Source organism: Patagioenas fasciata, chromosome Z, assembly GCF_037038585.1.
Source record: "Patagioenas fasciata isolate bPatFas1 chromosome Z, bPatFas1.hap1, whole genome shotgun sequence".
Lineage (NCBI taxonomy): Eukaryota > Metazoa > Chordata > Aves > Columbiformes > Columbidae > Patagioenas > Patagioenas fasciata.
The window spans coordinates 59151298-59295476 of NC_092560.1; the positions used below are offsets into that span (position 1 = coordinate 59151298).

At 38.6% G+C, this 144179-nt stretch overlaps 2 protein-coding genes and 1 long non-coding RNA gene across 5 annotated transcripts; 1 reads left to right on the plus strand and 2 right to left on the minus strand.

Annotated features, from left to right (window-relative positions):
• Window positions 1-345: 345 nt before the first annotated feature.
• NDUFS4 (NADH:ubiquinone oxidoreductase subunit S4) lies at window positions 346-47672 on the minus strand. Its single transcript, XM_065861082.2, has 5 exons — window positions 47515-47672; window positions 27261-27339; window positions 8663-8835; window positions 4786-4859; window positions 346-554 (listed from the first exon to the last, which is right to left on the minus strand). The coding sequence occupies exons 1-5, from the start codon at window positions 47598-47600 to the stop codon at window positions 451-453; spliced, it is 516 nt and encodes a 171-aa protein (XP_065717154.1). The 5' UTR covers window positions 47601-47672; the 3' UTR covers window positions 346-450.
• Window positions 47673-74042: 26370 nt separating this feature from the next.
• FST (follistatin) lies at window positions 74043-80900 on the minus strand. Of its 3 annotated transcripts, none has more exons than XM_065860927.2 (6): window positions 80465-80896; window positions 78355-78546; window positions 77707-77925; window positions 77124-77348; window positions 75861-76091; window positions 74043-75152 (listed from the first exon to the last, which is right to left on the minus strand). In XM_065860927.2, the coding sequence occupies exons 1-6, from the start codon at window positions 80544-80546 to the stop codon at window positions 75070-75072; spliced, it is 1032 nt and encodes a 343-aa protein (XP_065716999.1). In that variant the 5' UTR covers window positions 80547-80896; the 3' UTR covers window positions 74043-75069. The 3 variants fall into 3 exon arrangements, with proteins under 3 accessions (XP_065716999.1, XP_065717000.1, XP_065717001.1); XM_065860928.2 differs by having other exon boundaries at window positions 75060-75175; window positions 80465-80900; XM_065860929.2 differs by having other exon boundaries at window positions 75060-75397; window positions 80465-80898.
• Window positions 80901-94056: 13156 nt separating this feature from the next.
• Window positions 94057-102847, plus strand: LOC139826548 (uncharacterized). Its single transcript, XR_011736695.1, has 3 exons — window positions 94057-94119; window positions 101451-101549; window positions 102804-102847. It is a non-coding gene; the product is annotated as an uncharacterized lncRNA (long non-coding RNA).
• The last annotated feature ends 41332 nt before the right edge of the window (window positions 102848-144179 follow it).

Here is a 144179-nt window from a genome sequence, read left to right on the forward strand (position 1 = left end):
CGTTATAATCAAATGTTAAGTTTTATGTAACAGTATTTGCTATTCAATTGACAAGCTTCTCTTGTATACAAAGAGAAAGAAAAAACCCTGGCTTCTACTGAGAAATCTACTGTAAATCGAAGGCTGGTAGGTTTAAACAAGATAGTGAATATAAAATTACCATCAAAGATAAACCATAATCTTCAAAGTTGCAGCTGATTTCAAACATTCCTTTTGATAAATTCCTAGTACAGCATTTTTTTTGGAAGTATGAACACTCCAAATCTCCTCTATTTATAGGGAAGTTTCTAACAGGTTCAATTGGAGACATCAAAAACATTTTAAATAGACATCACAAGATGCATCTGTAGTTTAAAGGTCAAATTTATTAGGAGATTAAGAGATGTATTATACATGGACTATAAATATAGCACAGCTGACTTTATTCACAGTCAGACAGGCAATGCCAACCTATTTTGTAGACACCCTTGTTCTCTTGTTCCAAGAAAAGTTTGCACCATAAGACTTGGATTTAGGTTTTGGAATCTTCTTCTCTTCAACGTCATAGCTCCAGCCTGGAGGTTACGGGGGAAACGATGTGGGGAGAAAAGAAACAAAGAGAATTCTAAATATTCTCAGCATAAAATAGAGAGCAAATGCAACTTAAACCTTTTAACTTTAATATCTTTTCTCCATGTAGTCATCCACTAGTTTATTGCTTTGTAGTTAGCAGCAGAGAATACTAAAACGCCACAGATGTGACAAATGCCTGTTCTCTCAGTTGATAAGCCCTAACAATATTATGTACCTACATTTTCTTTACTCCTGCAAACTTGACAGTCATCAGTGAAAAAGCTCAACAGGGAATACTGACTGTCCTGCAAGTTCATGGCTCCACAACTCATCAGCACCACAGAAGCACAAAGGCTCTGTGTATGCTGGCACAGGAAATGAAAGTAAAGATAAAATAAAGGAAACATGGGAAAAATAACATACAGAAGATCAATGCCAAAGCTTGGGAAAGAATGGAGACCACGGAAAGGTACAGAAAAAAGAAAGGTTAGGAGGGCCAAAGAAAGGAATAGCAAAGAAAAAACTTAGATTCTAATTCTAAAAATTTAGAAAGTAGTTTAATACTTAACATTTTCATAAGAACATAAAAAAATAAGAGTAAAAGAAAAGGGAATGAAGTGATAGAAGACAAGTAAATTATGTGATAGTTAAGCAAGAGAAATGCTAAAAATTGTCAGAAAAGAGGAGGTGGAGACATTAGTGTTTATGTAAATCAAAATGCAAATTGGTTGCAGCCTCCAGGTGTCTGGAAAGTTGCCAGGGCAGCACTCAGTATGCCAAAGTTTTGTCTCTTTAGCTGCAACATTTCACTCAAAGTTGAGGTACCTGAGTTGAAGCTAGAAGTGGTTAAGTATGAAATTTTAACAGATACTAATAAGATGATACTTTTCTTCCTTAGTTTTAAAACAAAAACTTGGTAAGTCCTTAAAGGTTTAATATATATCTAAATTTTTACACTTAAGATGTTCACAGAAAACCCTCAAGATACATCTACACATCAGAATACGTTTTGTAAGATATACACGTTGTCATGTCACCGTGACTCAATTTTGTGTATTCACAAATGTCACACAAACATTTCCTTCATGTTTATTAGGCCGAACCAATATTAATTTCCAAGTTAACTATTCTCCACAAGAAATGCTGGAATAGAGGTTTTAAAAACATTATTTCCATCTGTGAGGGCACCAGCTTTTGCTTACTGTTCTGATTAAAAATACAAGCTTGAGTAAACGACCAGAACTAGATCCAGACTTTGGTACTGCAACATTCAGCATTGTAACGCCTAACTTTGAAGCACTTGGCTGCTGGGATGGAATCTACAGCCCCAAGTTTTGCTTTACTTTTTTATACACTAGACAGAGAGGAGCTGAGCACCTCCAATAGAGATTCACAACTGCCAGTACAATGACTTGGCCTGCCATAGCCATCCAAAATCCAAAAAGTTAGTTATATCCAACTTTGGATTGTAAGAGGCCACTATATGTGATAAAGTTTCACACTCTGGAACAGTCCCCTTGAGTTAAGCACCTTCAGTTGTTCATGACAGAGAGCAGAGGTCACCTTGTTACTCAAGATACATGTTTTTAGACAACTATCTCAGTGATGTCAGACAGGATAAAAAAAAAATTAGGTTGACAGGTTAAACTTCTAATTTCATCCTGTTACAAGTGTCTCCTCCTTACCTCGACTTAGACCATCCTCAGCTGTCATTATTTTACACAAATTACTCCTGTTACTGTATTCAGTGTTGTTATTCCTACACTAGAAAACATCAGATGGGGCAGGACGAAAGACAGCTTGCCTGAGGTTCCTGAAGTTCTTAGATGAGAAAGAACTTAAGTTTCTTAAGTTTCCCAATCCTATCAAAATACCTGCAATATCTAGGTTTTAGAGAGATTAAACTTGAGGTTTTTAAGGGATATTGTAATGGGCTGGTTCACCTGGAAAGGACAGAGAGGTAAATATTTGTGTTCCTAGACTTAGACACGTTTCAGTAACACCTCAGTTCAGAAGAAAAGTTCCATTGTAAATGAGTGCCTAAGCTTCTCATTTCTTTCTAAACACAGAACTCAATATTGTAAAATTTATAATTCCAGGTACATCTGATACAGAGGCTATTGCTACAGAAAATACTACGCACATATCATGTGTATAAAACTGAACCATCTTAAATAAAAATGGAGTGAGAATTTAGGCAAGCCAGTATGTGCAGAAAAGTTTGGTACATCTCATTTATGGTAAAATTAAGGGTGCAAGCTAAGGACTACTGAAGTAATAATACTAAGTCACAGCCTTAGTTTAATTGGTAGAATTTCTTTGTAGTTTTCCTGCACAACAGAGATTGATTACTAATTCAGTGAAGGCACGAACTTCCTAACCCTAATGATTCAAGTATTTTACTTGAATCTGCATTTTGAAAAGACAAAATACAACACATCTGAGAAGACGATATAAGTAGCTCATAATTATAGTGATTTATAGGGCAGGATTAAGTTTTTTTCTCTTATAGGCTGAATTTCACAAGAAATAGAAATAGCATGAACAATACAGAAGCATAAAGCAACACCAGATTCTCCTAAACTTCCTGTTTGTTCACAGAACATTACAAAATACTATTAATATTGCACATTAATTGGTATATCCAATGCAAATATGATGATCCTATTAATTTCCTGGTGAATACAATTTATTTTCAATTAAATTAAGACTGTTAAGTTGAAAAAAGATCCATTCAAAGAGGAACAGAGGAATTAAAGACTACACTTTAACATCAAAACATGCAAATAAACTGCACATTAAATGGTTTAGCTTCTTAATTGTATAAGGTAATGGACCTATCCTGTTTTTCAGGTGTACAAGACAAGCCATCTAACAACTCTGCACAATTTGGTCTGATCAAGAACTTTACTCTCTATTTACCTCAGACCAAATCATGTTGAAAGCTGTAGACCACAGGGAAGACTTCTGAAGAAGCTTACACTCCATGTGTATTGTTCCTGCTTTAACTCACTGCAATTAAACTTCCTGATATCCATGAGCACTAAGCATCAAGCCTAGCTCTTTAAGAAAAATTAAACTGATTTCAAAAAAGTAGCAAAAAAAAAAATCATACCAACACATAAAAGGACTGCTGAATATTCAAAAAGCTGAGATTATGAGTACTACTTGTGGTACCACAATTCTGTGAGAAAATACAAGCCTAAATAACCTCAGAAGTTTATACATACAGTCTTTCTGATACATCATTACCATTAAAATATTAAGTAATGATACTGGGTTTTCTACCATCCCTTTTCTCAAATATGAACAAACATCACATGTAAGTGTTTAGGCTTCAGTACTGTACTTGGGAAGAGCTGAAATAACTTCCTCAGTCTATGACTTCTCTTTGGGTCTGTGGCAGGGAAGGTGCTGATCTCCTCTCTTTGATGACCACCAACAGGACATGAGAAAATGGAATGAAGCTGCATCAGGGGAAGTTCAGGCTGGACATCTGGAAGAGTTTCTCCACTGAGAGGGTGGTCAGTCACTGGGACAAGCTCCCAGGGAAGCGGTCATGGCACAAATCTTGTCTGAGTTCAAGGAGTACCTGGACGATGCTCTTGGTCATACGGTTTAGTTTTAGGTGGTTCTGTGAGAAGCAGGGAGCTGGACTTGATATTTATGGGTACCTTACAACTCAAAATATTATGATTCTACAATAAATCCATTCTGTAACATGGCCAAAACTAAAGTCCAACATGCTTAAATGGTACTGACTTAATTTTAATTTTTCTGATTATCAAACATTTACAAGGATTCTGATTGTCTTTCCGCAACTAGAATTCAGATGCTTGTGTCAAGCCGTCAGGCAAAAATCCCACTGCCATGCTGCTCAGAACCGCAGCCTGGGATACTCTTAAAGACAAGGTATTAATTCTCCTCCAAGACTTGAGCAAGACTCAGTTCTCACTCAAAACACAGATACTTGCAAAAGCATTGCAAAAGTAATGTTAAGAGGCTGAAACACTTTTCCAGAAAGTGGAAGGTCTAAATTCAATGCCTTCAGCACACTCAGAAAAATCCCCTCCCTTCCCCCATTTTCTTCCTCCTCAAGTACAGCACTAGAGGTCTACCATTTTTGTGAAGCAGAAGGCAGGGACTTTATCCCGTACTTTTTCTGTTAATGCTTTGAGATCAAGATTGCCTACAGAAACTGAATCCCTCATACCTAATAGATATAATACGTACCATTTTTTTCAGCAAAGGCAATGGCATCTTCTTTAGTAGAGAAAGTAAGAACCATGTTGGATAAAGGATCAGCTCTGTAAGAAATCAAATGGCAAAAAGAAAATTGTTATATCTGATCTCAAGTTCTATATTACACAACTTTTTGTAGTACACCACCTCGCAAGCCATTCAAAACCCCTTTATTTTTATTTATTTCCAGGATTAACACTTTCAGAAGAGTATAATTCCACTCTCACAAGCCTGTTAAATTTCCCTCCCAATTCCTTGCAGAAATTGATGTTTTAAAAGTTTTTTGACAAACACATCTAACCACCTGGTGATGTTATAATAAGTGCTCTGAAACGATCTTTTTCATTTTTAAAGCTCTGTAGTCCATCTTTTTTTGAAGATTAGGAGGGTTAAGGCAATTTTAAACATTTTAAGGAGACAAGAAATATGCAGAGCACTAGGGGAAAAATAATCTTATACAGAAAAAAGCAGAATATCAAACTGAACAAAGAAGGAATTAATCAGAGACTGAAAGTACATAAAAAACCCTCAAGAGTTCAGCTTTAGCTGAAGTTACAACAAGCAGATTGCAGGCCATCACTGAAAAGAAAGATCAGAAATACAAACTGCTAGCTAACTAAACACAAAGTGTCTAGTTTTAGATGATCAGCAATTCCTTAACTGCATTTCTGAAAGGATTCAACAAGCAAAAATCTTTTTGAAACAAATTAAAATCTCAGTTAAAAAACCAAACTGCCTTATTTGTTGCTATAAAATCTCAATTTGAGAACAATGACAATGAAAAAAATAGCGTTTTAAAAATCAATCTACAAAGCTTTTAGAGAAATAAGATAGTGGCAGTAGAAACACAATGATTAGACAATGCTTCCCTGAGACAACGCTGCACATGAGCCTGGGAGACAACTTGGGAGACAAAACCAAATTGCAACAAACAATTGAAAGAGCTGCTTCTCAATCGTTTTCTCTTCAAAGCTAGAGGAGCAACTGAAGAGAAAAGCAACTAAAGATACACTGAACTTTCTACAATAAAGGGCAAAGCCTGTGACTGGGGGAGGGGGAGGGGAAGAGGGGGAATCTAGCTTCCAGCAAAGACAAAAATGTAATTTTATCTGATGTACTCTTGGAAAATGGAGCTCACTATATATCTGATATAAAAATCAGGATAAAGGCAGGAATTACACTTTCACAAGCCACTAAGATGGGCTCTCTTAAAGACATTTAAAGATTTCTCTTACAAAGGTAGCATGGAGAATTAGGAACTAAGAATTAGTCCATGGTGTGATCAGTGGAGAATCAAGTGACCCAAATACACCACAATATTGCAACAGCTTTTGCTTATCATTCTTCTCTTCTACAACTAGAGTTGGAAAAATCTCAACGCTACCAAGTTGGAAACAAAGAAGTTTAAGTCTGAAATGTTGTGACGGGCCACTCCCTGCTCAGTCCTGCAAGTTTGGTGAAAACTTCACAGGACAGAGGCAGCCTGGAAATGAGGATTGTGCAGAAAAGACTTGTTCTGTTGTCATGTGGAATAATCTTTCATACAATTTAAATACAGCTTTTTTATTTCTTTCCATAAATGAGCTATCCCTGTGTTTAAGTTGGTGATAATCTTTGAGTAAACTGGAGTTCAGGATGGCCAGTATGATGTTCTGGTTGTGTTGGCAACAGCAGTGCTGCAGGATTTCCTATGCCTGCCATAAAATGTCTTACCAGTCACTGCAAACTGGGATTCCACACTTCATTCTCTTATGAGAGCCTGTACAATGGAAACCATGCATTTCCCACATTGTTTTGTTTACACCTTTATATTAAAACATGCACTCAAGAACTATCCATAGGCATTCCTGTAAATCTCCCTATTAAAAAAAAACAACCATGGGTACATCTAAGTTAGATCTACAACTGGATAATTTTCACTGAAAAAGAAAAATAGTATTCAGGAAATAACAAATGCAATAAAAAGAATCAAACAAGACTGTAAAATGACAAAAATACAGCAAAGACCTACAGGTAAATATGTATATTGAGTTCAGTGCAAAGAGGATCTAATCCCTAGACCCTAAAGGGCTCTAATCCGCTTATCCCATTACATTATTCAAAAGTAAACAAGAAAACTTCTAAGAACTGTACTTTGCAGAAATTAAAACTGAAAAGAAGAAACACTTCTTTGGTATTTCTGGATGTTGAATGGTAATTTGAAATTATCAGAATATTCACTAATAGTTTTGAGAGAATTTATGAAAAAAACTCACAAACTCATTTAAAACCTTTGACCTAGTAGTGACAATTCTCACCACAGAATTTGCTGTTGACCTACCTGGAGCCTACATACATGGGAAATATCCCTTTCCCTATCCCAAAATAAAAACGCGTGCAGAGGTAGATTCATCCAAAATAGCCATTCGAGCTAAAATTCCCACAATAAACTCACTCTAGCACAATTTAATATACAGGCAAACCCTTAACACCATGGCTAATTTTTCTAGGTGGTTTATTTAGCACAAATGGTTGTGACCCTTGGAAAGGTTAAAAGCCATTTTTTTGGCTGAGATCATGCAAAATCCCACCCAGAAAATAATTTGTCTGTGGAGGTTAAAGTCAGCTAGAGTGCAAGGGGGAACTAGAAGAAATGTTAAATTTGACCTGAACTAAAGCAAGTGTTACTGGCACCTGCTACAGTATTATGATCTGTGCAGTGGTGTAAATAGACCATACATTGGTGGCGAGACACCTAGGGGGCACACAGACAGGAGGGAAAGGTGTATTGCTGGTCAGCTGTTCATCATCTAATTAATTTAGGTTCTGTGAAACAACCTGGTCACTACTTGCTAACTGCAGAAGGTACTTGCAGTAGTCAAGTCAATCAAGCCACACACATCTTAAATCATGGAAATCTTACTCTCTGTAATTTAAATATGCCCCATGATGTACTTAAGATGCAGTCACTGTTATACACTGGCTTTAAGTTTTAAAGCAGGTATTCTAACAGACTATTTTAATACAACTAATATTCTACCTCACATTTATTATTTTTTATCATCTAATGATAGCTGCACTTGGCTTCCATAGTGCTTTGCAATACCAATACAACCGAGATGTGTTTGATTTTTGTTTTTGTAGAATAACTATCATTTCTGAATATACCTCAATCAAGACAGTTTCAAATCAAAACTACAGTATTGCCAGGAGAACTGCTGGCATAGTCCTCAAAGTTTATGGGAATTCTAACCTCACTGTAAAATGTAGGTAGTATACTTATACAGGGGAAAAACAATCCAAAATTAGCTGCATCCAAGTAATATCTCCAAATTAGAGAATATTTAGCATATTTTTTCTGGATTTTGGCATATTTAAGAGTTTTTACTACTAATATTAGTAATATCGAAACAGTGAAATATTTTAAGTAGGTTTGCTGGGGCTTTTCAGATTAGTTATAGCTCCTCATTTCAGATCTTCAGAATATTTACAAAACTTTGAAAAAAAAAAATCCAGAAAGTAAATATCGTTATTTTATGTTTAACCAAATCTAAAAGACGCAACTGAGAGCTGAGAAGAGTTTACTGCTTCAGGTAACTAATAACCTTCTTTTCCTGATGCTGCCATACAGTAATACCACCACAGATGTAATCATTGAAACTTCTGGTTGGTAACACTTTTTTCAAACTATTCTAGATGATGTTGCAAGCTAAAATCTGTTATAAACGTAACAGATCATTAATCATAAAACTAACAAACCCAAACACTGTAAGCGCTGTTAAAACACAAGCAGATTTACAGGTAGAAAGGATATCTCAAACTTAAACTGACATGACTAGTAGGAGGCAAATATAGAAGAAAAGTATTTCCGAATTCAGTAACTACTCACGTAGATGCCCAGCCCATCAAAGGGTTCTCCCAGCGCTCTCTGTTATCAAATTCCATCTTCCATTTCTTTGTATTGTTAACGCCTGCCTGCATCGCATTACGTGCTGGAACAAAAATATGAACTTTTCTGGTTTTGATGTGCTCATCTGGAACACCAGTTAAAGCAGTGATATCCTAAGAAAAACACAATGGAACTTGTTAAAAAAGGGTTCACATAAAAGGCTTGTAAAATAATACTGCTTATGCTTTTCACATCATTTCATGCTTTATTTTTATTTTTCAAGCCACAGAAAATGAAAACAAAATGCAGTATGTTATGAGTCCAGTTGTATAAATGTGAAGCTGATACATGTCGGAGCTGCTATCATCCTGCTTCCCCTGGCTGAATGACATTTTGCATGGATCTGTTACCTGAACCAGCTTGTCTCCCAGCCACACAACTGCCAGTGCCAGAGGAGGGACAGATGTTCTCTCCCACCCTCTCACCACAGCTGCGAAGTCAGGACTGCTCCAACTTGCACCAACTACAGCAAATGTGGAAATTTATAAACTCTTCCTCCCTTAAAGAAAATACTAAAACACAGGCTGAAACATCAACAAATCCCAAAATTTTACATTACCATTGGGAGCCTAAACTTAACATGAACAGGAGTATTCACTGAAATCCGATTCAGCCAACTATGTGCTGCAGGGTAACTGCTTTCCCTTGGGCTTAAGTCTGTATATAATTGAGACACACCAACATCCATGTGGACTCAAGAAGCTATCCTTAGCATGAACAAATAGGTAGGAGGTTATCTTTTGCACAATAATCTATTGATTGTGTGAGACTTCAGAGAGCGGCTACTAGAATTCAGGTCTCTCATTTCTCTGACCACTAGTTATTACATATAACTGAGCCCCTTGTCATGTTTCAAGCTACGAATATCAGCTTTTGATAGTAAATTCTTCTGCCAATGTTCAAGATCAAGAGAGGAACATTTGGTAACGCTAACATTCTTCAGTATTTTTGTGAAAGACGAAAGGATTCAGGAGATTCCAACCTTCAAAGGAAAAAAAAAGGCTTGTAACATTGTATATAGTCAGTAGTAGGATGCCCTCCTCTACTACAGTTTGGTTTGTGAGACCGCAACAAATAAACCTAAAAAAGTAAAAAGCGAAGGATCACAAAACCAGCCTAAAATACTAACTGACTATTAAAGAATCGGATGAGGAAAAAACCTCACAAGAATTGCTATGAAAAATTACCCTCTGCAGCATCTGATATAATCAAAGTGATCTTTCTTGCTAAAAACTAAACAGTAATTACATAAAATTAACCTGTCAGTTCACCCTAGTAAAGAGTGACATCAAACATCAAACCCATCTCTAAGGATGCTAAACTACTCCTGTTCCTTACATACTTAAAAGGCCAGTGGGAGCTCCTTAATCACCCTCTCTGCCCTTCCCTCTCCTCCTCTCTCCAGGAGCAAATAGAAAACTGGAAGAAGTCCAAAAAGTGCAGCAGAACTTTGGGCTACCACAGTCATCTCACCAGTACTGTCATGACTTGAACTAGAAGGCAAACAAATTTAAATAGAACACTGTGGCTTCATATGTCTGTAGCTACTAATTTTATAGGATTTTGTTTTGTGGCAAACATAAAAGCTCTTGGTGCTGTCATCAAATCATCCTTTGAAATGACATGTCTCATTTTTCGTTTTACTTCAAAAAATTAATTTTGTGAGTTCATTCCCTCACAACTACACCAGGCAGCAAGTTTAAACCACTGGCTTTATTTGCAATTACAACAGTAGGGGAAACAAACAAACATGCACACTGATTTTCCAACTTCTGAAATTTCTACCCAGACTGACAAATGAAACTGTCAAAATATCTTAACCATGCCATTATAAATGCTTTCATTAGGACCAAGTAAGGTTTATTTTTCATATGAGTCAGCAACGATATGAAAAAGAAATACCACCAGTCACTGGAATGTTGCAACATGTATGTAAAACACCACCTGACAGACTGGCATTTCTGACTAGCGAAGCTTAAACCACAGTTTTAGATGGAAATAGCTTGAAGTTTTCTTATTTGAATTGGCAAAGTGCTTTGTTTAACAAAAAGGTTTTTTTACCAGCAGTAAGTTTGGTGGGTGTTCCAGCTTGCCTGTTTATAGGAACAGGCTACTATATTAGTCCTAATTTCTGTATTTAAAAGACATGCCTATCAAGAAAATATAAGAATGTTCACAAAATATGTCTTTTTTCACCTGTGAAATAAACTGATACACACAAAAATTCTGGGTTTGTTATCATCAAATGCGTCCAAATATGCAAGCTTCAAAATAGCTCAAAACTATAATTTACTTTAAAATTATTATTACTATTATTCTCAGCACCTCATACACCCATTATTAATCTTATGCTTCAGATTTAGTGTTTTTTGAATTGTTTCAGAATTATCTAGAATTAAAATAAGATACTATGTTAAATAACACCACAGACACATTCAATTTCCTCCTTTGAAGCCTTCACACCAAAGAATCATAAAAATACTACACATTAGTGCATACAGAACACAATCTAAACAGTGTTAAAAATCAGCAAGTGCTATATTTATGAGATAACTATAGCAAAGAAATGCCTAGACTTGTTCATCTGGATGAAAATAAAACCGAAATCCCAGACAAACCTTAAGTCCCCTTCAAGCCATGTTTCTTTTGGCACTCAGTTGGCTCCAAATCAAAGTTATTTCACTAATAATATAGGATTCCTCCCCCAAAACATCTTTTCAAGGTTAAAACTAAAACCTGCCTACTTCATGAAACTAAAGTATCTAAATGGTGTTGCTCTTCATATTTTGATTCATTATAGCTAAAGTTTCCATGCCTTCTGGGAATCTAGCAATTGTTTATTGATATCTTCCCCATTTTAAAGCTGGCAATTGAACAGACAGTTGTTAGGACAATGAGTTTCTGGTTTCTGAAGCCCACGTTGTCCTGACATAAAATCACTGGTTTTGCTTGCTGTAGACATGTAAGGTACTGTAGCATAGCTGAGCTGTTGCCAAAGATATGGAATAAAAAGGCTTGGCATCTATCACATACTTGACACCTAAAGAGCACAGAAGCTCTAAAATTCCTATTCCCCGTAGGCGCACTCTTAGTCTAGACAAACTGATTTCTCACACTTTTAAAATGCATTACAACACTCTATTGTGATCATTTCATCCACACAGCTCCAGCTAGTGACAGAAGAACCTGTCCTTTAAGCGACATTTCAATGGGCTAAAGCTCCCGCTCCAAGATGCCATTAAAACAATATAATACTTGAAAAGAACTATGCTGCACTGGGTTGAGCTCTCTACTGTGTCTTCAGTGCTTTGTTCTGAGTTCAAGTTCTCATTGAAACTACCTGTGAACCAACTTTCCAAAACACAGATGTTTTTTGACAGCTAGTTTCACATTACTATCTCTCTTCTTTTTGAAGTGTTCCTTACTGAATTTTGCTATATTAGCATATTATTAGTGAGGTGTTCAGCATTCAAAATAATAAGGTGACAATATCGAAGACTTGAGATTTGAACTGCACAGGTTTGGTTTACAAAAAAATTAATAACCCCGCTTCATGTTTTTAACATAGCCTATTATCTAAAAGGTGCATTCTGGCATTGTTTTCCTTAGTATAGATAGGTTTGGTGGGCTTTTGTTTGTTTGTGGGTTTTGGGGGGTTTTGTTTGTTTGTTTTTAATTTAAAAAAAGAATAAAATATTCATTTTGAGGCATTTCGGCTCTTCTAAGAATAAGCTAAGAGGGACAAAATTCACTTTATTTAAAACAGTAGAAATCACATAAAATTGCTTACAAATGAAGATGAGGTTTTTTCTTTATTATAACTTACGCCACTTAAGAACACTTGTCCTGGCAGGAAGGCTGGTAAAGCTGTTCATTAAAGAGTATTAAGAAACGATACATATGCTGTACAGCAGGGAGAAAAACTGGTTCACAGAGGCAGCATCAGCTGAAGCAGGATTCGGCATGAAGATAACTTCTAAAAGAAATAAGAATTTCCTTAAGTACCTGCTAAAAGCACAAATTCCGAAGAGGACAAGAAATGGAACTTTATAATTCAAGGGAAAGAGATAAAAAGCTTGAAAGTATCTCTGAAAACAAGTGGTTTTTAATAGATGGGTCAGGTGTACATAAAGGTATCATGTTTCTCCTATGACATTTCTTTCCATGCATAGACAAAAACTGTACATAACCACTATCAACTATCTACTGTTTAACACCCCCACCCTTTTTTTTTTTAATAAGGGAAAGAGGGAACAAGCAATGGGAAGTTGATGTCAAAACACAGAAAAACCTCCCAGCAAGCTTCCAGCAACCACCCAGGATTTTGAGTCTTGCTAGCCCCTCTCTTTTCAATACCAGAATTTCACACATTTCAATGACCATTATGACTTCAAAGAATCAAATTTTCATCATTGTCCGTCATCTGCCGGTTGATTTGTATAAAGGAGTTCTTCTGCATGCAATCCAGACAAAGGGCTCCTTACTTTCGTGGCTATATATCAAGTTTAAAAGTTCTGTTTGTGACAGTTGTGTCTGTGGTAAATTAGGGTAACACTGAAGGAGTGCAGCTGCTCTGCAGGAACCTCCTTTTTGGCATCATTTCACTTAAATAAAAACTGAATAATTAGCTTCTGCCTTTATTAAACCGCAAAAATGCCACTGGCCTTAGTAATTACTTCCGGTTGCCCCACCTACTTAACCTCAATAGTTTACACTTGTTAGAAAGGAGGGAAAGTAAAAGTTTTCTGTACTTTATAGGAGTTTACAATAGTTTGCTCTCTTCCCCACCCCCAACATGTTTTACCAGACTAAGTGCATAAAGTTTTGCTATAAATTCATGTTGCAATACACTTTCTTTAGGAGCTGTTATATCAAAGTACAGAACATGTTGCATAATACCCACAAAATAGCTGCTGTGAAAAGGAGCTTTTTTATTTAGCATGCTCAGCTGCTTAGCTTGTAAGTCAGGATGAGAACATTTATGTTTCTACACTTCAATACAGTATTTTTGAAACAAATGTGAGAGAACAGAATCCACTATGCAAATTGTAACTGGAAAAATGGAGCAGAATGAACTAAACATGGTCAGACAACATTTATCTAACAGCTATAGACATAACAAGGGGCAAAAAGCATATTTGCCCTTAGGAAACTCTGTATCACACAGAGTAGTTTTCTTTCAGGCTTCACCATCGTTTTGCATTATCACAGTGATCTGTGAACAACATGGTGTTACTTGTAACATGTTCTTCCATCTAATCATCTTGCAAAATGATTAATATAGAAGTTGAGAAAATTGGTGATAAAGATCTGTATTTTAAAAAAGAAAACCTAACATTATACACATAAAGCAGGATTCAATAATAATAATTGCATGAAAGCTTCTATTTAAAAAAAAAAAATCTCTTTCCATAGGCAGTTCTGCAGAAAACATGAAAGAGAAACTGGATATGGAGAAAGGATATGCTGAAAAGTGAGTCTAACAGAAGCAGAAATTGTCACACTACTGGAATGAACATAAGTACTTTATAGTCAACTGACTGCCATTATGCAAAGGAGGTGTTGGGATCCAGAACAGTTCAACATTTGCAAGTGCTGCAAGCCTCAGCAAACTGCTCACCAGCTTGTATTTCACAGCTGAAGAGATACTACTCTAACAGCAAGGAGGGCCAAGCATTTTCTGTTGTCACAAAACTTCCTTGAGAACTTCCCACTGCACAAAGGCTCACTCCACTTTCCCAATATTTTGCATGCCCAATATTACTCCATGCTGCTTGTATTAGATACTACAAACACAGTATTATGACAAATCCTACACACTTGAATTTATTCAAAGAGAATATGATGAAAGAGTAAACGGGAACACTTGACTGGACTTCTAAAAATCCTAAGTGCTCTCTATAAGCTGGAACACAACTTCACATTAGTAAGTAGAAAACTTCCTCCTCACTAACCCTTCTTTCACATCTTAAAACACTTTACTTACAGTCTGCATTACATTTCCAAAATTTGTATTCACATTCTTCTCCTGCAATAATACTAAAAACAAAACAAAAATTCCCAGATTTTGCAACTCTCAGTGCCCCAACAAGCCTCAAAACAGAGAGGCATTTTGCTTGACAAACAGGTTAAAAGTACCTATAATTCAGCCTGCATTCTTGATGGACAGGTAAGCAAGATTTTAGAAATTTAAAAACGAAACATTCGAAAAACATTAGCCCCACTTTCAGCACAGACAGATATTTCATGCTTAGTTTAGTTTTCCCGCCAAGAAAGAATCAAAGAGCAAGACAAAATGATTATTTAATTATTAATAATGTATTTTTTCCTTAGCTTTGTAAATGTCTGGGTAAATATCATGAAATTAATGAGAAGGGGAATCCAATATCTGGATTTAAAAAAAGATTGATGTTGCTACTAGCAGCCATCAGAGACTTCAATGTGGTCATTACATTCTTCAAACTAAGGAAATTATAAACAGCGTGCTTATCTTCAACAGGGTGGAAAAAAGACTGAATTACAGCAGATCTTGTAAACTACTTTTTCTTGTAATGCAGCAGGATTTAGAGAACATACTTTCTTGAACTCATTCAAAGTATATGTAAGCAAATCTTCTGCTTCCAAACACTAGTGCCTGGTGGATTTTTATTACCTGCATGGCATTTAAAAATACAGAGTTTTCTACAGCACACAACTTCCGAGTATTCTACTAGAATTTAACAATCCTCAGATTAGAAAACACGCAAAAAATTAAATAGTTAAGAATAAGACAACAGCAAAGTTCTTAAGCCATAAAGTTTCAAATAAAATGAGTCTTAGTTTAGCTGCATTTAGAAAAAGAAAGGATAACTGAACAACCGGAATAATCTGATTCCTCTTAGAATAATTTACAGTTATGGCAACATTCTACTGCTTTACGATCATAAGCAACTCTTGCAACAGATACTATTTCTCAGTTGGAAAACAAAAATAACAGGCAAGGAGGAGCTTTAAATGAAAGAAGACGGAAGTATTACCAGCTAGATCCCACCTGGAATAGACAGCATTGTATTGATTTCCCTGATTAGTTCAATTTTGTATATACTATTAAATAAATAGTATACTGCAGTTCACTTGTAGTTCAGTGATGGTACATTCTTTCAGATAAAATTTATTCAGTTTGCTGGTTTGATTATTTATGCTATAGTCCCAGTATACGTCACAATGAGCAGACTGGCTTGCAAAGCTACACATAATATTTCAAGAATATCCTGGTGAATTATACATTAAAGATGACTCTTGAGCTTACAGTCCATAAACTGTAGTTTTGATCATGGACACCTAAAGCCCCAACCAGGAACTGAGGGTAGGGTCTTTCATAACTTAAGTGAGAGCCAAAACACAGGTGACTCTTGCACAGTGGAGATAATTTCTGTAATTTTTGTGTGTTTCTGATGATATTTTAGTAAAGTTCTTATTTTTAATGTTCAGTTACCTCTATCTATAGAATAAATCATAAGCATAAGACTTAAATGAATTTTATAAAGGTACTGTTTTCCAGGAATTCTGTCAGGAACAAGAAAATTAACAGTTCTGATCTGCTTTATGCCTGTTTGAAAAGCTTACAAAGCTTCCTTTAAAGTACTGATTGAGAAATTTTCCAAATACAGCCCAGCTAGAGTACCCAAATACTGGCACCACTTCTTTCATCAATTTCATCACCTTCAGCCTTTGGAGGGGAAGAGGTCTCATCTGTGTTAAAAGTGTGTCCCAGTGCCTTTTCTCAGTTTTATGGCAAACTCCCTTATCAGTTCAAGCTGCAGAAGACCCAAGGGAGGATGACATCCAGAACCTAGCAGAGAACTGGGACACTACTTACACAGAAGTAGTACAATTGCTGCCGTGAAGCAGGAGTACCTTGGCCAATTCATACCCTAATCTGGACAAAATCTGAGCTGTTGAGTTCAAATTTGAGTGTATGGCAAAGTCTTTAGACTTGATAACTACAGTAAGATTTCCTATAATGAAGTTGTAAGAAAGATGATCACTGCAGTACGCGAAACATCCTTTGTAGATTCAGTTTTAGCTAGCTAACAATCTCCCTGGGCTGGTGGCTAGACCAAAGCATACTTTTTAGAAAATTTCATTATCATGCATTCTGTGTTCTTTTCCTTTCACTACCCAACTATCTCTAATGGTAGCAGTGGAACACCATTTAACTTTAAAGGTTAAAATTGAACAAATTATTTAGGCTTTTTGTTTATTAAAAATATATTCATCAAAGGTGGGAGTGAAAAAAAAAAGGCAAAACGTAGTCTTTTAAACTTTAACTTGGCACTAGCACATGGTTCGCTACTAAGAACAATGAGAAAACCTGAGTTCATGTAAACCACTGCCTGCCTTCATTCTGATGCATGTTCTCTATTCTTTACATCTCCTTTGGAAAGAAAGTGGTTTCTGTAACACATCTTTGCCACATCGTAACAAGTGGTGTGACACATAGGGGAGAAAATCAGAAGCAAATCCCCAATCAAGAAATGCAAATTTAGAGCAAAATCCCTGTTGGTACATGCTTTTTAAAAGAAAAGTTGTATTTAAGAAATTACAAGGAAGCCAGACCTGTTAAAAGCTGTCTCTTACCCTAATGCAAGATGTAATGCTTCTATGTAATATGCATGGACTTTAAAAGTTGAAAGCAAGTGCTAAATAGTGTACGTAATTTCCATACACAGCAGGTAGTGAAACAAGAAAAGAACTGACACAGTTACCCTCGTTAAAGAGATGCACAATAGAGAACTGTTCTGCAGCATTAGCATACCGAAGGTCTATGCATCAGGGATGTTGCGGCCCTGATGCGGCTATTAACAGCTTAAACGTCCACTGTATTTTGTTAATTAGTGCATACAGCTTTTAAGCTTTAACTGTGTTTTAGAAGGTTCTGTTCTAACAGTAATACAGTCATTATTCCCTGGTGGGTATCGGAAGGGTTGATGGGACTTGAACTGTTTCAACGTCACCAATAAAATACACAGCTTAATACCACTGGACAAAAACGTATTCTTCAAATTTACCTATAGGGTTAGTGAAAAGGGCAGCTTTCTACAATCTCTTTCTAAAAAGCTGAATCATAACTAGAGTATACTGGTGTTACTTCACAAACTGTTTTTAGCTTGTTCTGTCTACAAGTCTGTTTATAATTCGTGCTTTGGCCTTTATATGCTTGGTCTTTAAGGTTATAGGACAGAAATCATAATCTTCTACTTCATCATACAATAGAGAGAAATCCATCACCAATTAAATTCAGTAATTCAACTTGATACACTACATCCTTTCTTTCAGTTTCATATTATTGTTGGGAAAAAAATTCAAAGTAGACTACAATGTACAATTATGTTTACTAAACAGTGATAAAGAAGTAAGAACTTGTATGGGAAACAGACATAACAGAAAAAGATATTCAACTTCTGACTTATTAGAGAACGAGAATTAATTTACTCAAGAATGCTTTCAAATGGAGCAGACATGGAAACAAAAATGTGGTTCTAAGAAAATGCACCTAAGAAAAAGTACAAATCAGAAAATAAAGAACAAAATAATATTAGAAAAGTTTCTGGCTTAACATGCTACTCAGCAAAATCTTTAAAATACATGACTTATGATGATGATGATGATGATGATGTTGGCCTATGTATAAAAATAGTTATTTATTTTTAAACATGAACACATGTACATCTATAAAATAAATCTGTAAGGAAAAACTATACACTTCTTCAGATGTTTGTAATCAGAATTATCATACCCTTATTTTTTAAAAAACTTCTGCAACATAATTATAAGATCTTTAAAAAATACTGTATATGATACGTCTTATTAATATTTTGTATAAATCATGTACAGTTCAACTTCTCACTTGTTAACCCAGTTTCCAGGCTAACAGGTAAAACGAGAAAAGTTATTACCCCATCAAGCAACGATTTTCTTTTGCACTAAACATAAGCCAATGGGCTTTATGGAATGAATAGAACTGAGTATGCCAAAAAGATACACAGAGATCGAGCAGCTTCCTTACAGTGCATGCTTCACAACACAAAGATTAAATTGCATATTAAAGCTCTGGACCTGAACATCAGATGCACACTCCATGGTTCATGCCCTCATTTAGCACAGGTTAACATTCCTAATTTGAGAAAGCAGCCACGAAAGTAACTCAAAGATACCTCATAAACAAGCCATCAAGAACTGGAAGAGCAACTAGTTCCATTTCATCATTGATGTTCTAAGTAGAAAGAGGTAGTACTGAAGAAGCACCAAGCTCTCTTGCAGCATGACCAAGATTTTCAAGGATTCTTGCAGGCTCACTGGGCTTTCCAGACAAGGAAAGCTTTCCCTTTTGTTAGCTAGGCTAAAGTTTGTGTCTTAAGTGTACCACTTACATATACTACAAAACTGCAGAAAGACACATTTGACTGAACAGAAAAGCAAGCATGCTACAAGGAATTGTTTATTCACTATTCCTGACAGGACAAGAAGAATTCATGTCATCTACAGAAATGTTTCATAACAGAGTACACTAACACGGGTGTACTAGAAAAGGTTCAGATAACGGTAGCTTTACGAGAACATGAAAATACTATCTAGTCTTTAAAAAGAAAAACTACTAAACAAAACTGCTCAAAAAAACCCAACAATGGCTTACTTTTATTCTTTATAGCAGATCAGAAACACTGCTTGAAAATTCAGACTTACAAAATCAAACAAGGATTTGCATGTTGAATAACCCTTTGGAAACCAGACAAACTAAACATGGCACAACGACACTCCTTTAATCTGTTCTGAGCAGCCATCATAGCAAGCTCTTCAAATCCAGTATTCTTTGATACAAAATTAAATACAGTGTAATGAAACAACAACAAAAAAATTGCCTGCATATCTTTCAAATAGACACATTCTTTGACCCAGTGCTCCAGACTAAAGCCTTGGAATTTTTGCGCAAGATCACTGCACGAAGGAAGCCCAGACAAAACAGACACTGGAGATGTTGGAAGGTTGTGTAACCTTAATCGCAGACACTCCTCCGTCCAATGCCCAGCAGCGATAACACTACCATGTACCAGAAGAAAAGGTTCTCAGACAAAGAAATCCCTCCAAATTTACCTCATCCTCAAACCAAAATAAACGCACATAGGAATGAGAGCTCTCATTGACAAAGCTATGTATCACTTTATACGAGGTTCTGAGCTACTTGCAAAACACGTAGTTTGATAAACTGAAAAAATTATCAAAAGCTAAAATTTAATAATATAGCAATATTTATTGCTCTTAAAAGACAGATAAAGGTGGTGGCAATTTCTTTACTTGGACTGTCAGAGTACGGAAAGCTTCTTTATCATGAAGAGTAACTGTTGCCTTCAGACATTCTTACAGAAAGCTGTTTATTGGTATCAAGCCAACTGGGTTTTCTAAACCATGGAACTACAAATGCTTACAAAACCAAGTTGTAGCAAGCAGCACAGGCTGCATTGAGCTAGGATATACTCCATCTGAAGAGGGATTTAACTGCCAAACAGCAAAATATAGTGAATTTGCAGTCCTGAAAGTGTGGACATAGGTAGATAATCTGTTACTTACAGACACACCTACACCTGAACTTGTACTGTACTTAAGATCAAATGCAACTACCAGTTAAAACTATAAAGAAGAAACTGCCAAATTATTTAAATGAAAATTTTAAAAACCACTGCTCAGAAATAAATATATGCTCTGGCAGAACAGTGTGGTGTATATGAAGTGAGGAAGATTATCACCATCACCAAAACCATTAAAACCTTTAAATATTAATTTTCACAGTAGTTGCTTGACAAATTTATCCAAGACAGTTTTTTCCTCCAGACAGCAGTATTTCGTAGTCTTTGTGGGGTGGAGAGGGGGCGGTAGGAAGTGGAACAATAAAAAAGTACAAAAGAACTTTTTAATATATGTTTTGCAGCAAAAATGCAGATTCCCAAATAAACTATCAGTGACCACACAAAGTACAGCTCTTTAAGTTTTTTACTCTATTCAAGTTTCTAATTTAAATAAACTTTTATTAAAGTAGGTATATATGTATTTGTACTTGCAAATTGGTACATTTGTATTTCCATATTGGTACTTTGCATCCTTTGAATATGCGACTCCCTATCACAGAGCAATACACACAAGACACAGAAAGTTTTTTAGGTTACACTCCTCATCTGAAGAGGAATGCTGCCCTGAACTGAACCATTTATGGTAACCAGTTCAATAAACACTGCAGCTATAGTGGGTTAAATAAAGAAAATATTATTCTAAATTCTTTTATCCCATTAAGTTACTTTAGGAACAGCTTAAACTCACCCTCGAGGAATAGCCCACAAGGGGTTAACAGAATTTTGAAAAACCAAAACACAGAACATCTACTGTATCCTTATTATCTAACACAGTGGTAACACTTTGAGAATTCTTGGCTGAAGAGTAGTTCCAAGAAAAGGAAATCTAGTAAGCCTGTCTTTAATAAACGCATACTTTGCCAAGTGTTTCTCTTCACTGAGTTGCAAAACCAGCTCCTTATATAGAGTCTTCAAATGCAATGTCACACTGTCTCACACATAATTTTATGACACATTATTGCTTTGCTTTTTGGAGTAAAGTATAATATATACTCTGAGTTCTTGGGAAAGGCTGCTAGCAACAATGACACTTTAAAAAGCATGATACAGCTTGATTCGCTATGTCCTTCGTTTCACAGCACTGTAGACTATCAGATTGAGATTTGAAGAAGTTTCATCATTCCAGGCTATTCTTCATCTGTTTGCTTATTTTATTTTGAACTTCAGCATTACCACTGTTTATTATAGTGAAGCCTATGCTTCTCTAATCAAACAGAAATTACACAATTTCACAAATTTCTAAACCTAGCCAAAGTTGGGATTTGGATGAAGGTGAACAAACTATGACTCAATATTGAAAACACCGTGTGATGTCTGCTAATAACACAGTCTTCTAGAAAAAATGGACTGGAGTCTTTCTGCAACTTTTCTGCTGAAAAGGTTCATGTTCTGAGAATCTTATTAATATACTGCTACTTCTGGATTATCCAGTAGTAAACACAGACTCTAACTGCTACCTCTGGACAGCCAAGATGAAGCTCCCACAATTCTTGATACCAGCTTCACAATAGTTCTTAGAGTCACAGAATCATTTAAGTTAGAAAAAGATCCTTAAAATCACAGAGTCCAACCATAACCTCTGACTGTCCAGTCTACCACCAAACCATGCCCCTTAACAGCATGTCTACAAGTCTTTTACATACCTCTAGGGATGGTGACTCAATCACTTCCCTGGGCAGTCTGTTTCAAAGTCTGGCCACGCTTTCTGTAAAGAATTTTTTCCTAATATTCAACCAATTTCCTCTCTTCCTATCACTTGTTACTTGGGAGAAGAGACCAACACTCTCCATGCTACAACCTCCTTTCAGGTAGTTGTAGAGACCCCTCTACCTCCCCTCAGTTGTAGAGACCCCTCCCCTCAGCCTCCTTTTCTCCAGATTAAACAGCCCCAGCTCCCTCAGCTGCCCCTCATCAGACTTGTGCTCCAGACTCTTCACCAGCTTCACTGTCCTTCTCTGCACTCTCTCCAGCACCTCAATGTCTTTTTTGTAGTGAGGGGCCCAAAACTGAACACAGGATTCGAGGTACATCCTCACCAGTGCTGAGTATAGGGGATGAGTTCTGACACAAGCCAGGATGCTGTTGGCCTTTTTGGCCACCTGGGCACACTGCTGGCTCATGTTCAGCTGCTGTCAATCAACACCCCCAGATCTCTCTCTGCCAAGCAGCTTTCCAGCCACTCTTCCCCGAGCCTGTAGCGCTGCCTGGGGTTGTTGTGACCGAAGTGCACTTGGCCTTGTTAAACGTCATACAATCAGCCTCAGCCCAATGATCCAGCTGGTCCAGATCCCTCTGTATGGGCTTCCTACCCTCCCGCAGATCAACACTCCCATCCAACTTGGTGTTGTCTGCAAACTTACTGAGGGTGCACTCAATCCCCTCATCCAGATCATTGATAAAGAGATTAAACAGAACTGGCCCCAACACTGAGCCCCGGGGAACACCAACCATGACCAGATGCCAACTGGATTTGACTCCATTCACCACAGCTCTTTGGGCCTGGCCATCCAGCCAGTTCTTTTCCCAGTGAGAAGTGCACCCATCTAAGCCATGAGGTGTCAGCTTCTCCAGGAGAATGCTGCGGGAAATGGTGTCAAAGGCTTTGCTAACGTCTAGGCAAACAAAAACCACAGCCTTTCCTTCATCCACTAAGTCCACTTATTAACTCTGCCTTGGCCTAGGCTGCTGCAGCATACAGCATTTACCACTCCTCTTGAACGTTACATGAAAAGCACGAACTGCTCATCCTCAAAAAGGGCTTCAGATTTTCTGTGCCCAATTTGCTCTATGCAAGTTACCTTTAGTGAGTTATGCAGGGTTTGTCTACAATCAGAAGGAAGCTGGCCCTCTGCTGAGGGTTCAGAACTGAGACTTCTGAAGCATTACTGAAGAAAAGGTTAATTAACAGTATAGACAAAACAAAACAATTTCAGGACAGTAGCTGAAATGTCAATAGCATCACTGTAGTTAGCCTGTCAAGCTTCTAATAGAGTACATTCCTACGTGTTCTCAAAATGCTGCAAAAACTGCTTTAGTACCATTTGAATTGCACTTGACAGTACTGCTCTTGAATGCTTAACTCTGTGTAGCAACTCATGCTATTTTAGCTTGGCCTGACACAGAATAAAAACATCTGTGAGATGGCTGCAACTAAAAGCTGACCCTTAACCACAGTTCCACAGTGATACTAGTGTCTCCCCAGTGACTAAACCCTACAACTACTCTTGCAATAATTTTTGCTTTGAGCTACAGCATATGCATTATCAGTGGAACATCCTACTTTATTGATGCAAAGTATATTTTCTGGCAGTTGTTCTGATTTTGAAATGTTTGCAATATTGGTATCATTTAACCACTACAAAAGTCCTTTTATTGGTAAATATCTGGGAGTACCTTTCAATTGCAGAGAGCAACTTTCACAAAAGTGCCCAGCCTACAAAAGTTCCAGGCTAGACAACCACAATGCAGCGTTACCAGCACTGACTGGGAAGTCTGCTTAAAGCACACATGCTGAACTGCGTGACTTTTAGCTACAACAAACAGTACTGATGCACCCTACAACTGAAACAAATCGCCATAATTTAAAACAGCTCGAACCCCCACTTTAGGTGAAACCATTGAAGCTTTTCATGATGATGGAAGTGATGTTGTTCCATATGCACAAACAGTTAAATCATTTGGAACATTACCTGAGAGAGATTTCCTGCAGACAGCCTTTGTCCTCTATAGCCCAAATTTCCTAATGCAAGAAGGGTCTTGAGAGACTACTTTTCACAGAGCTATTTGTCCAGACTCTTGGAATATGACCTAATTGGTGGCTAGAGATTCACAATGTGATGCAAGAACTATATTTCTGCTTACCTTTTTTTCATTTTGTATGTTATTTTCTTCAGATTTAACTGTTCATGAAAAGTTATTCTATTCCATATTCACTAAAACCAGTCAGTAACTGAGAGAAAGATATGATTTCTTGGATGTGTTCTATAAAAGCTGAGCATTTAATTTATTTTATATTTAAGAGTGCTTTTTTTTTTCTAATACGAAAAATGAATGTTGTCTAAACTACTGTATTTTATACTATTTCATCAGAACTCATTTATCTGTTGTATTCAACAAATGATGGGCTGCAGTAAGAAGGTGACTGACTACTGCTTAATAATTCAATGTCAGGATGCTCTTACCCATTCTATTTCATTAGTGTTTCCCAAGACAGTTAATATTTTAATACCTACGTAATCAAATGGGACTCTAGGTAATTTAAAGGAATCCCTGTTGATCAAGTTCCAGCATATGCATGTACACATAGAAATACAAGCTCTACAAAACCACTGGAAATATACAGATTAATTCAACTACAACATGCAGTTAAAAGTTTTCAATAACCACACTGTTACTCTACTAGCCTTGTAAACATGAACTTACAGAAGAGTTCAGTTTCAAAATAAGTTGCAAAAGGATTAAGGTAAACAAGAATAACCATATCTCATTTCCCACCTGTTCTTGGTGCTTCTTTCAGATATGTATGTAAAAATCACCCATAAGGTGATGCCAGTTTGTTTATTTGTTTGTTTTAAAGCAAGACAAAGCCAACAAATTCAACAAAACATGATTTCTAACAATAAGATGCATATATCTGGCACTAAGACAAGGGGAGATGTCTTTTTTAATTAAAAGTTAAGCATCAGCTTCTGGAATACAGTTTAGCTACAACTTGCATGGAAATAACAGGTTTATTATGCTTAGTAACATTACATGAATTTTCTGTTTTCTAAATAATGTGTTAAATTACTTTTAATGGGTTGTAATTAATCCTACTTAAAATTAGGAAATATACTGCAACAATCTAAAATAAGTTAATACAGGTTTAACAGGTGTTTAGAGAACATCTAACCCTAAAGAGAGTCAAAAACCACATCAAGCCTCTTTGTAAAGACTTTTCTTGCTAATGGGATATAAATTTTTGCCCATTAATAGAACACCATTTATTTGATATTTTATGGCAATACAGAAACCTCTCCAAAAACTTTTTAAAGATTTTCAAAACGGTGTTCTAATTTTCTATCATTTTGTTTCAGGCCCTACAATAATCTGGGGGGAAAAAGAAAAAACACAAAAAATAACAAAACATTTGTGTATCTAGAATGCGCATCTACATGCACACAATATTGTAGGAAAATACTACTCAGTCTGACATGGAAGTTAATACTTGAAACAACCAAGCATAAAATAATCATTTAGATACATTATATGTATCAAAATTAAACAAAGTTATTCAGTGGTTGCTACTATGAGATCTCAAAAAAACCCCCCAGTAACTATGATTAGAGTCTTCAAGTTGATAAAAACATATAATTACATTTGAAATAACCACTTCACTCACAATTCATTTACAGTAAGAGAAAAGAACAGTTGTATTTCAAATTATTATCACTTTAGCTCAACTGGAAATATAAACTGTCATCACTAGACAGGCTAGCACACAATCCTAACTTAGGATAATGTACATTTAAATACAAAATAGAAGATAGAAGAGTATTTATTCTATGGATCTGTCTTTGCACTGTAGTCTCTTTCAGCTCTACATATCCATCACGCAAGGCCACAATAAGGAAATGTAATACTGTAAATTCAGGCATTTTAAACTCTATTTAGGTTTGGTTGGTTGTTTTTTTTTTTTTTTTTGTTTGTTTGTTTTTTAATGTTAAAAAACGGTGCTACAATAATCACATGCAACTCATCATTTGCTTTGGGAACTGTAGGTCCATCAACTTGGTGAATCTTATTTACATAGTACATAAAATGAAATATCCTGAATCCAAAATTATGCAAAGCAAATACAGTGTAATTTTTTCAATGATTTTTAAACATCAAATTATACTGCTACTTCTTAAAATTCATAATGAAGTCTACAAAATAAATGATTTTTTTATCTGTTAGTAGATTATTATTGCTACATCTGTATTACAAAGCACGAGAAAAAAAGACCATAAAGAGTCATTATAGTAGGTGCATTTTTTTTCCAATAGCCTGTTAAACTTCAGCTGTCTCAACTTGTAGTTATCATTACAAATATTCAATTTATAAATACAAATTCCAAATATTTGTTAAGTAGTTCAAATACCTTCAGGAATACAAAAAATTACATACTATACAAACTGTCTAGTACATACGATGGGAATTTTTTTCCTGAAGATGCAAAAGCGATATGAAAACCAATGAAAAGCATGCTTCTCTTGTGACGCATTCGCCCCCAGAAGTCTTACAAAAATTATACTATCGAATAATGTAAACATAAGTGTCAGGTTGCATCTAGAGTAACAGACCACACATTATGGAAGAACTTACAACAAAAGATTGCCAAATTTCTGATCTGCTACTGATTAGCAGAAGAATGTTCTGCATTTGTTCCTAGTTGTAATCTAACCTTCATGCATATTCAAAAACTAGAGTATATGCGCATAGTAACAATAATCTTGCATGATGGTTCTTTACACACTTTCTTTAGTAGTAGGAGTCCTAATGAAGAAAATTTCAGGAAGCTGGCAAATCTTGTCTGTTTTCATTACACAGAAACTATACCCAGATTTCAACATGAACAAACTTCTTATAAATTACAGCTCATACTGATCCTTGGCTATAACATAATAATAAAAAGGTACTCCTCATTTTAAATTGCTTAACACTTTGAATGCCACAGTTCCTACACATACTTCTTTACTAATGTTCCCCTTTTAAAAATGTATGAAGGATTGTTGCTTTGTAGTTCACATTCATATGGCTTTCCTAGAAGAACAGAGAATACCATACTGAATGCCTATTGTGCAGAAATAACCTTGAAGGCTGTATCATAGCAGTATGCAGCAGAAAACCCTTACCAACTTTTCATCAACTGTGATGAGTTGCGTGTCTCGAGTTTGGTCCTGTGCCAGCCGCCATGTGGAAGTGCTCAGTGACCTGCAGTGCAAGACTTGAAGTTAAAAAATGATTCATGCAATGAGAAAATAGAGGCAGACAAATCTTACATAAACAAGTTACTTTAACAATATCCGTCTTGTAAAAAAAATTGAAGAGGGAGAGAAGAGGGCACAAAAATCCTTTTTCTCCCCAATTAGTTCTGTCTGCTGAGTTTTTGGCAGACTCCCACTTAGCAGTTCACAACAGGCTGCACTTTATGTCAGCCTACAGGCTCTCTGTCACAGAGAGACTGCCAGTGGCAAGGACTGTACTGCTCTATATTAATGTACAGTAGCTGGTTTGTCACGAACAGACAGAAAAATACAAGGCTGCTGCAAGCACTCTGGAACTCTGATCTTTAAAATGATGGCATCACAGGAAAGAAATCCTAAATCTATTTGTAATGGTAAAGATCAGTTATACACTTTAGCAACAGAATATTAACAAATTAAAAAATAAAGCCAAACAAAAACCCACAAAAAACCAACAACAAACACAAACCACAAACAACAAAAACCAACCAAACAAACCCTAAGCTGATAATTCAAACAAAATTTTCTGGTTTTAACTGGGCAAAGCTCATAACTATTTTGCTTAATTCATAAATCAAGATGGGTCAGTTTATTCATTTCGAAGAAATAATATTACTCTTCTTGCACAATTACTAAACCTGTAAGGTACATGGTGGAAACACAGAACCCAATTCCAGACCACTCAATTAAGAAGTAAAAATTGCCCTTAATTTGCATTATGTCACTAAGGTCAGGATTGGGCCCTTTGAGTACAAATAATCTTTTGGCAAAATAATGCAACAGCAAGTGAAACAAGCCAAAAACCCCAATTCTCTGAGCTAATGTTTCACATTTAATTAAGGTCATTTTAAACAAATGAGGCACAAAAACGCAAGAATATAGACAAATGAACAGTAAGAGGCTAAGCCACTTTCATTTTAACTGTTCTTTAGAAGACTGCCTAATTTGGGAAGGTAGACATGCTTGCAGATGCAAACAGACTTTGAGATTTTGACTATGTGATACTAACAACCATACTGCTAGTATTTTAACACTACTGGTAATGTTTACTTAACATTTGAAGAAACCATCCATAAGTGCCTTTAAGAACATCACAGCTTTTAAAGACAAATTCCAAGACTTTCACAAAATCTGCAATACTATCCAAATTTACCCTTTCCCACATAAACCGTAACAGTTAAACAGTCAGTAACGCGAAAGGCCTTTCAGGACCAGGTAACTTGCACGCAACCACTCAAAACCTGTAGAATTAAAAGACCAAATTTTCTATCACATTGTAGTAAGCCATCCTAACTGGGGAAACAGTCTTCATAACACATGCATCTACCATGTCTTCTGATCTTAAATCCCTCACTAAATTTTGTCAATTCTGGTGAAAATGCATTTGATGAACTTGACTGCTTAGTCAATCTAGCTCCAATGGATTTAACACATTAACTAAACAAGCATTCAATTTTCAGACAGCATTATCATGGTAAAGTTTTAGGAGGTAAAATCTACACTAGAAAGGAATTTGAAATAGTGGCTATAACTCAAGCCACAAGATTTTTATAAAACTAAGCAACTGGAACAAAGTTCAGTTCAGTAATACTTCAAATGCAGATTCCCACAAATCTATACTTCTAACCCAGATTACACTCTACTAAATTACCTTCCATCTGCCAGTAACAATTTCAAAAAATCTCCACACCATGAAAAACAAAGCACAAACTTTATAGCATCACCCAACCTTGTGACACGGACAGACATCTATTCCTATTTAAAACAAAACCATCTGCAAGGGTACTTTGAAGAACAAGATGAAGTCTTCAAGTGCAAGGAAGCACAAGAATTTTGCAAACATTAAAACGGTAATGGCTCTGTTAGCTCAAAATCTCTGTCCCACAGAGCTTCTGGCTCAACACAGTTGTCATTTTTTAATTTCTACACATAAAACAATACATCATAAAACCAGGACAGATACTGCAGTATGCTGCAAGAAATGGCTCTTAGATGGTCCTTTTCAAAAATACACCAAGAGAGAAGCTATCCTAAAAGCCTTCAGAACAGCAGCATTACACTTGAGTTGTACTGGCAAGCAGCTGAAGCCATAGGATTTCCAATATTAAACACTTCAATAGGAAAACTAGTTTCTCCCCCCTCTCCAGGAATTTTAATATCAAAGTAGTATTCTGCAGGTATTCTAAAACTGTGATACTATGTTCACTACACTATTTAACATATGACCAAAGAAGGACATGGGATTATGCAACCAAACTGGCTGGTTCTGGATACAAAACAATCAAAACTACGAATCAAGAGGTTCTCTGAACCTTGCCCCATGGAGAGGTCTGATGAATACATAAAGATTTGAGCATGACAGGAATTAAGTAATAAGGTTGACCAGAATCATACTTTTTCCTGTGATATAAATGCAATTTGGAAGAAAACGTAACATAATTTACTTTTGAAAAAAAATATTTTTCTTTATCTAGGAAAGCATTAATCCACCTTGAAAAGTATAAATGTCATGCTCTTCCAATATGATTTCTACTCACCATTATGTCATTTGACACTGTTTTTACTCAGATGATTGCTCATTTTGGAAATTTCTGTATTAGCAGAAAAAAAAAATTAAAGAACTTTTATACCACTACAGTTAAAAGAGAAGAGTGGGGTAAAACTCCCACCAGATTAAAGGGGAGCAAAATATCTCTCCAAGGTGCCTCTAGACTGCATATAGAGACGTGATTTGTTCTCCATATGATATCTCTGTAAAAAGTGATAAACTTCAAGGCATCACACCTTACAGCTCTCCATGTTTTAGCTCTTCTACAAAAGTAGATGCTTCTCTTCATAGTTTTTCAAAGCCATTTCTCTTGACTACACCATTCTGGAAAATGCCCAGCTGCTACTGGAATTTTCAACCTTGCTCATTTCTTTAGTGCTGAGCCTACTGTCCACCCCTGGATTGCAATGAGTTGGAAAGAACATATTTTCCTTAAGAACTCCCTAGTTGAAAAGTGGTTGAAAAATGGCATATGGACTGGACTAAGAATTTTGAATCTTAACTCCATGGAGGTCTCTCTGTGTAAAAACAGATAAAACATAATTTTTGCTTTAAAGATAACATGCTGCTTAGATCTCCATTTTTCGCAGCTCTCATAGGAAAGTAATCTGGAGCTTAGAAATACCAGCAACTTTGAAATATCATGTGATCTGAAATAGTAGTATTTAAAAGTTAATAGAAAATGTTACTAGATTCCCAAAATACTCCTTTTATTTTCAACAGCTTTCATTGCAGGTTTGTCCCTAATGTCAGGCACTTAACTGAGGAGATAACCAGAAAACAGACCTCTTTCACACACAATCCTCTCTTTTCAAACTCCCTCAATGACAAGTATAATTTCATCACTCAAGTATCCCCTTAGAAATGGTATACACTTTACACTTATTTTGCCTTCAGATTACATGAATATGAAATCTAAATCACTTAAGTGACCACTCAGTTTAAACCTTTTATTCTCTCTTCAATGGTAAAGTAATTCTTACAAAATTCCCAATTAATACTTGACTTTGTTCACATCCACCTTGACCTTTAGGTAGCTTTTGTGATGGATAAACTTGCAGAACTATAAAACATACTTTTTACAGTTCCATTCTCACAAGGTTCTCCTCCTTTCTTCTACTACTGACCTCCAGAGAAGGGTGACCAGCCTTCTTCCTTTCTCTTTTTAAGCAATATGGGTTTACATTATCCTGTTTTGCCTCTTTTTTTTTTGCCTGGTTATACTTTTTTTTTTCTCTCCAGTCAAAACATGTTGGGACGAGGCTTTAAGAGCTGGAAGTTCCATTCTTAGCCTGTTCCAAGACTAATCAAACTCTGATTTAAAATTATGGTACACAGAATAATTTAAATAATATTAAATAGACCATCAATATAATGCTAAAGTTCAGTAACTATGAAGAAAGTTTCACACGTAATAGCAAGCAATAAACAAACCCTGATATCTTCTAGGCTCATTAATGTCCCATTCAAAACAAAGATCAGATATACTTCCTTCACAGTTATTACCTAATAAAGTGTGATGAGTCTCCAAACTGTCCACATATATATTTTTCTTATAGTGAACTCCCTAGTGATGAACAAACAAGCCTGGGTTTATCAGAATAGTTAGCCTCTTAAAACAAAACCCCTTCAAAATTACATAGACAAAAGCAAAATTTAGTTTTATTAAAAAGTCACCCATGGCCTTTATGATCTTGCTGATATTTCCCCATGGCATCTCATATTAATGTATGTGGATAACCCAATCTGCAGCTTCGTGGATTACAATTAACTCTTCACAAGGTCTTCTAGTCCCTAAAAAGTGTCTCTTTCATCAAGGAAGCCTGGCTGGTGAAGATGTGACGCTTAGGCAGCAGGGACTCGGGCAGCAAAATTCTCTTCTTGCTGAAGTTTGTCCTTCTGGCCTCTTCCTTCAGATGCATCTGGCATTACACTCCTCCTCATCAGATATATTCCCTCTCTCATATCGCTTGATCAGTTTCTTAATGGAAGATGCCTTCTTTGTTCTCCACATTAGTCTGACACACAAATACAGAGGTGTCTTCAAACAGGGATAAATTGGCATGAACATAGAGGAGCTCCTCTGGCTACACAGACCATCACTCGAATTGTCATTTGGTTTACAATTATGAAAGTGGTATTTTCTCCCTAACTTGTGCCACTGTGTTGGGCATTTAAATTCCTTAAACTTGATCTATATGATCCTGTATAATAATTTTACATTCTTACCATTAAATCATTTCTATCATCTATTATAATTTCATTATACTAATTTCTACAGTTAACTTAAAATGTAACTTTGGACAATAAAATTTTGTGCATACCATAAATTTGATCATGGTCCAGCCTCAGTATGAACTCTGCTTTAACATCTGTTATAAAACATTAGACTTTACTGATATATCTGGGTTTTAGTGTTAGGAATTTTTAAAACGTTAATGTCACTTTTTCTTCCACAGTTCTTTAGAGAGGCTTTATAGACATGAATATTGCATCTCGATGGGGTTAGGGCTACGATTTATTATTTTAGAGTCTCACAGTAAATCTACAAGTCTTTTATACTCCGTAAAGAAATGAGTAGAAATTTGGCAAAGACTAGACTACATGGTCTTCTTATTAAATAATTGTAAAAATACTCTTACATTAGCTTGGTAATGCAGAATGAATTAATGATGACTACTAGAGAAAATGTAAATCTGTACAGTTCAAAAATTTCTATACGTATCACGTATCCTGGAAATACAAATGCTGTGATCATCTATGTGTCTTCCATGAGAAGTGTTTACTCCCCTTCCACTGTCATCTGTTGTTCCAGCAAACTCACAAATGGGTTCCACATCTCTGCTACACAAACGGAGGAGTCCATTGAGAAGCCAGTGGAAGTTCTCCAGTCTTCATTACAATATTCACATCAGTATCAGGTCTCTTGACCATCTTATCCTGCTGTGGGATAAGGATGTAGCAGAGTTCCTTGTTTCAGAGGACATATTTAAGTCTCTTCCTTTCTTACATTAGAGGCCCCAGCTCTGTTCATGCATTAACCAGTTCTGTTGAACTAGAGAAACCAAACATTAAAGCAATGGACAGCTACAGTCTTTTGTGATATCAAGATGAAGGATATTAAGGTATCTGACTTGAACATTCATCTTGGTAGCTTTGGGTATCTGTATTTTATCTCTAAAATTCAACAAAGCCTCTAGAAATGTCATGAAGAATCCCCCACATGCCTAGTGGAAGGTGAGAAGCAGCCATATTTACAAGGCATGAATTCGCCTTCCATGAAGAGCAATGCTGTGACCGGCATGTTACACAACACCCAGATATGAAAACCTGTATTTACTTGATCTAATTCAGTAGTTGAGATTTAATTCATTGCACAAAAAAGGCTCTGACTGTTTGATCTCTTAGCACCCCCTTTTGGTCAACTCTTGGAGATCTGTTAAAGAAAACCAGATATCACAGCACAGGTAATCAGACCACAACACAAAGATGAAGCAAACTCTTCAAGAAGACCTCACGTGCCTCATGAAAATTGAAGGCACTCATTAAGAAGTAACTCTAAAGGGTGTTTTAAGTATTCTTATACTGAATGACCCAGGAGGGCATCAGTAGGTGTGAATACACATATATGCATATATCCATTGAACAGATAAATCACTCTTAGAAAACCAACCTTTTTTAATATTTATCAGGAATAATATAAGCTTCATAGCATACAGTCACCATAAAGACATTAAATTCTGAACAAAAAGAACATGGAAACATTGCCAGCTCAGAACTTCAACATACTCACCCACTGCAATTAAGCAGACTAAAACCAAATCAGTATAATATTCTCCCATACAGAATACAGACATTAATGACTGCTTGTTATACTATGTCAAATACAGTACAGATCACAGTATTCAGGCCCAATATAATGCATTTTTATAAAGACAGCGAATAACGTTGAACTTGTGAGAGATGAACTTAAATAGAGTGGTGTTAGATTCGCTATTGTAACTGAAGTGGTAAAGACTTAACAGTGGCAATGGCATTTTAGTTTTACTTTTACTAGGACACATTTATTATTCTTATTACATCCCATTATAAGCAAAATACAGAATATAATGCCAAACACTGCCCGTGGAGATCATGTAGTTCTATTTTGTACTATGAGCTGCATGACTAACTTTTGGGTTTGGAGGAAAAGCAAGTTCCTCATTTATAAATAGTTACATTCTCAGAGAATACTGGCACACTATATTTTTTTCCTTTGCCAACAAAATGATGTTCAATTATAAACACAGTAAACTATGCTTCTGAATAGATGAAAGGAATACCAATTTATTTAATCTAAACTACTGAAATTTCTACTTAAAGTGGCAAAAATATCAGAATTGAAATAGAAATATATAAATACTACTTCTACTGCTAAAAAGTTCATATGCATGGTATGTATCTATTTCCAGGTGTATACTTGGAAAACAAGGCAGGAACTTACTGTGCTTTTCTGCTAGGTAAATCTGAATTATGAGAAAGAACAATGGTCATATAAATCACAGAACATGAAAACAACTTTAAGGATTTGACTTGTGTTTTTTAAGTTAGTGTGCATGTTCAAAGCTAAATGTCAAGTTCACCTACCCTTAGAAATATTAGATGAATTAAATTTTCAAGTAGTAAATACTTTATTAAGTAGAAAACAATCAAATTTTGGTTATTTTAGGTTCTACTGACAGGAAAATGCTATTAACATATCTACAGGCAATCAAGGTACAACAGCACTATGCCAGCGCAGCCACAGTCCTTCCATAGCTATCATAGGACCAGAGCACTATAGCCATTCCTGACACTCCAGTTAAGTCCTCAGGAGAAAAGTGAGCTCCAAGTTGCCCACCATCAGTTTCTGCCCTTTAAACAGCTTTCTAAGAGTCAACAAGGAAGCAGAAAAGCTAGCTTTGACTTAATGCCAAGCCTTGATTCTAAGAGGGTCCATTCGAGCTGCTCTCTAGCCAGCTAATTGAGCTGACACCACCAGGCACATAACGAAGAGCAGCAAAACCCTTCAAGCATGCCCAACTTACCCCTGCAGAGCTACACAGGTGTCTCCACTGTGCTTTTGAGCATGATGTTTTGTATAATAGTAGCATTAATTAGGTGGGTACATGCATGGCACAAGCATACACACAATGAAAACAACTTGAGCTGAAGAATAGTTGAGGCAAAAAACCACAGAGCTAGCTTGGGTTCAAGTCAGCACACTGACAAGTGAGGGCTGTCCATACTGAAACAGCCCTCTGCAAATCCCAGGCTGATACCAGACAGTTTCTTGATGTGCTTGGACATAAACTCAGTCATTATTTGCAACTAAACTTCTGAACAAAGCCACACCAGTGCTTCTAGATCCTCATATGCATGTAACTAAAGAATGACAGTGGCCTCTCTCAGATTGCAGCAGACTAGAAACAATTTTAGAGAGGGGCTTAACAAGTTACAAATGAAATGACCCCAAATTACATATTTCTGTAGTAGAAATCATATAACTCATTATGAAAGGAGATCTGGTACACTACTTTAACAGCATATAAATACATAATTTATAAGACGGTCAGCTGCTGTCAGGTGACAGGAGCTCTGAACTACTGCCATCTGTACAGTTGCTGATCAGCAATTTCATTACACGCTACTCTCCAAACCAGAAGACCTAATCTTAGAAATTAACCTCAGATCACAATCTGAGAACAGCAGGTTCCCAATGGAGTAGTGGAAACCTCTTGTAGGCAAGTCAGCCAAAAGGCAAACAATACCAAAAATGCTGCACAGTTCATATCAACTTCCAACTGAACTTTATGTTATCTAGCTAGAAAGCCTAATCAAGTTAAAACAGAAGATGGAAAAGTTATGTAAGGCATAAGACAAAATACACAGGTGACATATTTGCTGTTTGGGCTTTCTAAATGTCAAATGTCTCCCCACACATACACATTCAGGCATTCATACAACTAGACAATAACTAAAAACTGTGCTCTCTTTATAGTAACAACAACAAAAGTCAAAGGGTTTAATTCCAAACCCGAGAGGAATGAAACTAATGTTCCACAACCCACCTCTCTCTTAGGGAAGCTTATGCATTTTGAACAAGAGCCTTTGAATCATGTAAAATTAAACAACAAAAAAGAGCAAATATTCCTCTGTGTTTGCAAACTGGTTTATGGCATAGTACTGGCCTGTATTTCATTCCTATCCTTTCCTCCTGATTTAGCCTTTCTATTTGACTGCACTTAGAGGCTTGAATAATATTTATTCTAATAATCTACTGTAATAGCAATGTCTGTAAAACATGGCACATAAATAAATGCAACTTCTTTCTTATTTAATGCCCTCAAACATTTGAACTGTAAACTACTGAACTAAACTATAATACAAAAAAGAATCCTTTAAAGTGCTACTGGAAAACGACATCTTGGTTTACAAGCGTTCATGAAAGTCAATGAAGTGATTTGAGCAGTAAGGCTGAATTGTTGGGCAGCTATGAAAAAATGTATTTAAGAGCTATCTATTAATTTATGTTTGTATTACTTCATAAAAGCCAGTTAGTGACAGAAATTGAATGTGACATATAGAAGCAGGTCACTTTTCAGAACTGTATGCTGTCAGCTGTTGTTTAAGATGAGAAATGCAGAATCTAGCTAATATTATTGTGTCTGAGTTTATTTCACCATTGCTTTGTCAACTTTATCTTGTCTCAGCTACCTTACTCTTGAATTTCCTTCCTGACATCAAGCTTTTGTCTTCAACTCCTCTTTGAACTATCGCCATTCTACTCTTATCTGGTACCTTAGATAGTCTCCATTATATCACACAACTTAATCACACCACAACCTATTTTTTATTTCTTCTGCCTGTCCACATCATTCCTTTGTTGACATACTTCCAACCTCCTTTTCACTCACCTCTAAGTGGAACAATCCCCATGGTATTTCAATAAATCTTTGCCTGTTGCAGAGAAGACACACCAATGGTGCCATCATACAGGCAAGAATATAATTTGAGTTTTGAAGTAAGCTTGTGCTCTAATATTAACAGTCTGAAGACAATCTCTGTCAGACCACACATCAGAACCCAAAGGGCACTAACAGGTCTTAATGGCCATGACCAGCCCCAACCAGGGCCTCCAGGAATAGACCCCGCCTGTGGCCTTTGAATTCCATTTAAACTCAGCTCTGGGGCTTCAGTGCTTGCCTGAGTGACATCATTAAGTGCACTCCCCTCTAGGCCTGGCTCTGGCTCCTGTCTCTGAGCCCAGCTAAGCCCCTCACCCAAGCTGCAGTATGACTCCAGTCCTGTACAGACTTCACAGCCTAGACGGACTTCAGATACATGTTGCAGCTTGTTTCCAAACCTCTCTGGTTCCCTTTGCTTCTGAGTGGACTCCCCAGACAGACCCTGGACCTCACTCATGACTCTGCTGTGTCTGGGACTGCCGATGGACCCTATTACCATCACCCAGCTCTCCTCATGTACAGATGCTGTGGGACTGTGCCTTGGCCAGTGAGGGCAGTGTCCCAGCTCTGATCACCTTTAGCTTCCACCTTGCCTTACCTTCAGGAGCAACCAGCCTTTGCTGCTCCCTGACAGTCTGCCAAGTCATTAATTCCTATGAAATTCCTTTTTTTCCAGTGTATGCAATATATTTGCACTTGTTTTTCAGCTTCATTACTTTGCAACCAACGCACAGGACTTAATTTTTATGTAGTCCCTCTATCATGACAAATTTTAAATCTTATCTCTTTTTAAAAATATACAAACCACACTTTTTTTGTTGTAGGCACCAGTGTCATTAATCAGCTTGTACAATACACATCTGTCTTTGGCTCATAATAAACAGTTGGCTGCAATGTAAGCAACCTATGCAAGTGTCTCCAAGAGAAGTTTTTAAAAAGTTATCACATCAAAACTTTAACTACTACTCTACATGAAAACGTAAGTAACAATTGCATGGCACTACTTAAAAAAAAAAAAAAGTCCTTTCTTCTAGAGAGTAGTGTATCAGTACTTGCAGCCTTTCGACAACAATTCTTTAAACTGATGAAAGATAAGTTATTGTGTATTACAAGAGTAATATAATGAAACTGCCAAGCTACTTAAATGAAGCTGACTTTTAAAGGAAGTGTCTTGTTGTTCTGTAATTATCTTTCTTCATTTTCTTTCCATTTACTATTTATTAATGTAAACACATTTTACAAGCATTTTGGAGAACTCACCTTTGAGAATAAAAACAACTTCATCCGCTACCCTATTAGTGTGTTCTCTTGTACTCATACACAGACCTCCTCCTCTTTCCTTTGGCTTATCTCTTTTCTACTCTTACCATTTGAGCAGCTATTAGCTCTCTGAAAGGAGACCGCTAGCCTGGAGACTGCTCACTCTTTTCTAAAGCGGAATAAACCCTTCAGGTGAAACTGATGATTCAAATGCAAACATTATTCTTGAATTCCAGTTCAGACAACAACATTCAGATTATTTGACTCTTTCTCAGGTAGGGACAATCAACACTGACATATGACAAAATATCACTGCTGCAGATCATATCACACTGCAATTCCCCTTCAGGTAACTCAAACGGCACATACAAGTACTCCTTGAATACATGACAGAACAGCTAAAGCTACTGCAGGAAGAGCTCTGTGCTTTTTTCCTTTATTTAAAATATAGTGGCCCTACTGAAAGTACTAAGCCACTTGTTTATTCTTGGGTCTTTAAACAGCCAAAAAATATATCTCTGGTTTTATAATGAAAGATGGTACTTCTGCACATTATTGACAACAGATGCGATATCCATAAAAATCTCTGCTTAAAACCACTGAAATAAATAGGAAAGATGAAAAAGTTCACTGCAAAAAAAATTCTGGTTTAGACTTCAATAGAAACAGCATTACTTGCATTTAGAAGAACATTACTTCATTAGACTGATAGCATATGGCAACATCAGAAGAAGTATTTACATACAGAGTATGCATTCATAAAATACAGGTCTTCAAATACTTTATATAAAATACATCAGACCTGATTTTTAAAGAATAATGAATAGAAGCTGTTTATGAAACCATCCATGTTAATACTCCAAGAACAAGCAGCTGCCAGAATTGTTTGCCCACACACATTCTGAAGCTGCCTACAGTCTGTCTAGTTGAGTAAAAAGTTAATTTACTTCCTCAACATCAGTCACAGGTCAAAGGAAGATTAAGACAGACACAAATTACTGCAGCTAGCAAGTGTCTTGTTAACAAAATGGTATCTAAACATAACTGTTATACTGCCAGGAGGAACAGCTGCACTTTGAAACTCAGAAATATGCCATTAATTTCTTAAGAAATGGGGAAATATGCATTATAAAGAAGGTAAAGAAGCTTGCCTCCTGCTAGTTTAACAATATCTTTTATTGAAAACAATAAAGAATATGATCTTAAGACTTCTGGAGATGTACATTGTAACACACTCAGAATCAAACTCTTACCAAAAAAAAAAAAAAAAAATCATCAAAATCTCAGCACTTTGATCTCTTACAATAGCTTCATCTATGACAGACAATTTGGCCAACAGCAGAAAAATCAACAGCTGCCTGGTAGGGTAGGATATCCTTAATTTCTATTTTTTCTCAAAACAATGAAAAAATAATTTCAGGCCTTATGGTAATGAAAGCAAAATGCAAACAGACATGGTTCACTCTCAAAGAACGAAATTGCACAAGCTTAAGAACAGGTATTTTCCTGCATCACAAAGAACTGCATAAAACATAACTACGAACAACACTATGTGTAAGTCCCAGACAGAATTAAATAGCCCCACTGCCTTTGTACCTCCAGAAATTTAGCTTATGCTTAACACTGTTTTCAAGCATGTTTAAAGTTCACAAGTTCCTTTTCTAAAAAAAAAAAAAAAAAGGCCACAAGATTGGGGATTATGAGAAATTATTACCAGAAGTAGATGATTTGCCCATAGAATAAGTTATACATAGATGTCGGCAAAAGAAACATTCAAAATTGAGAATACAGATAAAGCTAAAAATATGAACCACATTAGCTGTAATTAGTGTTTCCATCCTACCTATTCATCAACATGTTCTTTACAATAGGCAAGACTTCCCACAGTGCCACAGGGAAGACCTACCACACTGGTCTAATACACTGAGAGCTACACATTGGTCTAATAATTCCTACTGTTGATGTGATTTGCATCTATTTCCTCAAAAGAAAAAAAAGTGTCAGATTTGCTTGTGTCTAGTTGTGAGTGAAAGGCCAAAGCAGCATGTTATCGAGGTAGATGGCACGAATTAGATTCTCAAGTTACTTTGCGTTTTGGAAGTCAACTTCTGAATCTCACTGGTGCATTTTGATAGTGCCTGTTTTTGTGAAGAACAGCTTTGAAAGTGACAGTTCCTATCAATCAGAAACACAACCCAACCCAACTGTCTTCTGGGCTTTTCCAATCATATATAAATATTGCATGAAGTTGAGATGTATAATGGAATAACAAGGTTAATTGAGTCATAACGCTCAAACCTACATTAAGGTAACATCAAGGTCATTTTTGAAACAATAAAAATAGTTTTTCCAGTTTGAGTTAAACCTGCTGAACAGTATATGTTAAACCACCACCACTGAAGCAAATTCTATTATTTTGTTAACATATATTTGAAATTCTATCTATTGACAGCTGACATTCAAATTCTTTTTCTCCATGTATCCATATGGTATTTCATAATCTTTCTCTCAATTTCTTTATTTATTTGACGAAAAAATGTGCTTGAAGTTATTGTAACAAGTTCTAAAAATGCACTTCTCTTAAACTTCGAGATACCAAATATTTGGTACTAGGAAATACCAATATGAAATGACTTTTCCCTTAAAAAAAAAAAAAAGAGGTTTTGTTTTGATAATAAAGTGTCATTTTCAAACACAGTGTCAGTACCTATTTTTAATATTTTTGTCCCTGAAGGAAAGTGTTAAGTCTTCAGGATCATAGGGCAAACAAAAGTCACATCCTACCCTCCAATACTTTTTTGTTTCGGTGTTTGTTTTGGTGAGCTTTTGGGTTTTTTGTCAGAACTCCACTGCTCTTCACATCTTAGGAGTACAGAGAAGATTATTAGGTTCTCAGATCAGAAGATTTAGGGAAAAAGTTATTCTAGCATGTAACAATTTTTTTTAAGTACATGCCAAATTTTAGGCAAGTGACCTGCATTTCTAAGCCCACAATAGGTAGTTGCCACAGAGCTGGTAAGAAAAGCTTTCAGCTGTTTTAGTGCAGAAGCAAGCACACTGCTTATTTACTAGTTGTCTTTTAACACAAACATACCTTAAATATTTGTCTGCTTGCCTCTATTAAAGCCTCTCTTGCTGAAAAGGCTGTAATTCCTCCCCCTTTTGGTTTCTAATTCCAAAAGTGAAGGAACCAAATGTAATTAAAATACATCACTCCAGGCTATATGGCTAATAATGAATAGCAATTTAAGAAGCTTCATCAGGAAAATTTTGCTGCCATAATGCCTGCTGTACTTACTTCTCCATAATTACATTAGAAAAACAGCCATTTCCAGAACACATTTCTCCTTTGCCCTCATTCTCAAACGTCGCCTCTCCCAATCTCTTTTCCCCTTCTGCCCTTCTTACTTTCACATCTTTCTACCCTTCTCTTCCTCACCTAGACCAATACTCAAAGTACCTGAACTTTATGAAATATTATGGGAATCCCATACAACTTTAAGAACAAGAATGATCTTGATCTTAGCTCACTAGGAGACAAGATGTTCATTAGAATAAGGCTAAACTAACTGATACATAGTATTTTTCACTTTTTAAATTTCTCTTAATCTGTGACAGAATTATTCACTTTGACAACATCCTACTGCTCTAATGTTTCATTACATCCAACATGTTTCCTTCAGGAGGGCTTTCCAAAACTTCCTTTTTCCATTGTAAAGGAAACAGGGAGCTTTCCTACACCCTACTTCCCATAATGCCAAACAGAGAAGCCAAAAGTAGGAAATCCAAAACACCATTCTGGTTCACCAGAGCCACTCTGGCCTCATAATACAGGTGCCTATCTATGAACAATACACCAGTCAGAAATAAGACAGTATGTTGTTGTCCCATCAACTCTTACACAACAGAATCAAGTAATGCATTAGCAACTTTGCAATCCCACACAAAGTACTGCAAAAGGACTCAAGTCATCCAACTTGTCAGAAATCTCCTCCCCCTGAAAGCACGCACAACTGATGAGAAAGATGGCCTTCCTTCAGAAGAGGCAGACTTCAGATCTTCATCAAAGGACACGTAACTATTAAAAATAACCACTGATGATGCTTTCATTTGCAGTGAATACGCAAGACTTGGCTGCTGGACCCTCTTTTATCTACACAACCATTATCTGAACAGTGTGGACAGAGTGAAAGAGAATGGGTTTAAAATGAATTATACACTTAAAAACATGGAACATCTACTTCTCCCAAACTACTGCTTCAGGCTGTCTGCACGATCAGACAAACGCTCACTACTGCCTGGAGTAGTTTTTAAACTTATGCTCATGAAGTGTACAAACTGCAGTGTTTTTCATCTTTTTTTCTCCTAGCTATGTCCCATTTGTCTCTCCACAACTTTCACCTTGAACCTGCTCCAAACCTCCATGTCACCACAATTAAATGACCAAAAAACTCCCTGGAGTTGTATTCCATGTTTCAGTTTAGAATTGTGTTATTGTGTTGTGAGACAGTCTGATTCAGTGTCCTTTCTCTGATTTGCATTAATATATATTAATATATATATATATTTTAAGATAAAACTAAAAATTCCAGTTAAATATTTATCTTTAAAGGTCTTTTCCTCTATGAATGACCAAAATTAAACTATGTATAAACACCACTTTTACAGCAACAGCAAGACCTCAAAGAACATTTTCCCCAGTCTTACATTGAAATTCTATTCAAGGTACTGTTTGAAGATGCAGTTAGCCATTGGAATTTACTCTTATGAAGTTAAATGCTGCAGAACTATTTTTTTTACTAATAAAAACCAAAGCTACTGATGTGTCTGAACCTGACAACACCATGCATACATTATCCTGCACAGTATATGAGAATAAGTAACAGATACGCATTACAGCTGGATGAAATAATAAGTAATATAACAGCTACAACATGCTTTCACTCCAAATTGGACAAAAAAATTTCACATTGGCTAGAACTAACACTGGCTAAATAGTGCTTCAATTAACCAGATGCTTTGTGTATCTTTGTGCAGCTCTCTGATCTAGATCCTGGAAGTCTACTAAACCCTATTTTAACATATGGCTTAGTATGAACATGCAACAAAAAAAGCCAACACTATTTTGAAGAAAACAAACACACAAACAAACTGACCAACCAAACTACACCACAATAACAAAAAAGAGTAAACTAGTTATCGTGGAGAAAAAACAAAAAACAACAAACATTTTTTTCTATTATTCCTGAAAGAGCAATTTAGAATAAACGTGTTTCATTTCCTATCTTTTAAAATTCCTCTATTTTCCCACAAAAATGGCTTCCCCCTCTTTTTACTGAAGAGGAAGATTGCTTATGTATACAATAACCAATGAATAACATTTAAATGGCATTCCAGGTTTCCTCATTCTCTTAAGCAAATAGCATAAATTGAAAACAGGCTTTTAACTACACAAATATTCATAATTCTTTGCTTTCATAAGCTCAGGTATCAATTTATAGTGAACTAGCAAAATATTTGCTATTGTGCCTATAGTCTTTACAACAGAATTACCAGAGGAAGGTAATACGTTTTGAAGAGGAAGGTAATACATTTCAAAGAATCATCCACTGATCACTGAAAAGTGCCACAATCCATTACCATGAAATGGAGGGACTGTGTGGCCAGGTATTACACCTACACACACAAAATATTCTGTTTCCGCAACAGAAATTAGTATCTTTGTATCCTGACTGCAATGCCTTGTCAAATAAAGGGACTCTCTGAAATACTATATAGTTTTGAAACAAACAGGTGATTCCCACTCCAGTAGAAATTTGCTGTAAGTTTTCTCTTGCCAGCTCCACCTACTCATATTTTCCAATGCAAGGAGACAGTGCAATCTTTCCCAAGACAAAGACATTTAAAGAGTCCCTCCTCTGCTTTCTTCCAACTCATATCAAACATAAAGAAATGTAACTCTATTATTTAAATTATACTCTTTAATCAAATTTTGGCTGCAGATAACCAAGAGGTAAAATTTGAAGTAATTAGCAAGACAGATGAACAACATACATCTTTCTTCCTGAAAAGGTCAAACTCAGAAGCGCATGTTCAACATAATTTCAAGCTCCTGAAACCCTGAGAGCAGCATGAAAGCTTCAAATCTGTGATCTCTGCAAAGGAGGCACTTTTACATTCTGTCTTAAGCCACCTGCTGATGGTCTATCAGGCTCATCACCAGACAGAATAATGATGGTCTCAGTAACCACTGCTTCAGTGATTCAAACATTTAAACTAGGCACACAGAACTTTCTAAAGATATGAGGAATGTCGCTGCATGTTCTCTTAACTTCAGACTAAACACTTATTTCCTTGTTGTGTTACCAGCAAGCAGTTCAGAATCATCAAGCAGTTTGGGGCATGCATTCTTTGAAGTGTTTTAACATGTACTAAAAATTCAATCTTTGTTTTAGAAGATGTCATAATATTTATAAGAAGAAAATATAACTCATGGAAACCTGAATACAGTTTCACTTGTGACTACTGGAAAGTGATCCTGAGAATTGTTTTCAGAATCAGAGGTCGGCTATATAATTCTGCAATCGAAGTTCTGAAAACTGGAGAACTAGCAGAAGTTTCACATCCAAAAATGTGCAAAAAACACTGCAAATTAAACTGCTGCTTGAAGACTCAAACAATAAGCTATATATGATCAGCGCTCAAACAATAAGCTATATCATTCTCATAACCTAGTTTAGGCAAATAACACGAAACTGTAATTTAATCAAGTCGTACCAGGCTCAAGCAAACCTTATTCTGAACCTGCACAAACAAAAGCACAGTGCTGAAGTGACAAAAGAATCATTCAAATGCCCTCAGAGTTAACAATTCCAGTTTCTTCTTCAGTCATCTCCTAAAAACAATGTTAACATCTATTGTTAGCAATTCTAACACCTGTATTTACTTTAAGACACACATCCAGCATACTGGTATAGTACACTCTTTCTACAGATTGACAAATACACAGATTATTCAAATAATAAATTATAGAGATAAATACTTTAAATATACTCAGAATTTGTTGTAACAAGCTACTTGCACCAAACTGTATCTGTCAAAATACTTCTCTCAAAGGAAAGCAGTATTGTAGGACTTGTATATCCAACTGCAAGATATGCCGCAAATCATTGGCTTCTCAAAGAAGTAGGCTTTTGGATAGTTGCTGGTCATTATAACTGGAAGATAAGCTTAAGTGGTTTGTACTATAAGACCATTCAAAATTCTGTGAGGTAGGGAAGTTCCTTCACCCCTTTTTTACAAAATAAGATGTGAGATACTAAAGCTAGAAAAAGGACTTCTATACTGCCAAGCTTCCAGGTAAAATACAAAGGTATCTCCACAGGAAAACAAAACAAACAGCTGCTTTCAAGAAGCAACAGAAAGTACAGAAGCAAAAGGTAAACTTTCTCCGATGCAACTCTATCTAATCTTATTACCTCACTATGAGCTGCAGGAAGACATCTTAAAATTTAGGGCCTGGAATCCTTTTCTGTAATTATGTTCTTTGATTCTCTCTTCCAAGCAAGGAGACTGTAGAGATTGCTTAACAATATTTTTTGTATAAAACAGTAACTGAGAAGAGGAAAGATGTTTCAGTACTTACTTCATCAAGGAAATAAATTACTTTACAGAAACTATGCAATGAATGTCAGCCTTAACTACTCCTTCATACTACCCAAATGATCCTATTCTGAAATATTTTTCCCTTGTTCCAAAGAAAATTTTATTCATACTTTTCCAACATGCAATGATTGCAAAGATGTATTTAGAGAGATTCACAGTGCTTCTCCCTGCTTCTTCAAGAAACCTGAAGACTTATAATCAGGCCACTCTCCTACAGAACATGAAACATAAGTTTCAGTACCTCTCAGGCAAATGTCCCCAAACTCCTTCTCACTAAAAATATTAAGGGACACTAATTCTCCAGTCTTCCTCTGTGGCAAGGAAGGAACCCCAGGCACTGTTTCAAAGAAGAAATTTCCTGGATGAAATGCCAACTTAAGAGTTCCTACCTCACACTTCCATGCTGTTCATTCCCACGCCTGCTATATCCTGCTATTTGTTCTGGCATAACTGCTTAAAAGGTAGAGTAGTAAAACTTTAAAAGAAACAAATAAAATTATTTTAAACCTGAATCAGTTGACTGATCCAATTTACCACATAGCACAGGCAACAGTTGTGTCAATACCAGAGATGACTAAAAGAAGAGCAGAAACAAGCAAACATGAAAAATAAATTTCTGCATAAGCATAGAAGAATTCCTAAATTCATTTTGACAAATCCAAAGTATTTTTGTGAGACTAAGGATTAATCCTCACAGGTGCCACTTTAAGTGGGAGGAAGCAGCAACAGCCAATGATACAGTCAAACCATAGAAAATCAGAAAAAATAGTATGGCCACAGTTGTTCTTCCTCTGTAGATGTATGTATATATAGCTTTCTGTCTGTTTATGTACACACATATGCATAAAAACCCCACAGATTTCTTAAAATTACCAAGTATATCTTGTATGTGTGCTAATACGTAAAGATTTAAGTAGCATGGGAAAACAAATTCTCCAAATCCTGGTAAATGGCACTGAACTATATTTTATTTCTCCTGATGACAAGGGAGTCTTACAAAAACACAAGTCCTGTGACATGCACAGAAGTAGACACACACACACACACGTTTTCAACTAGAGTTTGGGTCAAGTACCTGAGTTTCAGCACAGGTCTCTGCATTAAAAGAACAAACAACAAAGTATGACCAAAAAATTTAAAGCGATTTCCACCAACATTTCGAGGAATCAATGTAAGAGTAGCTACACAGTCCATGAAAAAAATTAAGAGATCTTGGGGAGCGGACAGAGAGAAAACCTGAAGAGTACAGAACACGGCACAAGAGTGCAAATCTCTGGGAACACCGTGCTGGTGATGGATGAAGCCACCGCCCTCTCCCTGGCAGCGGGGCAAGTGCTGCCCACCACACCGGGTTCCTCTGCCGTTCCAACCAGCTCCCGACCTCCGGGCGCCACAAGGACACCACCGGCCGGGCGGTCCCTGCGAAGAAGACAGCAAGGACGGACACGGACAAATACGCACAGCCGCGCACGAAGGCCTCGGCCAGGCGCCCGCTGGCAGCCCAGCCGCCCCCGCTCGCGGCGGGGCCCTGCGCGGTGCCTCCGGCCTAGTGCCCAAGGCGGCCGCGGCGAAGCCCTAGGCCCGGGTCAGCCTCCTCGGGAGAGCGGCCGCCCCTGCGGGCCGCCGCCGGCGAGCCCCTGGCTGCGGTGGTGCCGCCCGGCGGAGCGCCCGCAATGCCCGTTACCTGGCCGGCGACAGGCGGGCCGCGGCGGCCCCACTCCTCGCCACAAGGTGCCTCAGAGCCGCTGACATTGAGAGAGCCGCCGCCATGACGCTCGCCACAGCCGCTGGGAGACGGCGGCGTCGCAGGGCCAAACCTCCTCCGCCCAGACAGGAAACGCGAAGGCGAGGGCGGAAAGAGGGATCGGGAGGGGTGGGCAGGGCGGGGGAGAGGGTGCCATGGAGTCATGGAGCCATGGCGAGCGGGTTGGGGCTGCTGGCACCCCATGGCTAGTGCTGGGGACGATCAGGCCTGACGGACGGAGCCTCGTGGAGGAGCCGTGCGGACGTTTGGGGCACAGCCGCCCCAGCTGCACGTTTTGTGGCAGCTTCGTGCGTGACGCCACCATCTCGATGGCAGAGGACGAGCTCCCGAGAGGGACGGCGCGGGCCCCAGCGGCCTCACCGTGTCCCTGGCGGCGGCTCGGCCGGCCGGTGTGTGCCGGGGGGCGGGCCCGGGCAGGGGGGCACGGCGGCCTCCGAGCGCCTGGAGCCGCTGCTGCTCGGGGACAAAAGCGGTGGGACGGGTATTTTGGGCCCCTTTCTTCCCATTGCGTTTCTCAGGCAAAATGTCACACTCGGTACAAAGACATCAAAGCTTTGGTGTATCTTCTTGCATCTGTTTTTAAACATTAAGTTGCAGTATCTAAAGTGTATCCACGTTCTTGGTCTGCTAAGATAGGTTTCAAACATACTGTGGTACTTCTAGGAGTTGTGTTTTGGTTCTAAACCAATTCCAGCCTTATTTCCCTTATTTGCAAGACACCGTTCTCTTAAAAGGGAGTCACATACTTAATACATTAACTGTAAAAGGGAAGTAAATAAAAGTACTTACACTCTGGAAGCATTAGGGTGGTGTGTTCATGGTTAAAGAAGACAGATTGCTAAATGAAGAGTCAAATACGATTGTGTTCAGTGCCAAAACCTCAAAATGCATGGTGCGAAAGCACACCGTTACACTAGGATCTGTAATGTGAAGGATTGAAAAGTTTTTGGTTCTGGGGCAGGGGAAAGGTGATATTCTTAAAATTGTTCCAATTATTTCTATATTAAAAATCTGATGACATTTTGAAAAAGAGCTTAGTTAAAGTTCAGCTTCAGTTTTACTGAAAAAAATATTTAAAAGTTTGTTAAGCAAGAAAATGACAAAATTCCTACAGGAGGAGATGTTGGTTTTGACTAACTGTTTTTGCATTGCTTCAGGAGAAGCCAGCGTTGTTCTCAATTTTGACAGCACAGTGTGACAGGGTCAGATGCAAAAATTCTGCACAAGCAAGTAAATTCAGCATTTTCCTGCCCCAAATAAAGGGAGACAGAAGAATAATAGTTCTGATGAAAAGTTAAACTTCCAACGAATGTTTTCTGCAGTTATCAAATCAACAGAGCATTAATTTCCGATGAGAACAAACAAGCAACACCCTTGTATTATATAACCCTCATTAAATGTCAGACCTAGAGCCATCTTTTATTAGGCAAAGGTTGCAAAATACTTTCTATTGTAAATCATCCTGTTAGAACTTTCCACACTTAAATATGTAATTTTCTATGCTTCCTACTCGTCAAATACTTCTGAGTTGTGAGGAAATGAAAGTGTGTACTTTTTTCGCTTTCAAAATAGCAACAACGCTGTGGAAAAAGAAGAAAAGTGAAAAATCTTCCTGATCAGCATAAGATAGAGACACAGTAAGGACAGTGGTTTAGAAATTGGTGGCTTTACAGGTAGGAACATTTAAATTTAATTTTTTAGTCATTAGTGAATATCTTCAAAGTAAGATTTAGAAAGACAGACAGCAGGAGTGATTTTGTAGCAATGATGAATTGAAGTGAATATGGGGAAATAATAGCCTTTGTTGAATGCAGGTGGGAAAATACCCCTAACATTCGAACTTGCAAGTTTTTCTTCAGGGATTTTGAGAGAAAGACTTGAAAAACTGTTCTCCAAAGTTTTTTTGTTATTTTTTTTTTCAACTACATCAGTTTTAAACCTAATAATGCATGCTACCTCTTGCACCAAACCTTCAGTCACATGCAGATAGACATAGTAATAGTGTCTGCATCTTGAGAAATTCATGAATTTTTCTCTTCCAAAATCTTTTTCCAGTGGATGAGTGATGGTAGGCTAGAGGAGGCATTTGTACCAACTTCTATTATATTTACTTGGACTAATCTGAACTTGTCCCTTTCATGGTGCTTCAGCTAGGAGAGATATCTGTCATTTCTGGAAGCAGAGGAAGATTTTACAGTTGTTCAGAGACAGCAGTGGTTTGGTGAGACCAGTTGGCCTTGAGGGCAACTGAGGCAAATTATTTCAGTCTGTCTACTTTGCATCAGCTGGCAGATCACCGTAGCTCAGCCAAGGGATAGATCCAGCATTCAGGATGTTTATTGTTTTCTTCCACTGTCAGAGATGGAGCTGGTTGTTTGGGGAGCACATGAAGGCTCCCGTGCTTCGTGTGGCTCAGTTCTTTGAGCTCCTGCTTGCCTTGCTGCCTCTTTGGGTGGGGGAAGAACCGAAGTAGCAGACGGCAGCTGGAATTTGGAGCTGCCACCTTATTAACTGAATCTGTCAAAGCAGGGTGCCAAATTCAGGAGCTGCCTTTGGCAGCTCCAGAGACGAGACTGTCTTGTGGTAGATCACAGCGACTGATGGGCTTGAGCATGTGCACAAGTGAACGTGCTGCTAATTGCTACCACAGTCCCTGGAACCGTTTTGGCCCTGGCCAATTAGCACCATCCCAAACAATGTCTGAGCACAGTCTGGAAACTAGCATGGGCCTGGGACTGTTCCTAATAAGCTGTGTGGATGAGGCCATTCTGGGTTTTGGATTGTTTTTTTGGAGCAGGGGAAAAGGGGGGAAAGAGTTTAGCTCCATGTATGTGAGCTGTGCCACGTATGCTGAGCTGCATCAGGGGTGCAAAAGGGTACTTGAACTCTTTATTTACTTATATAAATGTAACCATAGCATTTGTTGCTGAAGTATTACTGTATTATATAGTAGTCACAAAAATATGAGAGACTATTTCAAGACAAATAACCATAGCTCTCCAGAGACAGCATGTGTGGCAATTCCAAGTACACAATTTACCGTGAAATTAATATGCACCAACAGTCCCTTGCAGTCTGGTGCCTGAGAAAGGAAGCGAATGAATTTTTCTGTCTCCCATTATTGCCCCAGGTTTAGAAGTAGACCTGTAATATACTCCTCCATAGGTTTAAGTTGAATCGATACTGTTTCATCCAATTGGGTTAAATTTTTGTAAATATTTTCACACATATAATGCAATGTCTTTATAAATCATCATGTCTTAGGCTACACTAGTGAATTTGTATGCAATAACACTCTTAGAAAAGGAAATGTTAAATGCTATATTCCTCAAAATAATTCAATGCATCAGTTTTTGAGGTGACCGCAGAAGAATCATGCAAAGTCCATATTTTCATGAAGGCTTAAACTTTTCATTCATAATTCTGGCTGCAAGCTGGTCTTCTGTCACTGATATACTGTGAAACACTGTCCCTCAAGACTGAAAGAGTTCATGTGCCAGCACTTGTTGTGCTGTACAGTATGCTCACAGTTCCTATTGTCTCACTCTATGAGAAAGCTTATTAGCTTAACTATGCACAGAGTCATATTTTCTCTTCACATATGTGAGCTGCACACATTGTGAGAACTGGAGAGGAAAATTCAACCTTTTACTTTTTCCCTGCAAGACTGAGGTTGCACAACTTTACTCCATGCCCAAGCGAACCAATTCTGGTACAAATAGTTCCACAGTTTTGAATAAACCACAGTTAGCAGTACCAAGAAGAATTCTAGCACTATTCTTTAATGTATTGTTGCTTTGAAATGGTTTGTTTTCTTCTGGGTGGCATAGAGGAACTATGTAGGAAACAATAGCATCAGTCTCAAAGATCTCGACAGTCTAACACTGCAAAGAACTGGTAGAAAAGGGGTACAACATACAAGCAAACTGATTATACTGGCTATAGCTATTTGTATTCCCAGTTCCATTTTGTTTGTTGGTTGTATTGCTTTTACTTAGAGAAGCTATGATTTCAGTGTTGGGTAACTCTCAGATTCTGACCCTTCAGACATCTAAGCATGGCAGCTTAACATACACTGAGTAATTCACGTTAATTAACTTTCATAGGACTGGAACTTGGCTTTTAAAAGACTAATTTTTAGTTTGAAAAGTTTATCTTTGTAAGAGCTTACTCTGTAAGTAGTGACTCTTTTGTCTACATTCTCTCCAAAATAATTTCTTTTGCTGATGAAATATCAGCTGCAGTTATGCTTTCAGGTTTTTTGAGTGTTTGCAGGGGGACAAAGACTATTCCTCCTATATAGTCCTTTGCAAACCTTACCATACTTCAGGTGTCAGGATAAATTTAATAGGAGAATTCATCCCAAATGTCCATTTCTGTGTTAAAAGATGATTTAGCATAAGAATATGATGTTTTGGGATTTTAGTATTTATTTGCATTCCCTATATGGCAGCCAGGTTGGTAAGGAAGCTGACATTATTCTCAAAGTCTGTTTGATTGCATATGAAATTTAAAGTGCGGTTGAAGCTGTCTGGTTTTCATTTCCCCGCCTCCTTCCCCCCCCCCCGCCTTTGGTAGAGGGGAATAAAACATCTCAGCTTATACGGGAGAAAAAAATTAAAACCAGGCAGAACCAGCCCCATTGTAAGCTTCACATGCAATCAAACGGCCTCGCAGGGAAACTCCCCTTCCTGGCTTCACTGCTGCCACTGGTGAACCACAATTAAAAAAAAAAAAAAAAAAGAAAATCACTTTTTATACTCACTGCTTTCAAGCTAGACATTGACATGTGAACCAAAATCTTCTTTTTAGCTATTGCCCGGGAGGCCACCAAAGAATCCCAGCTGACCCCCTGCCATCAGAGTGAGTGATGGTCGGCTGCTGGTGTTGCAGCTCACTTCCCCCAAGCTGCCACCCTGAGAGATCCCACCATCCACCGTCGGTGTGAGTGACATTAGCCCACTGGGCTTTGAAAGCACTTTTCAGGTCGGTCATCACGGAGAGATAGCTTCCTTCACACACACCATCAGGGTGAGTGACGTCAGGCCACTGGGGTTTAAAATACAGACCCTCAGGCTTGCTAAGCTGACACTGCTGAGAAAACTGCTTTTATTGTTTTACATCAGCAGGGACCTCTTTGTCTTTTTTTGCATTGTTTACTTAGAAGCCAGCCTCCCCTTCCCTGACTCCCACCCCAGGCAATTACTAACATCTGTAGAGTAATTTCTACCTTTTTTTTTCTTTTTTCTTTTTCTTTTTCTTTTTCTTTTTTTTTTCCTTTTTTTTTTTTTTTTTTTTTCTGGAGGTAAAGCAGATTTTAGTCTTTGAATTTTTATAGCCATCTGCTTTCTCATATGATTTTTGAAAGATCCTGGGTGTGCCTGAGTATTTGTTAGTGGGAGAGCCTTAAAATAATAAAAGGAAAGCAATTCTCAGAGATTCTTGTCTTTTTTAGCTGTCCAGGTCAGACACTCCTTGATCGATAATACTAATGATAGTCATTCTTCCTTCTTAGCTTTTCCTGAGGTTCCTGGAAAATTAAGACTTCAGCAAATGTTTCTCTCCACTATAGACAAAAGTATGTCTCTGGATGGTGCTTGGTCTTGCAATTCATGCTGCAAAAATTAAAGACTTCCCTCTGGTCAGCCATTGTGGAGATCTATACCTGAAATTTTGGATAATTTTTGAACCCTAAATTCAGATATTGAAATTGTAGAAGCTTTATAAAATAACAAATGGCATTCAGGATAAAAAACCCTAAACGAGTTATTACGAGATAAAAATATTTGAAATTGACATTCTGTAATATTTCTGAAAACACTATGTCATAGAATAATATGTGTGGAGTAGAAGTACCATTTTTCTGAACTCTATTTCCCTTCCACTCAAATGTAGAGAATGTTTCTTGATATATTACTGAAAGCAAGTTACTTTTTTTTTCAAATATTTATATATAAAGGACTCTAATTCCTTATGAGAACAGCAAACAGGTAAGCTAAAATAAATATGTGTATGTAAGAAAATAAATTCTGAGAAAGATTACTTTGTTAACATTTTATTTAAAGATATAAAACATTATTGAAGCTAACATCTGTTTGTCTGATGTGTGACTTTATTTTCTTTGTTCTGTGCAATTTGAAGCTCTTCTCTCACTGATCTGATCTTCATTTGGATACATAAAATCATTTTGGAGTCAGACTTCACAGGAGGTACTGTGCAGAGTACTGTTGCTCTTTAAGATACATTTGATTGTTTAAGAGTCTTTCACTTCTTCAGCTTGCCTATTTTTGAATGGCATTGACTACAAATAGATACTGAACGGCACGAGTGTCTTTGAAGGAAGACACTTTTAATGCTTTTGAAAATATGTAACCAAAATATATTTTGATGGAGCAACTGGGCTGTCCAATAAAACATATTTGAAAATAATTTTATTTAGCCTTATGAGAACTGAAATATATTAACGGTGCAATGCTAAATCAAACTGAGGTCCTTTCATGTTAACATGAAAGTAGTCTCTAGCAGTTACCACTATGAGATACTTCTGAGTACACTGCCGGCAAGGATGACAATTTGTCTTCCCTACTGAAGTTCTCAGCCTAAGTAATATCCTTAAAAATTAAGGTTGTTCCTACTCATAAAAGTTATTTTAAAGATGCAGTTTTAATGGGCTTGATATCATTCTGTGGTAGTAAACACCACAAACAAGTTATGTATTTTGGGGGAGGGATGGGGTGTTAATTATTGTCCTGTTTGGAATAAGTCCCACCCCATTTTCATGTAAACGAGACTTTCAAGGCCAGCTGCTTGTTTCTGCCCCATATAAACTGAAGCAAGAACTGGAGCCCAGACTTCTGCAGTTCAGAACCACAGACGAAACTGGAAATCTATTAATAACTGCTGTGCTACAAAATTTGCAAGAGGTTTTAAGAAGTGCTTTTGCTTTTTCTCCTAACTGTAGCAATCTGTATGTGATTTGCCATTATGCTGTTGTTTTCTTGACCAGACTGAAGAAAGCACTACTTCCAGCTCTTCTAGTGCTGTTTGGAGGAGTTTGTGTCTTGCCCTGAGGTTGCTAGTGTGCCGGCTGTCATACTAGCAGTGCACTCCAACTAGATCCCCTGTCTAGCATGATCTTGAAGCGGACAGTGTATATGCAACACTGCGCAGTTTTGGGATTCCCCTGCCATGGAAATCCCCAGGCTTCCAGCTGCTCAGAAGGCTGACCATAGTATGCCTTGTGGGAGGTTTGATTCATTTGCCACAGACCTAGCATGGCAAAACCTGTCTATTCAGAAATGAGAAGTTAGCCCCAAATGTCATGGGTTTGTTAAAAAAAAATAGGAAAAAAGAAACCAAACTGCTTGGCTCCAGACATTTGGACCCTCTCGGCTTACTCAGTCTGCATATGCAAATTAACCTACAGAACCATGAACGATATTTTGGATCTTTGTTGTAAAATGAAAATTAAGTTTTCTTTTAAGTGCACAGCTTGAAAGTCTAAGATTCATGAGAGCTGCCAAAAAGTCTGTAGTATCTGCGACTGTCCATATAGAAATGAAAGATGGATGTCCCTATAGCAACTGGAATCTGAAATTAAGAGATTGCAAAAAGGAAGGCAGCAACCCAGTTGCATTATGCTTGCTTTGGCTCTGAGTACTTTGGATAAGAAATTGCAAGTTCTGTATCTGTCTGCCTTATGCACTGGCATGCTGGATCTGGAAGAGACCACACGTGTTATATTTCTGCATCTTCGGTATTTGGATGAAAGACATCAAAATCTTCTACCAAAATGCAGCATACTATACTTTAAATTTTGTTTGTGACCATCACTGTATTAGCTGCACCGGGAATCTTAGTTTTGGTGACACAATTAGTTTCTGCAAAAAGGACTGTAGTGCCAGGAAAATAATACGATTTCTGTAAAGCAGCTGTTGGAATTCTTAAGGATTAATGATTCTGTTTCCATGGAGTGAATTACTGAAATATATATTGGCAGAATATTTTCCAAATAGAATATTTAGAAAATGTCCAGAAAAAAAAAAAAAATCAGAGTCATTTATAAGAGATGTTGAAAAATATGCTGGTTTTACTCAATACACTGGTCAAGGAACACTATGCTTTCCTCAAAATAACACCCAGTCAGGTTACATGCTTTTGGAATACAGTTTTTTAATACAGATGCTTCGCAATGGCAACCTTAGCTTGCCCACCACACATTTCCAAAAATGTGCTGTTACTTTTATGAATTAAGGCACATGACTGCATATTCACAATAATTATCTCTTTTTCTCTTCTTCTCTAAATTGCTGTCTATGAACTCTTTTTTTACTGGTTAAATCACAGTGACACTAGTAATACACATTTTTATACTTGCTAAGATACTGTAGCCTATATAAAATGAATCACAAAAATGAAGTTCTGAAAAAGGTTGTTTACTTACGTATGTTTCTCAGTATAGTTTTTTTTTTTTTTCTAAAGGCCTGAGCTCTGCTTTGTTATTAGTAGTATACACGGTTGATTATGAAATTGTCATTCTGGTTGTCATGCAATTTCTGTTGCATAACATAATTTGTCTGGATGATTTTTAAAAGTGCTATACATTAGTAGTTTCACTCTATTTGCATTATCTAATTACATAAGGTTAGGACTACAAATACCATGAGATGTCTACTTACAAAAAAGAGTTATGTTCCTTATTTTGGAGAGAATAGCTTGATGTGCTACCAAGTAGAACATCAGAGGTCTTAAAATGAAATGATAAATTGTTGGCTTGTTTGAAAATCTGGGGAGAATGGAATGGTTCTGCTCTATGCCACTAAAAGAAGACTTATATCCAACAGGAAAGTGGCAAAGCAAAAGTGACATGAATTCCCTGTCAAATGAAAATGAACTATTATTTTGCAACAAATCATTTAAATTAAAACAATTCCCTAGACATATAAATAAAATATAATGATAATAAAAATAGCTCATGCAGTCCTTTTTTAATTTGGGGTCACTTTTTATTCCATTTTCTGTGACGTTTTCTTGACTAAATTGTTGTTGTTTTGGTTTTGTATCAGATTTAGTTTTCACCAGAGGCAGTTGTATTGCAACACAACAAAAAAACACAGAAATAATTTTATGTTTCATCTGAAGTAGAAACTGTAAGAAACAAATAGGTCTTTTGCATCCAGTTCAGTATTCCTGGTGAGTTTAATTTTAGCTAATACAAATAGTAAAGTTATTCATACTTGTGCTTTTCCACTTGGATATTAACATGTAAATCAGAGAGAATCTAACTCATCTCTGTGTTGTACAAGCAAGGTTCTTTCATAGAAAAGGCTGTATAATCATTACTTTTTTCTTCTTGCTCATCAGTGAAACAGCTAAGCATTTGCTAGATGAATCGTCATGTGAAATTACCTCATCTTGGCCCTTTTCTAATTTTATCTATATATTTATTATTATTCTCCTTACCTCTCTTCCCACAGTTATTCAGACCTTTAAGCTTTACATTAGCAATTACCTCTTTCTTTGAGTCATTTTTTTCAAAATAATCATTTTGGAGAGATTATGTCATTCCATGAACAAAGCAGAAACAATTTTAAATGAGAGAGACTTTGTCAAAGAGATTTGTAATCTCTGCTTTGTGTATTCTTCTTGTCAATTTGAAAGTGTCATAAAAAGCCCTTCTTTGAGGTTATTTTTTCATATATTTTCCATTCTATACTCTTGAAATGCAGGGGGAAAAAGACAGAAAATGGAATACTGTAATTTATGTTTTCCCCCTGTTTCATAAACAGCAGGGTAAATACTGCTATAGGTATCATATTTCTTTCTTTCTACTTTGTTTGCCATGTGAGACTTTGAAGACCCTTCCTCTTTCTCACTTTCTATTTTTCTCATAAGAAGGTGAAGGCTAGTAATATTACAAGAGGGTAATGGATTTCCTGTACACATGTACATGTCAGTGGTCATAGAAATTGTGACTAAAATGACAGATACAGTAAGTGTCCTTCAGGGTCTTTTATTACTTTACATTTAGGTCACAAACTGTATTTCCCAGGCTATCATTCTAGGATGAGCCTGTCTTACAATGTAAATGTTAGTTTAGCTCTTTCAGAGCACTGGCTTTGTAGCAGCATTGAATTAAGAGTTTGGTTTGACTGTTGTCTCATCAGGTTGAAAGTTTTCCATTACGACTCAGGATTCTGTATTCAGATTCTTTTGTTGAACACTTAAAGGGTTTTGCAGTGATAGCTTCTCAACACTAAGAATGGAAACAAGAAAATTTTAGTAGAAATTGTTGAATGAAAGTTACTGTGCTTCTAAATCATGTTTCTAGAAACAGTGGCAAGGTTTAATAGTCTTGTTAACCAAGAATATACAGGGACTGAAAGGGATCTTCTGGCACATCCAGTCTCCTCATATTTCAGGCAACCAAATCAATTCGTAAAGTTCCATCTTAAGAGGTTCTAGGCTAATTTTGCCCCATTGCTCCTTCTGGAAGACTACTCAAGAACTTCATTGCTTTTCTATCCTGTCTTGGGATTGTGTTTAACTTGTAGTATGTCTAGGTCACACAGTTGTCTTGTATCATTTTTAGTCCCTCGGTCTGGAGTCTCCTCTTTTCTGCTGTAACTTACTTATGATCAATGTCATTAGTTCTTTGTGGGTAGTACTTGTATCTTCATCTGTATTGACCATATACCTAACATTTGTTATCAACATGTCTATGCTTGGATTTTGTGTCAATATTAACAAATATATTAAACAACATGTTTAAGGAGCACTCTGGTCTGATGCTTCATTTCTCAGGACTACTTGTGATCATCTCCCCTTTCTGGCTATATTTTTACCTGCTTTACCATTCTTCCAGTAAGCCTCAGCTTCTTCTAGCATAACTAAGAGTTTCCTTTATGGTGCTATAACACAATTTTGCTGATGCCCAAGTGGATTATCTCTATTGCATTTCCGTTGTCTGAAAATACGTTATCTGACCAGAGAATGTCAGGATCTGACCACACAGTGACAGTGTGTCAGTATGACAAAATTTACGTCTAGCATTTTACTCATCTCTTTTTGGCTTTTTTTTTTTTTTAATTATTATTGCCTTCTGCTATGAAGTTTTGCACATTCTGAGGGTCACCCTAGAAAGCCCATAGCTGCTTGTATCCGTTTCCTGGCCTTTCTCAAAAACAGACGCAATGCTATCTATTCTCTGATCAGAGAGTGTCATTATAGATAATAATCTTATCTATAGAACTTATCTATGGAACCTGAAGCTTCTTCTGCCAGATCTTGAAGAACCAAGAATTACGAGTTAGAGATTTCCCAAAATGTCATTCAGTTCTGCCATTTGCTTTGTCAACCAGCTGAAATATGTGAGACAGAAACTAAACATTGCTTACTAATGGAAAAAGACAGCTTTGGGATGTCTGCAACTGCAAATATCAGTGAAAGTTTAAATACCTTCATGCAAAAATAAGCTCCAAACTCAGGCTTCCTAGGGAATGTTTTTATTGGAAGTTGATTCTAGCCTAGTACAATTTTATTCTTGTTTTTGTATTATTCATTCCCTTTTTGACAACTCGCCAAGTCATGCTTTTTCCTGGCATAGGTCATCCTCCTTTTTATAGCAAAAGTAGGTGGATAGGAGTCAGCATAAAGAAATCACAAAAGGTCCTTTATATTTCCCTATAATTCTACCTAAATATTTGGAGGAATGTTGTATTTCTTTGTAGTATCCTAGGCACCTGTTGTGCCTGTCACCAGTTCCTGACAATAGGTTTCCATAATTAGAATACAATTACCATGTAGCCTGTCCAAAGATTACTTGAAGACCTCTTGCAAACCTAATGGCTTATGTTTTCCAGCAGATAAATCCCGCATCTTTATGGATTTTGATTGCAAACCACTACAAAAAAAGATCCCTGTTGATATGCAGGGTGGCTGTAGTAATCTTTCATAACTTCCACCTTTTTAATCTTATTTTTTATAATCAGAAAAAATATCATTAAAAAAATATGTGTCATATTATTTTATTTAAAGAGCATAATTTCTAGGGATGTATGTGACTTCGCTGGTAAAGGACTTCTTGACTCTATCTTTTAAGCATGTACATGCAGTCTAGGTACCTTGATGGAAGTAGAGATGAGGTCAGAAAAGGCAACTGGCCACAAATCCTCATGTCAATAGAAAAACAGCACAGTCTTTTCTTCCTCCATGCACGGGCCAAGTAAGGTAGATCAAGACTTTATTTTCAGATCATAAAATATTTTTATAACAGATGTCTTTAGTTGCAATTAGGTCTGCTGGATTAATTAATGAATCTTTGCAAATCACACCACTAAAATTAGCCTCAGAAATGCAACAGTCAGTATTTTGTAGTTTCCTCGTGCCTTTCTCACTGCTTACGTTTATGTTGCCAGAGCCTGGATTTCTCTTTTACCAAGGCTGGTTGCCCATTTCCTCTTCAGTGAAAATCTAAGCTGAAATCATCAAAGTGCTGGTGGCTACCTATGTCTGTCAAACAGTTCCACCAAAGATGGAAACTTCTTCCAACGGAAAATGTAGAAAACAGCTCATCTTATTGCAAGGGGAAAAGAAAAAAAAAAAAAAAGAGTGAATCTTCTGATGAATGTCAATCTTTGCACAAAGAAAGGAGCATAGCTCTCACGTGTGGAGGAGTAATACTGCAGTGGGTTCCTGGGCTAACGTGTATGCTCAGGTGCAAATTTCTCCAGCTGACATCGCAGTGAAGGGTCAGAAGATGTGGTTTCATTGCTTGCTGTTTTCCTCGCCCCTCGATCCCTCCGGCTAGTGGATCAACCTGGGACCTGCTAACTAAGTCTGTAAAATCCTAATGGTGACAAGACAATTATCTTACTGCTCTGAAGTATGAAGGTAAGAGCATTGAGTCTGCTTAGTCACTTTTGGAAAACTAGGGTGCTTTCTCTCCTTGAGGATGCTACAATCAGGTAGCTTTTAATTACCTGCTGCAAAATCAACTTTCTGGAATAAAAACAAAGGCACACAAGCATCTGTGATGTAACTCCTCTTACTTGCTTGCTAAGACTAGTAGTCCAGCTGGCTATTTTAATATGATTTATTGTTGTGCATTCTTCCTTTTTTTCTGACTTTTACTGATGTATTTTGGTATTTACTTTAACCTTGTAAAAATTCTGCAATCCTTTCTAAAACAGAGCTTCATGATTTATCTGTATTTAGTAGGTCAGATAACTTGTTCTCATGCAAACAGATCAGTGACATACAAGAAAGGAAATGTGAGTTATCTGCCCACATCCCATGGTTTAGATAGCATCTCAGACTGTGCTATGCACCTCGGATATTCCTAGTGATATCAGGAACCCACAAGGTGTGCCCAACAGTGCTTCATTCCTTCTCATTCCTTGCTTTGGTCTGCCTAGCTATGTTTGTGCAGACAGCAGTGTTTTAATTTAAGCATGAAAGAAATTATTCTAAGCAATTATTTACTGAGACTGTCTCTGCTCTTGAAGTAACATGTTGATTCCATGTACCATTGAGACTGTATTATGTAGTTCATTACTCAGAATATCAAGACAGAATTGCCTAATAAGAGAAACATGAGACAAGATGATTTGCATAGCTCAGTTGAACTTCGCAGTTTGCATTTCTGAGCAGGAGAAAATGCCAAGATTCCATAAGGCAACTACTTATTCCAAATCTGGCATTTCTCCTATTCAGAAACACAGATTGTGAAGTTCACTCAAGTTACTCAAATCAATCAATTTTTTTCCCCGGGTGTTTTAATAAGAAGCACATTTTCTGTTATTAGTGTTTTACTTGTATACTATTTGCGTATTAAGATACTAATTGAGTATATGCACTTACCTGCTGTGTCTCTTTCCTGATTCTCCAAGAAAAATCTCTGTAGAACGTTTAAAGGAGTAAGGAACATAGACAGGTTGATACATGTGTGCCTTTGCTAGACAATTAAGATGAGTATCATGCACGGCTCATTTGTGGCTTTGTCTTATGTCATTCCCTCGCTTGCAAGTTATACAAGCAATTGCTAGACCATATAAACAAGGGGTTTCACATATACAGCACATAAATCTGACTTGAAGGCTATGTGAATAATATGGACCAGTGACTCTAGGTCCTGGTACTAACTGGGATAGCAAGCTCTGTATGACTAGCTCTTTTGATCTTCTGACTATATTAACTGTGTTCTTCTTGGGGACGATCCTTGGCCTGTGTGAATCCCTGAAATATAACTTTGACTTGTGGGAGACAGGTAGTTGGCCTGAGACAAAACTATGCCAGGAACCTTGATACCCATTTTGTGCTGCACTCGCACACCTGTGCTGTGGACGGGCTGAGCTTATCAGTGCAGTGTTATCAGAAGATTTTGTTGTATCCCTCCCTGCCTGAGGATAACAATCAGGATCCCTTTCTGGCTTAGTAATCTAAGCCCCAACCCGTCTCTCTGTACCAAACCCAATGGCTCAGGGCTACTTGCCTTCATGTAAGTGGTGGAAGGGCAAAAAACTCCACCTCTTTCCTCACCCTAGGTGTATTTATTGGCAGCAATGGGGAGATGGGAGAAAGAATGTATGTAAAGGTGGGTCTGTCTAACGTCCCTTATGAAAATAAGCAATCATCCCCCCATGAAGGCTTTAAATTATCTATGATTTGCAGTTTCTGCAAAACCCAAGAAATCTTTGAGGATTCTGTGCATGTGACAGTGCAGCCAGTCTGCCCTAGACAGCACATTAGGTGATTGTGTGTGCAAGCATTTTACCATGAACTGTTCAAAAATTGACCTTAAATGTTTTACCTTCTTTTTAGAAAAGGCGAGGATTTCACAATGACAGACATATTCAACTCTTCCTCTTCTCTGGATCAGATGTATCAAAATATGGGATTTTTTTCATTTATTTGCATCATCAGAACAAAGAGTGAGAACATAGGTTCTGGTCTCAATACATGTTGTTGAGTATTTTACAAGACTATAATAAAAGCTTATTTGATATGTTCTTAAATGATTTGCTACTGTAGTGAAAAACATAACTATTAACACTTTATAAGCAGCTGTGGCTACTTGCTCCTGTGAAAAAGCAAATCCCAAATGTCAGCTTGGTTTCTGTGGTTCTTGAGAAAATAGCATATTCAAGTTTGGTTAGTTTTGCTAACATGATTATGTTTGCTAGCAGTGCAATATTTTTCATCATCCTAACTGTGCTTCACACTGCCCTACCACAGATGTAGGCATGCTGGCACTTTTGCTGAAGATACGACTCTTGCTTCACTGACCAGAAGGAGGATATACCTTTAAAATACGTTTAAACTAGAAATACCATTTCTAGATGAGGGGAATGATTGCCCTGTGTGGGACTAATAAAAAGGGATGTTCTTAAGTGCAGACAAGGTTTCATTTTGATAAACACAAAACAGGTCTGAATAGATGAAGTCCTCTCTGCTTGGCAGTCAGCCCTGCTGACTCTTAGGACTTTATCATGTTTTTTCAGTATTTGATTTTGTTTTATTTCTTAAAATCCTCAAGTTCTTGCTTAATGTGAGTGCATAGAAGTCTGTAGTTCATATTAGACTGTATTTCTGTTATACCATTTGTAATTGTGGAGAAAAAGCTTGAAAATGCTCTTACAATCCCTGCTTTTAACACAGCAAATAGAAGGGTCTGAAATATGCAGTATTTTAAAATATTGTTAAATTTCATGTTCTTTCTTTCTGAGACCTCCCCTTTTTATAGTTTTGATAATAATGGCTTCTATAAATTTTATTTGCCTGCGTTGATTTGAGATGTGTTTGATTTCATTTACTGAAATGTTTAGGCAAACATGCATAAGATGTACTTTTTAATAGGACTGCATACATTAGAAAAATATTTTCTGCTCAAAATCATGGCCATTTCCTTTTTGGAAACATATTACAATAGGTACACTTATTGTTTTAGATGTACTTTATGAACTAAAACTGAGAAGTTGAGCTCTGTGCAGAGTATTGGTTATTAACATTCTTAAATTAGTACAAGCACAAGATATCCCACAATTTTGTTAAAATAAATAGTGCCCATGAGCCTCCTCAGATGTGGTATCAAGAAGGAGCTTTCTGCCTGTATGTTAACATCTGTTAATTCAGAGATCTAAATGTGAAATCCAGCACTCAGGGACACCAGGTGGATATCTAATACTCACTGAGGAATCTGGGCTTCATAAACCATTGTATGGATTATTCACAGCCATGCATTTTTTCCCTGCTTGTGACAGAAAAAATATGGGTGAAATATTTCCATCAATAATTAATTCTGGAATAAATCAATGCAAGTTACTAATAAATGAGAAACAGAGACATGTCACTGCCAAAAATCAGCTGTTAATGCATCTTCACTTACTGAAATGGCATACTGCATATCACAAATGTTCTGTTACTAACTACAAAATATTTCTCTAGCTGAAAGTCAGGAATATTGTCCACCTCTACTGTGAAAGCTGTAGTCATAGCACAGTATAATGTAAGACTGGAATAAATGCACATAGGGCATGAGAAATAAGGAGACAGAACTCTTTATGTCTACTTTTAATCACTATTAGAAGTATTTACATGATTTAGGAGCCTAAGACCTCAATTCACTTGTCCACACATAGGGATCTTGTTCCATTTAAAACTCATTAGGTTATCACGTGCTTCCTTGTGGGGCTGTCAGACCAACAGGGATATGCTAGGGTGCCTGAAGTGGGACTAGATGAGTGTGTACTGGCAACTGTGTGTACTGGAACCAGTGTGTACTGGAACCTTAAACCTTTGAAGCCCAGGCTAAATTCAAACTTAGGATCTCTTATTGAAGAATCTGTCTGTGCCACTTCTTCTGAAGGATGGAGTTAAACTTTGTATTTTCTTCAAAGTGGCTTGCTCAACATACTGAGCCTTGCCTTAACCAGACATTCTTGTTCCTTGCCCAAAGTTCATGCAGGTGGTGAGGAACTCCACCTCCCATTGTAACACTGCGGAGTTGAGTTGGGCGAAACCAGTGAAGTTGACTCCATCCCACAATGATGCCCTGGTGGCAAGATCATTCTCCTGAAAAATGGCAAAGGTGAGTTTGATTTCTTCAGGCCAAGGATTGTCAGGGAAGTGCTGTAATCACTACACAGCAGCTACCAATGGATATTTTAGAGAAAATGATGGATATGTCTTCACTATGTAATGGGCCTGATCTTTTCAAGATGTAGTACTCACAATTCTTAATTTAATTCTCAAATCTCTGTGTGCCTGAGACCTTTACTTGAATCTGTCAGTAAATCACTCAGAAATGAGACTTAAGACTCCGAGAAATATATGCACTGTTAAAAACTTTATCCCTCAGCAGTGATAAAACTCACCATCCACATAGGGGTCTCACCTAGTAGCACAACATCAGTGCTTCCCAAAGTTTTCCCTTAACAGCCCTACATCCAGGGTCACAACCCCACTTTCATTTTCACTTCCAGGCTTGCGGGCCCCAAGTGGGGTCATGATCCTAACTTGGCAACTGCTCTATAACACATTGAAAAAATTAACATACCAGCCGGTAAATACATCAGCAAAACAAACCCATCCAGTCTACCCAAGACCCTCTGCAGTCTGCCATCCCTAGAGGCCTTACCTATTAAACATAGGGTTTCAAAACTGTGTATCTACTTGCAAGCTCACATACTGCTTTGGGTATACCATTGTCTATAATCATCCTTTGTGCTATTTAGCTAAGTTGGGTGTTGACAAATATGTGCTAACACTTCTGAAAATATGACTGTCTTTTTCTTGCTCGTTCATACATTGGAGGTGCTGCTTGGATTTATTATTTACTCATAATAGAGTTCACAGTAATTGTGTGTCAGAAACAAGATCTGGAGAGTCTGCTGTTCCCATAGCTGGAACAACACATACATATCTGCTCAAACAGCAGTGTAAATTGTATTGTTCTTAGCAATTAATCACTTACACTCTATTTTATCAACTTAACTCCTACTGGTTTTTACCCTCTTCTCCCATATTCTTCCTCCATTGTCTTTGGTGCTCCTTTCCTTCTGTCTCTCCCACTTCATTTTTTAATATCTTCTCCAGAAGTGCCAAGTTTGGTTATGGAGATGCTGCTGCAAAAGTTCCTACTTACCTTGCAGAATGTTCTACCACTAGAATTCAAAGAGCTTTGCACAGGTTGCAAAAGCACACAAATTACGAAATCTTAATATCTTCATTTTATGATGGGGAGATCATAACAGTGTTCTAGCAAGGTCTGTTACTCACAATCACCAAAAAGTCAGCGTCAGAGAAAAAGATGAATCTCCCATTTCATGCGTCCAATGGTGGACTCCAAGCAACGTGGTTAGTTACCACGAAATTTACCAGTAGATGGCACTTCAACATTCATGGCTTTGCTTATATATCTGACAGGCTGATAAAAATGGGGTTCTTGTCTGCAGTTCTTCACAAATGACTTTTAGCATATTTTTTTTCTCTTTGGTCTTGGACCCTTTTCCTGGGATCTTTACTCTGCCCTTCTCTTTTTTTTTATTTTCTGTGCTGTGACATGTTTCTGTTGCTTTTCTTCTTTTTTTTTTTTCTTTCTTTTTTTTTTTTTTTCCCCCTTTCTTTCCAGGAAAGAGTTATCTAGATCCTAACTGATTCATTACTGAGGAGAACTCGGGGGGTCATGAGTGGAAGCATATTTACTCCCAAATATTCTTGAGGTCCTAAGTACATATCTGAATGTGTGTCTCCAAAAGTGCACTGCAATGATCCACCAGCATGTCCAGATGAAATGGTATTCATACCGGAAACAGACCATACTAAGCCTTACCATGTATTTTAGCAGTGTAAGGTAAACAGCTATTTACTAACTTGAAGTATATCTGCAAAACACCTCCAAACAAAGAAACAATATGCCCTCAAGTCTATATGTTACACTACCTTTTCTGTACACATGCTGCAGGTAAACACTTCAGATTCTGGCCTTTCTTCCAGATAGGAAATGAGGATTTTGACCGTGCTTCTGCTGTGGGGCCTGGCTGGATTTTACCCTGTCAGTGCCTGTGGTGCTCCTTGCTAGGTTGCTGACAGTGGCAAGTGCCTTTCAATTAAGACTGAAGTTCCATCAGAGCCCATAAGTGGAGAATGCCAGAGAGATTAATAAACGAATTGTCACAGCTTCCAGACATGCTGGGTTGGGGAGTACAACTCTTGAGTTTGTGGGCTGTGTAAATTTGGAGCTCTGGGTCTGCATCTTTAGAGAGATAGACTTGGTCCCTTTTTTCTTTCTCATAAAATGAATGAAAATTAATTTCTCTAAAGTTGAAGTCTGAATGTGGAAATACTCAATATTTGTATATCTTTCATGCCAAGCATTTTAGCCTTTTTGCTGTTTTGGTGGAGTCACTATTTGAAACAACGGCTTGAATTGCTCTGACTAAACCATCTGTATGTGGGAAAAGATTATGGGAAACATCCCTGCAGGGCTCTTTTTAGTTGCTCCAGTGGGCATTATCCATTATTTTTCCATGTGTCTTGCCTTGGGGTTTTTTTGCTTTCCTTGCTGTCTTGACCAATCTAGCTGGTACTAGTTATTGTGTCTTTGAGAACTGTCAGTCCTAAAAAAAAATTTGCAAATCTGAACAATACAATAGTTTTAAACTGCATTTTAACTGCTTAACTCTTTCATCTTATTTTCTTGTTTTCACTTAAAAATACAGACAGAAACTTTGTGCATTTGCTTGCATTTTCTCCACTAAACATTCTACTTGGCACAGAATGAATATTCTAGTAATACTGCATTCCTTGAACAGCAAAGAGTTCCACTAAAATCAATGGAAAAATAGCACTTATGGGAAATTTTAGGGTCACTTAAGGATCATGTCAGGGAAAGACATATTAAAGAAGGAATATTCTATATTCCTGCTGACAATTGCATCCAACAGCTGTAGTGATATGGTTGTTCCTTGAATTCTTGAGGGAATTGTTTCTTTTTAACTGGACATTCCTTTCTGATTCTGGAGTCTGTAAGACTTAAAAGTAGGTGAACCTACGACTTCATGGGATCAGAGGATAATTCAACTTGGAAGGGGTGTCAGGAGATCATCTGCTGAATTGTCCTCATGCAGAAAACGTCTTCCCTTATACCCAGTGTGAACTTCTCTTGTTTCAGCTCACATGTGTTGTCTGTTGTCCTGCTGCCATGGACTGTTCCAAAATGCCCGGCTCTATCTACACAATGACCTGCTCGTAGGTGGGAAGGGCTGCTTTGAGGTGCCCCTATGTCTTCCTTTCTCCAGGCAGAAGCAGGTCTGTCCCTCAAGATCACTTTGCAGGGCAAGTGCTCCAGCCCCTGAACCTCTGCTGAGCTCACTTGTCATCAGTGCTGCCTTTGTCTACGTTGTCCAAAGACTTGCAGGACTACCTATGTATCTGGCTTATCTACATATCTTGCTCTGTCACCTCTTTTAGCAATGCTTCAAATTCAGAACTCAAATGGTAGCATGTTTTAGTATCTTCTAAATGTTTCTAGCAATGGCCACCCGCCAACAGTTCTAGGTGCCTCTTAAAACATGAAGTGATTGAAACTTAAAATGAAGAGTACACAACATGAAGCTCAGCAGGAGATTAATAGGAACACTAATGTCGAATAAGAGCATTGCAAATTGCTAAGGAATCTTGAGAAATATATTAAAACAGTTTTTCTTATGTAAAACTGCATTTTTGCATGCAACCATTCTACACAGGTTAAGAATGGTTTTTTTTCTTTAAATGCTGCTTTTGCTGTGAACCTCTAACATGCTATGAAAAATAGTTCCAACATTCATTTTTAAATATTTCAAAAGTCTTTAAAACCAGGTGACTAAAATTTAGTTCTTGAATGTGGGTTCTGTGGTTTCATTTTGAGAAATTCTGAGTATATGCAGACCTCACTGAAGTACTGGGAGGTTCAAATGCTATTACTGAGTGGTATTGGTGGAAATTCAGGGGCCTTTACACATTCAAATCTACACTGGACCACATTGGTAAACCATTATCCTGTACCATCTGGTAGGTCTGATTAGCTGTTATCAAAGTCCAGAGTTCCTTCTCAGTTTTCTGACACATTAGTGCTCTGCAATCCCATGGTGAAGTTGAACAAATCCATTTAAAGATTAAGGGACCAAAAGAATGTACCTATAAATTGCAGGAAAATGAACCATACATGTGGTTTTAACTCCGAATCAGTCACTGAGCTCGCACCTTGTTTTCATGTCATATTTCTCCTCAGTGTGATAATTTCATTTGCCACATTGTTTAGAAGTGATGAATAAATGTGTATTACACAGATGATCCCAAATGCGTATTAGCAAAATCCAGCCACTAGGGTCCATAATGAATTTATGTCACAGAAAAAAAGAAATATATTTAAGAGTTAACTTGTGTGTACTATTTTTCATGTACTACCTACAAAAGTCATGCTGCCATAATGGGTCAGGCAGGCCTTGGAATTACAGAAATATCAAACAAAAATGTAATTGCCTTATCTTCAGGGAGTTATGAATTTAAAATCTGATACCTTGTGAACCCCTTGGTCTATGTACAAGTGTTATGCTTCACCAGAAAGGAAGGAATCCTAGTTCTTCAAAGGGATAAGATACAGATGTTTCTGTGCTGGTGATTCGTTTTATAGCAAAATGTCACTGCCTAGAGAACAGCACTGCATACTGAAATTTAATTTCACCTGATTCCCATTTGGAGGGAAAGAAGGAAACATTTTTATGTCATAAAAAAAAAAAGAAATGGCAGCTGTTTGAAATTTGCTGAGAGGCTTGGAATGTAGTTATAGTTGAGGTATATTAGCAAGCAGAAAGCAAGCGAAGAGGCAAAAGGTGCAAAAGAGGTCCATGATACTGTTTTTACATCTGAGATATGAACACAGCTATCAGGAATGCATTTGAGTGCAATCAAAATTGTGTATGTTTGCTTGCATGTATTGCGCAGACAAATACATTTGGGAACAAGGGCTTTAGAGGCAATATTCTTATCGTTCAAATGCTTCAAGCTGGGTCTTGGAATTAAGCTGATTTTACTTAAGTGCCAGAATATGGGTTTCTGTTTTCAGACATACATTCTCCACTCTGTGTTACAGTGCCTGCATTTGGGAATGGAGTTCACAGGCCTGAGATTCAGTACCAAACTATACTCCATAGTGAACTAGGAGTTTCAGAAATGTGATTTACAGCAAGATCAATATGTATGCCAGACAACAGAAATCACTGAAGATAAAGGTGTTCCTGAAAACATACTTATCTTCTGGTTTTAGGAGCTTGTGCAAGATGGTTTCAGAGCTGGGAACCACCTTTTTATACTTAGACATCCAGACATTCCTGTTTCTTCACTTAACATCCAGCATAGCCTCTATACTGAGAGAGAAAGCAAAACCAAACCAAAAACATACAAAAAAGGACAAGAGGTAGAAAAAATGGTACTTATCTACTGGGGGAAAGAGGAGGGGAGGCCACCTGGATTCTGGCCTCTGCTTCAAGCACTATTTATGTGTGTTACTCAATTACAAATGCAAAGTGTGTAGGCAGCCCCTGGAGCAAGAACCCAGGACTTCCTCTTCAAAAGGACTACCTATTAGGGTTGCAAATGATCCTCTCTCAATTAATTTTACTTTCTCTCCAATACAGAAGTATGTCTTCAGCAGGCATGACAGACAGTTCTCCAGCCTGAGCTTCACACTGAGTTGATGATGAATGCATTCTTGGGAGATGCGGGAAGGATCTCCTTAGGAAGAGACTGGCAGTAGACCCGCATCTCCCACTTCATGAACAAGTGCCTTATCTACAAGTATGATGTTATGTAAAATGTTGGCAGCCAAGCTACCATAACTTCTGGACGTATTCTGACATCCCTATGAGGAAGAAACCAAGGGAGTAAGAGACGAGCATGGATGAGTAAGGAACTTGAGTCAAAACTCAGGTGGAAGAAGGACGTTTATGTAATATGGAAAAAGGGACAGACCACCTGGGAGGAATACAAGGGGCTGTTAGAGTATTCAGGGATGCTGTGAGGAAGGCCAGACTCCACTTGGAAGCAAATCTGGCGAGGGATATCAAGGACAACAAGAAGGACTTCTTCAAGTACATCAGCAGCAAAAGGAAGGTTAGGGAAAATGTAGGCCCGCTGTTGAATGAGGTGGATATCCTGGTGACAGATGATACAGAGAAGGCAGAGTTACTGCATGCCTTCTTCCCTTCCGTCTTTACTACTAAGACTCACCCTCAGGAATCCCAGACCCTGGAGTTAAGAGATAAAGTCTGGAAAAAGGAAGACTTTCCCTTGGTTGAGGAAGATCAGATTAGAAATTGTTTAGACAAGCTGGACTTCTCAAATCCACGGGCCCCGATGGGGTGAGAGAGGGTTGAGAGATGTTATTCCTAAGCCACTCTCCATCATCTTTGAAAGGTGTTGGAGAACAGAAGAGGTGCCTGAGGACTCGAGGCAATGTCACTCCAGTCTTCAAAAGGGCAAGGAGAATGACCCAGGAAACTACAGGCCAGTCAGCCTCACCTCCATCCCTGGAAAGGTGATGGAACAGCTCATTCTGGATGTCATCTCCAAGCATGTGGAGGAAAAGAAGGTTATCAGGAGTAGTCAGCATGGGCTCACCAAAGGGAAATAATGTTTGACCAACCTGATAGCCTTTCCTGATGGCATGACTGGCTGGGTAGATGGGGGAAGAGCAGTGGACGTTGTCTGCCATGACTTCAGCAAAGCTTTTGACACCGTCTCTCACAACCTACTCATAGGCAAGCTCAGGAAGCACAGGCTGAATGAATGTACAGTGAGATGGATCATAAACTGGCTGGATGGCAGAGCTTAGAGTGTTGTGATTAATGATGCAGAGTCTGTTTGGAGGCCTGTAGTTAGTGGTGTTCCCAGGGGTCAGCAGTAGGTCCAGTCCTGTTCAACTTGTTCATCAATGACGTGGATGAAGAGACTGAGTGCACCCTCAACAAGTTTGCTGATGATACCAAGCAGGGAGGAAGGGTTGACACACCAGAAGGCTATGCTGCCATTCAGTGAGACCTGGATAGGCTGGAGGACTGGACAGAGAAGAACCTGATGAAGTTCAACAAGGGCAAGTGTAGGCTGCTACACCTGAGGAGGAATAACCCCAGACACCAGTACAGGTTAGGGGTGGACCTGCTGGAAAGCAGCACTGCAGAGAGGGACTTAGGAGTTCTGGTCGACAACAGGTTGACCATGAGTCAGCAGTGTGACCTCGTGACCAAGAAGGCAAATGGTTTCCTGGGGTGCATCAGGTAGCGTGTGACCAGCAGGTTGAGGGAGGTGATCCTTTCCCTCTACTCTGCCCTGGGGAGGCTGCATCTGGAGTACTGCGTTCAGTTCTGAGCTCTCCAGTTTAAGAAGGATAAGGAATTACTGGAGGGAGTCCAGCAGTGGGCTATGAAGATGATGAGGAGTTTGGAGAATCTTCCTTTTGAGGAGACTGAGAGAGCTGGGTCTGTTCAGCCTAGAGAAGAAAAGGCTGAGAGGGGATCTCATCAATGTTTACAAATGTCTCAAGGGTGGGTGTCAAGAGGATGGCACCAGATTCTTTTCAGTGGTGCCTAACGATAAGACGAGGGGCAACAGGCACAGATTGAAGCATAGGAGGTTCCATCTGAATATGAGGAAAAACTTCTTTACTTTGAGGATGCCAGAGCCCTGGAACAGGCTGCCCAGAGAGGTTGTGGAGTCTCCTTCTCTGGAGTCATTCAAGACCCACGTGGACACATTCCTGTGCAACCTACTCTAGGTGTATCTGCTTTAGCAGATGGGTTGGACTAGGTGATCTCCAGAGGTCCCTTCCAACCCCAGCCATTCTGTGATTCTGTTTCTGGGAGAAAGTCTCTGACACTGTTGTTCTTAGTGATGAGGTAGGTATGGTAGGTATGCTCAGAAGATGCTTACCTCATGAAGCCTGTCAGGAGATGCCTCACCTGTACATCACAGGCAGGTTTTGGTTAAAGCTAGGTTTCAAGATTTTAAGCTGTATAGAGACAACAGTAGCAATGGGAATTGCAGTGGAAGAACTTTTAGATTATTTTACCAGCAAAAACCTGATTATGTGTTTTTTTTGTTTTGTTTTGTGTGTTTTGTTTGTGGCCATTTCACCTTCATGTACACTCATAAATATAGCTTCCTGGCATTTTTGTCGCTTTTTTTGAGTTTGGCTGTCAGTGACTTTCTCAAAGTTATTTTGTGAACCAGCAGCAGGACTTAAAATTGGAATCCAGAAATCCTGCTCTGCTACAGTCTTTCTGTAAGACGTGCATATATTTACAATTAAAAAGAGTCTTTTAGAGTTCTTTTGTTGGAAATGAAGTAGCTGGCAACTACCTGAATTTAAGAAAAATCTCTGCTGATACTTTCCACCTCTATACTTTCTACATCTATTAAACATTTTGTGTCTATGTCATTGTCATGTGTTTATTAGTTCCTTGAGAGATTTTCTGATAGGTTCTTTTTCCATGCCTCTGTTCTCCCAGGCCTTGTTGTCCTTTATTCTGGGTTCTGTTCCCTTAGGAGACCAAAATCCTGCTCTCTTTGCTCCTCTCATCGTGTACTTCCTTCCCAAGAAACTACTTGTGTAAATGAAGCAACAGGAGGATGAAGGGCAGAATTTTTTTCCTATTATTTTGAATACAATATTATAGATGCACACTTGTAGTTTTTATGCATTCATAGAAGAATAAATTATATCTGCTTTGGATAACACTAAGCAATCCATAACAAATTAAGAGTTTTCTCTATAGTAAAAAATAAACAGGAGATTATACCAGGAATAGCCTTCAAATATAATTTATATTTAAGCAAAATAGGTAAGTCAGCTTCTGCTCTCTGACCTCAGTTTAGTAAAGTACTTAGAACACCATTGAAAAAGGTGCTTAAGTATGTTTTTAAGTTTTACGCAGTATGAAAGAGAAATTTTTCTACGTGGAGCCTCATTTGGGAGAATAGCATAACCCATGTAGCATAAAACAGGATTTTGGTCCCTGATGTGCTTGTGGTTGTTACCTTTCCTCAGTTCACTGCATTAGTATCTGCTTTTAAAAGTGTGTCCAGTCTGAATGTAGGTTCACCAAAAAGAACTTCTGAATCAACCTTCCTTTTGGGACAAAATAATTTCCAGTAATAATGTGCTTTTTGATGGTTTGCAAACTCTTCTCTACCACTGTGCTTGAATTTAAAATTCATTTATAACAACGAACGAAAGACATCACTTCTGTCTGAAAGAGAGGGTTTATTCAATCCATGTCAGCTGAAAGCTTTGTCCTTAACCAGCGGGTTTTGCTGCTGCACGAACCGTGAACCTTCTTTCCCATAACCACCAGTATGTCTTCTCTGCACCAGAGGGCCAGAACCCCTTAGAACCAAAAACTGAGGACTGCCTCTAGGGAAAATTCCATTTTTTTATTTTTTCACTCATCATTTATGTACAAATATGCATTATAACTTTTATATACATTGCACATTTACATGGTAGAAAAGTACAAAACTATATATTTAAATGAATTTATATTTAACTCGCCATGTTTGAAAATATAAAATTGCATCAGAAAAAAAAGTATTATGAAAAGCAAGAAACTTGAACTGATAAAGTTTTGATATAACTTTCAGTGACACACTAGGAAAAAAAACTTTGAAAGTGGTACTGCAAGACCATCTTGAAGGAAACACCTGATAGAACACTTACGCATGTCACAAAAAATAAACCAATAAAAATAAAATAAACCCTTTATTCTTGTTACAGTTAGCTCTGTGGCTACTAACAACCTTCATAATCCGACTTCTTTGGGTCTGGAATTCATAAAGTACAGTATATATGCTCTGCACATTGAGATCACTTCAGTACATGATGTGATCACAAGGAGAGAAAAGTGAAGTGGAAGAAGTTTCCTTAAAGATTGCCTCACTGCACCCTGGAAGTATACTTAAGTCAGTTACAATGCCTTTTGGTCTGTCAAGATCCTTTATAAACAAAATCCCCAGGAATCTTTTATGACCAGAGGCAAGAAGAAAATCCAATAAATAAACATAACAGAAATCAACATGCAAGTTTGTTAAAGTAGAAAAGAGTTAACATCAATGAAACAAAGAGGTGAGATCATGTGGGTAAGCTCTAAGGAATGGACTTTCATAGTTTACAAGAAAAAAGAAAAACTTTACTTTACAAGCAAGAGACCTCACAATAAATAACACTGCTCTTCCCGTAACGAATATATTTCTTCAAAAAACAAGGTGTACAGTCAACCAGACATTTTATATATAAATTATAAAACATGACACAGTATAAATAAATGTCTACGAGACTCAACTCTATGTATACTTTTTTTCTCCCCAAAATAAATAAGCATACACTTATTTACAGTATGGACATTGATTTCGTGCCCAATGGCTGTTCCAATAGTGATGGAGGTTTTACCACTCTAGAATGGAAGATATAGGAAAGCTGTAGTCCTGGTCTTCATCTTCCTCTTCATCCTCTGGGTCTTCATTAATGGCTAGATGGGGGAATACAGGGGAGCTGTTGTTTAAATAAGGACAACAACAGCGCAGAAGCAGCTTAGTGCATGTTTTCAAAGCCCTCTGAACAGCCATAATACAGCGTTGCATTTTATGCGACTTGTAGTGAGATGCTCTTTGGCATCTGCTGTTACACAATAAGGGGGGTTTTATACATAATCTATGAAGTCATAACTGCAGAAAGTTCTGAAGAATCAATGGCTCAGGTTTTATTGGCAGATTCCTGAAATCAAATAAAAAGCGCTCTTGTGTTCTAGGTTTAACTGCTTTGTGTCCTTCATTCAGAGTTAGTAGAGGCAACTGTGCTAACCCACATGCCCATGTGCTACCATGAAGCTTGTTGTTTATCCAAGTGTTAATAAAGCAATCAGCGAAGCACACGAGAGCGAACAAAGTAGGAAGAAATCACTAGAATTACTCTCCTAGGGCAACCCCTTTCTAACAGAATGACTTGTCCTCAGAATAGCCCCAAAACCCCAACTTGAAGGCCAACTGGTGACTGGAGATGTATTGCACTTTATCAGTAACCAGAGTGTGTGTGTGATAGATACATTACTTATATGGCACCTGTACCATATCTCAGATCTCTAAATCAAGGTTTCTTATGTTTAAAGGTGTAAGTCTTAATTATCTAGGGGTTGCCTTCAGAAGACTTAAGTGTCTGCAGAATTAAAAAGCTCACTTACAGTTGCAAGATCCGGAGTGCTTTACTTCTAGCAGCACACCCATGGAGCAGGCTGCCTCTTTCATGGCACACTCGCTTGGGTAAGTTGTGTTATCGCTGGCACAGACTGCCTCGTCTGACTTGCTTTCAGGGCAAACCTCATCACAGAGGGCACACCGACCTCTGCCAACCTTAAAATCCCACAAGCATTTCTTCCCAGCGCTGCACTGAATGTCTTCACAGGATTTGGCTTCTAAAAATATACACAGGATACTAGAGGTAAGTGAAAAGACAAAGGAAAAAAAAAAAGCAACAACAACCAACCCCAAACTCCCTTTGCCCTTTGAACTGTGAACAGACAAAGGTCAGATGCAGTAGATTTGATGATACTTGCTAACTTTGCTCAAGAAAGTAGTCCCTTGGACACCATTGCCTGTCTACATGTGGGGAAGGAAATACAGCTGTGCCAGCAGAGCTTGATCCTGGGAATACAGAATTACATTTGCCTGTTGTACATGACCTTCCTGCTATGTTTGATGTAAATGGAAATTCAGCTCCCCAACTCAGCAGTAACTGCAAAGTTTGCCAACACATTCAGCATTTCTAAATCAATTACTTATAAACTAACCCCCACACAGTAGTTGTCTACAAGATTGGAAAGGGAATTCACCTCCACCTATACCAACTAAAAGTAGCCTGAGACTCCCCTGAATTTCCCCAACAGTTTTGGGGAGCAGAGGCTGCACTTTCGAAGGTGTTTTCTTGTAACATGCTTCACTCTCAGTCCTTTCTGAAAATCACAACACAAAATGTCAAGATTCACAGAGATTATTTTCCTATCTTCACCCACCAACCATCTCCAAACTCTGCAATATTTCTAAAAAGGAAAAAGTGATCAGATGTTTCCAATTAAGTTAATGTAAGCATTGCCAAGACCACTTGAAGACAATTGTTTCCAGGAATCCACTTCCACTGAATATGGACATCTTGCTACGCTGTAACTATGTCATCATCTGTTTAATGGTGGGTACTTCTCCCCTGGATACTAATGTCAGCATCCACAGAGATAGCAACAGAATCAGGATCTGGCCCTCTACTCCCTCACCCCTTTGGCAATCTTTTCTGGAGCAAAGCTTGCCTTGGCTCTCCTTTTCCTGGAGGGGAGCATCAACCCAGGCTTCTGGAGGTCTCTCCTCCCTGCCAGCACCCACTATATCCATCCAGTTTCACACACGATACTCTGAAACAGCTCTCCCCATCCTTACCCTCTGACTGAGATACCTACTGATGCATTTTCCTTCGTAGGCTAATCCAATAGATCTGCCCAGTAGGCAGGTAGCTTTCCTCAGGTGGCAGGCACTGGCATAAGTTATGCCATCATTCCCACAGAGATACTGTTCAGGGGAGGTAGGCTCTGGGCAAATTCGATTACATGTCACGCAGTAGGCATTGTTAGTTTGGTCAACCACACATGTGGAGCTTCCTGGGCATAAAACATCCCTACAGGTCTCTGAAATAAAGACAGAAACAAACAGTGATTAATAGGAGATCCCAGAGTCCCAGTGAGGAATGAACAGGTAACACAAAGAAAAAAATGATCAGACAAGAGCCTTCAGCATGTCTTCTCATCTAAGGGCCACTTGAGGAAGTCTTCCCATCTTGGGGGAGCTAGTGGGACAGAAGTGCTGCTGGACTGTGGAGAACTCTCAACTCAGCTACATCCATATCTGTTAAGTGTGGTTAGTTACTGTCACTCAGCATTCGAAACATTCTGATTCCTGTGGGGAGGTAGGTCCAACAGCTCCGCCTGCCTACACTCACACACCCTTTGGCATTTGAGGGAGATCAGGTTAGATTTGCAAACCTACTTTTGCATTTGCCCTGATACTGGACTTCAAGTTCGGGTTGTTCTTTACATCTGGCTTTGAGAAGGGCACACTCGTTCCTGTAGGTTTTCCCATCTAAGCCACACACGGGGCCTTTCCAAGTGATATTAGAGCAATCCGGAGCACAAACACACCGAGGTTTGTTCTTCTTGTTCATTTTACATTTCTTTCCGGGTCCACAGTCCACGTTTTCACATGTTTCTGATGGAAGGAAAGAGGCACCACTTTAGTACCAAGCGTGCAGAACAGACCTGGTGTCAAAACTGCTTAAAGAAAAAAAAGACACCATGACCCCAGAGCATGGAGAAAGCAACTTACTTCATCCTCCCCCCTCCACCCCCTGACCCCCTCCGGGAAGCAGGACTAGAGGATAATTCCCCTGGCCAGTGAGGGCACAAGGGAGACGAGGTCGCTCCCCTCCTCCCTGTGATGTGCACCGCGGCTGAGCAGAAATGGGGGTCCCCTCATTTATCTCGGGGCTGGTACGAGACACCCCTCAAACCCCCACCGAGGAAGGAAGCCGGAGGACGCACTGTTCCTCCCCCCCAACTCCTTCCCCGCTTCTCCCCCAGCCCAGCCCCTGCCTGAACCGCTCGTCAGCAAGGAGCAGCTCGCCAACACCCCCCTCACCTTTGCATGGGATGCAGTTTGGGGCTCCCCCATTAAAAATCATCCACTTAAAAAGCGTGTTGTCGTTGACGTCCTCCTCCGTCCACGAAGTTGTCAGGCGGCCGGTCTTGCAGCACTCCTCCTTGCTGAGGTCGGTTTTGTAGAGGACCTGGCAGCGGCCGTTCCGCGCCTGCCGGAGCCAGCAGTTCCCAGCTGCGGGGGACACACACACACACACACCCAGCCCGATCAGTGGCAGTCACCAGTGACCCAGACACAACACGTGCGCCTTGCAATGACTTTTACTAGACTGTTTACTTTTATTTGTCCTATTTCATAACCCGCAGCTACGCTGGCCCATTTGGGAGCGCAGTTGAAAACACCACAACAGCAACAACAAAAGCCCAAACAAATAAACAAAAAAGCACAAACAGAAAAAAAACACCACCACACACACACAAACAGAAAGAAAGAAAAGACCTGATCAAAACAGGACGAGGCAGTTTTCGGAGGTATTTATTCCATATGTAGAGCAGAAGGAGCACTGCCGGCACGTGACAGAGGCTTGAAAAAGATGTGCATTTAAAAGGGAATAAAAAGAAAACCGCGCTTGCAAATTCCTTCCTCCTCCCCCTGCCCTCTCTTCCTCACCGCGGCTGCACAGCAGCATTGTTTTAGTGCCGCACAGAGTTTCAGTCCCAGCCCATTTTGCAATCTGCACGAACTGGGAACATTTGCTGTTAGCGAAGTCTTTCGAAATCTCCACGTTTCGCTGCTTCTATTAACAAATGCCTTTCCTTCACTAAAATAAGTCAGTAGAGCGCAAAAAAAAAAGTGAGCAAACTATATAAAATACAAGGGCACATAGAGTAGGACGCCCCTACAGAGTTTTAAAAATCGATCAAGCTGGAAAAGTTATGGGTGCCACCTCTCCCACAAGCATTTCAGAGGAAAGTACACTGTCCTTAAAATGGATAGAGTTGGTTTTGTTGGGGGTTATTTTTGCCTTTTTTTTTTTTTAAACTAGTATCCCTGTTATTTGTGGAGTCAAGCCAAGAACATTAGTGAAAGCTACTCCCCCTTTTTTAGCTAGAGAGTTTTGGTTGGGATGAGCCTCTCGTGAATAACCAATGTGACTTCTCCAGCAACTCAATACCAATTGATTCTGGTGCTAATCCAGTCAGGGCTCGATCCTGACTCCTTACTCCGACGGGAATGTACCGCAACGAGGGGTCAGGATCGGCCAGCCGAGATGTCGCTGGGCGCAGGGGAAGATCCGCCCCCTTCACCCCGCCCCCGCTAAAAATCATTGAGCAAACAACGCCCTTAAAAAAAAAAAAAAAGTTTCGCGTCCACAGTTGCCTACATTAGATCAACTTACGCTCTAACTTTGTAGTGAGGGAGAAAAGGAAAAAAAGTAAGGAAAAAATTATAAAACAGGCAATGGTAAGACATACAGGTTGTGTTTGGTACACGGGCAAAACAAGGGGAAAAATCCCCCAAACTAAAAATCAATATTTCCTTGTGTCGAAAGAGGGCTCTTAAGAGTTGTCAATACCAGGTTCGGGTTTGTTTTGTTCGCATGGGAAAAAAAAAAAAAACAACAATAAACCCAACTTATTTACGCATAGTCTTCAGTGCGGGAGAATTCCCAACACTAATATTTATTAAAAAATAAAAAAGGAGGGGAAAGGAGAAAATCTTGATTTCTAAAAATGTCATCTGTAATCGTGGGGCTCCCCATCATCACCTCTCCTTCCGTCTGGCAGGGGAGATAAAAATCTGAACTAAATTACCAACAAACTTTGAACACTCATTCGGGAACCGAGACTGGGAAAGTTCCCTCGCGATGCTGTTCTTCATTCATGCTGCATAATAACAATAAATACTAAGAAACATCCTCATCTGTCCTCCGTGCTTATGAAGAGCACTGCGGGGATCCGATCAAAAAGGAATAAATGACACCTCTGCACCTCGGTACAAAGAAATCCCATGCCCACAGTTAACTTCTGTCTTGTTGGACCTTGGAGAGAGGTGTTTAACACCGCAGCAAACTAACCCGTGCCCGAAAGACAGAAAACAATAGTATTAATAAAGAAACATAACTGCGAATAAAACAATCTGGTCTTACCCTGCACTGTGTGATCTTCCATGAAGTGGCACAGAAACATCAGGAGTAAGAGCATGCCCGCGTGGATTCTCTGATTTAACATCCTCAGTATAGCAGGGAGTGAGAGAGACACAGAAACAGCGTGAGGGGGAGTAGAGAGAGTGAGCGAGCTTCAGCCAGCCTGCTTATGATCGCTCTATTGAATGAACGTCAGGCTCTGAATGCAGTCTCTCTTTAAATCTATACGGGGGTCTTAGCTGTCTGCGGTGGGCGGTCTCCTAATGTGTGTGTGTGTCTGCTCGGGGGTGGGGAGATTTAAAAAGTTCAGTGTGAATCAGGTGACATTTTCCACCTTCTGGAAACCCTCTCCAATTATCTGCTCTAGGTGCACGCACACACAGGCGCGCACCCGCGCAGCCCCACGCCAGCCCCGCGCCGCGGAGCCGCCGGAGCCCTTGGCGCAGCAAGAGGAGGCAGCGCGAGTACCGGCTACCGCGCCCGCGGAGCCGGCCGCGCCCGCGCAAGCGGGAAGGCGCGCGGCGGACCGCGCCCGCGCTGCGGGGGCTGAAGACCCGCGGCAGTCGCGGGCGGACGAGGGGCGCCCCTTGTCCCACCCGATGGCGCGGGCGGGTGCGCGGGGGTGCGGAGGCTGCCCACTCCAGGGGGGGCTCCGCGGCCGCGGGGCGCTGCTTTCCGTGCGCGAAGTGCTCAGGATAAATCGCACTTGCCCGCACCTCCGACGGGCGGGAGTCGGCTGGCGCTCAGGCAGCTCGGTCGGCGGGACTCGGCCCCCAAAAAACCCAAACCCCAACCGACAAACCCCAAACCTTAAAAAAACAGAAAAATTTTTTTTAAAAAAGAGGAAAGAACCAAATAAAAGTTTAATACCTAGAGCTGTGCCCAAGTGACAGCCTTTTCACTGGGAGCTCGGGAGGACGAGACGGGAATGGGGGCGACGTAGGCGGTCTCCTTTCAGAATCAGAAAAGATTGCAACATCGATAATGAACTTCTAGGGCACTAGTTTATTAAGCACAGTCTGGCATTATTCTCCCCTTAGAAAAGTTGGCGGTCTCTCATTTATAACATTTTTTGGCACCGCTGAATGAAACTGAGTAGGCGATATTTCCTTTTATACAAAACGATTACTTAACGGAAAATGGTATTGTTTATTCAAAAGCTGCCTTTTTAATTTCGATTCTTTCGCTTTTCTGAGCCACCAAAGCACAACAGACTGCGAAGTATGCAGACAGGAATGCCCGGACAGTGCCGGGTCAGGGGCCGGTGCGCCGCGGCCGCCCGCGCCCTCCGCAGGCCCTCCCCACACCCCTCCTCTCCGCTCCCGCCCTCCGGCTCCCCAAACCGCCCGCCCCCTCCCCACAACTGCAAATAACTCAGTGATAACAGATTTTTTTCCACCAACTGCAGGAGATAGTGCTAATCTTTTAATAAAAGATCCCATTACAATGGGATCTGTCTGGACAGACTATAATAGATCCAGAAATACAGCCGTGCTAATATTAGAAGACAGTTGTTTGGGTGCCTCAGACCGGGCCCTGGTCCCGCTTTGAAAGTGGGCATGAATCACAATATCCCTCGGTACCACCTGCGGTCACACGCATTAAGAAGCAGACTGGTAAATGATTGACCTCTCTGCATTTTTTTTTTTTTTTGTTATTATTATGATCATCGTCCTGAGCAGCTCCCGGGCATTTTGAGCACTTTGGAAGCTCCGGGACTCCACATCCTTTTTAATCTTTTTCCCAAATTGGTGCCACTCTCTCTCTCCCCCCTCTCGCCTCTCCACCCTCGCTCGCGAAGCAGAGTTAATGCAGGGTTGCTTAGTGCCCTCTAATGGCAGACGACACTAACAGTCAACAGCAAAACACCCCTTACCCCCGAGCCGCAAATGAAGGGCCGGTTTCAAAACCCGCCTCTCCCGCAGGAGACGTACCCTGGCGTAAGGTCTCCAGGGGGGCCGTTTCCCCCACGTTTCACCCCGGGGACGGCTAAGCGGGGAGGCGCGGGGCAGCCCCTGCCACTGCGGGGGCAGAGAGCCGGGCCTCGGCCCGTCTAGGGGCGCGGAGGGAAGGGCGCGGAGCCCGCCGAGGCGAGGGGTCGAGAATCTCGCTGCCTCCTTCGCGCCCTCCCGGAAGCCCCTCTACCGGATCCCCTGTCTAACTCGCCCCGCGGGGCTCCGGCCACGGCCGGGCGCGGCGTCGATCCGCGGCTGCACAGCTCGGGGAATAGCTTGCCCCCACCCGTTGGGCAGCGCCGAGCCGCCTCTCCCCCGAGCGCGGGTGGCCCGAGGGGCGTCCAGGCGGCAGCGCGGGGAGCACAGGCGGCTCTTGCCGAGCGAGGCAGCACCGCCCGCCCGCCGTACCGGGGCGTGCTGCGGGGCAGGCTCACCTTTCCTTACTCGGTTTGTGTGTGTTTTTAAAGTAATTGGCCAATATGGTGTTTATCCTGATAATGTTTTCAATCACAGGGAGGCAATTTCAGGCCGTTTTCCTGGAAATGAGATGCCGGATGGGTCGATAGCGTTTGCACATGTGCTTCATGCGTGCATCATCAGGAGATCAATATGATTTCGCTGGTATGGAGATTTGTATCACACCTGTTCTCTGACATCACACAGAAACAGCTGCTGTTTCTTTTATTGTTTTTCTTCTTCTTTTTTAAATGTTAAATATTAGTTTTGTGTGTAACAACATGTCAGGGATATAGTGTATAATCAGAAATGCTTTTTCTTTGTCACTGTGTGCCTCCCTATACGACTCACCCACCCCTTTCTGCTTTGCCAACGATCACATTTAAATTACCGAAAAAACAATGAGGTCGATTTGTAACTGAATTGTCAGGCAGCACACAAAAAGAGTGTTGTTCTCAGTCTGACAGGTTTTAAAACTTCTTTCTACCAAGAAGTGTATGCATTTTAATATATGTTTTTGGATGTGAATCCAGTCTTTGCAGCTGGCTATGATCTTGGAATAATAAAGCCTTTAAAAAAATCATATGTACTAACATCTCAGACTTTCAGAAAGTTCAAATTTAGCTCTCAATTTACATAAAAAGTATGTCTTTGTCCTATCTGTAATATAGCTGTAGCCACAACAGTCTCCGTAATCTAAAACACTGAGTGGCTGGTCTCTGAGGAAAATTGCAGCAAAATACTGAGTAGAAGGGAAAATAATACCCAAGTGTAATCTTGTGTGACATGTGCTATTAACATACATACATATATAAAAATATATATGCACACACAAATGCATATACATATGGGGGATATTAATTTTGTGATAAGTCAGTGTTCATTGTACTAGTATAATGTATTTCCTTTTACTCTTTTCCCCTGAACGTGCTGCCTCTCAAAAGAGGGGTGGTTGTTTGTATCAAGAATGGACCCCCTCAGGACCCTTTCTTTGATATGGAAGATTTCTTTATGAAGTTTTAGAAGATGTGGATAGGACTACAAACAAAAGCTGATTATTTGGTAGGGATCTGGATTTTAGACGAGAGAAAATGTCAAGGCCAATCCTCACATTTCCCAGCCTAACATTCAAGGGAGAGGAAAAAGACTCACACTCCTGTGGTCCTGTATGTATGCATCATCCATGTGATTTCTCACACAACTGGCTTTTCCCACAGATTAACTACTCACATAAAGGTAGAACGTCCTCTTCTGGTAGGAGAGAAGAGTTGTTAGCCTCCGTTATTCCCATTTAATTGTACTGATTATCACAAAAAGAAGGGCTAATTTTTTGAAAACTGCACTTCTACAGAAGTTCCCCTCTTCCAAATCTCAGATTTAAGGACTTTTCTGGAGATTTAAGGACTTTTCTGAGCACCATTCTGTTGTTCTATTTTATAAGGTTTCCCCTCCCACCTACCATGTATAGGGCAATACAATCTTTCCACAGCCTTTTCTGTAGAAATTTGATGTGTGTTTCTCAGCATAAACCAGCATAAGATTTTGGATGGTAAAGGTTGATTTCTTGGTTTGGCCAAGACTTTTCCATAAAAAATAAGCAAATTCGTTCCTGATAAAACTAAGCTCCAAAATAAATGGTCTGAATTCTAATAGGTAGTGGATATGTGTGCTATTACACTGAAATTATTCTTACGCTTAAGTGAGACTATTACACATAGAACTCATATGCTGTTGAGTGTTGTGCTTATTAGATGAATACAGGCACACCAAACAGCTATTTTTTTCTTGAAGTTGTCCTAAAAGTTGATGTCTGTTTTCAGGTAGTGAGCAATGGGTCGAATTAAGAGGTAGTAGAAATCTTACCTAATAAATACTACTGGTAAAAATTGCCAAGGGAGTATAGGTTTGACCATCAGCAGATATTTGGCAAGTCACATCTGAAAAGCTGTCAACCCTTTTGACCAAGACAGCTGGAAACAGGTAACGCAATCTGAAACTTCTCCCTGTGGTTCAGTGAAAGGAAGGGATTGAGCATTGTCAAGAAGTCTTTTGTGGGTGAGTAATTTGCAGTTTTAATAATTCACCCTGTGACAGATGTTTGGACTGTCTGGAGGGCACCCTAAAGGTTTAGCCTGAGTCATTGTGGTTCACAGGAAGAATGTGAGGACAGTGGGACTGTGAGTACTTTCATCTGAAATATGGAAAGTTTCTGGTAGCACATGAGGTGTCACAATTCTGTGTGTTTGTGCCTTTGTTCATACTGTAGAAAGGATATGTAGAGAGGTGGCATTCACATTTTAGGCCAATTAAAATTGACATATATGTTGTACGAGCCAAACTGACCCCTTTCCTACCTTTTATTGGTGATCTGGGGAATAGTAACAGAATTGTGTATCCCTGTGCAGTCTGCAGAGAGATACACAGCTTTTCCCTTTGTTGTAGGCCAGAACATGACAAGCTGTCTTAGATACTCCAAAGGCATTTTCTTCTCTTGTGTTGGCAGTATCATGAACCAGCACTGAGGCAGTGCAGCAAGCCTTGTTATTCAGTACCCATTGCAAACAGGATGTGATGTTGTAAGTTGAGGTTTAATGCGTGAGTGGAATGAAACCAGGTTGCTAAACAAGTTACAAAAGCTTTTCAGGTTATTGAAAACTTGGACAAAAGTACAAAATTCCAGTGGAAAATAGGAGTGGAAAAAATTGTGGGGAAAGTATTAAAATTATTAACTGTCTGAGGAAGTTAAATACCAAATTATAAAGGAGTATACTGATCTCTTGCTTTACTGACCTGATCAGATCTTTTCTGTGTAGCTTCTATTCTCTATAACTTCTATTGCTTTACTGATCTGATCAGATATTTTCTGTATAATTTCAGAGGGCTTCTGCCTCTAGAAACTACTAGAAACATGCACAGACCATGGAATTTCTAGGGCAGAAAAAGCCTCTCCCTTTGTTGGAACTGCAGTGTTTGGCAATAGCAGCAGGAATTCTGACATTGATTCTAAATCAAATTCTGAAAACTTAAAAAAAAAAAAGTAATTATTGCTCAAAATCTGCTCCAAACAGCCCTTTAGGATGCTACTGTTTTAAATGAATGCCTAAATGGCAGAAAGGCAGCACCACCAGCTCTAGACAACCCATTTCCACATAAAGGCTAAGAAGTGGCCTAGTGGGATGAGCATGGAAAGAGCAAAGCTGTCAGATAGAACAGCCCTTGGAAGGCCATTTCAGCTTAGACAGCATTAAGCTAACCTTTGGCTGTCTTAAGTCATGTGCTAAGTGCAGTATGGCTCTTGCCCAGCTTCCTGACTGGCAAATTGCCTTTTCTGCTTCCACAGCTCTGACAAGTGGAGCTATGTCATACTTGGTGATAAAACTTCAAATTTTAAAATTAAAATTATGGACAAGGATCATAATGCTTTAGGAATGGAGGGGTTATGTGTGGTTATTGTACTTTTAAGGTCTGGAACATTTTGTGTGGCAGACTTCAAAAGATATGTCAGTTGGCAGTCAGTTGCAGCTGGAATGAGATTGGAGACTAAACCCAAGATTAAAGTGAGGACGGATGTAGTTTGTAAATAACTACTGTGAAAATGCAATTAATTTTTGCCATTGTTTTTCTTTTTCTTAGTTTAATTCTATTAAAGTTAATGTGTAGGGCATATCTGATTTGTTGGATATGTGGAGTCACATCATTTTCTAATCCAAAAAAGGCTCTGTTTGACTGTGTATCCTGGCTTGGAGTTTAAATAGAATAAAAATCACCATTAAGAGTGATACCCAACTGTGACAAGCTGAATATAGCATAGCAAAAAGGGTAACAAATGGACAATTTCCAGCTCAGTGCACATGTCTGGTGACGTACAGAATCTTGTTTCTAGACTGAGAGAGTAGGTGGTTGAGTACGTCAAAGTTACAGCCTTGTTAGGGACAGATCATTAACTTCTTATTGTGAGGTTTGCATTTACTTTATTGCCCATCAAGGAAGAGGATCGGTTTTAATGGTTTACTTTCAGAGGTTAATGGAACCAAATGGATTTTAGACTGCTGTTTAGTCAGTGGCAGCTTACTGGGACATTATCAAAATTGTCCTACATGGTACATGTTGATAAACTCCAAATGTCACCTTCTAGTACTGTGTTGCATGTGTCAGTGAATATGTAGCATATGAGAAAAGAAATGAACCAGACAGAGCTCTCAGCAAAAATAATAATCTAAATTAGACTAATTGTGACAAAGAATTTTAGATAAGTTAAGGTCATGGATATGAAGGAAAGAAAAGCTTTTTTCCCAATTGTGATGAACTGCTTTATTTTTATGAGCAGCAAAGGAATGTCTCATGATTATCCTGATAATTTCAATTTTTTTTTTTTTTTTTTTTTGGTAATGAAATATACTTATAAAAAGCACTTGGTGCTTAAACATTATTGTTTCAAGATTTGATACAGCATCACACATATATTACAATTCTTCGTAGGTCATAGCAATTTTCAGCCCATTACAAAGCACATTTCTGCTGTCACGTAAAAAACAGTGAATTTCCAAAATTATTTTTAGTATGTATTGAAGGTATTATGCTATATTAACTAAATGGCACTCCAAGGAACTCTGTAGACTTGTCTTCCTGCTGTGCAAAATAGTGATGTCTGTAGACCTTCCAAAGTCTTACTTTGAAGTTAGATTTGTATGGAATAAATATGGCTACAACTATTAGCTAGTAGAATGGGAGGGAAGAAAAGCCAAGGGTAACTTATGCTTTCTTTTGGGAGCTATTGCATGTGTTTTTTTGAAGTGGATGCCCTGCATGGACTGCTGAGAGTTTGCTGGCTTCATAGTATGTACTATGAGACTTACTTCCCTCCAATAGCACAAAAACTGGCTTATATCCCCCTAACACTCTCCCAAAAAGGGGGACTAGGAGAAGCCCTGTGGCTCCTGTTCTGTCCATTAACTCAGTTCACATATGCTTTCTTCTGTGCTTGATCAAGAGGTGACTTGAGGGGCCAGAAGTTGTGAATGGAAGGATCGTTATCCAGACTGCAAGATCTTAGGGTATGGTAAGTTCCCTTCCTGCCTGCATGTCTGGAAGAAGAGAAGATAGTGCATCTTTTGTGCACAGGGTAGCCAGTAGAGTCATGGGTTTGCAGGACAGTCCATAATGCATGGGTTTGAGCTTCTGCCTTCTTGTCTCTGCCCTGGCCCTTACTCCTTCTAGTGATCAACCCAGCCCTTGGTTTCCTCGAGTCCTGAGGTTGACACCTGTGAGACCTCCAACTCTGAGAATCTGCTAATCCTTACCAATTGCACTGTACAAGGCTGCTGTGAGAGCGGGAAGAGTAGGCGCAGACATCATCTGCATCTCAGATGAGTGAGGCTGAGATAGATGACAGGCAGGAAAAGGGCTTTAGCCATTTTCCCACACAATGTGCCTATCCTGTGCGACTTGAGCTGTGCTTCAGAAATGTGTGGCATTGCATCTGCTAGTCTTGTATGAATAACCTGGGTGCACTTGGACTTTACAAATGACATTAAATGTCTTTGTTTGGGCAACTGAATCAAGCACAAAATAGTATGACCAAAGTTGTATAGATAGGCTATGAAATAGTAGGGAGAACCCCAAAATCTCTAAATCTGTCTCCAGTGGCCATCCTTTCTTGCTTCTGTGTTACTTTATCTGATGTGAACATCCATGGTTTTGCCCCATGCTTTAAAATGTGAAATGATAACATTTGATTAGTAAAGAAAAAAATGTTTAATGAACGCATCATGAAATCTTGATATTCAGGATTTGGTCTGTATTAGGTGCCTGTCTTTTATCTATGTAGTAGTAGAAGATGGCAGTGGTTTGTCCCAGGGCTCATGTATTTCTTATTTTTAGCTTCATAATTCCACCTTAATTGCACAAAATTTAAAGTTGCTATTACGAAGTCTACGCTCACTTTGTTTCTAGTTGCTCATCACACTCACTGGCCATATCCTGCTAAGCTCACTGAAATTCTTGAGCATCTTTCACAGGATTCAAAAGGAACATGAAATTCTGTGATGGTGATGGTGAGAAGGTGGTGTAGTCTCCTTTCTAGCTTTGTATATAAAGGAGACCATCTCTGCAAGTCAGAATAGTTGCAATATAGTCCAAAATTGATCCATCAGAGCATCGAAACTCCTTCTAACCTGAATGCTGTAGTAGTGTTATTCATCATGTAGGAGCAAAACTGGCAAATCTGAGAGTGTCTTGGCAGGCCCCTGCTTCTCTGTAGTGATACAGAAGTGGTGATTAACTGGAGCGGCCTGTGATCTTGCTCCTCTCACCAGCAGTTCTCATGAGCCTTTGCTTTTAATGGCAGCTTCTCTCAGTGAGCTGCAGTATTGTGAAGATCCTGATTGCACACATATCGTGAGGTTTAACTCAAAAAAGTCAGCTTAAACAAGTAGTTTTGAATTGAGTTCTCTTTGCTGATTTCTGGTTTCTGTGATGGAACTCAGCTTTTAGATCTTTCTGCAGAACAATGACCTTTTGCCGATATTTAAAAAAAAAATGACAGCTGAGATTTTGATATGATGTCTGGACTCCAGTAGCTGTCCTTGATAGAAACACTAGAATTTTAAACTAGGAAATTGACCTGCAAGATATGGGGCCATGCCGGCCTTGAAAGAAGTGAAAGCAGAATGGCAAAATTTGCCTAACTTACGGAAATGTGGTTGCCAGAGAAAGACAGTTTTCTTCATATTAATTTACAGAAACTCAAGAGCTTTTGATGGAGGGGCAGGAGAGAGAGGAAAGGATAATGTAGGGATAAATAATGGAATAATTAGAACCCCTAGAGAGGACAGTAGAGAATCAAAGCAAACTAGTGCTATTAGATTTCCATTTGTTTTCATGGTATTTTGGGAGAGAAAAATAATTAAAAAGGGATAGTAGCCATAAACAGATAGTAAGGAAGGTTTCGAGGAACAACTTGATAATCTGAAAAATGCATTAATTTAAAACAGTGTTCACTGCTCCAAACTGACTTATATCTACAAAGAATTCATAAAATAAGAGAGACCTCTTGAGGACTAAGGATGAATTCCATTAGCTCCATTCTTCTTAGATGTCTTTGATTTATGTGTTTACCCATTGGTAAAACTAAGGAAAACAGAATAAAGGAAAACACTCCTGAGAAGACCTAAGTCAAAACTGATTTCACATCCATTAGGTGGAAAGTACATCCACAACCAAGTGAATCCTTTATCCACAAAATTTTGAAGCATGCTTTAGTAACCTGCTACTATTAAAAAAAACCTTCAAAGAATTCATTCTGAAGTATCTCAAAGATGAAGACATAACAAATCTAGACAGTAAGAGGGTCATTTAAGCATCAAACTCTGTGTGCCCTTTGGCTCAAACTTCAATATCCCCAAACTCAATACTGCAAGTGAAGTAACTGACTCTTTTGAGGAAAATAGCAGCATACCAGCAATGTAACTTGAAGTGTCTGGAACCACTTAAAAATGAAATAAAAGTACTATTTTTAGCCTGTTGTGTTTAAAGATGCACATAATTTTAAAGATCATTAAGCCTCCTAAAAACTTTGTTAGGACATGCTCATCATTTTTATCCTGCAGCAGGGTAGTTGCAGGTAATTTTTGCTGTTTCTAGGTTATTTTAATAACAGTGCAGTATGAGGGGAAAACAAAACAAAACAAAACAAAACAAAAAAGATAAAAGCTCCAAAATGTGCTTGGAACTTTTCAGAAATGAAAGCATATGCTTTTCACAGAAAATGGAGGTCAAATCCTGGACAGGTTCCAACTCTAAGTCAAAAAATTTAATAACTTGACACAAAGATGCATGGTTACAGGTAAAAGTATATTTGGACATGAAGAGAGAAGGTAAATAGTAGAGGTTTATTTGCAATTTTTTTTTTTTTTAAATATTTTAATATTATGCTTAAAGCCATAGGGTATTTGTGATTCAATTACAGCAATATCCTTTATAGATGCAGAATCAAGATTGTCTTCAATGTGATCTCTCTCTTTTGGGCATTTCTGTTCAGACAAGATATACAGGTAGAGGTGATGCCTGTTATTAGACCAAGACACATCACTTTCTCAGTTATATCGTTATTATGCATGGTCTGTTATTTCAGCCAAACTCTTCTGCAATAATAATTTTTTATGCTGTAAATATGCTTTATCTTTAAAAAATTAGTTCTTTTTTATGTTGAAGGAGAAGAGGCATCATTTAGCACCTTCTTTTGTCTTAATATTTTACAATCAGACAAGTTTACTTGCTCCATAGGCAGCAAACTCAGGCTGAGAAACATTTTTAGGGGGATATTTGAAGTATCAGAGACACAGGCAGGGGGAAATGACAACATTTAGGGCTTTTATGCTTCATAAATTGCTCCTGCAAGAAGAACCAGTGGTGTAAAATAGGGGCAGTGCCCCTGTATTGGGACACTCAGTACTCATTACACTGAGGCAGACCACAGCCTCCTGCCTGTCACTGCTGCTGCTTAGGCTTGTCCTTTAGGCATAACCCTCTAGTGGAACAGGATGGGATTTCAGTCGCATGTGGGAAGTGTCTCCAGTGTCTTTCAAACGCGTAGCATGAGGGCTGCTCCTCCTGAGACCATTTGAATGGCAACCAAGCTCTGATGGAAAGACAGACAAATATTAGCATACAGCTGTTTGATGGGGCATTTCTGATGTGTTCCTTGAGGAGTGTTCCCACCAAGCCCATAAGAATCCCACAGCCTGATGTCTGTAAGATGTGCTGCCCTCTCAGGTGTCCTGCCTCTGCCCCATTAACTCATATCACATCAAGGATTACACGTGATTGCTCTAGATGCCCTCATGAATCGTCACCTGTTTTGTTGTTGGTTTCTGAGCTTTGGTGGCCATTCTTCTTTTGTAGAGAGAACAGAAAATAGCAAACTTTTATTCATCTGAATTTGCTGGAAAGTAAGTGAGTAATAATCAGCTGCAGAAGTCACAAGATGGAAGAAGAATGGAAACTCTAGGGTTTTTTTTTAGGGAGATGGGTGGAGGAACATCTTCGGGATCGTGGAACTGATTCCTTTTAAATTCAGATTGTTAGTAGTTACTTCTTTTGACTACCTTCTCCACAAATTGCACCAGATGACCTTTTCACACTATGATGATATCTTAATTTGTTCCTTTCCCTAGGTCTCTGCTGAGGAAAGACAGAATTTGATGTATACAGATCAGTTGCTTTCAGGAAGTAATTGTCACCATTGACTGCCTATATTAACTGCTGCCAGATTTAAAGGGATTATTCATCCCACTAGAAATAGTTGGGAACCAAAGAAACAGGTTTTATTTCCCCCAGGCCTTATGCAGTTGAGCATTTTGCAAGAATACCTTCAGGAATCCACTGCTAAACAATTGGATATAAATGGACTGACATTGTACATGTAAGGTTAATTTGCAAAGGAGAAAGATGTATTTGGGGTTAAAATAGAAAACAGCAGCTGGAAAATCCCTAGTGGTCTTTCTTGTGTCATTTTGAGAAACTAATTTCATTTGTTTTGTCCTAGGTCACTGTAAACTTACGGTAATAACAATATACCTGCATGGTGTAATCTGAGTGCAATTATGAATGAAATATTTGGTGGTGGGCTATTTTGAAGCTCTGCTGTTGAATTCAGAATGTGCACCAGGTAGCTGCAGGGAATATGCAGTCACCAGTGGTGGGATTGCATGTTTGATAACCCAAATGAGGGAGGATCCACCCATGTGCTGGAGGTGGAAAGAGAGCCTGCTGCTAGGAAGCAGGGAGGAACATGCTGCCCCTCCACAACACACCACCTCTGCTGACATGTCCTAACAGTTCTGGTGGCACATGCTGAATGAGGGCACAAACTGCTTCTGGCTCATGACTGTTTCCCTCTGCTACTTGCCAACTGCGGGACAGAAGGGAAGAGGAATGGGTATCTGTGCAGGTGATGGTACAAAATGAGTAAGCAGAGGCATAGAGAGAGGGCCCTGCTGGCCCTGAAACTAAGATAGGCTGCCACTGTGCAAGCAGCCTGCACCTCTACTGTTGGTACTTTTACCCCTGAACATATCAGTGCTAGTGCCAGTTGTCAGGCCCAAGCCTCTGATGCCCACAGCTCTTTCTCCTCTTGAGGTGGGATACTCATTCCATAATTGTGCAGGGCTTTAACTCTCAGTCTAACTTACATCAGTATTTTTAGATTTCAAGGCAACCTTGCAAAGTAGCTATAGAATTTGTTCTTATCGTTTGAGGGATGCAGAATGTCAGACTCCAAGTACTTACACTGCCATCTGTAGAGATGTAACATTGAAACTTCTAAAATAATTCAACCAGTTTATGGGCAGATCAGCAATTAAAACAAACAAACAAACAAACAAAGGAAGAAACTTGGTCAATAAACAGACTTTACAGGTGCAATACATAACCAGGCATCACAGTTAAAATTAGCATTTCAGCATGACCTAGCCACCTATATATATTTAATTAAGCAGAACTTGTATAGGGCTTTGTGAAAGCAACATCTGCCAGTTTCCAGTAAAGCTACAAATGATGTGGAAACTTTCTGCTGTTTGTTCTGTGTTGAAGTGGGCTCGGTGCTAAATGCTAAACCCAAGGTGCTTCTAGCTTGGATCCAGATTTGAACAGGAATGAGTTGTTTATGTTGCTCTGTAGTTTATGGGGTGCCTTGCTTTCCTATGCAAGTTAGTGGAGAAAAACTACTACAACCTGAACTACTTCTCTGTGCTGTGACGTATCATCTACAGGATCCTTCCTGGTACTTTTAATAATGACTCTTCATGATATTTATAAACATCCTAGGAGATTCCACTTCCTGATTACTTACATGATAATTATACAAAAACAAACCACCTAGATCTAGTATAGGGCCAAGATACAGTATGCCAGCTGAATACACTAGAGTCAAAAAGCAATGACTCATTTACAGACCTGTTCTCCACAGTCATTTATAAACAAAAGGAAAAAAAGACATGTCCAAATAGTCGTTGAATGGATTTTCATAATCCTTTCTAGGTAAAATGACATGGAATACATTAAGCCCAGAAATCCTGAAGAGGATGTGATACTTGACTATACTAAATCATATGTGAGACTAACCAGGGTGTCCTATTGCATGATCAGACTTCTTTTTATGTGTGGATAACTCTCCTTCATCTTACAGGATTCAGTCAGAAGAGCTCAAGAATAGGACATGCATTGTGCTTCAGAGTTAATGAGAATACAGTAAGTAATGGTGAGATCTCCTCATAACACTGCAGAGTAATTTTACAGAGAAAGTAAAGCATGACTGTCTTCTTCAGACTAGTTCTATAAATAAAGTTTGTGAGACTACTTACATGAGTAGAGTGAGAAATATTTGCCCCATGATCTTACATATCAACTATCTTTATGTATTATTAACAATCTATAAAGTTGGACATAAAAAAGTGACCTGTTAATGCCAAACTTATGTCATGTGGAACAGGAAGAGAAAGAACAGAGTTTCCTATATAGTTTGTCAAGACTTTTTTCAATAAACTTGTAAGTGGCCCATCGCCATAGGTATGGATTATAAATTAGCTTAAAGGCAGGTGTTTCCATGGCTGCAGGAGAATTAGTACCAACATGCATTCATAGACTGTATCCATAATATCTATACTAAAAGTTTGTGCCAGTGCTTGCAATAGACAACAAATGGAAATAAGCTTATGATGCTGGAACAAATTTCCTATCTACTGAAACTAAAACTGGAACTATAAATAATACAGCTGGAAGATTATGTTTGATCTCTGCCACCATTAAGATTTTCATCTCAGATGTTTTACTTGTAATAGTTGTGTTTAGATATGCAAAAACATGAAAGATAGTGTTTTTTCTTCCTCTTCTTTTTGTTCCTGTCTTTCTCATACACACATGAAGATAAAGGGTAAAAAAAAGGCAAGAAATTTCAGTTCTTTATCTGGGACACAGAAATAATAAAGCTGACTGGGCTGGTGCCTTAGTGCAGTTGACTATCTCTGATAGAGATCACCTCTGCTAGAAGCCTCTGAAAAGGACCAAGAAACCTCAGGGCAGATAAATAATGGAATAATGTGACCACAGGGAAGATTCTTCATTGTGCTAGTCAGCGGTCAGCTCTGTGTCTGAAACGTGTGGCGACACTCTCTCTCTTAGAGAGAGGAGGTCTGTCTGCTGTATGTAACTGTGGCAGTTTTGACCTGTCACAGAGTCTATGTCTTTTGAATCCTCCAGAGTTCTTTGCCTGGATTTTTATAATACAGCAATGACTTTTAACACTTAAATAAGCAGGTCTTTTCATCACTCCTAAAAATAACTCCTATTTTGATGGACATATGAATTAGAAACATAATTTGGGACCAAAGCCATTTAGATTCTTATCTCTGATCATTTCTAGCATTTAATGACCAGAGATAAGAGGAGTGTAGAGAAATAAATGATGTACAGCACAAATCATTTGGAGTATTAGTTCAATACATTTGCAACTCCATCCTTTGATGCTGCTTTTTTTGTCACTGTGAGCTGCCCAGGGGACTGCATGCCAAGGGAGGTGGTGGTGATGGAAGGAGGGAGTGGGGGAACTTCAGCCCTACTCTCTGCACCAGGAGTCCCTTGTAGCACTCCAGTGACAAGTTAGAAAGATCAAAGACAAGCATGTGGTCCTCCTTGCCAGCCCATGTTCATGTCAGGGCAGTGCCCAAAAGTGGCAGGAGACTGGGCTGCCATGGGGTTGGGTGACACACCTGTGGGAGGGCAGCTCACTCCCAGATCTGTTGCCCTCCTGGCTGAGCAGAAGATGCTTCCCAGGGCTACATGACCCACTGAAATGCCACGCTTGGGGCTACATTTTAGGAGTGCTTTCTTTTTAATATTTAAAATGGGTTGCCTTTTAATTTTAATTCTCTCCCTGTTGTTTTATGAGGACAAAGGGTAAATAAGATTATTCTTGTTTGTTATAGGATTGCCTAGTGACCATCTGTGGGCCTCGTTGTGGTAGCTGTGGTTCAAATTTAGAGTAATAGACAGTTCCTTATTCTCATGTCTCAACATCTAAATAGACCAGACAGATGAAGGTTAAGAAAAATGGCAGAAAATGCAAGCAAAGTAGGAGTATTCAGTTTACATCCTTCATATTGTTTTTTTTATGGTGTATGCTTGCACTGTGGCTGCTGGTTTTATTTATTTCCAAGCTGAATAGTCCTAACATTATAAGACTGTGGAATCCTTCTTATGACTGTAACATGCTTATCAGCTGTCTCCAGTCACTTGCTGTTTCTGTTAAATACTTGCTTAGGTGGAGTAATCAGAACAGAACATAATATTCAACATGAGGGCATACCACTGATTTGCATAACAGCATTCAGATATGTTCAGTATTATTCCTTATTACTTGCTGACCAAGGCAGCTGGAACAGATGTTTCCCCTGAGCTGTACACAATGACATCTAGCTGTTTTTCTTGAGCGTATAAGCAATGCAGAAGTGGCTCAAATTATGCTTGCCATTGTACATTACTTCCTGAATTAGTGTTGTAATATTATTTATTATCTGCTCATGCTCTGAAAAAAAACCCACCAAATGCTTTTCACAATGGGCTATGTAAATGTGGATGGTGGAAGGCTTCCCTTCTGTTAAGACTACGAAAATGGTGCCTTTTTGATGAATATAGCATCAAAACTTTTCTTTGCTCAATTTTTAGACATGGAGAAGTTTCTAATAGCTGGGAATGGCTGTTGAGAGCCAAGACTTGGGAGGCTGTGTAATTACTACATACTCCTCATCTTTCATAAGGCAGGGTTATCTAAAGGCTACAATTCTGCACGAGCTGAACACTTGGGCTTGGTAACTGACTTCTGTCTCTTCCCTTTCCCTTTTCTGGAGCTCTGCCTGAAGGATAATCAGCCACACTTTCTGTGGTGACTGCTAAGGGTGACTTTCTTCCGACCCTTTTTAAACAGACACTTTGGGTAGTTTTAAATGTAAATAATTTAGTAGACTCTAGCCAGCAGTTCCTAAGGCTAATGCAACCATAGCATCTTGTTTGTAAAATAACAACAAAGCCAAATGCATTCAGTCCTGAGGCTTTTGCCATGACGTACATATATGATTTAACAACATCCCCCCCAGAATGGTGCATAACAAAACAATAGCTAACATGGACTTGTGGGATAGTGGTATCTGCAGAAAGCTAGAATACAGTTTCCGAAGTAGTATAGCACAGATAACTTTTGTTGTCACAATATTTGTGCTTTTAATTTTTTTTGGGAGTAATTTTGTGTGTGAAAAGGATTTATTGAGAAAATTAATATTGTGTTGTGTCTTATGCCTTATTGTCAAGTAACAGAATCACATGTTGACTACTGCGCCTGCACATACCCTTTATTTTATGTTTTGAGGCATGAAAAGGAAAAACTCGGTGATATCCCATATTGAGATGTATAGAGCTGGCTTCAAGGCAGCACAGAACTGTATGAAATCAGAAAGTTGGAGGGCTTTGTGAACTTTTATAGAGGATCAGAAGAAAGCAGTTTGGCCCAGGTGTTTCTGTAATTGTGATACACTGGAAAAATTCAGCATGTTCAAGGGCACTAATTCTGTGGCTACAGCTGTTGTAACTGCATGGATGATGTGGTGTTTTAGTGTTAGCACACTTGGTTGTGTAATATAAAACAAGTAGGAAAGTGAGTATTAGTTATACCAAGGTGGTGGTCTTTTGTTGTTGTTGTTTTTTGAATTTTCATCCCTTCTCATAGAAATGCCACTGGCAAAAATTGTGTCATGACAAAGTGACTAGAGTGGGGAATGGCTAGATATCTCCTAACACCTCCGCTTCTCCCTGCTGTTTATCTTCGTGTGACACTTGATTTCCCTGAGCTAGGAAGCATTAAGCACAAATGCAGGGGGAGAGATGAAAATGGGGATGTTCTGAATCACTCCTGTAGCACTGGAACATGGCAGTATAGGTTATGCTTTTTCTCCCTGGTTTACAGTTTGTTCTTGTGCATTTAAAAGAAAAGGCATTTTGAACTCAAAGTTGTTTGGGTTGCATAGAACTGGTTTCAAAATTATCAGGGTTTTATTGTCTGCATCTGGTGATCTGAATAAATTTCAAAGCAGGCGCTAGCATTACCATTGCTACTACTATCTAACCTTTCTATATAGGGGAACAGGTTTATTTCTAACAGAGAATGAGGATATGGTCCTTACCTCCAGGAGAGTCTACTCGGTGCTGAAAAAGGTGTTAATGCAGTCTATAGTCTGAGCTTGCAGTCTGCAGTTGGCGTTACAGGTGCTGGCTCAGGAAGACCTGTCTGAGTGGACAGTCTGATTCTCTAACTAGCTGCCTTCTCTGGATGATAGTGAAGTTGTTCTGCAGTGTAGTAATCCTAAAATGACTCTTGTGCATCTGTGGCCACTTAGGCATTTCCACAACAGTGCGAGAGAACTTTAACAGTGGGTGGTAGGCTTCATTCCTAGTAGGTCTACAAACAGTGAAGCTACTGAAATACACTTACAGAGCAGTATTTTGTGGTTAGATTCCCTAGTGTCTAATAAGATACAGATTCACACCGCAGCTTCTCCAGAGACACTGATAGGAGCTGTTTTCTTATTCTGGCTATCTCTTTTTCCTGAAACTCTTAGAAATTTAATATCTCTGAGAGTAACTTCCCTCTGCCATGTCGATTAATTAAACTGGGTAGTGGCTTCAAAAACTTTGAAGGATGGCCAGTTGGTGAGAAATAAACAGATGCATAAGCATGTGCACAGACACACACATATACAGAATGCTCACTGTAATTAGTCTAATAAGCATAATTTTTCTAGAAAAAGAGGCTCAAAATATAAAATGAAAATGAGCAACAAAGTTGGTGAAACCAAGGGGGAAATTCTGTAACATAAAAAAAAGCTTAGCTTGAATAAGATCTGATTTCCCTGATGCTTCTGGTTCTTTTTGTAATTAATCTTGATCTGTCTATAATTATTTCAGTGTCATTCATTGTCTTATTCACAGTGGTGTAATTGAACAGTGAATCAGACCCAGAGGGAAGAACAGAATGTCTCTTGGTAAGGGATTCTGCAGTAACCATCAGCAGTGAGACATACAGGAAGGGTACATTTTTGGAGAGTTTAATACAAAATCCATTGTCATTTTGGGTGGAGTGATGTCAATTTATGTCAGAAACCAAGCAAATGAAAAGTTTTAGCTTACCAATTTATCATTCTCTCTGCTTGTTTATGGTTTTCCTTATAACTAGAGTGACAGTTGGCAGACTTCATATAATGCTTGGAATTAATATCACCTAAGTTTTATTTCAAAAAGTTAGATTTTTATTGTGCATTAGTTGGCTGGCTGCCTGAGGGAGAGAAAGGGGAAGAGGGCAGTCATTTTAGTGATTGTTTCAGGATGGAAGAAATTACCCTTTGGAGGTACCTTTGTAGGCAGCCTAGACAAGTAACTCAAACTAGATACACTGACTGCATTTGAATTACTAATGTGAGGTGAGATTAATGTTACCTAGAGCCCCTGCTGACACACATGGACTACCATGCTTGAAATGAAGAGACTGCCGTGCTTGATATGGCTTGAAATTTCTTACTAATTGAGAAGTATCTATATATTACCATGTATTTTGAGATTTTATTCCTTTTCAAAGATTTGCAGGTTGTTGATGATGAAAGGATGCCTAGTGTTGGTGTTGGTTCCACTAGGAAAAGGTACATGGCACTGACATGTTCTGCTTCACATGTATCTATTATATGTGGTAAACTGAGCGATCACCGTCCACAAGATATTCATGCTACCCATAAGTTTCTAGAGGTCTTTTACATATTATGGGTACAAATGACTGTTTATTACTTTTCCCAAAGAAACTGGTTTTTGTCACAGTATTGTCTCTACTTTAAACAATGTTTCTCATTAGATGGCTCCATCAATCTTCTTATAGAAGGGTGATAATATCTTATCACAACACACAGAAGGTAACATCCATCTTCCACTTCTGTGTCATGATTCATACCACTTGTATTTGCAGTTTCAGTGTGATTAGAGGTTGACAGATATACAACTGGACTTCTTTTTAAACTGTAGTGAGTTTTATTATTTAATTAAATAGGACAGAATGATATTGTCTTTATTTAATAGGCATTTCTTTTATCAGCTCTTCAGTATTTTCTCGTAAAGGATCATATGGATAATCAGGTAAAATTGTAAGTCTATTTACACACAACTTACAATAATTTAACAAAAGTTAAGAATAATAGCTTATCACTTATTAAGCCTGTAAAAAGCACAGTGGACTGGTAATCTTACTGCTGATGATAAATTGAACTTTTCCATTTCTACCACTACACTTATAAAGAAGAAGAGTTTAAGACCAGCTAGTCTTTATGGGTTGGACATTTTACCCTTTCCTGGACTGGAAATATGCTATTTTCTATTCTTATTCCTTTAGCAGACATGCATATAAAAAGGCTACCTCTTATTTTATGAACGTATGGATGGTGTTCATTTACCTATACTGTACTGTTGTCCTATAACTGTCTTCGAGGCATTAAGTTAAAGCAAAAACAGTCCTGAAAAACCAACCCACTCCATTTGCTTCTTTCCTCATGTCCTGTATCTATCTTCTGGACTTATTAGATTATTTAAGTTCATTCAAAGTTGAACTTTATTGTCAGATGTTATTCAGGCACCCTACAATAAAAGTGTCCTGGTGTATTTTACATCCAGATGAATATGGCAAATTAGCATTTTATTTAGTCCAGTACAGTTATGTATCAATTTGCTTATAATCTTTTCCTAAAAGAAAGAAAAAAGTAAAAGAAGAAGAAAAAAAATCAGAAATTAAACTTAGTATCTTATCAGACAGTAAAATCAAAGCTAACTGCTCTGTAAGTAGGTTTGTGATAATTCAGACAGCTATGTTGTAAGATCACAATCTAGAAAACAGTTACAATAATGCTAAGATATTTGCCCCTGGGGCTTTAAAAGAGATGTAAATGTGGCTGACCTTCCTGTCTCCTTTTGTGTGTCATGACATACAAGGAATATCCGGGAAGAATCAATGAAGTGAACAGTAGTAAAGCCAGAGAGCAGAAGTCCGACCTCAGAGATGACAAGTGTGCTATGAATGCATTGATAGAAAAGGCAGAGAGGCAGACAGAGTTCAGATGTAAAGAAATTCATGGAAGGAAGGCTGCAGGCAGAACTGAAAAGAGAATCCAGATAATACAGTTAGGAAGAAATGTTGTCAGCATTGACACTGAAGCAGGAGAGAAGGAGAGAAGCTACATATATGGGGAATGGAAGGGATACAAAATCCTGATGCTGCATGTTAGATGTTCAAATTGGGCTGTGAACTGTGAATCAAGTACAAGGTAGAGCTTGGATTATCTGGAGTCCTAGCAATTACAGCAGTGGTAGGAGATGTTGACAGGTGTTTAGACAATGGTGTGTGAGTAAACAGGATGAAATGAAGCAAGACAAGAATGAGGTGATTCAGCTATCAGTAGGATTTTATAGTGAGGAAAGAATTATTTTATTTTTTTTTTATTCAGGTGCACTATTGACAAAACGTTAAGACATTCAAACAACAATTACTGTTTGGAGACAGCTGGAGAAAGAGAAGTTGAAGATGTTGGAGTTCAAAAAGCCAGGTGCTGGGAGGACAAGTGACGTATATTATGACTGTCTTACTGAAAAAGCAAAGAGCAAAGGTGGAGAGAGGTCCAGAAGGAACAATGCATGGCTGGAGACAATGTTTCTAAAATAATGGTGAAGAAGGAAATTACTGTGATGCTTTGCCCTTATAACAGAACCTACCAAAGTAAAGGTTTAACTTGTGAATTGGGATCTGAGAAGGAACACCTTGTATGAGGCTGCAAATTTCTTTCCATACATTGCTCTCAAGCTGCTAGGTCTCAGGTTGTACTCAGAGGCCCAGATTAATCTCCCCTAAACATGGATAGGAAGTATTTGTGACAATGCCAAACTGAGGTTCTAAGTCAGGGATCCCATCACCTTGCATTCTCTTTTCAGTGAAACTAAATGAGAGATTACAGTTAATGCCAATGGCAGTGAATTAGGGCCAGGGTCTCAGTTCTGCATAGAGGGTGCATAGACGAGACTTGGGATTGTGCGTCTGCTTTTGATTTATGGATAAGACTTCAGATCACACATCTGCCTGTCATACTCTGTATAAGGGAGATCTGGATGTTTAATTGTATCTTGCAATGTAGTTTCACTATAATAATTATATGCTTTACTGTAACAAATTTTGAATCCATGGTTAACTAGAAATGACCAAAAGGCAATATGTCACTTCCCAAGTTCATAAAGGCTGGAAAATATTTTAAATTGAAATCGACAGAAAAGGGTGAGGGACAGAGGGGAGAAAATAGGGAGAAATATTCCACAAAGGGGTAAGAAATCAACTACCAGCCACATACCCATAAAAAAAAATCTGTCCATAGTGAATTACCAGGGTTCTGCATTATTGTTGAAGGCAAGGAAGAATAACCCTAATATTACACAACACATTTGTTTTCACATGTTTAATTAGATTTTGTAGAAATGGAAAAATAATTTGTTTTTATGGAACTACTATCAGTCTGTAACCCAAAACCTCTTTCAATATTTAAATGTTTTAATATAAACCATTCATACAGGACTAAGTAAAAAAATATGTCCAAAATGGAAATAATCCAGATAATATGCTCTGCTTTCTTTTACAAGCCTCAAATAGCTTCCATTTTACTAACAGTTTTATATCTGTATAAATGTAGGTAGGAAATGTTTGTAACATAAAGATGTATGACCACTTTTTACATTACTGAATGGGTTGTATGCCAGCAGTATGTTAGGCACATTATACCTCAGTCTGACTGACTCTGGTGTTGATTTCTTTGTAGAGTCATCAGAGAGTTACAGAAAGCCATCTTTTGAAAGCCATCAAGGAGTACTTTGTCATCAGACCAGTTGGATCTCATCTGGACTGCTTGTCATCAGCTTGCTGCAATCGTTTATTGTGTTGTCACAAGCATAGGCAACCTTTTCGGAGGTTTGGCCTTTAGCCAATTGTGTAGCATTCACTGTTAATCCAGTGGAAGACTGCGAGAGTGTTGATCTCAACTGGTAAGCCAATAGAGATTTATCTTGAGAGAAACGTCAGAAGTTAAGGACATGTCAAGCGCAATTTTGCAAAACTTTGAAAAGTCTTTATTTAGAACCCCTCAAATCACAGGTCATTTAAAAAACCAACCACATTAATTTAATTAATTCAACCCACATTGAACATCATATTATACTGCATATAGTTCCATGGAAACAAGTGATACTATTTACAAGGCAAAAGACAAGTGCTGTAGAGCTGGTTGGTGGAAACTGTGCAATCACCTATATAGCATTTTATAAGGCCTTTGAATTGGCTCTTACACCTCTTGTGTGTGACACAATCGTATCTGAATCCACTGTGTGCATGTGGATTCACATTAAAAAGTTGGCTTGGAGTCCTGAGTAATGTTTCAGAAAGAAGACTTCCTTCTCCTGAGTGCAAAACCAGTAGTTTTGTACTTTAAGTCACATATCTGACTTTCTGGCAGAGCTAAGACTTAGTGAACACACCAAATGAATAGCTAGACTAGTTCCTTTTTTATTTAGAAGTACAGCTATTGTCCACTTGTCATCCATTCCCTGGGCACATGCAAGGCCCAACAGTGCTGTCCCAAAATATCATTTTCTTGTCAGTTTGGATTATCTGTGTTACCCTTATCCCTACAGTGGATACTAAGATTAACTTCAGAAAAAATGGATAGTCTAAACCTGAGGCATAGTTCTGAGATTGTAGGAGTCAATGATTTTCCATACTGCAAAGTATTAGGAACTCAAGATGAAAAACCCTGTGTTGTTAGGTAAGAGAAGCCAAAGGAAGAGTTTGGGTACATGAGAAGAAAAGGATGTTTAAAAAACCTCTCCACAGAAAGACCCTTCTGACTGCAGCCTTGACTGACTCTGGAGTCTCAGATAGTGATCACCAGCAGAAAGGCTCTGCGTCAAGTGTACCTTGGCCTAAGACGACCACAGTAGTCCATGCAAGTTGCACACGCCAAGAACGGAAGGGCCATCCAAACCAGGTAAAGGACTGTGACAGATGCTGCTTAGCTCTCAGGTCTTGCTATGTCCAGGTATTAGTACTATCTTCTGTCCTTCTCTTTCAAACATTTTTTTTTTCCACAGAGCCCAAGTGCATCTAATGGCAAATGGTAAACAATCTTCTCTGTAGTTAAAGGTGGGGAAAGAGTAACTTGCTTATCTGATTAGAACAGAGTGGGTAGGAATAATGGGCAAAGTGGAAGAACATGGTTTACATTCTACTCAACAACATTGTTAAAATCATTTTGCAGGCAAAGCTTACAGTCCTCTACAGGAAACAATTATCTACTATTTAACTTACAGGTGCAACATCTTTTGAGATCTTCAGCAAAAAAACACTATTAAAACTTGTTTAAAGTGTAAATCATGATATTACATTGTTACTACATCTGAAATATCCCAGTTTTTTAGGGACATCAGTTTAGAAACACCTTTTGTCTTTCAATTTAAAGTAGAATATATGATTTTGTGGAACATATTTCTTAAACTGCTATGTTATCTTCAGAAGTTTTTATTTTTCCTTGTTTCCAGTGAGGGAGGGCAGGATGTCAGAAATGATTCATACCATTTTGGGATGTGCTGCTTTCTCTGATGATGTCTGATTACAAAACTGGGCCCACTTGTTAGCAAGAACATCACAGAGGATGTTTTCAGCTCCATCCTCTTATTAATCACTTCTTAGTTCTTGTAAATAATCTACGCAAGTACATCCTTAATACGTCATAGGCAGTCTAATGAATAACTGGCAGTTTAGCTTTGAGAAATGTAGCCCAGAAGTTTTTATATGTATTTTCTCACCATCATGGCCCTTTTCTTTCCATTCTATTTAATTTGTCTGAGGCAATTGTTTTGAGTTTTAGAGTCTTGAATCCAAACACTTTTTTTTTTTTTTTTTTTTTTCCCAGTTCTTTTAAAATATATTTCCACCCCCAAAAGAAGGTGCTTATTCAGAGAAGCAGGCTTTTAAAAACCAGGAAACATGTATAAAAAGAAATCTATTAAACAATGTTTGTCTGGGTTCCCATTGATATTTTTACTGCAATTTTTAGAAACTGTTGGTATTTTAATGAGTTTTTTTTCCGTCCATCTGCTTCTTCAGCTTGGTTTTTGCAGAAAAGATATAAATCCTGCATTTATGACATCACAGTTTGTTGCCATGGAATTTACTATGCTATCACAAACACACCGTTATGATTACATGACAGTTTCAAATCAGAGGATAAAATACATTCCAAGTGAGAAAACATCTTTAAGTCAAGAAAATATAAATGGGAGAAGTAAATTGCTCTTTTTAAGTGCTGAGCACCAGCATGATGCTACACAGACACAGAATGAGGCTTTTTTTTTTTACTTCACAGAGCTCCCAGCCTGATGCAGACAGAGGCATTACAGAGGAGGCTTGTAATATGCCTGGCAGCAATATAGACTTGAACCAGTTATGAGACTGACAGCTGTTGCAGTTATGTTGGAGGAAGGGACTGATGAAAAAAAGACAAAAAAAGATTGGAAAGCCACTGGGGTTAGAGATACTCCATGCACTTCAGAACCAAGAAGAGCTAAGAAAAAATAGGGTGAGTTCATATTTACAAAGGCAAAGCTGTTCCATCAGCATGAGCAAGTGACTGGATCATGGGATGCCCTTCCAGGAAGTCAGAGGAGTCTGGGCAGGACAGAAAGCACAAAGGGAGAGTCAGTGGATATTAGGGCAGAGGTGCAACCACAGCTCTGTTGTGCAAACTTTGAAGCATGACGGCACCCTGGCACAGGGTAGCGAGGAATTCAAAGGAATGAGCACTGTGTTCTTGAATTATGAGAACAGGAAACTAGTTCAGGCAAATGAGAATAAAGAGAAAGAGAATAAGAGGGGAAGATTGTGGAAGCTGGTATGAAGAATGACTAAGGCACAAGTGGCAGAAATGAGAAAGAAAGGATAAACGCTGGAAGAACACGAATGAAAGAAGGAAAGAATTCAGGTAGATATATGAAGAACTTGAAACCTCTCATGCAGATATAAACACAGCTGCAAAGGTATAAGCTTACTGAATTCTTCAGATCCTGTCTGAGAATCCAAAACAGAGGAAAAATACGATACTGATTAAAATACTGAGAAGTGTGAAAGCAGTGGATGGAAAACAAAGGTGACCTGCATTTGAGATGATAACCTAGAAATAGTCAGGGAGATATCAGTTTAGCAGTGGAGAGATGTGGAAATACTGTGAGACTAGGAAAGAAGGTACCTGAGTAAGGTGGAAGAGGAGCTGTGGGTCCAGCCACCCTCCCACAGACAGACCATGATGACTGTGCTGTTTTCTATGCCATGCTTGTACTGTTGTGGTGAGTTCTGCAACATCCTTGGGGAACAGAGTTCCCGAACAGTGATTTAAAGATCTACTGAGTATTGACACAATTGAAAATAGAAGTGGCAGGATGGTACTGTCCATGTGCATTGCACATGCATTGTACACACATACAGGGAACAGGGTCTTTCTTCTCTCCTGTTCATAAATAGGTGTATAACAAGGTTTCTTTCTCTGTGGCAGAAATTTTCCACCTTGGTGCTAGACGACTTTTATTAGTGCAGAAAGACGAAACTATTTGCTAATAGTTTTTATGCAGCCAATGCAGAAAGCTTTAGCCATTTAGGATTAATAAACTGGACTTTCTTACTTCAAACCTCTGTCTTGGTTAAAAGCATACAGCCCACTTTACAGTGTCAGCCTTTCCCCAGCTTCATGTGGTAGTGGCACTGCCACAGCCAGGTAGGGACAGCTTTTTCGCTGCTGTGAACTATTTGTTCACTGACTTTAGCAGCGGCTGTGGCAAGCCACAACAGAAAAGAGCCAAATCTGCTGTAACTGTACATTTATGGATTTCTGTCGTGAGGTAGTGTGTATGTTGCTTCCCACTAGGAGCTTGTTCGGTGTGAAGTGGATATGCACAGACATTGTTCAGTTCTTGTAATGCAGCCTCGATGAGTTATTCTGAAAACTGAACTGGACCACATACAGAAAAGTAACTTACTTGTCCTTTCCACCAAGGACTTTAATACATGAAAAAGAATTATGTGCTTTATCAATTACAAAATGCAGACATAGAGTTTTGCAGGGCTATTGAAATACCTTTGTAATACCTAAAAAAAAAAAAAGAAAAAAAAGAAAAGCATTCATTATATTTGGTATTATGTTAGCAACACATTCAAATGCTGGCACAAATTATTATTAATTGCTTTGGTGTTTTTGTAACAATGTTAACCATGATGAATTCATTTGGTACCAATATGGATGTCATAAGTACTTTATCAGATTTCCAACTCAATTCATGACTAATTACCTTTACCATTATTTTAAGGAGTTACCCAGATGTGCTTATGATAGAATTAAGGTAAACAATGACTGATGCTCAGAGGTTATGATTAGAGCAGCTCTACACAATTTGACAAAACCTCATGTGCCTTTCAATATAAAGCACCTGCCAAGCCACATGTGCACCAGATTTCTCAAATTCCTTGTCACTCATTAATGCAGATGTAGCCCATATTTTAAATGTCAGTGTGCAGAAAGGAGATTTTTTTCAAAAACCAGACAAGCTTCCTCTTCAAAACCCACAAACTTTGTAACTGAAAATTTTAGTGACCCATTTGTTTGTTAATTGAAATACTGTTGTCATATGACCTCCAGTTGATTATCACTCACTTCAGTACACTACTTTGACACAGAGATAACATTCCAAAAAATGTATTTTCATAAAATGGTACAATTTAGGTATGAGAAAGGCCTATTACCCCAAACTATCCAACTTCCTGACTTTGTCAGATTGTTTCCTACTTAAAGTAAATAGGGTTTAGTGGGGTTAGTTCACTCCAGTTTTGAAACTCTCCAAGGAGCATAACCACTTCCCCAGGGGAACTATTCCAAAACCTAATACGTCACAATGTCAGTACATAATTACTGTATATTTGATGTTTACATCCTTTGGGTATTTGACAACATGTACTATGGTCGTTTTGCTTCTTATTTCTACAAGCAAGTGGGTGGGAATTTTAATAAATTATTTAATAAATATTGGACAGCTTTGTTTACAAACTATCTGGGGAACATCTGATAACTTTTGCTAACTACGTATTTAGGTTATGTGGTGGAAGAAGGCGGTGGGAGGGGGGGGAGACTACCAGGTGGTGGAATGACTGGTTTGCTACATTTAAAAGGGTGTATCCAGCTCATCAAAGAGTGAAGAAGAGAAAAAGACAGCTTCTTTGTTTACCTTGGCATTTAGTCCTGGATTTCAAAGGTGCAGGAAGTCTAGACTTCGCAGACTGTCTGACTTGAAAGGACTGTGAACACAGCTCATCTAGAAACCTGACCATCATTCTCATTTTGTGCTGCCACACAGCTTTCATTATGAGGAGTCAGATGTTTAAGTGATAAATGTTGATCATGTGACATAGGAAAAAACTTCCTCTGACTAATGAAGACGACAGTCCTGATCAATAGTCAGTGGGAGCTCGTGGAGGTCTAGGACTTCACCCACATTTTTACATGAATTATTTCTGCTCACAAAAGTAGAGTTATGTAATTTCTTGCACCTAAAATCTTTAGGCGATCCAGGTACATATTTTATCCATGGTCGGAATACCTGCAAAGCACTTTTTTTCTTTGAGTGTTCCTTTTACAGAACCATAAAATCACACAATTGTTTGGTATAATGTTGGACAACTGTATAGGGCGATGACTAGTGGATGTGGCTGCTAAGAATGAACTCCATATTTACTTCAGTGCTTTATTCTATACTTTCAATGATATCCAGAAGTTATGTGGCACCCATATCTAACTATGAGTTTACATGCTTTCCTTCTTTAGAAAATCCCTTGCAGTTTTAAATGCTTAAAAAATAAAAATCACACCTTAATTAAACTTACTAGCATTTTTTTACATACTAATATGTTTTGGTTTCTTTCTCTTCTCATATGTATTTTCCCTTTTTCTATTTGCAGTGTTTGTATGGGCAAAAGTATAGCAGAAGAAGCACATCCCACAGAAAACAGGATTGTTGTGAGCTTTCTGCTTCAGGTGTCCTTTCTTATTGATATGCTGCAATATTTAATACCGTATTGAATGAAGCAGGTAAATATTTATGGAGATTTAAGTGATCCATAAATTACTTATCTCATATTTTGCCTTTCAAATGTAAGAATTTAGCTTTTTAAATGTAAAAACACCATGAATATTTTGAAAATACAGTATTTTTCAAAGGCTGTGTTACAGTACCATAGCAAGACAATTGTAGCTCAATGCTTCTAAACAATTTCACGAATAGTATATTACCAAAACTATTTTCAAACAATGACCCTTCCAGCAAACTGTGCTCAAAGACAGACTTCTTTAGACTGATAGGAAATGGAAACATAAAACTGGATAACATTAGAACACTCCAGGAACTGGACTGTCTATTTTATAAGAAATTTCATGACCTAGAAAGAACTTTGCCCTAAAAACACCCGAGCAAACAAACATCCTGGAAAACAAAATCCTGCTTCCCTGTGAGTGCAGATGGAAGGGAACTGAGAATTTATTTTTTATTTACTACATCTTTTACTCAACCACTCAATGTATGAAAGATAAGGAAATTACGTTAATGAAAGTTGTCAATGCTGTACCTTTTGGACTTAAAGTCTAGCTCAGTGTTATGTATTTTACTTCTGTGTAACCACAGCTTGAGATTTTATCAGGGTAAGCATGAAGAGAATCGGGCTGTTTGCTTTCAGTGATTTTCAGTAGCTGTACAATATACTCTAGTTTCCTCAGTACTCTCAAACTGTGTTGTTGTTGTTGTTGTTATTATTATTATTATTATTATTATTATTATTATGTAGGTTTAGCAAATATGTCTGTCCTGAGACTTTGCAAACATAGAGCATTGAAGTTTGTATCCTATATTAATATCTGGTGTTACACTGCAGTCCTGGTGGATTATTACCTCCTTGCTCCTTCTCACACAGTTCTGTGGGTAATGTTAGCTTCTGTCCTTGGACCAAATTGTTAAAATGTGGTTTGAGGTCTAGAATGGTGCTTGCTGCCTCATTGCCCACTGGTACGTCCCTCAGTTCCTCTTCATCCTGGTGCTCACTTTGCCTTTGGACCTCTGAGCAATCATAGTGCCTGGATATGCAATACTCAGAGGACTAATGTGAACTGGCCATATGCTTGCTACTGCTCTTCTGGGCAGGATTATGTATTGATATTAATATTGTGTATTAATATGAATATAGTGTATAAATATTTATTTAGCTTTGGTTCTAACACACCATCCACTGCCCAAGGGGAAGAGGCCAGGTGGTGTCGTTTTATAGCTGCTGTACAGGACCTTATATCTTGCTGTCTTATCAGTCACTTCCTTAGTCTGTCTCTACTTTGTATTTAGCAAATGCTGTAAACATTTAAAATTGGAGATAGTACATTTCTGCACAACACAAATGGTCAAAATGACATTTTTCCACTCCAAGTAGTGTCCACTTCAGCTGTTCCTTAGCTTATACCCAAGGTTTGGGAGAGTTAGGGTATGTTTTGCACCTTTATGGAATGTGGTGCTAATAAACCACCAAGGGATGGGATGTGCTTGGACTTGCCCCACTGCTGGTGTTTTAAAAAACTAGCTAGCTGTTGAGCCTATTTGCTGTCCCATTAGACTCAGGGTTGGGCTTGGGGCAGGTTAGCTGGAATAAAAAAAAAAAGCCTGGTTAGTTGGAATTAAAAAAAAATAATCCTTCCTGGATTTCTGGGTAATACTTTTAACACCTTAGATCTGGTCACTTGCTAGGAATTCTTCCACTATTTTATCTTCCTGATTTTTCATTGGACACCTGTCAAACCAGTTCAGGGCCGTCATGGTGTAGCATGCAAAGATCACCCCTACAGGTTGTGACGAGGTATGGGAAGTTAAAGCAAATGCATCTGGTAATCCAAATTCTACCTTCTGAGGGTTACAGATGTACTAGAGAAACACTGTGATTACTCTGGCTTACTACAGTTCTCTGGCTGGCTCAGTGCCATTTGAGGTGATGTTCTGCCAGCGAGATCTGTGATCTTTTGATTTTCTTTTCAGTATGAACCATCTGCTCCTTGAGACTTTGTTGAAACTCAACTTTTTTAGCAAGTTCGAAGTTGGCCACACTTTTCTTAGCCTCCCTTATTTTCCAGGAAGCTCTCCGATCTGTGACAACCAGAGTACAGATTCCTTTTTAAATTTCTTATTACTACTCAATGATGGGAACATTGTTTTTGGGCATTTGTCACTGATAGACCGTGGTGTTTTCCCTCCTTATTTTCAGTTTTTCTCCGAGCCCCTCCTTGGAAGTTTCCAAGTGCTGTTTTAATTCCTTTTGTGAAGTTTTGGCCTCTGCCTGGAAAGCATCTTTGGCTATCTTGGAGTTTAGCATGCTCAGCAGGAATCTCAGCTCACAATTTCTTCCCCCAGGGAAATTTTTGGTTTCGTCTTCAAAGAGGATCTAACTAAAAGATCTACTAACACTGTTTTTATAGAGTAGGTATCCAACAGTCCTGGTTTTGCAGACTGTTTCTATTATGACAGAAGATATATAATAAAGCCATATATTTTTCATGTGATTGTGTTTATTTACAAGTTGTACAAGGTAACATTCAGATTCCAGGAACTAAATAAAAGTCATGCAAGAGAAACCATTTTATTTGCTCACAGATACAAGCATTTTTTCCGTGAGTGCTCTATTCCTCAGATTCCATGAGTTGGCTCTCTTTCAAACCCCCAAGTACTTGTCTTACTGGCTCTTTGGCTTCTTTGCTTGCATCTGGCTGCTTCTGCCCATAAACACGCACACTTTTACCAAACAGTACATAGTTTAGATGAATTTACAGACATCTCCCAGCAAATGTCCTTTACTATCCAGCTCAGCTTCCAATTCAGCTTGCTTATGGCTAGTGTTCTGGGTAGTGACTAATTTGTTTCAGCTGTTTTATGTGCCTTACACTAAAAAGGATCATAATTGCTTCTTTTGTTTGCCCTATATGAGGAGGCCAGTTAACAACATTGATAATGTCTCATTCAACTTTGACCATAATACTAAATCTGCGCTTAAGGATGACTGGATTATCCTGCAACTGATCACAACTACATAGCCTGCCATGAGACTGCAACACAGTTTAATATATACCCTTATCCATTTCCATCATACTAGTTTTCTCAGAGCAGTTCTCAGAAAAGAAATTCTGTGGCATCAGGTGGACAGGAAAGACTATGTATGAATGAAGTTTCACCTTTTAGTCATTCTGCAAGGCATGGATTAATGAACACAACTGTTTCTTGTTCAATCAATTGCTTGATCAGTCAATGAGACATGAGATTACCAATAAATACAGCTTTACACTGGTTTATTTCATTACTTCCCATGTCACTAAGTTCTTATATTGGTTGTAGGTGGCAAGGTATTGGTGGTGGGGGGCTGCAGGGTGTCCCCTGTGGAAGGAAACCAGGAGCTGCCCTATCCCCAGCCGTCTCCAAGTGACCGATGGTAGGACACAGCTGAGCCCGTCAGCCAGACTGGTGGCACCTCTGGGAAACATGTTTGAGAAAGAGCAAAATCACTGTATGGGAGGGAACAAAAGAGTGAGAAACTGTAGCGAGAACACCATGTTCTTGAGCCTAAATTTATAGGACCAAATCACACCTGTATTCCTCTACTAGGGAGATCCTGTTTTCTAGAAAGCCATCCATATAATAATAAGGCATGGCTGGGGTGCTGAGGAGTGAGCTGCCAACTGCCACGCACTTGGAAACAAAAGGCAAAGGCTTTTTGGCAGAACCGAAGCAGCTGAGCCTCCAGTCATAGCTCGGCATGGTTTATTTCAGGCAGTTCTTCCGAATTAGTACTGGTGATAGATAGAAGGCAATTAAATGTTGCCTATATGTATGCTACAGAGACATACTGTTTCAGTAACTACAGAAAACACACTCTGTGCTGTACATGCAGATAAATAGTTTGTGTAGGAGAGCCTTGGCCAGAATACAGAATCTTACTGATTTCAGACTGTGGAAATATAGATCTATAGTAGTATTTATATTTTTCTAACTTATTTTGTAGTTAAAACCAGTAAAAATGAGGTCAGAATGTCAGATGCAAAAGGTTTAGATATGACACAGAATAGGCTGTATTTAACACTTTAAGTCACGACTGATGTTAAAAATAAAATACATGTTGCATATTTATCTGCGATCATGTGAAACGGAAACTCCTTCCCAATAAACTGGCATTTTTATTGGTTATTATAACTTAAAATATATTTGAAAACAGTTACATAATTAAGTGTTAGTTATGAAAACATACATGTTTTTTTCAAGGAATCTGTGTAGAGCATCCTTGAAGGTTTACTGAAATGGCTTTCCTTCTCCCTCTTCCTGAACACACACATTTATTAATACTTTTGATGCTTACCTCCAGCCCATATGACTTGGCTATCACTGTGAACAATTCAATTACACAAGTTCAGTGGGAACCTAAATGAACTCTCCTTGCAGATGGAATAGTTCTGAGAATTTCTTTATCCCTTGAGCTGGGACACTGGCCTATGTAATTTTTTAAATTAAGTCTGTTTACTTTTGTGTTAACAAATCTGGAACTTTTGTTCAGGCCAAAACCAAATCAACGCCATTCAGGCCTTTTTTTTTTTTTTTTTTGTTTCATTTTCTGATGGTCCTGTAATAAAACAGAAAAGGCTTTTCAAAGATCTGTTTGTTATTATAACTTCACCCTAATTCCTCCCATACAGGAGATGGATCTCAGTGTCTCAAAACACAGAAAGTTCCTGTAGATCTTGGGGATTTAAGGGAATTAACACTACTCTTTAAAATTCCTAGCCAGCCTTTCTATACAAAGAAAACAAAAATAAACAAAGTGCTTTAAGAAGTCTATAATAAGAAGAATCTTTTTTTTTATTTGTTATTCCTTCATCCAGACTTTATCCTGTTTCTTCTTTTTTGTTTGTTTGTTTTGTTTCTTTTATTTTTTTTTCTTTTTCTTTTTTTTTTTTTTTTCCTGCAAAAGAGCTGAAAGAACAGCATGGAAAATACCTGTGTGTTACCTTAGGAAATTCCAAGCAATATACCAAATCCAGTTCTATAGAGTGTAATGCAATGTAAGGCATAGGACAGTTTTTCAGCTATTCTATCTTTTTTTGTAGCTGCTAATGCTGTTTCCTGACTCTGTTTATCCCACCTCACATTTTGTGTTCTGAGCACTAGAAAACGTTTTATCTAAAATTAATAGACACACCAAATAAATGACCAGAAATTCTAATATCACTGGGTATCTGTGATACCACATTTGTTTGGTTATCCACTTAGTACACCTATCTAGGATAAAATATGGTTCAATCATCATGGTGTGTAAGCAAACAAAATCAAATGATGGCAGATAATTTAGAGAGCCACTTTAGTGATGAGACATAAATAAGCTGCTGTTTCTTCTATCAGTCATCGAGACTTGTGGTTAGAGTCATGATACATCTGACAGCTCTTTAGTTTCATGGTAGATTTATCTAAATATTTTTATTTACTTGTATTATACAAGTTTTGAGTTAAAGAAAAATCCTAGTGCAAAATAAATACTGAATTTAATTAATATTTCTCAATTAAAATCCGTATGACTGACTGATTTTAAGACAGTTTATAGGTAAATAAAAAGAACACTGATCAGGGAACTGTTCTAAATAACTTTGTGCTTCTGGTGGTAGGGTTCCTCTGAATTCTGTGCTTGTAGTTTAGAAAACTATATCCTTGCTACCTGGAAGTTTTGTGAACATTTTACAGATCCTGTGGTTTTAATGAGAAAATCACAACTGCACAACTTGGTTTGGTGGGATGATTTTAAACATAGTTTCTATTTTAATTACATCAGGAGGTGTTAAGGTCTTCGAATATTCACAGTTTGATCTGTCCTTACTTAGTACTGTTGTATGGTCCTCAGGTCATTTCATGGTAACTGGTTTTCATGTTAATTTTAAAAATTTAGGGTAGAATTTTGATATTTCTCATATTTAGTTGTGCATCACTCCTAAAACATCTCTACTGGTCATGGAGTAAGGTGACATCCAACACAAGTACTGGCAAAAGAATCAACCCTGAGCATTGAAAACGGTAATACAATACAGACTTAATTAATGGAATTCTGGAGAGATATGGACAAAATAGTAGATGCCATTGAGGAGGCATTAAGGACAGAGTAAGACATATGAAAGGCTATGAACTTTCAGTGTGTTCCAGTTAAGCAGTTCACGCTGAAGTTCTTATATGTAGAAAAAAAAGTAAATAAAATGTTCAAAATTCTAAAACAATTTAAGAATAATTCACCCTAAAATCAACCCAAAAACTTTAGTCCAAAGTAGGTAATGCTATTTGTGCAGTGTTTACCAAGATAGTATCTTCATCTCTGATGTAGTTGGAAATTAGCTGCAATTAGTGAAGATTGATATATAAGTTAATTAAATGTTATTTTCATATACATAAGCAATACCAGGAAGGTAGCATCCAAAATCCCATTCTCACTGGGACATAGATAAAATCAGTGTGTGTTGCAGATTTTGTAAGAATCACAGCATTTTTCAGTCACCATGGAGGTGCGTTAATCTAATAAACTTCTCACCAGCTGGGCTGCAAGTTTCCCATGTGCCTAACTTCAATTTTGCACATCGGGGCACAGATACACTAAAGATATAGGTGCCTGTGTTTCGCTCTAACTCCACTGCTGTATAGGCTCCAGTGGGGAGGCTGCCTATGTTTTTCCTAAGTAACCAAAGAGATCTGGTAATTGGTCATGACTTTGTGATTGATTTCAAAAAGTGTCTTCATGACTTTGTGATTGATTTCAAAAAGTGTCTTCATAAAGTGACTTTTTGCTGAAGAGGTTGTTCTCATGCTCTCCTGATCCTGACAAGATATGAACCATTTGAATATGTAGTAATTTGTGTGCAATGCTCTTTTGTCAGAATTGAAAATGCACATATATGAGGTCAGAAGAAGATCAGCCTATATGGTTCTAATTCAAACTTAAAAATGAACCAAGGCTTTTTTTATATTTACTCCTAGCTGTATTCTTGTATTTTTTTTTTTTGTACATCCCCAGTCTCCACTCTGGGAGGAGAGCCATTTGTTCTTTTATCCTATTTACTTTTAAATTTTTTGACAAGCAGGGAGTGCATACTTGAACCTGCTCGGTAGGTGACTTTGCCTGAGCCATAGGAGCTGTGACCAAACCTCTCAGACTGACGGAGATCCAGGACCTTCCTGATGGCCCTTCCACTGGCTGGAAACAGCTCCCATGAAACCACATCCTTACAGTCTCTACAGAATCAGTGAAGATATAGACAGCTGACTTAGTTGGAGTGAGTCTCTTACGAGATGTTTTCAAGACCCCAGTTTTTCTCCATTGATTTTATGGGAATGTGAGCATTAATTTTAGAAAGACAGGATCATCCATTTTGGAACTGAGTGACTAGAACACGGGCACTTCCTAAGCCAGGAACTTATCAGAGAATCCCATCTACTGCTGACAACATTAATAGACCTGGGAACAAACACTATTTTTGTGGTATTTTGGTGTGACACATTACGTCATTATCACTGAGTCACAAATTACAAATTTTTAATGGTACTTTTTAGAAAACCTGCTTTCCTGTTTAGTATTTGTGATAATTTTCCAATTTTTAAATTTAATTATTTTTTACTTTATTTTCTTGATGAAGATCATAGAGGTGGAAATCCCTCAGCTGAGTTCAGCAGTGCCATTTTATGAGCTGATGAGCTTAAAAGCTACAGTGCATGTGCTTCAAATTACATAGCTTTTCCAGCCCTTCTCTTGGAGGCAAAGACAGTGACTGAGTGATTGGCACACCACCACAGGCTCTCTGAGGGCCGGAGCCCTTCCCTGTGCTGTACGGCACGCAGCGTGTCGTGTTGTCATACTGTCTGCTGCCTTTGATCCACCCTGGAACAAGAACACCCATATGGAGAACACTCAGATGTGATCATCCAACCTCCAGATCTGGATCTGGAAAATTCTTAATTAGGGCAAAATATTTGTGTGTCCACCCTGAGTGATGCATCTCTCACTGACATGTATAGGTATTGCATATTTTAAATGCCTATACCCAGTGAGTAAGGAAGGAAGACAGAGCTCCTTTTCCCTGTCTGCACAGGCTGCTGTGTAACAAGAACGGACTGACTCACCTATGACTTGACCTTGCACTGACCCTATAGTTGTCAGTCTGAAGGAAATAAGTAATAACTGAAACTCACACAAAGAGTATATGTTTACTGTATTATTTTGCCCAGATTTACAGTATTTAGGAGCCACCAAGTATTTTATTTCAACAGAGGAATACAGTTATACTACTAAAATTAGTGAGGGATCCTTCTTTCACAACCCGTATATGTTTTTTCCCTACTACTGACTGAAATGGAGACCAGAGGAACGGTCATGGCTTGGCTGCAGTTTCTCTTTAGGTTTGTTCTGCGGATTTCTGTGGTTTCTTTCCTGTTGAATTAGGCACATTGTGTGGAGAGGCCAAGGTCCCTGCTCTCTTGCCTACATTGCATTTCAGGCATGGGAGTTGAGGTGGCAGGCAGGAACATCAAGCACCATCAGACAGCACATGCATGGGAATGGGGGCAACTGGCCATGTCAGAAAACAGAGGGTAGTTGTATGAGGGAAATCATATGCTCTTAGCATCAATGACTTGGACATAACTTTTCTCCTGGAGCAAGAACTGCCCATACCTGCAAGATTATGGACTTGCCTGTAGCAAAGGCCAAATACACAGTGACCCTGAAAGGCAGTGGAGCTGCCTTTCCTTGAGTAAAGATCTACATCACCAAAACCAATGCTGATTTGTGTCTGTGCTGTCTTTAGATGACTGCTTGTTAAAGGGCTTTCAGCTGCTGCTCTGAAAACTTGATGGAAAATGCATTTTCTGTGCATTCACACAAACTGTAGCACTGCAAATCTTTCTACACTTTCCTCGGCAGTATGTGTGAGCCTTCGCTGCAAGGAGATGGATAGGGGTTCTTTCATTCACTCTAGTGATGTGGCCTCTGCTGAAACTGCCAACAAGGCCACAAGTACCTATAATAATCATAAGGACATGACTGAAAAGGGTGTATTCTTGCCATATCGACAAATGTTACAGATGTTTTGTAGTATGGTCATGTGTAAAGCAGGCTGAGATTGTCAACTTATTTAATTAAAAAGCAGCAATGATCATTGAAAATCTTCAGAATCCTGAGTAAAATCATTGATGGAAATGCTTCTGCCAAGCCACTGAGACATCCGTCCTCATGGCCATCTGGACCATTGTACAGGCCACTGCAAACTGCTTGATGGCAGCCGGCACCCCACAGCACATGCGAAACAGAGGCAGCCTCGGTGGGGCTTGGAAGGATAGCATGGGCCACATCTCATGGAATGAAAAAGTTTGTTTTTAACACCATTTAGGCTCCTCTGTACTTGCTGAAGCACTTCTCCCTCATTGGTTTCAGTAGGATGTAGACACTTAGGCCGTTATGTTTTAGCAGATGAAATATTGAAGAAGAAGGCAAAATGTTTTTATCCTGCATTGATAAGCAGGTTGCCTGGCCTCCTGAGGGGCATCCTCTGATATCAGTAAAGCTTCACATAGACAAAAGTTCCTGCTTGCTAAGTTTGTCTACAGAATCAGGGCCTCTGAGGGGGAAAAGCTGAAGGAAGGGACTGGACACAGTACAAACAGGGAATCCTACTCCCAGCTGCCAAATTGCAAATCTGGAAGCATTATTCGTGACTCAGAATTACTCATTATCCAGACGTTCTTCACATGTGCTGTATATACTCCTAGGGTGGAGAGGAGTATAAAATGGGGAGAGGGAAATCTGAATGTTTGCTGGGATTCATTGGAAAGAAAAGGTTATTACTGTTTTTATTTATTACTCTCGAATAAAACATCTTTGGTGAAAAGTTGTCCCTGAAAACACATTAAATGCAAACAAAAGATAAAAATAAAAGAAAGGAAAGGGAACAGCTGAAAAAAGTGTAGGTCATTGCAGCTGTGTTGGAATCAGAAAGGTTCTGTGATGGACTAATGAAAGATATGTGAACAATTCGTTTCATATCTATCTACTTTTGGTCATGTCCAACATCTATTATCGTAACATTTGAGCTCCTCATAGTCTCTGTTGTATCTTCACATTTCCCTTGTCAGATCCTATTATTTCCATTGTACAGCTGAGGAATCAAATCAGCCAGCAACCCAGAGAGGATTTGCACTGCTTTTATACCATTTGTAGCAGCTAAGTCAGAAACTCAGCCCTTGTGAGGCTGGCCTGTTCTCAGGAGGGAAAGTTAGGCATTGCTGGAAGGTGCTTGAGATGTACCTGGGTTTTATCAGCATTCAGGACAATGGACACCTACCTTTCTGAGGGGCGTAGGGCAGCTAACTCCAGGGAAGACTGTTAAATGCTATGAGTTGGATGAGATGAAAGTGAATCTCGGGATTTGCTCATGATCAGAAAACGTGCTTGAAGAAGGATGTGAAAACAGTGCATGCTCCTACTTCCATGTTGCCAACCTACCTACTTCTGCTAGCTGTTTTCTGAGAGAAATATATTCTTCATTAAGCTCAGCACAGTCTATATGCATTATCAGCTTGCCCAGACACCTTGGAATTGGCACAGACACAGAGACAGGAGAACATAATAAGCTGTTCTCCAGCTACCAGACGATATGCTGTTGTCAATATGTGTTATTCAGTACAATTCAGCATCCTGGTGTGGCTGGAAGTCTGTTACTGCCTTGCACACAGTGTGTGTCTTTTTAAAGGCAGATAAACTGTAGGCTGCTCAGATTTTATAAACATGTTTTTTTTCTTCCCAGCTGAAATAAAACCTGGCCAAAACTCAGGCTCACAGAGATACCAATTTAAGTACCAAATAAGTCTTTAGGTTATGTTATTTCAGATTTACATGCATGTAATCAGGAGCAGAATTTAGGTTATTATGTTTAACATAGCTTGACTCTTTCTAATTCTTTCCTGGTGGGAGGATATTAAAGCTTTCAAGAGTCAGTCTTTGTTCCAGTTTTTTGGTGTACCCATGGCAGGTTTATAATTTTTATGTTTCATCCAATTGGAATGACAACCACATGCTGTAGGATTATTCCCCTCATTACACAAACCTTCACTATGTACTCTGCTGAGCAAATATCTGATATGTATCAGGTGAGTAAAGCTTAATGAGTTAAAGTATAAGTCCCAGCCTGCTTAGATTGATTCAAACTCTTCTTTTCCAGTTCATGTTCTCTGGCTTTGTCATTGCTTGTGACTTCCCCAAATTCCTCATATCTTGAAAGGCTGGACATCTCTTTACTGATTGTACGAATGCCTTTTGACAGATTAGGTTTTTGAAAATAAAAATACTTTACATGGATATAGCTTTTAAATTTTTAATGTTCTTAGCTTAGGGTTTAAGTAACTTGCCCAAGGCAAGGAGTTAGAGACAAAACTGGATTAGGCACAAAGTGTTTCTGGCTCATTGACTTGGGCTCACGCCTCTGGACAAGGCTTTTCCTTCCAGAACCATAAAATTGCTCTTTCAGCATTAGAAAATAAGTCCAGTAGGTAAATTTCCAAAAAGTGTGAGCTGAGCTCATTGAGATTTGACTTAGAATTTCCCAGGTGTTGATGTATAATAGCATCGTTTTTCCCTGCCCAGCACTTAGCCCTTATTGAATTTATGTCTTTTCCTGTTGTCTTCCCTGTTTTATGTGATGCAGAAAGACGTGATGTTAATATTTGATTAATTTTGCAAAACTGTTGTATTTTATTTAGCTTCACTGTTAAGAGTGTGCTAAATATTTCTATTATTAATTTCTTCTGTCGTCTAATGCAGCCTCTTACACTGCTGTCTATTAAACTGAAGAGCTAATGGTTGGTGGTATGTTATGGATTTACAGAATATGATTAGGCTGACTCTTAATTTTCTTTCAGTTAAGCAGAATAGTGGGGGCTCCTACACTTCCTCGATATAAAGTAAATTTCCCGATTACCTGTTCATTCTTATGGTTCTTTCTGCAATATTCTGTGAAATATGCACCTCTTTTTTTTTTTCCAAAATTGTGTATACACTGCTTAAGACTACACTGGAAAAGACACAGTGGGTAGGATCAAACTGACCCAATATAGACTGCTCACTCAGGAGTTCTTATATGACACTGAATAGCGACAGTCACTTTCAGGATGGAATTCATCTGATTGATAGACTTCAGAAGCCTACCCTAAATGAATCACACCGTAGAAGTGCCTGTTTCTCACTCATTACTGTAAGGAAATGTGAGGTGAATAATTCTATGCAGATGATCCAAGTTAGGTGATATGAGTCCTACTTAATATTCCAAAACCCAGGCACACTCATTCAGATGAAATAATATAGCTTCCCTGCTCCTGGTGGAGATTCCTTTACTAATACATGCAAGGGTTGAATTATTGGTTTTGGTATTGTGAGAGAGCTTAGCCCATGGTTTGTAGGGTGTTTGCAACCTTAGGGGGTAACTTCAGTTTGTGACCCTACAGTGCTCTCTCTGGAAAAACTTCAGAGCTATTTGCAGGCTGGGCATGTTGCACTGGCAGGAGGGCAGTGTGTTGCCCAGTGCCACCTCCCCAGGTGGCCCTGGAGCCGCACAGCCATTTGGTACAAGGCCCACATCCAGAGCCTGGCCAGGGAGCCACACAGGCTGCAGACGCTGAATGCTGCTGGGTGCCAGTGCCTCCCAGCTCCGCTGCATTCACAGCTGCCCAGAGCTGCCCTGAATCTCCAAATTCTCGTGTCTGATTCTCTCAGCCTACTTGCTGTGCACGTGCACGCTCATCCCAGACATTTGGCAGGTAAGGCTGCTGTGGTAGCAGTTCTTTTCTGTCATTCACAAAAGGTATGCAGCCTCCTCAGGCAAATAACTTGGATCTCTTTTTTAAGTTGTTGCTTACCCAACTGGAGTCTCCCTCTCCTTTAAGTATGGCCTATGCTCACTTCTCATACATGTATGATTTTATATTTGGCTGCATACATGCGGTTTTCTAGCCCATGCAGCACCAAATAATTCAGAATTTATTTGCATCATTGGCTTCTCTCTTTGAGATTTATCACTGCTCAAATATTTGCATGGGCTATGAATTTCATAGGAATTTTATGTTTCACTTCAGGTTAATGATAGAAGATGGCTAATGAGAGAGGAATGAAGAACAGCTGCTAGAGTGTCTTCAGATGGAACAGTGATTCTCTGATTACAATTGTAGGTTAATTCTTATCAGTCAACCCATTTTAATCTGTGTAGGTCACACTTATTTGTTTTCTTAATCATGAGTTTATGTACCAGTATATCAAACGTCTTCCAAACTTACTACATAGAATTTCTATGTTTTAAACAATTGCTTATAAAAGGAAAGCAGGCAGACTCACAAAATATTCACATTTTCCTATAATTACTTTGATTTGGAGAGAAGAAATTACTTTTAATAGACAAATTACCTTTTTTTTTTTTTTACAACCAACTTAATAACATCCAATTATTAGGAAAAAATCCCCAAAAAACAACTAATAAAACTCTCTGAAGTGTAGACAACATCCATATTATGTAACTGCTGGTTGGATTTCCACAGTCTGGCTGGTACAGTCATCATGAAGAAGCAAGGAGTAAAATCACAGCAATAAACATAACTTTATTTTTATATTCAAGAACTTGAGTCCTTGGATTTACTGAGATTATACAATATATATGAACCCTTGCATCTGTACTATTTTACTTTCTGATTACATTAATAGAGCTGCTGAACTCAATTAACATCTGAAACTACTTGGCTAGCCAGACACTACACAAATACTTTTAGTGAAAATCTAAAGTCTTCAGAAAAATTGCAGTTCAGATTTGTTCATCAGAAATTGCAACAAACTCTGTCCCATGTCTCTAATTTCCATTAGCTACAGTGAGTAAATCAAAGTCCTCATAGCTTTTCAGCTAGTGCTAAAAGTTTCCGGAACCATGTCCTGTAAGTCTGTCTCCTATCTGGGCTGGAAACAGAGCAGCTGAGTTGAGGACCCAAAGACGTCTTTATTTTTCTAGAGGTTAAAATCTTTATAAACATTCTTTCTGTTCTCTTTCCTTCTCTACTGATGTTGTAATTGATCACTTTATAAAAGTCTGTGCAGCTGGAAAAGTTGTATATTCTACGTGTAAAAGCATAGCCCTACCATTCCTAATGATATTGAACTAATCAGAGCTATTTCCCAAAAATCTCTGAGCATGATTAAACAGAGCACACTGTGGAATTTTTCATGCAGATTGGGAGACGGTTCAAAGCACTGTCAAAGTAAAGCTACTACTTCAAAAAGAACAGATGGGAAATGTATATTTGATTTCCACATGGAATGGAACGAGGGATCGAGCTGTCCCTGGACCAGCCCTAAGCTGGAGGCAGGATCAATAACACTGTACTTACAGGTATGTCTGTCTGATCTGCTCATGCTTTCCCTATCTCTCCTCCATCTGAAGTGAGAGTGCTAAGGAGTCTGGTATTATTTACACCATGTTTGCTACACCTGTCATAGATTCAATGGAGATTTAATTCTAATACAAGCCAGCACAGGTAGAATGTAAATGGAAGAGAAATATTACAACTGCTTCTTGTTGACAGACACACTCTGAGTGAATTTGGATTGCTGTCCCAGCCAGAGCCTGATCCATTTGGGGCAGAAGCTCTGTAGGGATACACTAGTAACATGCTGTTCAAGAAAGAAAGAAAAAGAGGGAGGCAAAATCTGGCATTTTTGTCACTGCCCTCATTACACCAATGAACATAATTAGGCAATCTTTAACTCAAAACTGGCTACGTGCAAACTGGTAGCACTTCTTTATGCTTGATGCATGGTTCCTCTTTGCAAAGGCTTTGCAGAATCAAAAGCAGGGGTTGGATATAACAATGATTTAGGCTTTTAGTCATTTGGCCAGTGACAACTCCCTCTCTCCTCTTGTTCCTCATTCCCTAATTGTCCTTCCCTGGAGGTTGCACAAGTATATCCATTGCAGTGCTAATTTTGCATCTTTTGGCAGGATCTTGTATGATGCAGTCTACATTCCAGAAAAAGAAAAACACTTGTATTTATAATTGCAATTTTGATGAGCTGTGTGGCAGCTAAAATCATTATGGGTGAAACCTGATCTCAGCTTCCAGACCACAGAAATAACGTGTCTACATTTAAGTAGGGAGGAGAACACTGATTCATATAAAATACGTCTTGAATCATACAAGAATGAATGCTTCTTGAAGGCTTACAAAGTTAGGTTAATTATCACTTTTAGTGTGCATTTTGATTTCCCGTGGGGCCAGGAAAATGTAGAAATACTGTCCTAGCCACAATAGTACTTGTCTTCACCAAGCCCACAGAAATGCAGGAGATCTCCTTAAGAATCCTTATCCCACCAGACTTCCAGCTTTCTTTCCAGAGAATAGAGGTAAGTCCAGATAACTTTCAAAGTTTCTGTGCATATCGAAACCAGCTGCAAAATCTGTAGATGATGTAAATCAGCATAGTCCCACTGATTTAAACAGAGCTGTATCAACACTCACCAGCTGAGCATCTGGCTCCTCATCCCAACTCTTATCCCAAACATGTGTGCACTAAATATTTCACTGTATCTTTCTGACATTAATAAAGTTTTTTGTCTTACCCTGTCTCTCACTATAGTTTCTAAAGCAACTCTCTTACATATGTTTGTACTTTGCAACTATCATTTCCATCTAATACCCATTATTTGTATTTTAAATATCATGCTGTTTTTAACAGTACATAAGAGCCATTTAGCTGGGTGGGGGGGAAGTGCCATACCAGATTGTGTTATTGCTTTTGACACTGATCTACAGCTCTAAGTTCTATTGCTGCTATACTTCCATTAAAAAAGTAGATAATTTTTTTCCTCCATAATACATGAGTTTTCTTAAAATGTATATAATTACAGCCTAATACAATTATATTTACCAGCTGGCAAGGCTTTGACATAACAATAAGTAACTTTCATTTAAAATGCCTCTACACTTTTAAAACACACTTTCACTCAGCTGGTCTTACCCCTGTGGAAGGCTAACTCATCTCATTTCATACCCTAGTTACAATATGATTTGGATGGAGTTCAGGAACAGATCTCCCATTCTTAAGATCTGTATCCCAGAGCAGCGCTCTCAGATTAATGCGAAGCATGTGGCTAAATTCCTTGAATGACTCTGAAAACTTCAACCATCTCTTTTTTTCTTTTTTTTTCTTTCCTGGCTCAGCTCTTACAGTTAATCAGAAAATATGGTGGTATGTTTTGTTTTGTTTTGTACTTTTAAGTATCATTTCAGAAAATAAAGGATAATGTGAAATCTAGATGAATGGGATTCCTCTTATGGTGTTCAGATTTTGTTCTTCCCAAATTTCATTACCCACCCTGAAGAATTTAGTCCATGTCCAGCTCCACACTATGGTTGCATGCTAACAGTACATAAGCTCACTCAGTCAAAGCCAGTTCAGTTGGGCTGACAAGCTTGAGTATCCCATTTGTGATGTAGGCACACCCACAATGTGGGAGAGGAAACAGAAGTAAAGCAATATGCCCAAGATTACAGAGGGAACCTGAAGCTGAGCCAGGAAGGAACTCTAGACTTGTGGCTTCAGGACCAGCACCTTTTCTTCCGTTCCAGGAATCTGTAGGATGCATTTTGCCTTCCAAATTTCAGGCATAATGGAATTTATAATTTAGGAATCTATAATACATTGTGTTTTGATTCCTCACATATTCTGCCCTTTGTTTTTTTAATCACATGAAAGTGTTTGTGGATATTTTCTGTCTAGCTTCTTGTATCATGAACTAGGGACGCTGGATGTCTGAAGATTTTTTTTTCCCCCAGCACTTTTTTAATGATATACATAGTCAAGACTGAAATATTTTCTTGCTGGTTTTTGTACTTACTAGGCCTGAGACATCACTACACTACTGTAGTTTTAGGCGGTAATTAATCCTTTCCTCTATTTTCCACCATGTTTACCGTGATAGTGAAAAAGACCTTGTCCCAGTGTTTATGTGCAATTGAAGAAAAAAAAAGAAAATAACTGATAAAAATAAAACAATTGTAGCTCTTGGGGCTAATAGGAAAAAGTACTAAGGAATCATCCTCAGAGATTGTTTTAGTGTGATGTAATTTTGCTGATACTCAGACACCATGGGAAGGAAAACCTTGCAAATACAAATATAAAGCTCCGGTTGATTTTAAGAGAGATTGCACATTAGGGTGGAATTTGGCCTTTCTAATTCACAGTGGTCTTATGATCAGACTCAGGCTTATTTCAGCTCCAGCTACACACTCTCCCTCTCCAAAGGCTCGCTGCTGTGATCCTTTCCAGGACTGCACAGGAGGGGCATTTATAATGCAAAGCAAGGCACTGCAGCATGGTTTATTCCCAGAGCTGCCATTGTCTACCTGAATGACCTCAAACAAGCCACTTTACCTCCTGAGTTTTTCCATCTGTACAGCACGTTGAGATCTGCAGATGAAAAGTACTGTATAAGAGTGCAGAATTATTATGGACATGCCTTGATTAAGTTATTTGTTTGCAATCAGTTGCTTGTATCACACAGTATGTTTATATTGCCTCTTTACACTTCATAGCAATGTTTTCACTCTCGTCAGTACTAAGAACAGGGAGGACGTGACTAGGAAGATGACTCATATGATCCTCTAGGATACAGAAATGGTATCAATTATGCCTGCTAATCCTCATTATACCTGTCTCAGCCTTCTGGGAAAGAAAACTCTTGTTTTAGTTGGTCTTTTCTTAAGCAGTGGGAATTTCCCAGGTAATGTTATTTAAATACCATCTCAAAACATCCATGCTAGTTCCCAAGGCTGCCATTTGTTCTGAGGAAACAAACAGCATAGCATATGCATTTCTCTGGATCAAAGCAAAGAAATGCCTAAAGGTTTAGTTTACTGGAATTACCTAGGTGGTTCTGACTCTCCAGTTTCCTTGGGGGATTGTGCTTGCAGTAGGCAGGCTGCCTGAGAGAGCACAGGATGTGGAAATACATAGTGCAAAGTAATGCTATTGCCATGCAACAGTGGTCCTCATTACTTTTATTTAGGGATGCTAGGCAGGCAGAGATTTAGGGGGCAAAGCGTTCAGCCATACACCTCCTTCCTAATTAACTCACAATGTGGCCAGCAATAGAGCACTGAAAGAAACTTCATGAGCTTATAGATCTTATTGAGAAAAAGAAAGGGTGTGTGGCTCAGCAAAAAAATAAGGCCTTCATACAATTATTTTATTTGGATCCTTGCCTACAAAATCTCCAAAATAGCTGATATTCCCAGCTGCCCCTTTGGTCACTAAGATAATATCCAATCTCATTTAAAGTCGTTCTCACTAGGAGAATGGTTTTTCTCTCATCCGGCAGGGGACCATTTCACAGTCTGATACACTTCATTCTCACATTCATCCTCCTTTCCTTTTCTTAGCATTTTGGTTGTCCTAAAATAATTCCTTTCCTATTAGACACCTTTTAAATGTTTATCCATGTGGTCTTCTTTTTTCCATTTAAGCAAATTTGACAGATTTAGTACTTAATCTTACCTATTAAAACCAATTCTCCACACCCCCACTCTTTTTTATTGTTCCCTTAATGCTCTCCAGTATACCATTTTTCTTCAGGACATAAATTTCTAAAATGTAGTGGAGTGTTGTGGATGGAATAATAGCCCCAATGCTCAGAAAAGGACTTTTGCCATCCTGCCCACTGAAGATGTTACCCTTGCCTATGCAATTCACAGCTGCAATAGCCTTTTGGATGCTATAGCCTGCTCTCAATGCATGTCTAACTTTCTGTCCACTCTCATTTCTTGACTTCTTTAAAATGACTGTTTTCCAAATTTCCTGTTCCTCTAAATGTGCTTGCCCTTATATTCATAGACCTCCTTAAAGACTGACCCTTTATTTATTTTCTCCTGTTCATTTTTCAAATCTCCTTGGATCCATTAATGTTATTTTATATCTTCAATTTTTGCAACACTTACTCTAATATTACTTGGGCTCATATTCCATTAGACAGAAGTCCCTATGATAGACAAAGAGCAAAATAATCTCAAGTTATAAAATTCATCACAATGAAAAATCCCAATTACGTTTTCTTTGAGCAAGTTTGAAAGTTTGCAAAGCTCATGCTACAAAAATCAGTAGCATCTTTCTTCTCACTACAGACAAGAACATGGATATTCAAGATGAAAAACCTCTTTGAAAATGGTTTGAAGCAGAGATATTTTCCTGATGAATGCTTTCTGATTAGGGAGTGGGTTTGTGAACATGCAGCTCTTGTTAATCTTCTTGGGACACTTCTCAAGCTAAAAGCAGTATGGTCAGACAGTTGATATGTCAATTACATTCATATTGAGAGATTTTAGCTTCTGGATATTTCCAACATATCCAAAACTTAGGAACAGTTCAGAAGTCTTTGTTTAAAAGGTTTGGGGAAAAGATCACATTGCATGCAGCAGCTGTTTGCGTGGATTACCTAGTCTAGCCATTCTGTCAAGGCTAAAAAAAATACTGTCTGAACTGCAGGGAGAAAACAAGTCACTGAAATATCAGTTGAACTAAAAGCATATTACAAGCAGCATGGCTGGACTTCCTCAGGGGCCAAACTCCAGCTTGGACAAATAAGTGGGACAATTCTAAACAAAGACCTTGCTTGTTGTCCCATTTAGAGGTATTTTTGAAGTGATCAACCTGAAGTTATTACTTCATTGCTCTGTAGAGCCTTCAACTGTGTGTTGTTTTTTACTATATATTTACGACCAACAGAACAAATCTATATTTAAGGCTTAGAGCTTAATTTTCTACAGTGGTGGGACTTGGCTTGGGCTCTTTGTGACCTTCCAGCAAGGTAGTTTCTTCTTCCTTTCCCTTCCCTTCCCTTCCCTTCCCTTCCCTTCCCTTCCCTTCCCTTCCCTTCCCTTCCCTTCCCTTCCCTTCCCTTCCCTTCCCTTCCCTTCCCTTCCCTTCCCTTCCCTTCCCTTCCCTTCCCTTCCCTTCCCTTCCCTTCCCTTCCCTTCCCTTCCCTTCCCTTCCCTTCCCTTCCCTTCCCTTCCCTTCCCTTCCCTTCCCTTCCCTTCCCTTCCCTTCCCTTCCCTCTTCTTTCCCTCCTTAGAGAGGTATCTTGCTTTACCCTTCTGAAACCTGCTAAGATGCATATTTATCCTGGAAGTCCTCTGCACTCTCATCTACTCTATTCCAAAACAGAAAATTTTTGTTTTTTTTCTTGAATCACTTGCTAGCATCCTGTCTTCCATTTCTAAGTGCTGGCTACTCTCATTTTCATGCAAAAAAAACCCTGTTACAACTGATCACAAGATTTCTGCAGCAGATCTAGACCATCTGCAGTAATGAACTGAAAATGTGACAATGACAAAGCAATAATTAAAACATGCCCAGTGACAGTCTGTTGACCCTAGATGGAGCATGTTGGAGTATGTGGGAAAGTTTTCTCTTTTATAGTTGTTAATTAGTTAGCAATACAGTAATCAAAATTAATACCCACTAATGAGGATTAGGATCTGATGAGCAACTTTGACTCAGACTATTGTTGTTTATGCTTCTTTATTTAATTTTTTTCATTTTCCTGTGGAATTACGTATTTCACTGTGTACTGGTTGCAAACACTCTTTACTGAGATAATAGAGGGTGCATGGTTCCTTGGAAATCAGCACAGTTTAAACCAGTCTTTGCAAGTTTTATTCTTCCTTTTAACCCCTCCCAAAACTCTAAAAAACTCCTCATTCACTCACTCGGGTCACTTGCCTCCCCTTGTACAGGGAGCTGGCTTCGTTTCTCTGAGAACACATGAACACAGCTCCCTATTGAGTCACTCAATGCTACTTCCAAACTGGCTGGAGGAAACAAAAAAAACCCAAGAGGTGCTCCTTCTATGAGAACATGACTGATGGCCCTCTATGGCTGTCATGCTGTGGAGTAAAATTAGTTCTGGACGCCCAAATGGGAAGAGTCGTATCAGACATTTTAGCTGGAGGGAGGAGAAGGCACAGAGCCACTTGTCTTTTGCAAGTTTTAGTAAAGAGTGATTCATAAGTATTGTCTACCAGCCACTTTATGAACTTGAATAGTCTGCAAAGCCCTAAAAATCTTAACAAAGAGCTTGCAGCCCAAGAAGAAGCAGCAAGGGCACTGCTTTGTGCCTTGTGCAGGAGCCAAAGCCTCCAGTTTTCTTTCCTTCTTTAAGAGGAAGAGCAATTTATACTGCCTTTCTCATGTAGGTACAGTTAATATATGTGAAGATTTGTCAAGGTTACACCAGCTTTTAAGCTTTCTAGATTTGCAGACTGCTGGAGATTTCCCCGTGGACATTCAAATCCTTTGCAAAAAAAAATCTATTAGTATGTTTTTAAGCCACCTAACAGCAGGCTTATTTTTCATATTTGCCTTTTGTGGACCCCTCCCTCCATCCCAAGACTCCCCAGGCGACAGTATGAGCATGACTGGATGCAGAAAAATAAGTTAATTCCCGCCCTGATTGTATCTGATTTTAGCTGCTGGCACAATGTTGCCAGTTAAAACCAACACATTCTTTTCCTTCTTGTCTAAGCCTCAGAATCATACTCAGGAAACTTCGTATGTCCAGAGGAAAAAAAAAATCTTCTTGAAGTACTGATGAGTTGTATGTACAAAACCAGTGATTTTCTTAGAGGTGCATTTTATCAACTCCCTTCCTGAGGTTTTTGGGGCACAGATCATCAATGTCTCACTAGAACTGTCAGGACATGTATAGATTTCCCTCTTATTGTTCATTACAAGATAACATAACTCTAAATCGGGCTAGTGACTCACCTTCCCCTGAGGGGCTGTAGTTATAAGAGAGTTAATTATTCACCTTTCAGTCATGGAAAGATTCCATGCAGCTGTTGGTATTGGTCTGGCTTTTCTTCACCCAACCACACCTACTGAACATCAAGGAACTAAGGAACTCAGAGGGGAAAGAGGCTGGGGTTTTTCTTTTCTTTTTTTTTTTTCTTTATTTTTTTTAAACAAAAAACAAAACAAACAAACAAACAAAAAAAACCAAATAAAAAACAAACAAAAAACCCAACAAACTGAGCAGGCAAGATCCTCATCTGTATGTGACTCAATATCTTGATTATGAACTCAGGTTTCGTGCATGTGGAGAAATCTCACTGAACTTTCACTTACCTCCCTGAACTTATGCTCCCTCTCTCTGTTTTAAAAGAAACCAAACAAAACAAAACATATTTTACACTGGATGTGGCTAACATTCCCTGATCTAATCTGGTCTGCAGTTCACATTTTGAGTAAAAGGCATCTGCAATATTAAGCTCCACTCAACAAGACATATCTCTAGGTCTGTAAAATCATGCATTACCTTCCTCCCTTTCTCCCTCTCCCTCACTTCCCCACTAGCTGGACACCTAACAACTCACAAAGTCACTAGTAGGGAAAAAAAACCACAACACCTATGTTTTAATTTAATTTGCATTACACAGCCAACTCTCCCTGCTGAGCCTGTGTTCAAGAATACAAAGCTGCTTCATTCTGCCTTGGGTTTCCAATGCACCACACCAGTCTCAGCACAGGTAATAAACCCTCAATACCAGCACGCACACACAAGCCCTACATCGTTTCATTCTTCCCATTTCTGTCCTTGTCAGCTGTGTCTGCTTTCACTCAGCACTTATCTCTTTCCCCATTGGCACCAAACCTAATGATCGCTTAATGGCAAGTACAGGAACAGTCCTAGGAACAGAGGTCAAAATCTGTTACTTCCTCCCAGGCACTGGGCTGCAGAAACATGCTATCTCTTGTGCTCTGCCTCTTTGGCTGACTTGGTTTTAGACTCCTTCCAAGTCTGCTTAGAGACAACAGCTTTGTAAAGACAACCATTTGCTTCCAAGTGATCTGTGGTTTAGATCTAGCAACTAAGGTATTGTGCAAATATGATTGCCGTCACCAGCACCTTGAGAGATTGGATGAAAGCACCTGTCTGGAAGACAGAGTTTTGTGGAAGATGGTTGCAATGTGAATAGGGGTGCCCTAGTCACAGGGAAAAACGTTTACAGTCTCCTGCTGGCAGATTCAACCTCAGCAGAGTATTGTCTGTAGACCCTGTCTGGTAGTTCGGCCTTCCCCTAACCTATAAGGGCTGTCTGATGTATGCTCCTGGATGTGGTATGAGGGGACAGACATATATGCTTGGTGCCTCCTGCCAGCTCTGTGTCTGGACCCTGTGTTTCTGTTGCTCCTGTCCCCTGGAATAAAACCAGTCCGGGCTGTATACCCACACGGGATGTAAACCAAGCGTAAAGAAGTTTAAAGTGTTAGAGTGGGATAATACTGTACTGATCTTTAAAAGGGGGAGGAAAAGAGATGCTGACTGGCTATAGCAGAGTATTAGATCCTTCCCTGGGAATTCAAGCCCTATCTCCCAAATCAAGAATAAAGGATTTAAAAATCAGTCTTCCATATTCATATCACAGCCCACTGGTAAAATAACTACATAAAGGTGTTCAAACATAACAGTCAGACAGAAAGTCTGGCTGCCTTTTGTGTCAGGACTAGTCCCATCTGTGTGCTCTGAATGTACCTGTCAGCTGGGCCCTGTGTAAAGGGAAGAAGGCAGAACATTTTTAATGCTGCATTGAAGCAGGGTTCAGCAGCTCAGGGACATCAGAAGTTTTACACCTGGGCGTAGCCTCACTAGCACGTGATTAGGCACCTGCCCTGCAATTTTGAAGCTTTCAGTGATTCCTGCACATCATACTAGAGTGCCTAACTTAGTGGAAAGTTGTGGGTTTGGTTTTGTGGTTTTGGGTTTGGTTTTTTTTTGTTTGGTTGGTTTTGGCTTTTTTTTTTTTTTAATTGATTCCCCAAAGTCAGATTTTCAAAGGTATTTTGGTGCCCGAAGAAGGAAATAGGCCTTTCAGAAATGTCAGTTGGGATTAAATGATTTGAAAGTTCCACCATTATAGGAGTTGTCTAAAATGGCTGGTGATCACAAAGTATTTTTGTAGTGGTAGAGCATTTGTTAAATGGTGTTTCTGAATGCTGATAATTCAAACTCCAGAAAAAAGCACATGTAAGATAAATGGACAGCAAAACTGAAACTGTCTGCTCCAGATGAACTTTCAGCTCCAAGTAATTCTGGTCCCCATACTTTAATCATCTGAATTATGTTGAGGATCTGATTTAGCAAAATACTTCAACTCTTGACTGTGTTTAATGTTGTGACTAATTCTATTGACTCCTAAGGAGCTAGTCACAGCTATAGATTTGTACATACAGGTATATATGTATACATGTTTTTTTGATATATATACACACACTCATAAAATGTATATACAACATACACATATACACATATTTAAATATATGCATTTAAATGTATACGTTAATAAACATCAATATACATTAATATATTTGCAGAATTTGAGCCTTAAAAAGCAAAGGAAATAGTTATTGCATTTCAAAAGTGGGAGTATTAGTTGTTAGAAGAAGACAGAGATTCCCAGACTTTTTAGACTAATGTCAATGATGAGCATTTCATGATAAGCATTTCTTGTAGAGCACAATTATTATGTACTGCAAGTACTGAAAAGAGATCTTGATAAATTTGCCCAATGATTTTGTCTTTTCTAAACCACAATCAGTCAAAATTGCTTATTATTTTTACTGTTTGATATGGTTGCAGCCATGGTGGACAGTTTGGAAACCATGAGTATACAGACATTGAAATCTTGAGAGAAAGCTCATGTGACAAAGTGGAAATGGAATTTGTGTTAACAGATGTATATGGTTACACTATTATCTATTCTTCTAAATTTCTCCTGCTGTAACAACTTATGCCATAGTAAGAAGTGAATCAGTTAATGATGGTTTAAGAATAGGAGAGCTAGCAATTTTTTTCACCTCTTTTTTTACACTGATGACTGAAAAGTACCTATTGGTTTATAAGAGTGCTATATGTCACTGCAGTTGTCAAATTCAAAGAGTGTAGGAGTAGGTTGTGCCCAGTGTGTATTCTAAATATGCTTCACACTTATGACAGGTGTCTTTCTTAACCTTTCCCAGTCAGTCTGATGTCAAGAGGGTAATGTTGTTATTCTCTTTCCAGTACAGTCCATATATGATTTAGGTGCTCATACAGAGCTTCTGACTCACCCACTAGCTGACTTGGAAATACTGGCCCCTGATTCAAGGACTTTGTCAAATAAACAGCAATGGTTGTCCCAAGACCTGCCCAGAATGTACTGTTTAACAAAAACTAAAACCAAATTCAACTTGCTTCAAGGTAGCATGTGGAGATCCTGCACAATGTTACTGCCTGACCAATGTGAGACTCTTTAAAGATTTTTCCTAACATATTCCTTTACAGATAAATATAACTGTAACAGTAACTGGTGATGAACAAATACTACTTCTCACCAGAGACTTCTGCTGTGTTTGCTTTAATTACCTGCCCACACAGGCTAAATAAGAGCTGTGCCTTTTATTCCCCGCCTTCTTCTTATGATCAATGTCAGATTTTCTCTGAATTGATTGTCAGAAGCTTCCCTACCAGCCAAGAAATGGGATCTCCACCACAGGCATCTCTCTGAAGTGACTCAGTCTTAGTCTTCCTGTGTTGTTGTTGAAGAATACTATAATAAGTAATAATAATAATGATATGATGATAGTAGCAAGGCTGATAATAATGATAGTAATGAAGGTAGCAGTAGTAACAACACGAAGAAAAACCTCAATAAGCAAAAAAAAGCCATATTTATTTGAAAGAAGAATCCAATTAATCAGAACCATGCAAAGATTAGCAAAGAGCCTGTCATTTCCTGAAAATAAGCACTCATTCAACTTAAGCATACCTGGAACCAGAAGTGGTCAACTCAAGAGTTACCTGTGGCCCAAGCACACAGTAGAATAAAAGTAGAAAATATTTATGAAACACTTAAAACTGGATTTTAGTCAGAAAATTTTACAGTAGTTGTGTGCTACCATACAGTAGTATGGTATGTTCCAGAAGTGGTACCACAGTACCATCACTAAGCCACTTTAAATTATTTATCAGCAGTTCTGGCTAACCAGGGAGGTCCTAGTTGCCTGGAAGTTGGCAAATGTGATGCTCATCTACAAGAAGGGCTGAAAGGAGAATCCACTGAATTACAGGCCTGTCAATCTCACCTTGGTGCTAGGGAAGTTTGTGAACAGATCATTCTGAGTGACATTGCACAGCACATACAACAACCAAGCGATCAGGCCCAGTCAGTATGGTTTTATGCAAGGCAGGTCCTGCTTGACCAACCTTATCTCCTTGTATGACAAGGCATTTAAAAGACATGTACAGATGAGGCTCTTAGGGACATGGTTTAGTGCCAGAGTTAGGTTATGGTTGGACCTGATGACGTTGAGGGTCTCTTCCAACCAAAATCATTCTGTGATTCTGTAGTATGGGATGGTTACAAAGACTTGAACACAAACAAAGTTAAATCCGTGTTGTCAATCTGAGCAGCTGCAAGGCCAAGAATGAGCTATGATATGTCTGATAAAAAAATTTCGGAGGCCATTTCAAAGCACAAGTGGAAAATTTAATGTGTCTCTACTTGGAATATTAAAAAAACATAAGCATTGTGCTAAATCTTAATTATCATGGTATGTTTCCCCTTCACATACATGTTACATTATTAATGATTGTTTGAGGTGGATGGTGAAAAACTTGTTTAGATTAGATAGACCAGTTAGATTAGAGATATTACAAGGTCCTCCTCGGTTATGGGAGATGGCAAGCAGACAAAATCAATCTTTTTTGACTTACAGGTAGGTCTGTATTGCAGTCAGGATGTGGAGGCTGTAAACATACATATGGAACCAAATCTGAATTAATCTGGTAAGCCATGAAGATGTGCTGACACAGGTTTTAGTTTAGGCTGTGCAAATCTGTCTGGGACCTTCTGTGCTTATGTGAGCGCGTAGCACATCCTGATGTTAATGATGCAATGATTTCACTGCTATTGCTTCAAGTAACACACAGCCTGTCTGTCAGCTAGCCAGGGCATGACAGGTTACGACTGGGGAACACTGCACCCCAGTGATCCACAGCTAACATAAAAAGCTCATTGGAAAACAGCAGTGCTCAGAGAGGCCCAAAGTAACACTGCATAGTAAACCTGCTCCAACAGTCCCAGAGACCTTGGGAGGACAAAAGTGTCTTCAAGCTATTATTACTGCTGCCTCTCTCTTCTCAGCTGTTTCATGCAAGGTATAAAGCTTAAGCAACTTTAACTGAGCCCAGGACCACCATGAAGATGTATGATCAGCTGAGAATTAGAGGCTGCAGTATGTTATATGAAATACACTCACTGAAGCCTGATGCAAGTTTCTCAGAACTTGCATGTATGCATCATTTTTCTTCTGCCTTTTCTTCTTCAAGATTGCGAACTAGAAAAGAATGCAATATTAAAATGCAAAAAGTTATTGAACATAGCAACACAGAGTTAGTTTGGAAGGTTTGGGAACTGCAGACACACAATGCATTTCAGCCTCACTTGTCATGTCCTCTCTGCTCCAACCTCTTTCTTTCTTACACTTTCACAAGTTGTTTTTCTGCCTACATCAACTTACTTGTTTTTAACCACAATGTATATTTGCTGAAGCCTGGACAGTCCCAGTACACTTGAACATGGTAAACACAGCATTTCACAACACTCTCTGTGCTTGGATACAGAAAACATGGTATTTCCTGAAAAGCTGGATTCACTAAACTAAACCGTGTGGAGTACTGAAAAAAAAAAAAAGATGCAAGGGCCCACAGAAATGTAGGTCATGGTGAGTGCTTTCTCTTCCACTTGTTATTGGTGGAAATTGCCCTCCTTGCAAAAAAACCCTGTTTTTGTCCTTCTGCTGGGTGAAAAGATATAAACCAGAAATATAATAGCCAACACATTGTTCTGTACTGTTCTGTAGGGAATTTGGCTACTGTACACATCTACAAGGCCACTGTGATTCATATATATATTAATAGGTTGTAAAAGACTTATCATGTTTTTCACTGATGTTGTGTTCTCAGCAATGCTTTCACAGAGACAGTTGTTAAAGATTGCCATGTTTTGATTTGCTGGGACTTGACATAAACATTTTCTTTCTAGTCTTCTGAGTTTCATTTTGTTTTTTGTGTTTGCACAAAGTCATGTCAGCCAAAACCTGGTGGATTTGTCTGATGTAAAACTGAACCAGTGAGAAACCTCTGAGCTTTGCAGACTTACCAGCTGGAAGAAAAGCTGAGCTAACTGCTGTTTGCAGTTCAGTGCAGGCTGGTGCTCCACGGCAAGCTGGCCGGCTGCCAGTGCAGTCAGCCACCATGTACCTTCATTGCACTGTACGGGTCTGGCTTCATTCAGGCACACAGAGCACAACACAGTTTAAAATATTTCATTATAGATAATCTTCTTTGCAGGTTGTATGCTTTTGTTTCTTTTCCTGCTGTTCTGCAGATACATAACAATCCTGCTTTTCAAGGCCAAGGCTATTACTAAGAACTGGCTTTTTTTTCCCCTTAAAATGAACCCTGACACTTGAAAAATTCCTATGTCCTTCCTTTTGTAAAGCGGTGATGAACACACGACTATATGTAGTTAAGCATTTGCTTCTTTAACAGGGAATAATGATAAATGCAGAATTGATGCAGGTTGCTGCATCTACTCAGTAGTTACGCTAGTACTAGTGCTAGTAAAAAGTTAAGAGAAACTGAAATATGCATGTAAAAAGTTAAGAGAAACTCTAATATGGTCCAGGACACTTATATAGCTTTATTTTTTAGAAAAGTGAAAACTTGCTGTATTTCAATTAGTTGTTCCCAGTGAATGTTCCTAAACAAATGCTAAGTTTTCAAATCAGCAGCTTAAATGCATAAAAATGGGAAAATAAATCAGAATGAGATCAATACGAAATATGAGGTGTGTGTCCACATAAAGCACAGTTCATATAGAACACAGCTTCTGAAGAAGGGAGATGCTTGGATAAGCAGTGCTTAACTGAACCTGGAGGTTTCCTGGACTGCTAGGGAAGGCTTTGCACCCCTCCTCATTCCTTCTTTGCCCCTGTCTTTCTCCAGGCTGTTATGCTCTGCCCCTTTACCCCTTTGGGGATTTCTTCGTACCTCTGAGGCAAGTGGACCAAGCATAGGAGATAAAGACCTGCATCTGAGAGGAGCCCTTGCATGAATGGATGCTTCTTATTCTTGCAATCCAACACCACACATTTATTCCTAACATAATGTATATCATAAAGCTTTAATAGCTCTTTACAAGTTATATGTTTTTGTGACTGCTGGGGAAGAATTTGGTTATGGCCTTCACAAGATCTTCAGATGAGAAGGACCCTTTCTGCCTGCTGAATCCACAGTCACCTGAGACTGAAGCAACTGAGTCCTATAATCCCTGGTATATGTTACTTTAATTGAGGCAAGATCAAGCCTTGGGCAGAGGATGCATATCCTAAGACTATAAATATAATTTCAGATCCCAAATTCACCCCTTTCCAAATTGCTTACAAGGCCATTCATGCATCTGTATTTTGACTAGAAGGTAGTAATTATTCAGGAGTACAGCAGCAATACAGTACTTAATAAATACACCAACTTAAATCAAATAATACATATCCAAGCAAAAAGTCTGGGAGTGTTCAGCTGTCAGGACATCTGATCCCAGACTTTCCTGAAGGACCCAAATGAAGATCCACAGCTAAACTGATGAAAATACCAGCAACAATGCTCAAAACAGTTCTACAGAACTGGGTAAAATGCATAAAATTCAAGGTTAAATATGACATTTTTTTTATAATCCCCAAACTCTAGCTTGTCTTGGAGTAGAAGTTTTCGATATATCTCAAATAGCACAACAGTCAAAGCAGAGCCATTCTGGTCCCACAGATACCAGGTTGAAGGCTCAGGCTCTGAGGAGAATGTCAGGCTGTGGGACCACCTGCAGTTTCCCAGCCTGTTCCCCCTGAACTTCCGACCAAATGCAGAATGACCTGAACACTCTCAGCCTACAAACAAAAAAAATTACTGTAACAGCTGGATTCTGGCAGTGCTTGGTGTGTACTTGGGCCTTTCTAAACATATAAGCACACACAAACCTGGCCCCAAGGCACTCATAGTCAAGACAACATGAGGAGACAAAGAAGAGAAAATTAAGCATCATTAAGGGAAGGGCAGAGGTTAGCTTCTTGAACCTGTCAGTGTTTACTGATAATCTTCTCTCAGAACAGAGGGACACATGGGTTTCAGGAAAGGATCAGAAGGACAAGGAAGGTGGCAGCTTTGCAGTTTAACACCCTTATTTTCTTCCTTACTTAAAATAATTTACCCTGGCACACAGGAGTGATGCCTCAGTTTCTTCTTTCCAAGAAAGAAGGTAAACTTTCTACTTCAGCTGTTTATGAACTTTTCAAAAATAATCTGTGAGTAACTTCACAATGAAAACAGATTGGGCCTTAGATATGAAAAATGAAAAAAATTGGAAAGAGAAAGGAAAGACATATTTCTGTTGCCTTGCTGCCAATGTGCTCCTGGGGGGGCACTCAATGAAAGTAAACATGTATTTCCAACATTGTACATCATGCAGCTTTTGAGTCCATTATGTTGGAAGTGTCTTGGCAGTGAGAACTGATTGTGGGATGAGTTTTAACCTTTATTTGGAAGAAAGTAGAGATGAGAACAGTACCAATCCATGCTTTGAAGGTAAAAGGGTTCCTAACCTTTTGTGGCATATCTGTTCCTGGAGGTCTGCCTGGAGATGGAATCACTCTGGGCTATTAAGAAACATATCTAGTATACAACCTACAGTCATTCTGAAGAACTAGTGTGTGCTTCCCAAGATGTTGAGCCTAGTTCTGTTTCTTTCAAAACCTAAGAAATTCTTAATAATCTTCTGTATTTATCATTTTGATCTTTACAGTTTCTTTGCCAAACATAATACAAACTCATGGAGCAACAAAGTTAGCATTGGATGATAAATCTTCATTGAGAATCATTTAACACATTGCTTCTTTGCAGCTTTGGCCCCAACTAGTTTAAACAACATAGGTCTGATCAAGATTTTGGGAGACATAATAAGAAAACCTCTGGCAATAGAGATTATTTTAGCCAGGTTCTTTAAAAGCATAAAATGTTGCCGTGAAATAGCAGGCATGCAAAAGGCCCTAAGAAACAGTTTTGTGGATTTTTTTTTTTTTTAATCATCAAAAAGGAAAATTGATCCTTTCAATTTAAAAAGAAGAGGTCTTTCAAGGCTCATGTGGGAAGGTTTTTGAGATGTGTTTTAACTGATTTTTTAATGACAATGACATAAAGAATGATAAGTGAAATCCATATTTCTCACTCTGAAAACAAATTATTTGCAGAATTAAGACTTTTCTTTCCAGAACAAGCTGGTAGAAAATATGAAAACTGATGTGACATGCTTTAAAGACTTATAGCCAAACTTCCTCATGCAGACATCTATATTTCACTGTTAATTCTTGAAAGACTAGTGGATTTAGCTATGTGTATGAGAAATGTCTGGCAAGTAGAATATCTCAGTACACATGCCAGGTGAAGGAAGGAAGCCCAGACTACAGACAAAAAAGAAGAAAAATACCAAATTTCAGGCCTTGAGAAGGGAATCCGAAGATTAGATTTCAAGCACTGCCTAACCTAATGGGCCATGATCACGGATGGGAGCTCTAGCCACTGTTCTAAAGGAATTAAAAATGACATACGAAAATCGAAGATGGCAGGAATCTCACCACAGAAAAGGATTAGAGCAATCTGTTTCCATTGCTCAGGGTGCTGCACCAACAGTGCGGAGGTTGTGATGTAAGGGCAGACAACATACCAACCTAGCTACACACATGACAGGGAGGTATAGAGACGCTTGACAAAATGTTCTTATGGTGGCCAGAAAATTCCAATGAAAAAATCAGAACTTCCTGGTAATGGTGAGAATATTTCAAAGCCAACTTTGGGGGATACTATGTCTTGGCAAAGTTCTTACATTGATTTTGCTGGGGGGAATTAGCAATGTGCCTAGCTGCAGTTAATGCTTATTCCAGATAACCAAAGTGGTACATATGACAATGATTTTGGCAGCCAAGACAAGTATACATGTTGCATATGATTTTGCATAAGAAAATAAAATGGGACTGTGACAATCATTTGAGACTAATTTCTTTTTTTCTTGCAGAATTTAATATTTTCCCCAAAGGTCCTTGCCAGTTTAGCTTATTGTTTAGCATCACGCATTAGCAAAACTCATATAAAGGCATTAGCAGAGAAAGAGAAGAAATGCCCTTAAAATACTGAAAAAAATTATTTAATTTAAAGCTCAGTGTCACAGATGACTAGACAGAAAACACAATCAGAGTAATTTTTATATTACAATACTGCTTTAGTTTTATATGGTGAGACAAGTTGCATCTAAAAAACCCAACAAACCAATAACCAACAGACAGAAAACTCACAGAGTGAGAAATTCACAAAATAAGCTTCTCAGGGGTAAGTAAAACATTGATGCTTTATTGACCTGTTATTAGTAGCTAAAGGATCTCTTTTTCTTTTTTTTTGCATCTTAGTTAAAGGTAATTTATGGTCCAATTCAGGGCTTAATCTGACTGCTGAGCAGAATACTGACATCAAGAGCATTGCTCAGGAGTAAATGCTATGGTCAACACAAAAATTGTTTAAGAAACATATGAATATTCAGGTCAAAATGGAACACACAGCCATGAACTAGTCTGCAAAGCTCCTAATAAGTAAGTCTTGCTGTCTTAGAACTTTCAGAATGCATCACAATCCAATTAAAATTACATCCTTCACAGAAGCTGCAGCACAAAGTACCAATGTGGAACAGTAGTCTCTGATGGTGAAGCATTCTTGTTTCAGGAACTTGTAACTGAACTCCTTACTGTAAGTGATCAATATGAACCCAAACTGACAGTTTTTAGATCAAACTGTAACCTGTTCCAGGAACACGTTCCGTCCTAGGAAGGATGTCTGTGAATAAATTCCATCAAATTAAAGACTGTAGGATGTAATTGTTCATGCATGACTGTACGTATTGCTTAAAAATGAAGGCTATTGGTAGCTAATAAATGCCTGAAAGCAGTTTGAAGACTTTCAAACTGAGATAAATTATTTCCAAGTATTATTTGATTTAAATGCCCACATATAAATGTTTTTTACTGTAATTAATTGTTTAATTATTATCATTAAAGATTTCTCATTCTTCATTAGCTGAATCAGTCCACAAACTTTCCAAAGACATTTCATGTTCTTCTCCTTAATTTTCTTCTTAAAACCAACCAAAATTCATTTATCATTGGACAAGTACAGCGTTACACCCCAGCCTTGAATGAAGGCTGGCTGGTGATGTGCTAAGGAAACACATGAACCTCAGCTCTCAACAGTCATCAGGCAGGTTTGCAGACATATGCTCCTTGCAAAGAGGAGTACCTTACTTTGCCTTTTATTTTCCTTTCCTTCTACAGGATTTGGTCTCCACAACCCCATTAATCACCACCGGGTAGCTGCATGTTTGGTGCAGAATCTCCTTCCTTGTGGCTTGGACTTCCTGAACTCACGCTTTGTTTCTACTGCTTTAGATTACACAGTGACTGCTTGTAAGCCAGTGTGGAATGAAACTGTTATTAGAAAGAGATGCTCTTTTGACTCAATATTGCTCCAGCAAGTGGCTAAAAGCAGACATTTAAATGTGCAACAGATGACTGAATGTGTCTTGGGATAAATATCTTATGAACTGGAAATCATCATCCTGTCCTTCCCAAACAACATTTCTATCTGCTTATGTGGTGAACTCCTGTGGTTTGTGGGCAGCTGATTTGGTAGAAGTTACGAAAAGCTCACAGATAAAGTTAGTATTTAATCTTCATTGCCTCACAGCCTTCATATAGATGTTCATTCTTATATATTGCACGGATATATGACCAATGTATATGTAGCATTTAAGACCAAATGTCTACGTAAAGACTGAGTAATGAAGAATATATTTTGAAAACAACTGACACCTTACAAATGTTAAATGGAAATGTCGTAGACTTGCAAAAATCACTGGGAGTGCAAAGTCAATAGCAGGCAAATGCTTTCACTTTTTACATTCCAGTATCCTGGACTCCCAGAGACAAATTGCTTAAAACAGAGTTTTCAGAGGCTTTTAGGTACTTACAATGCAAAGCAGCACCTAATTAGATTTTTCAAAAGCTCCCAAGCCAGTTTAGGGTCTAACTCCTGTTAGATGCTGAGCCCTATTTGGCTGAACATGCATTTTTAGGTATTTGCCATTCCCTTGATTATCTGACTCAGACTGCCTGTACTTATGGAGACTAGGATTAGCCAGCATATGGAGACATTACCAGTGCAAGGGCTGGAAGTCACATAAGTGCTCAGTCTGGTTATCCACCCTGGCAGCCAGCTTCATCATGCACATATACACGTTGAGAGATTCAGTTCATTATAGCCAGTGAAACTTTTTAGATGCCCTAATGGAACAGGGAGAGAGTAGCAAAGAAAATACAGTGTGTAATTATTGTATTTACTCAACACGAAGCATAGACTGCTGTTAATTTTAAAGTGCATTATTAAGAGACTATAGGATTGATATCAAGATGTATAATGACATTATAATTATTCCAGTTTCCAAAATCAATGAGGAAACTCATTATCTAGCTTCACCTTTGGCCTATAAAATATACCTTGAGTCGTTTCACATGTTCTTTAGTTAATAAAATTTTGGATCTTATATCTTTGTTAGAGTGATTCATACTCAATACTTTGAATCAATTCTGAGAAATGAATACTTTTCTAGTACTTTGTTATGAGACAAGTTATCAACCACTGTTAGGTCACACTAGTGATTCATTAGTCAGACTTCTGATACTGAAGCCAATCTTGTGACATTTGTGTGGAAAACTTCTGTTCTTTGTTGGTACAGTACCTCAAACA

Bases quoted from the DNA above. Each gene is read 5' to 3' on its own strand.
- NDUFS4 (XM_065861082.2), bottom strand. From the start codon at position 47,600: ATGGCGGCGGCTCTCTCAATGTCAGCGGCTCTGAGGCACCTTGTGGCG. The intron at 8,836-27,260 runs GTAAGGGTTTTC...TGTTTTTCTTAG, and splicing joins TCACAGTTGATGAAAAGTTG to GATATCACTGCTTTAACTGG. The intron at 4,860-8,662 runs GTGAGTAGTTAC...GATTTCTTACAG, and splicing joins TTGATGGGCTGGGCATCTAC to AGCTGATCCTTTATCCAACA.
- FST (XM_065860927.2), bottom strand. From the start codon at position 80,546: ATGTTAAATCAGAGAATCCACGCGGGCATGCTCTTACTCCTGATGTTT. The intron at 77,926-78,354 runs GTGAGGGGGGTG...TCCTTCCATCAG, and splicing joins AAACTGCATCCCATGCAAAG to AAACATGTGAAAACGTGGAC. The intron at 77,349-77,706 runs GTAGGTTTGCAA...TCTTTATTTCAG, and splicing joins GTATCAGGGCAAATGCAAAA to AGACCTGTAGGGATGTTTTA.